Source organism: Pinus tabuliformis, chromosome J, assembly GCF_031772625.1.
Source record: "Pinus tabuliformis cultivar Carrire ecotype Pingquan chromosome J, CPIR1, whole genome shotgun sequence".
NCBI classification, from domain to species: Eukaryota; Viridiplantae; Streptophyta; class Pinopsida; order Pinales; family Pinaceae; genus Pinus; species Pinus tabuliformis.
In genome coordinates, this window is record NC_142295.1 from 170,731,374 (window position 1) to 170,875,552 (window position 144,179).

The 144,179-nt window shown below is 38.5% G+C and overlaps 1 protein-coding gene, 1 long non-coding RNA gene and 1 pseudogene across 5 annotated transcripts; 1 reads left to right on the top strand and 2 right to left on the bottom strand.

The window, feature by feature from the left end:
• Positions 1-12,164: 12,164 nt before the first annotated feature.
• LOC149226211 (accelerated cell death 11-like) lies at positions 12,165-115,719 on the top strand. Of its 4 annotated transcripts, XM_089377438.1 has the most exons (5): positions 12,165-12,336; positions 12,469-12,684; positions 14,765-14,934; positions 110,676-110,821; positions 114,269-114,426. In XM_089377438.1, the coding sequence occupies exons 2-5, from the start codon at positions 12,490-12,492 to the stop codon at positions 114,409-114,411; spliced, it is 654 nt and encodes a 217-aa protein (XP_089233564.1). In that variant the 5' UTR covers positions 12,165-12,336; positions 12,469-12,489; the 3' UTR covers positions 114,412-114,426. The 4 variants fall into 4 exon arrangements, with proteins under 4 accessions (XP_089233564.1, XP_089233565.1, XP_089233563.1 ...); XM_089377439.1 differs by lacking the exons at positions 12,165-12,336; positions 114,269-114,426 and adding an exon at positions 115,345-115,719 and having other exon boundaries at positions 12,343-12,684; XM_089377437.1 differs by lacking the exon at positions 12,165-12,336 and having other exon boundaries at positions 12,343-12,684.
• A 4,459-nt stretch (positions 115,720-120,178) lies between these two features.
• LOC149226212 (bZIP transcription factor TGA10 pseudogene) lies at positions 120,179-121,698 on the bottom strand (annotated as a pseudogene).
• Positions 121,699-136,497: 14,799 nt separating this feature from the next.
• LOC149226213 (uncharacterized) lies at positions 136,498-139,515 on the bottom strand. The gene is made up of 2 exons (XR_016247012.1): positions 139,146-139,515; positions 136,498-136,867 (listed from the first exon to the last, which is right to left on the bottom strand). It is a non-coding gene; the product is annotated as an uncharacterized LOC149226213 (long non-coding RNA).
• Between the last annotated feature and the right edge of the window lie 4,664 nt (positions 139,516-144,179).

Consider the following 144,179-nt stretch of genomic DNA (forward strand, 5'->3'; position numbering starts at 1 on the left):
TGGTCAATATAAATATAGTGGCCATACAATTAGCTTCCCTCAAGATATCACCAGTATTGCCAAATACTTACCCCGGCTGCTCTCTGACTTAGACATCCTCATTGTGAAAAGGCAAAATCCATCTGAAAAGGCCTACGAATTCTACGTTTGCAAATCACGTGTCCTTGCAGCTCTTGAATACAAAATAAAATATGACCCTTACTACCGTGATGTTCAATTGAATTCATCTGCAATTTCTACGCTGCCAGATCTCCCTACAGACATTTCTTCTCTTCTCCACAGTGTAACCACCTCCTCTTTTGAACCCCATCAAACCACTACTGATTCCACTTATAATCCTGATGTCATGCTACCTCCATTAGAAATCCAACCCTCTTCTTTCGTTCCAGTCCTCCCAAATTCATGTACTGAGCGTGACCACATTTGTAACTATTTGCACTCGACCCATTCAAGTTCAACAAGCTCTATCGATTGGCCTCCAATATCTTCAACTACTATAAATGAGTACAACACCATCGGCCTCCTTGCCATGGCATTCCCCACACTCTTCCCTACAGGCATCACAATGATCATGCAACCAAGACTTACAAAAGTTGAAATGCATGAATATGCTTTGCACTTGCTGCACTACCATGATAACCGCTTTGGCCAACACCCAAGATTCTGCTACTATCTTTATAACATTCTAATGCGCCATCGTAGCCAAGCAACAGCCAGTGTTTTCGTGAAGAAGTACATTGAAAACAACTTGCCAACAACGGTATCAGACCTACGCCAGTGTCTTCATGACTCTCCGGATTCAAGATTGCCAGAGCAAATAATGAGGTTTGGGTCAGCTCTACGAGGAACACGGTCTTTCTGGAACAAACGCTGATCTGAGCTGACTAACATGATCATGCAAATAGGAAGCCCAACATTCTTCTTCACTCTCAGTGCAGCTGATACTAAATGGCATGACTTGCACACAATCATGCCCACCAGTGTTCCTTCCACTTCAGTCAACCCCTTCCAATGGAAAATCCAAAACATAATTAAAAACCCACATCTAACAGCCCAATATATGCATTGTAGATTTACAATTTTCCTTGAAGAAATCCTTCAAAAAGGCCTCCATGCAACCGACTACTGGTGCAGGTATTATTTAATATACATATCCCTCTACATTAATTTTATACATTGCATATACATGTATTAACTAAATGTACCCTTCATGTTATATTCAGATACGAATGGCAACATAGAGGATCCGCACACATTCATGGCTTCCTCTGGCTACAAAATGCACCAGACATGGACACACTTGATTGGGACAATGCATTAGAAGTTGCTAATGCACAGAAATATTTCGACCACTACGTAACTGCTTGGAATCCACGTCAGGCAGAACACCGAACTATTCCGCTTCACCAGTCAACAATTCATAACCCGTGTCTCCTTGACACAGCAGCAATATTCGCGTCCAATCAATTTGAAGACTACACAGAGCTTGTCAACTGCGTTCAACGTCATACAAAGTGTCATGAATCTTCTTGTCTTCGTAAGAAAGACAATGTGCTTAGCTGCCGATATGGAGTACCGTGGGAATTGAAGTCCACTTCTTCACTTTTCATTGATGGTAAGGGTCATAAAACCTATGTCCCTGCTCGCAATGATGAAAGATTGAATATTCACAACGCCGATCTACTCTCTATTTGGAGAGCAAATGTTGATTGCCAACCAGTCCTTTCTCGCCATGCTGTATTGAAATATATTTCAAAGTATGCAACAAAAGCGGAGACAAGATCTGAGAGCTACCGTCAAATGCTATCACGACTATCACAAAGTGCCCTTCCAGAAGCACCTACTAGTGGTGTCATCCGAAAACTCCTTACAGAAACCATTGCAGATAGAGACATTGGTGCACAAGAAATATGCCATATGTTACAAAAGCTACCTCTCTCTCTTTGCAGCCGTACATTCCGTTCTTTGAATGTCAACAGGGCTGTTTTCAAACGTGTTTCGCAAGATACTGAAAATCCTGGTTCGACACCAAACTTTATCGTTGCATATATGAACAGGCCTGCCTCACTAGAACCACTGCCCCTCCTTGAAGCTGCTCGCTCGTGGTCATATTCTGCCCAGCGGAGAAGAAACCACTGGAAACACATATTCCCCCCAATGATTGTACATGTCTTGCCCCATTACAATGTCATTCCTTCCTCTACTAATCCTTCTTATGCCACCTTCTGTTGGAGTGAATTACTCTTGTATTTCCCCTTCCGAACACTCCCTGATGATATCGGTTCAACTGATGCAGAAATTATTGCACACTGGGAACAAAAAAAAGGTGCATATACACCATGGCATGTCCATCGCGAACCCGAAAACCCACAAAGCCCACCTACTGAAGATCAACCTACCCCACACACCCCCCCTGATTCCATGCAGATGAATGAATGGCAAATCCTCTCTCAACTACACCCAGGTTACAATATTGCAATTGATGACCTCGACATGATTGGCTACCGCGACTTTGATGTCAACCACAATTGGTCACAAAATACTGTCCCTCCCCCCTTGCAAGAAACTGCTATCAATTTCATTGAATTCAACCGCTCACCCATTCAAAACCAACATCATTCATTTTCCAACCTTCCCCATGATCATACATTATCCCCTAGCCAAAGCATAGCTTTCACCGCTGTTTTTTCACACTTCAAAACCCCTTCACCAAAATCCCCACGGAAGATCATCGTACAAGGAACAGCTGGCACAGGAAAATCCCATTTGATTAAATGCCTGCACCAAGCATTTGTGGAAAACTCGCCAGCCAACAAAAACCCTTTATTGTTACTTGCACCAACCGGCGTTGCAGCTTTCAACATAAATGCCCTCACAATTCACTCTGCCCTTCATATCCCTATCCAGACAATGCATCCTCTCGAAGGCCAACCGCTCCTACACCTGCAAGAGCAACTCCGTCATGTAGAATACATCCTCATTGATGAAATGAGCTTTATTGGTCCAAAAATGCTTTCTCGCATTGACGATCGTCTAAGAGAGGCATTCCCTCTTCATCGGAATACACCATTTGGTAATCGCTCAATTATCCTTGTCGGAGATTTAGGCCAACTACCACCTGTAAAAGACATTCCTTTATATGCTGGGACATCGCGTGGCACTGCACTTTGGCGCAGCTTCGACATATTCATAACACTTTCAACCGTTTTCCGTCAACAAGGAGCTAGCTCGTCCCAGGTTGCTTTCCGGCAAATACTTGCAAATCTTAGGAATGGAATATCTACACTTGAAGATTGACAACATCTAATGTCAAGAACAAGTTCATCTCTTACACATGAAGAGAAATGCGCATTCGACGAGTCCATGCACCTATTCGCAACAAACAACGCAGTTGTCTTGCATAATAAGAAAATGCTCAAACAATTGAACATCCCAGTAGCACTTTGCTCTGCGGAACAACAAAGGCAGAAAACTCCTACTACAACAGAAGATGAGCACCTACCTGCAAAGGTGCTCTTATGCAGTGAACAAAAAGTTATGCTCACCAGCAACTTATGGGTACATGCAGGCCTTGTCAATGGCGCGCTTGGGAAGGTCATCTCAATATTTTATTCAATTGACTCAAAGCCCCCAGCATTACCATCCTTTGTGGTTGTTGACTTTCGACAATACAGAGGAACACCGTGGGACATTTCACACCCAACATATGTACCCATTCCTCCCATCACAAGGGGTGCACGCCGTCAGATACCACTTCAAATGGCATGGGCTTTAACGATACACAAATCACAAGGAATGACATTAGACAAAGCAACAATGGACATCGACACTAGAGAACGCCAAGGGCTAACATTCACTGCAATTTCAAGAGTGCGGTCACTAGAAGACATACACATCAATCCAGCATTTCCATTCTCCCGCATTGCACAAATGCACAAGAATCCATATCTTAAGCGTAGACAGCAAGAGGAATCATTCCTTGCATCAAAATCTATCCAGGATAATACACTTTAGCCAATCATACAACCTGTCTTCCAGAATTACCCACATGGTAAACACCACTCACTACATAACGAAGTTTCACATAGATTTCTTGCTATTACATTTAATTTCATATGATTTTATACTCATTTGGAATCGTTTAATTTATTTCGAATATTCAAACAAAATCGTCAAACATATTCATTGTCACTTACAGTGTTTCCTTTTTGGATGGCAACAGGTATGAATACATGCTACCTACGAAGGTTGTACGAGTGTTGCGAAGAAATTCAGCAACAAGAACTTACATTACAAGATATGCAGACAAGGATCCTGCCACAACAATCAATGCCACTTTACCGTTTGCGCCCAGCCATTGAATTGTTAAAGAAAATAAGGAACATACTTAAGATAACAATTCACATCCATGAAAGGGATGCACACAGGCAGATGCGCCATCAATTGCAGGAACAGCTCGCACAATATGGCACCACAATAAACACTAACTGGTGTTGCCGATGCCATGGCCCATCATGCATATATGATTAGCGGCTCATTCTCAATTACATCTCTACATAATAGAATGCTTTCATTGTACATATGTTTAGAAGCCAACGAATACTTTCATTGTATATATGTTTAGTTATATCTGGCATGTTTAGTTATATCTTAATAGAACTGTTCTCTGTTGTATGAACAAAAAGTATTCAATTACGTGGTCCACTGCTCTTTGTTTTGGGTTTTATGAATCAACCAACAACATTTTTTATAAAGAAAAACGTTTCTCACTTTAGATAGGTCGATGTTTACAACAACCTATTGAAAAAGTAATAAGGGCATTTATCCAAATGCAGTAAGAATGAATGGAATATAAAATCATTCATTACAGCCACCATAATAAAGAAATAATCTAAACCTTGGTGTCCAAAATCACAATCCTAAAATAATCTGATAGCCAGCACAGCCATACTTCATAAGATAGTATGGCCAAGGTCTACTAAATTTAAGGCATCCACAACACGGTGCATTTTCTGTTCTCTGAATGGTTAAGCAGGTAGTTGAGATGAGTTGTTTTTCCATTGAAAGCAGTATACCCCACAACAGGGGTTCACGTACTTGATAGAACAGTTCTCTGTGGTATGAACAAAGAATAATCGAGTACATGGTCCACTGCTCTGTGTTTTTCGTTGGTTAAATGCTCTGTGTTTTGCAATAAGAGAGAGCAGGTTGGGCTCTAGAGCCCAAATGGCAAGATTCCTTCTACATTAAACAACAAAAACATGTCAGCATTTTAGCCTTTCATCACATTCACATACTTGACTTTTATATCATTTGGATGTTCAGCTTTGGAAGATGCTCCAGACACTCACAATGGGTTGCACACTGCTATTAATCTGTATTCTAAAACTCTCAATTGCTTAGAAATTTGCAGATATGGACAAAAATCCAATTCCAATATCAATTTACCATGTCCAATAATGTCAAGATTACAAATGATAAGAAGCCATATTTTGGTTTTTTTATCGAAGTTGAAAGATATTGTATGAAATCATGACACACATGGCTCTTTTTGTCTTCAGCTCGTCCACATAGTTAACCAGTTATCCCAATGAATTGCACATTTGTATTTTCCAGATTCATTTGTCCTTTGCAAATTTCTCTTATCCATCGCTATTTACAATTTTCTAAAAGAACCTCTTGGGAGTTCAAAGTAAGGGCTTCTGTATTTCCAAATATTGATGTTTTCAATTTCAAATTGTTAATGGTTTCCTTCTATATAAAATTATAATGACAGTGATCTCTGAAAGTCATGTTAAGGTTACCTTTATGATATTTATTAAGTTCAGTTTGATAGATCCTTGTTGTAGTTGTGGGAATTACCTGGGATTTCTCTTTGGGCTTTCCATCTAAATGAATGATTCAAATGAAGGTGCCTCTACCTTTGTGATTGTGATTTCTGATTCCTTTTAGTAGACACCAAAGATGGATGCCCACTATCGTTTGGCTGGAATCGAATGAAGTGGAAGTTAGAGGCATAGAAACTTTGTACAGAAACTAAATGATTTCTCACAGCTGTCATCTTCTGCATTCTCTGATTGTCGCTGCTTATACTCAACATTCAATGGTTATGGTCAGCTGTTTGATGTGGAGTAGTCTTTTCATGACGGTAGAGCTCCAAGAGTTCCAGTGTCGAAAATGGTTGGCGATATTTCTCTTTTGAAAGGATATACGCAGATTACATAATTGATCTTAGTTAATTCGAATCTTTATTATCTGGATTGGTAAGCCCAAATACAAGACCTAATTGCTTTTACGGTAATTTGAATCTACAATTTCTGGAGTAGTATTTGGCGGTTGTGAGGTTATCTCTGTTTGCAATTTCATGATTAAGCGTTACTGCTGTCTAGAGATACTTGTATGGTGTGATGTTAATAATTATTACAGATATAAACTAAATCCGTTTTGGTAAAAGCATCAGTGGTGGAAAAATTAGGGAGGATAAATCATGATCAGTGGCGTAGGGGATGTAGCTGACTGACAGTATCTTGTTTTCTGGTATGCGAGGCCAATCCTAGAAGTAACTCTTATAAGCTTTCTAGCCACAACTTTGTCAGAATTATAATCCCACTGTAAACAACAAAACTCGTGATCCTTATTCAATCACCACACTCTCCTAGCAGATCAAAAGCACTAATATTCATGCTTCTAAGTTCTAACACAAGATAAAATAAAACTGAGATCTCCTACAATATGAGCCAACTTCAAGGTTCATCTTTGTTGAAGTGGGTTTTGGACACTGGTGATTCTCTACAATATTAGGTCATCCATACAAAGGATACATAACAAAACATAACTACACAAGAGAATAGACAGTCTCCATACCTTTACCGTTGAGGCAACCACATGTGTTGCAATCCTTGATGTGCAGAGTCCTAATACCAACTTGCTATAGCCATGTTCAACAGCAACCTGCAGGAAATTTTGAAAATATATCAGAAGTGGCTAAGATTCGAGACGTAGTGAAAGGTCCTCAGCTTGTAGTACTTGTAAAGATGGGGAATGTATGGCATTTCTAGAATTACCTTCTGTAAAACTTGCATTCTAGCTAACCTAGCAGATCTTCCTTTCCAGTTGTGTCATGCACACTTCCTAACAAATCCAACAGCTTTTCTTTGGAATCTGCAGAATCAGACCAGATGCTTTCAATTGGGACAATATGCGTTTGCTCTCCTGGATTTGCTTTACCAGAAACAGTGACTCGTGATCCTTATTCAATCACCACACTCTCCTAGGAGATCAAAAGCACTAATATTCATGCTTCTAAGTTCTAACACAAGATAAAATAAAACTGACATCTCCTACAATATGAGCCAACTTCAAGGTTCATCTTTGTTGAAGTGGGTTTTGGAAGCGAATCCAAATGCCCTTAATGTATGTAGGATATTATTAAGAAAACCTTGGTACTATTTGCCTTGCAGACATGTAAAGGACAGACTCAGTATTGCATTTCTAAATTTGCACCTTCTGTTCTATTTAGGTTTGAAGCTATTTTGCGTAGACACTGCCTTCTTAAATGAAAGGTTACTTGTCAGAAAACACTTGAGGAGAAATTTTGTGTAGAAACTGCTGAACTTTCCATAAGATAGCAAAACAGAGAACACTTTGCAGAAAGCGAAATTCAAGGAGGAGCACTCTCACACATGTAGTGGCAATTTAACTAAGTACCTTGAAATTAAGAGTTATTTGAGGAAACATTTTGCATGTAATGCTCTGTATCGGTGAGGGTATGTTTTCACTTGTGCAATAAGTAATGTGTGGAGCTGATTAGGCACCGATATGTTCTCACCATGGCTTGGGAGGTCTGTACTAGCTGCTTAAATTTTTTTGAAATTTGTTCAGAGGCATATTTTTCTGTTTTTCCAGGACACAATTGGGGCTAGAATTTGGGCACCTAATAAATATGATGTATATGCTTTTGAAACCTAAAAGTCTCCAAATCAAAAGCCTACAAGCATGAGTAAGATATATATTCATAATCCTTTCTGATACATTTTTTATTTTCACTTTTTTATTTTCACAGCTTCAACTGAGTAAATTATTAACCAAGTTGACCTGTATGACATTTTCTTTTCAGTCCACTAATGCCTTTACTGCTCTGCAATTTATGCCATACGAAGCTTCTTGGCAGTGTTATCAGACTCTTCGCAGTCCAAGTGGAGTCGGGAGTTTGACTATGTTTTAAGAGGAAACAGAGTCTAATCAGCAGAATCTGAATCAATCCCGATACTCCACCAACTATCCATTACTAGGACCCTACATCCACTAGAAAAACATCAACTCAAGAAGATGAACAAACTTCCCTGCAACCTATCACTGATCTTCTTGACATTGAAATACATGTCAACATGTAAACTTCCCATATCTCCTCTAAATGCCTCGGCCTTCTCCTTTCCATACTCAGACCTTAAAGCATAGATAATAAGACATAACCACTGCTTGTTTTTGTTTCTGAAGTCCATTAGGTGTTCCCACGTTCAGTGTTGCTATGCAAATAGACTCTAGATTCACTAAAGAGTTTAGGTACAACAAGTGAGGTGACGAGATGGGATTTGTACTCAGTTCAAATCTAATTTCATTAAAGAATTTAGGGACTGTAAATAGGGTGATGGGACTTATATTAATTTACAAATTAAGGTTTTTCAATGGCCATGCTCTAGAGTAAACTTGTAACCCATGTATGGAATCTATACAGTGGATTGAATGCAGTGAACATAAACAAATAACCTGGTTCTGGACAGTCTGATCTGGCTCTACACAGTGTATAGAATGCATTGAACACAAACTATTAACCTGAAATAACCTGCTTTGATGTCTATGCTCATCATGATAGTGCAAGGATGCATAGATATATATGTTAAACATGGTAATGCAAGGATGCACATCTTCAATTAGTTGGTTGAACTGTGCTTTAACTGTAAACCTAGATGAATCTATTTCGGTATGAACTAAATCCATATTCAATCGACCCTCAAACTAATTCTGTATAAACTTTACTTGAGATTGTTGAACCTGCCATATGACATTCATGTGCATAGTAAACCATCAATAGAACTGGATAACAAGGTTTGATATTTTTTCAAGGATTTATACTCACTGCACACTACTTTTATTTACATATCATTGAATGACTGCCCATAAGGATTTGTCTATTAAACTGAGAGACCTTGATCCGTTAGGAATCCTGCAAGCGTATATACATAGAAGTGGGTGTCTTCAATTTTTTTTTGGTTATGGATGTTGGAATTGTGGTTTTCCCGTTGCATGTAAGGGATGTATTTTAATCACAGAAGCATGATAATGCAAGGATCCATATTTTAATAGGTTTAAATACATTGAATATTAGTTTGATATATATGTTAAACATGGTAATAAAAGGATGCACATCTTCAATTAGTTGGTTGAACTGTGCTTTAACTTTAAACCTAGATGAATCTATTTCGGTATGAACTAAATCCATATTCAATCGACTCTCAAACTAATTCTGTATAAACTTTACTTGAGATTGTTGAACCTGCCATATGACATTCATGTGCATAGTAAACCATCAAACGACACACCAGCGGGTAGCACAAGAGGATTAAGTACATTGAATGGAAATGGATAACTAGGTTTCATATTTATGTAATTATCTGCCCTTATCATTCATCAGCATCATGTCACCTCACTGTTTGTCATATGACATTCATATGAATAGTAAACCAACTGTTTGCCATATGACAGTTTGCAGACTACTTTTAATTTCATATCATTGAATGACTGCCCATAAGGATTTGTCTATTAAACTGAGAGACCTTCATCCGTTAGGAACCCTGCAAGCGTATATACATAGAAGTTATGCACATTACATAATGTACTTTTTCTTCTCCTTGTGAGGGATTTTTGTCTTGCTACCAATGTACCATTCTTCGTCTGTTTTTTCTTTGCTGTTCTTATAATTGCAAGTAATTTATATCTTACCAAGATTAAAATTGTACTCTATTATTCTCATGTACCAGTCGCGTCTGTTTATTGTTTTTTTATTAGTAGTGATAAAAATTGTCATTGCCCATTGCTAAATCATAGAACAGTCTTCTGCTCTTTCTTCTCTCTGCTGTTCCATTGTGCCAATGATGTGCACTTTTTTTTATCATTGTAAGGAATTTATATCTTACTATTTGGCTTCATGTATATCTTATATCTCACCTACTCTTTCTTATCATATTTACCCTACTTCCTTCCAAGGGTTTCGACTTCAAAGAATACAATCTAAGGTCCGAATTCATCCTTCTACACAAAGATATCCATTTGCACAAGACTACTTTTTGGTTCATCTATAGACAAGGCGACAAGGCAAAGTTTCCTTGCAAATTGTTGAGGTTGATATGAGGCTATCGTGGGTTTATATAACGCTAAATAAGTAATAAATATATTAATTCTAAAATCAATTACTTATTAAAAAAAATATCTTATATACAAGTTGGTTATACTAGCAATTGCATTCCTTATTTTAAGAAGATTTCCCAAAATACTTTGAAAAATAGAATACATGAATTTAAAATCAGTTTCAAAATTTTAATAATGTTAATGTTTTAGTTGTAGTGTCAACCAGTAATGTAAGTGATTTGTTTTAATATTTGCAAATCACAAATTTCTCCACTTTTCATTTACCATGTACAACGTTGTAATTTACTTTTTATTTAAAAAAAAAAGTGTGCCAATAATCTATTGAATCTATTGAGCTTTAAGTATGAACGCGTTCTACACTTACTATATTGATATGAATGGTTTGGTTTTGGTTTTGTTCTTTTAATATCAAATGTACTGGTACAGGATGGTCAACGTGGTTATTGCCTTCGTCACTACTGAGCTTTATATATGCTTGACTATCTATAGAATTTTCTTCCTTTTACTAATCCTATCGGCCTCTCTTTGTACCTTTTGGGACAATTGCTAGTTTTAAAAAATGTATTAATGGTATCTGAGAGATCTATTTTTATTTTTACATTATATTTTTAAGGGGTAGATGTCACTTAAGTGTTTGTGCCAACTTAACCACATATGATAGATTTTACACTATTAAATGAATGATATTCAAAATAATAAGATGTTGGTAATACGAATAAATATAAAATTTCCCATATTCACAAACCAAGATATAATAGAAATTTATGATAGGACCTCTATACCCAGGTTTAATAATAAGATTTTCATAAGACCATATCCAAAAACTATAAAAAGTCAAATGTAAACTATTAATAATTATTTCTATGTTGCAATACAAATAATATTAATTTACAAAATTTAATAATGCATTTAATTACAATTTAAAATTTTAAATCTTTGTATTTTTATCATTTTCTATTTTAATCTAGCTATATTTAAACTAAGTGACAAAGACTAGATACTATGAAGCCCTTGTTTATATATTAAATGTAGGAATTTATAGGGTAAGTCCCTTAGATTGAACACCAAAGGACACTGCTCACAAACAGATCACAAATCAGTACACCAATATTCTTGACGTGGTTAAAACCCTCAAAGAAGGAAATAGTCCACGCTAAAACCCTCAAAGAAGGAAATAGTCTAGTCCACGGCCTGAGCCAACGGCCAACACTTCAGTCAATATTAATAAAAAGAAAGAAAAATTACATAAGTTTATCTCATAAATGGTCACCGGACAAATGACCCTCCATGCTCTTTAAATAGACGTGTTAAGCCACAGATCAGGTATCCGTAATACCAAAAAGATAATGAACTATCAAATCATTTCATGTCTAGAACCTATCGTGACCGTCAAATTATAAGTTACAAAAAAATACATACTAAAAAAATACACTTTATCTAACTATACACTAGACCAAATTATACTTCATTGTTTCTTATTTATCAAAATATCTTAACATTAAAATATATGCATCTCAATACTGTAATATCTTTTTGTTTTGTTGTTGTTGTTTCAGCCTAAAATGATTATCATTATAATAATAACTCTCCATATATTAATATTTATTTTTCTTTTAAATAATAGTGTAAAGTACCTATCAACACCATAGTATCTTTTCTCCATAAAACGATTATCAGAGCAAATCCGAATACATTGTAGTGATTGATTTACAACCGTCAGATACAATACAAAAAGGTGAGCATGAAGTAAGAACATTAATGCTGGCGCTGATTATGTCTCATTGATGCTGATTCTCGGGCTGACTGGATGTCATAAAGATAAAGAAAAAGTTAAGATGCCATGATTCTCCCGAGTCCCGATACTCTAAACAACTCAATGGTGTTCTTAACGCTGCCACTAACAGGTTACAGGTAATTCTGCTACCAACTCGTCTCCTCTCTAAAGTTTATGTGAGTTTTCCAGCAATTGCACAAGCATTCCCTACATCACACTGCATCGTCTTTTTAAGATATAATATTGCATAAGAAGTTACATTTTGCCAGCGCAAGCCCAAGTAGAGAACCATGGCGGCAAACACCCAGACGAACATGCCCCTGAGGCAGATTGCAGTAGCATTTGAGGAATTGGCTTTGACTCTTAAGTCGGGCAACGGTGATATTCAACTGGTCCCTTTTTGTCGTGCTTGTTCCCGGGTCTCAGTGCTTTTTGGGTGTCTGGGTATCGCCTTCAAATTTGCAGAAAAAGACTTTGTTGACAAGGTATAACGCAGTACACTGCTTTTAATATATTGAGTATAACTGATTCACATTTTAATTAGTAAGAAAAATCTGAAAACATGCGTTGTTGGCCAATTTAAGTTTTTAGGTAATTTTGAATGATTGTAATTGTGTGTTTCATGACCCTGTTGGCTTTATGGGAATCGATCCCATGACCACCCACTCAACACCTGCTGGCTGTTAGACTAAACGATTCCGTTCCCATCCTTGTCTTGAGGCTATATTAGTACACTACTGCTGTTTTTCTTTGAATTAGGTTGGGGTCAACTCAACTATTTGTTCATCACTATCACTAGGATAGGATACTAAATAAGATACCACTGGCATAGTTTAATTCCCAAAAATGGTTCCCATCCTCCACCCCTCTCATCCTCTCCTCCTCTCCTGAGCCTCCACCTCTCTCATGAGCCGAGCCTCCACCCCTCCCATGAGATAGATTTGAAGCGAGACCTGGTAGGGACTAAACCCACCTCTCCTGAGCCTCCACCTCTCTCATGAGGCGAGCCTCCACCCCTCCCATGAGATAGATTTGAAGCCGAGACCTGGTAGGGACTAAACCCACAGAAAGAAACCAATTAAGGTATATCTAAACCTCATGAGTTTAGTACACTGCTACTTAATTTTATATGCATAATATACGCTGGAAAGAAAGTCGGTTCACCTTTCTTATCTCCCAAAACCCTCTAGCACCATTTCTCGCTGCGTCCTCATTTCCTGCTTTTCGTTTCCGTTCCTGTAACATAGCTTTCTACGACTCTGTCAATAAAATCTATCTAAAGAAAACTACATCTTGTAGTCAATGTGAGATTGAATTATGCCCGATTAGAAACAAAAGTACATTAAGTATACTTAGCAATAAGCATATAAAGAGTACACTCAGCAATAAGTATATAATGAAATCCTCAATTGAAAGTTGAAGGGGGAGGTCTGATCATTAAGTTGGTTAGAGACTCTTTTGTTCCAGTCCATGTGGGCTGTGGAAACATTTCGCTTAGATCTAAGGGATATCTGTCCAACCAAAATCACCAGGAATTACAATTGGCCTCACTTGCCTGCCTCGGTCAAATGACCTAGATTCATTCACTCTTTCGCATATCACAAGATAAGTTGATATCAAAACAAAATGAACGCATTGGCGCAATGGCATCCTGTCCAGTTGGATTGAACCCAGGTCTTTGTAAGAAAGTGCACTTGATTTAACACTTAATCATATCCTGCAGCTTGGAAGTAAATATTAACTGTGTCACCTACTATGGTTCATATATATTTAAAAATTTCGAGAAAAGCATAAACGTTCATTTGTTTGTTTTATGCTCTTTGGTTCATATATATTTAAAAATTTCGAGAAAAGCATAAACGTTCATTTGTTTGTTTTATGCTCTTTTCGATTTCACTGATTTTTTTAACTATAAGTGACAACTAGCGGGGGTAACACACAATATTAGCTTCTGTAAGTGAGGACTTACTGAGGAATAACAATTCACTACCTTCGCTGGTGTAAGGTGTCATGATTGGGGATGTGAAACAAGCAATGGTATCGGTAGAATGTAGCTTGTACAAAGGACTGATTTCTTTAATTGACTGACCCTTCGGCTAAATGTTGGAATGTTTTAAACCATAAAAAGTAAAGGGAAGCAAAAGTCGGGAAGCATCTTATGTATCTGTTTCTTGGTTGTCGTTTCCAGAAGATTGCACTCTGTTTAAAAATAGAATGCCTGCTTATAATAAGGTCTTTGGTCACATTATACACTTTTCTAGGACTTGAAGAGAGCTCAAAATTCGCTGGTATCTGGATGCCAAGTTATTAATTTCTGTTCACTGTATATCAAAATGACATCATTTCTGTTGTCACTTCTAAATTATAATAGGACAACTAACCGTCAGCTACCATATTTATCATGTTTTACTGCTATGCATAAAGGGGAACAAATTGGGTCGAAGTAGAACAAAAGAAAAATAGTTGTATGCATGTTTTTTGGAATCTGTGGAAGTAAAAACATACTGAGGAATAGTGCTGCAGATTAATAGATATCAATTTGAATATTTTGGAAAATTGATGCAGATCCACTCTTTGACAGAAGCATCGAGTTCTTCTGCAACTTTGCAAGCATTAGTGGAATTGGACATCAAATCTGGTTCCATGAGTGGTGGTAACTATTCCCAGAACTTGCTGTTAGTCAAGCGAGGGCTGGACATGGTCAAAGTGTTATTTGAAAAACTTCTTGTTACAGGGTATGCCTTCATATACAATTTTTAATTTTCCCATTTTCTCTTCATTCAAATTGGAGGGAGAACTATTCTACAGGTTGTGAAACCCGATTAAATACAATGTAACCAGGATCCTCAATATGTTGGAACTTGGTTCCTTTACAGTAGACAAGATTGTAATAGAGTTAATGCTTACAAGTGAATTTATGTATATTTATACACAGATGGAGATTATCTTCATTCGAAGGGTATGGTGAATTATGATGATCTTCTGCTACGCTTGATGGAAGGGAAACTTTGTCGTATTTACCTACTTTATTCTCCATTGTGGATCAGCTGGAACATTGACATGGAGTTATCGGCCTTCTTTTGAATTCATTACTCCTAGGCCACAATAGCGCTATTGAAACAAGAAAAGACCACATCTTTTGTCTGGTCTGGACTTCAAGTATGCAAAGAAGGATGAAACTATGAGAGAACAGGTTTTTTAATACATGCCATGTAGGGTGGACCTGGAGGTTGATGTAGCTTTGTAGTGACAATGTGACATTTTCCTCCCCTTCTGCATTGATGATTTGACTTTGAAGGGGGCTCAAGCATGCTGACACTTATGAATGACATGTAGGGTGGACCTAGAGGTTTGTGTATGTGAAAATTTCTAAACAGAAATTCTATTACTGCATCAACTGATTTATTTCACCTACTTATTATTCCTAAGAAGTTATTTATGAAATCCCTTAAGTAAATATAAAAATAAATTCTACTGCAAATATCACACCATTATACATAAACAAATATATGCACAAGAATCAATCACATCAACACAATTATTTTTGGACAATTTTCCCCGGAAAAACCCAATGCAGGAAAACCGGTGCAGCAGAGGAGGGTTTTATTATTCTTCAACAACAATCGCTTTTACAAAAAAATTTACATAGACACTGGGAGAAAACACCTGAGACTTTTCTTTGAGACTTTTCGACACCCTGGAGAGCTTCCTTTCTCTACTGCGTTAGCCTTGCGTCATTCTGCGTGGCTCTGCGCAGCTCTGGGCCCTCTCTGTGTCATCCCTGTGTCTCCTTCTGCGCTGTCTCTTAGAGTCCCTGCGTCACTTCTTCTGAGTTCCCTGACTGCTGCTCATCCCCCTTCTTCCTCCACCCTGCAACTCTCCCTCTGAAATCGATCTCCTTCTCTCCGAGAATCGATTTTCCTTGGGTAATTGGGTATCTGCTGGTGTATCTCAAAATGACCCTCAAGTCTTCTCTTATACTTTTCCTGTTGATGAATCAACGGTCGAGATTAAGTCCCTAATCAACCGCTAAGATTAAAACAGGCTTCATCCTTGTATCTTAGAAGCTTCTCATCCTTATCTTTATTAATAGCCATTAATATTTTTATTTTCCTAAGTTTAGACTTAGGAACCCATTAAAAATATTAATTATTTTAATAACTCCTCATTCAGATGGAATTTCTCAAAACGATTTTTGGGTCTTGGAGATCTCATGTGCCTTAGCCTCTCCACCAATTTTCATGGCTAGAGCACATCCGATGCTACCCCAAATCAACACTTCCTCTTAGCAAGGAATGTGCTCTAGTAATGCTCCACCATTGAACATCACACTGATCCTTCCGCACTGGTACTTGTGTTGATGCTGGGCTTGCTGCTCTACATCCACTGCATTGTTGCTTCTTGTACTGCTGCCCATGGCTCTGCCACTGCCACTCTACTACATTTGTACTGCAGCTCCCTCTCAACATGCTGCCCATAGCACTGCCACTGCTAACTACTACATTGCAACTTCTGATACTTATCCATTATTGAAATGGATTCTTTACCATCCCCATCTTCTCCCTGAAATAAACAAACTTTGTTCTTCCTAGAGCCTTGGTGAGGTTGTTTGCCACCTATTCTCCTTTAGGAGTGTAGCTCAACTGTACTGCCTCTCGTTGGACACAGTCTCTGACAAAGTGACACCTGATATCAATGTGCTTCGACCCATCATGAAATATTGGATTCTCAGAGAGCTTGATGTAGCTCTGATTATCACACATGATCCTGGTCGCTTCCATCCTTCTATTGAATAGGTTCACAAGCAATTTGCTAAGTCATATGGCTTCGCATGAAGCTGTGCTAGCGACCATATATTCTTCTTCTGTTCAGCTCAGAGCTACGGATTTTTGTTTCCTACTGCACTAGGAAGTCATCCCTGATCCAATGCTGAAACAGTACCTAGTGGTACTTTTCCGATCTACTGAACTTCCAGCCCAATCTGCGTCAGTGAACCCACTCAGCCTGATGTCATTGCCTCTGGTGTACAATAGTCCATGCTTGACTGTTCCTTGTATATACTTGAGAACATGTTTGGCTGCTGCCCAATGCGCCCTCTTAGGTTCCACCATGAACTGACTGAGGGTGTTGACAACATAACTAATGTTTGGCCTGGTATTGACCAGATACATCAGGGATCCTATGAGTTACTTGTACAAGGTGGGATCAACATCTTTGTCTTCCGATTCATCAATTTTCTTCCAGTTGGTGATCATTGGAGTAGCCATAGGCCTAGAGTCCTGCATTTTGAATCTCTTCAGGATTTCTGTAGCATATCTCCCTTGCCCAAGGAAGATTTCACCTTTTTGCTGCCAAACTTCCAACCCCAGGAAATAATGCATCTTTCCCAAATCCTTCATGTCGAATTCTGTGGCTAGATTCTTCTTGCAATCCTTGATGAGCCTGGATGATCCTATCAGGAAGAGATCATCCACATATAATACTAGGACTAGAGGCTCATTCTCTACAACCAGATAGTAGAGATTGGGATCTGCATCACTCTTGACGAACCCCATTTTCTGCAAGTAGCCATCAATTCGACCATACCATGCTCTAGGTGTCTGTTTAAGCCCATACAAGGCTTTCTTTAATCTGCATACATGAGATTTCTTCTCATGTGTCTCAAAGCCTTCTGGCTGTTCAATGTATACTTCCTCTTCTATTACCCCATTCAAGAATGCCGTCTTGACATCCATCTGATGAATCTCCCACCCCATCTGAGCTGCAAGAGATATCACGGTTCTAATAGATGTATACCTGGTTACTGGGGTGAAGGTCTCTTCGTAGTCTATTCTTTCCTTCTGAGCATACCCCTTAGCCACAAGCCTGGCTTTGTATTTCTCCACACTACCGTCTGCAGCATATTTGATCTTGTAGATCCATCTTGAACCTACCATTGATGTGTCCTGAGGCCTAGGCACCACTTCCCAGACATCATTCACCATTATAGAGTTGTATTCCTCTACCATCGCATCCACCCAGACTTGATGCTGAACGCCCTCCTGAAAACTGGAGGGTTCCCCAACCTGAGCTACTAAGGTTTGGTATCTGTTTAGCTGTCTTCGCTGCCTTTTACTGTTCTTGGGTGCACCAACGAATCTTCTACATCCTGCAGAATCTGTCGGAGTTCCCGACTCGTTCTTCCTCTGGTAGTAGGCGCATCTGTCAGTGCTTCCTCTTGTTGTGATTCCTCCTGTTTTGGAGGAGAATTGTTGGTACTGGCTTCCACTGGTTGAAGTGGTTTGACCAACGACTCATCTTTTGACTGCTCCTCGGAAGACATTTCTCGAGATTTCCTGAACGCTCTATCCTCTATGAACTTCACATCTCGCTAAACTACTACCTTCCTGCTCCCTGGAAGATAGACCCTATATGCCTTAGCATTCTCGCTATATCCCACAAGATATCCTTTCTCTGCAATTTGATCTAACTTCTTCCTCTTCTCCTCGGGTATACGGCAGTGCGCTAAACTCCCAAATATCCTGAAATGACTAACTTCAGGTGTCTTCCTGGTGAAGACCTTTTATGGGGTAATCTTGCCCAATGCCCTATGAGGAGTTCTATTCTGGACATAGACTGCCGTGCTGCATGCTTTTGCCCACAGGAATTTTGGCATATCCTGATCATACAACATAGCCCTAACTGCTTCCACAATAGTCCTGTTCTTCCATTCTGCTCCGGATTGTAGGGAGCTATCCACTCTCTTCTGATGCCCTCCCTGGCGCAAAAATCAGTGAAGTCCTTGTCAACATACTCTCCACCATTGTTTGAGCGCAACACTTTTATCTTCTTTCGTATCAGATTCTCCACTTGAGCCTTAAACTCTTTGAATCGACCGAAAACCTCATTTTTGGTTTTCAAAAAGTAGATCCAAGTCTTCTAGAATGGTCATTGATGAAGGTGACGAAGTATTCAGCACCACTAAGAGCTTTTGTAGACATCGGTCCTCAAATGTCTAAGTGTATCAATCCTAGTACACTCTTGGCCCTATTGTTACTTCTTGGAAACGTTGCTTTGGCATACTTGCCTAGAGCACACCCTCTACATACATCATCTTGTTCAGTACTAAGATCTGGAACTCTTGTTACAGTTTTTCTGAGAATTCTCAGAGCCCCATGGTGCAAATGTCCCATCCTTTTGTGCCATAGTTCATTCAAATCCTTGTCTCCATTACTGCCTATCAGTGCCATTGGTGATTCTAGCTGCAATTTGTACAACCTGTTACTTTTGATTCCGATCCAGACATTCTTTTTCCAACTCGGGTGTTTGACGTATGCTTTCTCCTTAATGAAGAAAACGTCATAGCCCTTGTTTTGAAGTTGAGATATGGAAAGTAAGTTCATCCCAGTCCTGGCACATGCAGCACATTGGTAGCTCAGAACCGCTCTCCTGTTTCTGTTTGAAAAACTATAGTACCTTTCCCTATTGGAGTACACTTTGCCTTATTCCCCATGGTGATCTGAAAATTCATTCTCTGTTCTTGATAATCTGAAAAACATTCTCGGATTCTTGTCATATGCCAGGAAGCTCCACTATCTATATACCAAACCTCTGAAGAGGCAAAGCTTGCTACGCAAGCCATTGCTTCTTCCAATCTAGAAGCCAACATAGAATAATCGTGATTTCTGTCTCTTGTGCATTCTTCTGAAAATCTGTACGAGTCTCCTTGAGTTGATGCCTTTGCATCATGCTCTTGACCCATAATTGATTTTCCCTTCCTATCGCCAAATCTTTGCTTTGATACCATGTGAAAATTTCTAAACATAAATTCTATTACTGCAGCAACTGATTTATTTCACCTACTTATTATTCCCAATAAGTTATTTATGAAATCCCTTCAGTAAATATTAAAATAAATTCTACTGCAGATATCACACCATTATACAGAAACAAATATATGCACAAGAATCAATCACATCAACATAGTTATTTTTGGACAATTGTCCCCGGAAAAACCCAATGCGGGAAAACCGGTGCAGCAGAGGAGGGTTTTATTAATCTTTAGCAACAATCGCTTTTACAGAAAAATTTACATAGACATTGGGAGAAAACACCTGAGACTTTTCGACACCCTAGAGAGCTTCCTTTCTCTACTGTGTCAGCCCTGCATCATTCTGCGTGGCTCTGCGCAGCTCTAGTCCCTCTCTGTGTCATCCCTGCATCTCTCTGATCTGCGTCTCCCTCTGCGCTGTCTCTCAGAGTCCCTACGTCACTTCTTCTAAGTTCTCTGACTGTTGCTCATCCCCCCTCTTCCTCCACCCTGCAACTCTCCTTCTGAAATCGATCTCCTTCTCTCCGAGAATCGATTTTCCTTGGGTAATTGGGTATCTGCTGGTGTATCTCCAAATGACCCTCAAGTCTTCTCTTATACTTTTCCTGTTGATGAATCAACGGTCGATATTAAGTCCCTAATCAACCGCTAAGATTAAAACAGGCTTGATCCTCGTATCGTAGAAGCTTCTCATCCTTATCTTTATTAATACCCATTAATATTTTTATTTTCCTAAGTTTAGACCTAGGAACCCATTAAAAATATCAATTATTTTAATAACTCCTCATTCGGATGGAATTTCTCAAAACGATTTTTGGTCTTGGAGATCTCATGTGCTTTAGCCTCTCCACCAATTTTCATGGCTAGATCACATCTGATGCTACCCCAAATCAATAGTGTAGCTTTATAGTGACATTATCTTGCCTTTTGCATTGATGATTTGACTCTAAAGGGGGCTCGAGCATGCCGATACTTGGATTGCATATATGAAAGGAATCTAGAGTAGATATATCTTGGGATCAAACTCACTATACCTAGGTTCCATCTAAAAATCTATCACGACATCTTCTCCTCTATATTTATGGTATTGCAACAATGTTATTTCCTCTGATGCACTGAAGTTTTAGATGCAATGGCATGATGTCTTCTTTTTGAGGCTTGAAGATGTCATGATTGGGAGGAAGAGCCTGCCTCCTTTTTAGATCTGCTTAATGAACAAACAAACCCTCTATTATTCCATAAAATGCTTTCCTAGATTCTTCTTTATAAACCTTCTTGGGATGTGGACACTGATTGAAATGAGAAATAATGCATTTAGGTTGCTTATTAAGGGATAACATTATTTTTTCTATAGTGCCCCAACCCTTCCTGGACTGAAGGAAGACTAGTTTAGAGTCTTCCTACACAGAGTATGTAGACCTGAAATTCATACTTGTATGGTGCAATATTTTTTTTTTGTTAAGCTTGGCAGGTCCATTCCATTTTCTATTAAACAAAGGCAAATTTACACCACATACCTTGGCTAGGTGGCCTCAACTTGCCTCGAAGGGAAACCAAGTCTGTTAGCCACCTACCCGCATTGTAAGCCATAAAAAAACAGTGAAGTCTTGATCTCTCCAGCCAAGCTAGATACATCTTTGTTTCATGTCCATATACTAAATATCGATTTGAACTTATATTTGCATAATAGAAATTAAAAGCTATCCATATATAACAAAAGTCTGCATGGTTAAGTGACTATCCCTTCTGCTCCTCCGACGCAGATTCGACGGGTGTCAGATTGTTGGTTGATGCCCCAGGCATCTCATTCAGTTCCAGTATGAACGGGATGTGGCGGTCAATTCTATCCAACTTGCTGGAAGAGAATTTTCTGCGAATCTTGCTTGTAACTCGACATACCTTGGAGTGTCACTGCCATTCCAACATAAATCTGTTCCATTGCTTTGCCCAATAAACTCTTCATCAACCAATAGAGGTATAGAGTTTGTTTGAACTATGTAATTCGTCCTCTGGTGTTGCCCGGGTCTGGGACTAAAGTCCTCCAGTTGTCCATGTCTTTCTCTGTCTCACTGCCTTGTTTTATTTCCTCCTCCCACTCTTCTAACAATTTATGTATTCCTTCATCCGTCCCCTCACGGTAAGCCTCTGCCGCTTCAGTGATAAGGTGTTCTACCGACTTCTTGCCCCTGTGGGGCTTCGATGTGCTTGGCTCCTTATCCTTTCTGGGTGCCGGGCCTCTTCATTCTCGTCCTCGTCCTCATCCTCTCGCAGGTCAAGCCATGTCCAGATTTCTTGAGCCCTGGTGACAACAACAATTTGTTAATCCAAAACAAATTACTGCAGTTTGGTACCTTTCCTGTTTTGTTTTGCCAACAAAATGAGCCACTCCATGCTTCTCCTCTCCCCTTGCTCTCTCAACCTCAGAGCTGGGGTGGTCCATAGACCGAACCCTGCAATGGGGTTGGTTCCAGCTTTCCGTTGACGCTTCCCTTTGCCATACCCAACAACTTCCGTTGACATTCAGGTAAGCCTTCCCTTGCCTAAACCAATCGCGCATTCCCCTCCTCCTCCTTACTGTATGCCAGGAAGAAATTGGGACCCCTGCCCCCTCTGCCCAGGAAATAATAGCATTGCCTCTCACTTGCTCCCATTTAGCTTTCCAATCAGGGTCTCTGGCTTTGCCATAGCCCCGAGAGGAATTCCGGTTAACCCAACTCTTGCTTTGTCTGCAACTATAAGGTTTGTCTCCCATGCACCTTATCGACTGCTCCCCCCTTCCCCCATCTTCCATCTCATTGCCCTCACCCATTTGCCTGCTACTGTCATCCTCACACCAAACACGGTTTAAGGGGCCTGGCATTTCCAAACCAGGCAGCATGAGGTTATCCCCCCATCGGCCATAGGCAATACCCAACTGGCAAAGAATATAGACGCAGAACCAGGCAATTGCCACCAATTGCCTTCCCCATTGCCACCAGCAGTTCTCTACCCCCCAGGACATCTTCCTATTTTACCCCTCTTACACCAGCGAAACTGTTAATTTATGGTATGTTCTATGCTTAGTGCAGTTTACTTCGATTTCTTCTTATTAGCCACTGTTTAGCAATCACATAAACATAAAGTAAAATGCTGATAAAACATTAATAGATTGACAAAAAACAAGCCAAGACAAGAGACACCAGATGTCGCAGCTAGCTAGGGACAAACCCCAATGTGGGGAAACCCTTTGATCAATTCTTCTTTAGTCTTCAATAGTTCAGCAAAGAGAGTACAGTGATGTGTGGTTTGACGGCAAGTCACTTGGGCGAAGCCCGACAGACCGAAGTTCAAATCTCATCGAGTACAATGACCTGCTGTGGTGGAAGCTAAAGGGGCGGATTCCCCAATGCCGTCTAGGCGGCACGTTGAGTCTGCTCTTGCTGAAATCATAGGAACTTAGTATACCCGACTTGCAGGTGGTTGGCTATGCTCTTGGTGTTATAGAGGCAGCTACGAGGATTGATCCTGGGTCTCCCTTAGATTAGTACTGGCAGTTACCAATTCACCATGTGGTAAAAAAAATAAAAATAGTTCAGCAAAGAGAATAGTGGCAGCTACGAATATTGATCCTGGATCTCCCATAAATTAGGACTGGCAGTTACCGATTCACCATGTGGTTAAAAAAATAAAATAGTTCAGCAAAGAGAAATAGTACAAATACATAAATTTGTAATTTTATGACGGCAACAACAAACCCTAACCAGCAAAGTCAAATCTGGTCAAACAAGATGAAATTGACCTTCAATATGATTGGTCAGTTTCCCGGTCATATAGTCCTCCAACTGCAAGAAGAAGTAGCCCATAAACAACCCCAAAAATATAGTCAAACTGCAGTCAACTGAAGTCAACCTGCTGCCCTAAACTAGGGCAGTCAACGCTGGTCAAACCAGAGGTCAGATTGCCTCGGTTTGCGTGCCAAAAATTGTGGCCTGCCTAGGAGAAGCTGCCACACTAAGTTGCACTCTTGAAAAGTCAACGCTGTCCAAAACGTCTTGCTGCAGCTTCTGCGTCCTCCTTCCTTGCCCTTCTGTGTCCTCCTTCTTCCCACGTGTGAACTTCTCATCCTTGTGTGTAAACCCAATCAGCTAAGGAGAGAAGAATGTGTGAGAGATGAGATGAGTGAATAATGACTCAACCTCGCTTGTATTTATATGACATGCTGGGCATGTGTGCCACACATTTAGTTGTTGGCCGACCTTGACAATTTGTCAAGTAAATACAAATAAATTCATATCTCCATAAATACTTGTTGGAATCAGATGATCGTTAGATCAATCTTACACCTCTCGACGGGAGGAATTAAGGAAAAATATCAACTGCAATAAATAAGATGACCCACATGGAGTTTGGCCCTAGTTGCCAATTTTAACACTCCCTCTCAACTAGGGAGAACTCCATTTGCTAATACACCTGACCTTCGGTACTATCTCTGCCATCCAATGCACTGCCCTACATTGCTCGGCTCTGCTCTGCTAAACTATGAAGAATAAGAAATGATCGAAGATGTATCATATCATCCTCCACTGACCCGAAGTCAGTCCCAGAGAGTGTCATACCACTCTCACTGATCCCAGATCAGTTTCATTGATCCCAGATCAATGGAGGTCATCCTAGCATAGGGAGTACGGTAGATACAACGATGCGTCCATCGATAGTACTACTATGGTCCCTAACCCCATTTCCCTACTCATTGATCAAATGAGAGGTACTTCCCATGAGTCCTAGACTGCATGGGTAGGATGCCTCGACAGGAGAACTAATCATCCTGTCCCTAAGTCGCCATGGGGTATCATAGGGGAAGGTTGAACCTTTCACCCTGTACATAGTGCACCACTAGGGGAGGGTGAGTCGCCCTGTGGTCGCATGTCGCTCTAAGAAGTACCCCAAGCCCCCCAAAGCTCCCAGAGCTCAATGTATGTATCATACACGACCCTCATAAGAGGGTCTCTCAACGACACCAAGTCGTTCTCGGAAAGTCAAGAATTTGACCTTTCCCAGGGGCTTCGTCAAAATGTCGGTGACCTGCTCATCTGTATTGATATGTTGGAGCCTTATTGCTCCCCTCTGCACCATATCTCGGATATAGTGGTACCTGATATCGATATGCTTGGAGCGATCATGAAATACGGGATTCTCTGATAAACGAATCCCGCTCTGGTTGTCACACAGGATCATGGTAGTATCCAATGTAAATCCAAACAGCTCACTGAAGAGCTTTCGCAACCAGACCGCCTCACAAGAGGCCATACTCGCAGCAATGTACTCTGCCTCAGCGGTGCTCAAAGCCACCGACTTCTGCTTCCTGCTCATCCAGGATATCGAGGCAGATCCCAAAGAGAAACAACACCCGAAAGTGCTCTTTCGGTCCACCACATTGCCTGCCCAATCAACATCGGTATATCCATGTAGTCTCACATCTCCAGCAGTGTATCTCAACCCATGAGTGATTGTGCCACGAAGGTATCTCAATAGATTCTTGGCACCAATCCAATGTGTGTGGTGAGGCTCAACCATATGTTGACTGCAAAACATATATCCGGACGGGAGTTCACCAAGAACATCAATGCTCTGATGAGTTGACGATACTCGGTAGCATTTTGTAGAACAGGTCCAACAGCACTACCGCTTAACTTCTTGAAGTCAAGCTCCATCGGGGTAGTCACGGGCTTGCAGTCCACCATACCGAATCTCTCCAATATCTTCACCACATATTTTCCTTGAGATAGGAAAATCTCCCCTGGCTTCTACCAGACTTCTAGTCCTAGGAAATAGTGCATCAGTCCCAGGTCCTTCATCTCAAACTCAGAAGCCAACTCCCTCTTACATTTGTGAATGAGAGGGTCTGCACCTGTCAAAAAGAGGTCGTCAACGTACAACACTAGTATGAGAGGTTTGTCATCTTCAACCTTAAAGTAAAGGTTAGGGTTGGCTTCACTCCTAGTGAATCCCAGCTTCATCAAGTAGCTATCGATCCTCTCATACCACACTCGGGGTGCTTGCTTCAGCCCATAGAGGGCTTTCTTCAACCTGCACATGTGAGATTCCCGATCATGAATCTCAAATCCTTTGGGTTGTTCCACATAAACTTCCTCTTTGATCGAACCATGCAAGAACGCGGTCTTGACATCCATCTGATGTAGGTTCCATCCTTGCGAAGCAGTAAGGGCTATGATTGAGCGGGTGGTGGTATATCGGGCAACAGGTGTAAATATCTCGTCATAGTCTATACCTTCCTTCTGAGAGAAGCCACGAGAGACAAAACGAGCCTTATACTTTTCAACACTTCCATCAACTCCATGCTTCATCTTGTAAAGCCATTTCGAAGTGACAACTGCTTTGTCCTAGGGTCTAGGGACCACATCCCAGATATCGTTCTTCATGATGGACTCATATTCCTCAGTCGTAGGATCCTTCCATACTTGATGCTTGATAGCTTCTGCGAATGATGAAGGCTCATTTTGAATGATCATGCTCATGATCAACGTTGCAGGAATCGCCCCCCCCCCCCGGATCCTAGGCCGGAATCGCGTCCCGTACGGAAGCGTTCCGGAACCTCCAGGCGAAGCGCGATTCCGGTTTTTTGAAACGATTCCTGGAATATGGGTTGCGTTGCCCCGGATCCGCGCTTCGGAGGGCGCTTCGGGCCTCCGGAAGCGCCACGCTTCGGGCCCGGAAGCGCACGCTTCACGAGCTCCGGATCCGCGCTTCTGGAAATTTCCGCGCGGGCAGCAATGTAACTTGAATTTTTTTTAATTTTTTTTAAAAGTTAACTTGAGTTTGCATTGAGGGGGTGGGTTAGGGTGAGGTTAGGGTGAGTTTAGGGTGAGTTTAGAAAAGAATAAAGCCCCCATTCTCTTCTCATTTTCTCACTTTGAGTTTATGAGAGTTGGAGAAGAGAAGAGAGGAGAGGAGAAGAGAAGAGAGGAAAGGAGAGGAGAAGAGAGGAGAGCTTGGAGGAGTGAAGAAGGAGGAGCTAGGAGAAGGAGGAGGAGCTTGGAGCAAGAGCTTGGAGGACTTCATCTACAAGAGCTAAAGAGGTAAGTTCAAACCCCAAACTCCCTTGTTTTTTTGAAAAAAAAATTGTATTTTTCTCCTCCCTCTCCTACTCTTTCCCATTGTTTCTACTTGCTCCTTTATTTACAGGTTGTCCACCACCTATATCCATATTCCAAGATGGTGTTCTTTTGGCTTCTATGTATCAGTCCACTCTTGGTTTTAATGATGGCAAGGGTGAGGAATAGAGGGGAAGAGGAAGGGATGAACTTGGTCCTAATAGTAGTGACCCAATGTATGATGAGGAGGAAGGGTTTGAAGAGGAAGGGGATGAACTTGAAGGGGACACTGAAGCACAAGATGGGAAAGGTACATCAACACCCTTGTGGAACTATGTGACCAAACTTGATGGGGAAAGGGTGGTGGATCTTACAAATTTGTGTGCCCTCATGGTTGTCATGGAGGAAAACCATATACGGGTTCATATACCCGTCTGAGGAGGCATCTTTGTGGGGTGCTGGACAGTGATGAAAAAAAGGGTTCTGTGGGGGTACAAATTTGCCCAAACATTTCAACTGAAGAAAGAAGAAAATACATCCAAATAGAGATGGCTGCACAACGAAAAAACAAGAAACAAAAAACTCATTCTGAATCAAGTGCAACCTCTAAATTTGGTAGTTGCCCATCTCCTCATGGTACTTCTGCAACCTCTGGAGGTAGAAAAACAATAGGGGATTTCCTTAATGTTGCTGGGAGGGATGATGTGGATGGAAAGATAGTCTGTTTTCTTTGTGCTTGCAGTGTACCATTCAATGTGCTTCGCTCTCCCTATTGGCATGACATGGTAAAGGCCATCAATGAAGCCCCAAAAGGATACAAGGCCCCCAACTATGAGAAAGCTAGAACAGTGTTATTAGAAAGAGAAAAAGCTAAGGTTCAAAGAGCTTTGACACGTTTTACACATGAGTGGGTGGATTCTGGGGTATCCATTGTATCAGATGGGTGGACAAATATTAGAAACCAACATTTGATAAATGTTCTTGGTGTTTCTTCTAGTGGTGCAGTATTTATTGCATGTCATGACTCCTCCTCCATCAGTGCAACTGCACAAAACATTGCAGATCTCCTATTGAAATCAATCAAAGATGTTGGTCCGAATAATGTGGTTCAAGTGATCACAGATAATGCAGCAAATTGTAAGGCAGCAGGAAAAATTATTGAGCGTACTCATCCACACATCTTTTGGTCTGGGTGCCTGGTTCACACATTGAACCTTTTGATGCATGATATTGTGAAACACAAAGATTGTGGGTGGATTGCTGAGGTTTACAGGAAAGGGAAGCAGCTCATTAAATTCATCACAGGGCATACAAGGGTAAACTACTTCTATGGCACTTACTCCAAGTTGCAATTGCTTAAAATTGCAAAGACAAGATTTGCTAGTTATTACCTCACCTTTAGGCGGCTAGTGAGGGTGAGACAAGCTTTAACTAATCTGGTGTGTGCTGAAACATGGGATGAAATTAATACTGACACAGATGGTGCTAATGTAGTCAAGGACACTGTTCTTGACAGTTACTTTTGGTCACAGGTTAAATATGTTTTGCAATTCACCAAACCAATTTATTACATGATCAAGTTTGCAGATTCAGATCGACCAGTAATTGGGGAGGTGTATGAGCAAATGGATAGCATGTTGGGGCAGATTAAAGACATTGTTGAGCCTAGAGATACCACCTTGTACAATTATATTCGTGTAGAGGTGCAAAACCGATGGGAAATGCTAAATATTCCATTGCATGCATTAGCATATGTTTTGACACCTAAATACTATCATCCATCATGGCTTTCAACACCAGCACCTGGGGGGGGGGAAGCAGGAAAAAACCACACCAAGATAGAGAGGTTCACGAAAAATATATGGCTACATTGAGTAGATTAATCCCTGATAATGAGGAGGCTGCATTGGTACGGAGACAGGTGAGCAACTATACGCTCAACACTGGTCCATTTGGGAGCATGCATGCAATTCAAGATCGAGAGCATTTTTCTGCTCTTGAGTGGTGGAACATGCATGGAGGGGCTACTCCACTTCTACAGAGTTTGGCATTGCGGGTGCTATCACAGGTGGTAAACACTTCTTCTACAGAGAGGTGTTGGAGCTCTTATTCTTTCATCCACAGTGTTAAAAGGAACAGGTTGAATTTAGACCGGGCAGAGAGCTTGGTTTATGTTCATTACAACTTGCGATTGTTGTCCCATTACTGTGAAGATGCAAAGTCTAATAAAGACTTGTTGACTTGGGACAAGAATCCAGAGGAGCCCAATTTGGAGGATGGAGTGTTGCGACTAGAGCAATTAGAGGATGCTCTTATCCAGGTATGTCCATTGTGGTATGAATTTTCCAATTTTCCCTTATAAAGCATTTCTCTAATTCATGTTTTTAATTTTTTTGTTAACTAGTGTTTTTTTTTTTTTGCATGAATTTTTTGAGCGATTCTAGGATGATGATGACCGTGTTGATATGCCACCACCCCCACCCCCATCTGGTCCCTTGGTTCCTAGGTTCCATGGTTCAACACCAACAGCAGGGGTTCTTTTTCATCAGTTCCAGTGCCACGACTTACACAGGGACCATCTTCTTCATTGCCACCACGTGGAGGCCCGCCATCACGTTCTATTCGTGGTGGAAGGAGGAGAGATTAGTAGATATATTCACAATCTACTTCTTTTTGTCATAGATTACTCATTAGACTTGTAGACTTGTGAATTTGAATTTTGAACCTTTTTGGCTTGGCGGTGACCAAGTGACATATTTTGTAAACATTATTATTTGAATTTTGGACATGACAAATGTTGACAGTTGCTCACTTGCTAGATAAATCATAATATGCTCTATGTTTTATGATTTATAATATGCTTAAATGTTTTATGTTTTATAATATGCTTAAAAATTTGATGTATGTTTGTAATAGCTAGAATATAGATGATTGTTGTACTAGTAAGTAACTACAATGGAATCATGGATGCCATATCTATCTTGATTTATGCAAAAATATGCATGTTTTCATGTCTTCTACAATTAATTTGGTATTTGGGATGTTTGTTTTGAGTATAAATGCAAAAAAAATAAAAAAATATATATATATAGCAGACGCTTCCGCGGACGCTTCGCTTCCTAGATTTTTGGAAAATGACGCTTCCGCGCTCCGCGCTTCCGCTTCGCTCCCGCTTCGTGCAACATTGCTCATGATGGTCAAGTATCCCTGATACCTGGCCGACTTCTTACTTTCACGAAAAGTCCCTCTGGGTGCAATGTGTCCTTCGGCATCATCAAGTGTCCCCCTGAGCCATGAAGGCCTCTTCCTAGAAGAGGAAGGTTCTTGCGGAGGGGGATCAATAGGATCCATAGGTTCTTCTACATCGGGCATCGTCTCATCTTCCTTTTCCTCTGGTTTCCTGGTGACAACTTCTCCAGATTTCCTTAGTATAGGAAGATTGTCAACTTTGCTAAGAGCCATATCTTCGTCAAAGGTGACATCATGGCTAATCTCGACATCCCTTTGACCAACCACATAGATTCTATAGCCCTTAGTATTTTCGCTATAGCCCACGAAGATTCCTTTCTTTCCAGATGCACCCAATTTATTCCTTTTCTCTTTTGGCACATGAAAATATATAGGACTTCCAAAAATTCTAAAATGAGATACGTCAGGTTTCTTACTAGTGAACATTTCTTTGGGAGTCTTGGAACCCAATGCTTGATGAGGGCATTGGTTTTGCACATATACGGCGGTATTCGCAGCTTCGGCCCATAGAAACTTCGGAAGTCTTTGATCATGGAGCATAGCACAGACAACTTCCACAATCGTATGATTCTTCCTTTCCACCACACCATTTTGCTCAGGAGTATATGGTGTTGTAGTCTCCCTCTTAATGCCAGCCTCTTTGCAAAAGTCATGGAACTCATTGGATTCATACTCAATCCCATTATCAGTCCTTAAGATCTTGATCTTCTTTTTGGTTTGATTCTTGATCAAGGCTTTGAAGTGACAAAACGAGGAGAACACTTCATCCTTATTTTTCAAGAAGTATATCCAAGTCTTGTGAGAATAATCATCTGTAAAAGTGAAGTAATATAAATATCCTCCCAAGGAATTCATAGGCATCATACCATATACGTCGGAGTGAACCAACTGTAGGAATATACAGGGTAAGTTCCTCAGACAGAACACCAAAAGGACACCGCTCACAACCAGATCACAGATCAATACACCAGTATTTTGACGTGGTTAAAACCCTCAAAGAGGGAAACAGTCCACGGCCTGAGCCAACGCAGCCACTTCAGGCAATTTATTAATAAAAGAATGAAAATTTACATATGTTTCTCTCATGCACGGATTACCCTACAAATGACCCTCCATGCGCTTTAAATAGAATTCATGGACCAATCGGGTGTCAAGCCACGGATCAAGTGTCGGTAATACCGAGGAGAGAATGAACCGTCGGATCACTACATATCGTGACCGTCGGATTGTAAGTTACAAAATGTACAACGGTAAAGAAACACACTTTACCTAACTCTATACCTAACTCTACACTAGACCAAGTTGTACTTAACTATTTCCTATGTGTCGGAATATCCTAACATCCCCCCTTAAGAACAACTTGGGATAGGATTGAAGGATTTACAAATATGACACAATAGGAGAAGGAAGGAGGCACTAGAGCCTATCCCCCTTAGTGACAACTTCCTGAACTCCAACCATAAATCGAAGTTTAGTGAACTTTGCCTCTGTGAGAGCCTTTGTGAAGATGTCTGCAACTTGATCATCTGTTGAACAATATTGCACTTCAAGAACATGGTCGTGAATGAGCTTTCTGATGAAGTGCATGTGCAGTTCAATGTGTTTGCTGCGCTGATGTTGGACTGGATCTTTGCATAGCTGAATGGCACTTTGATTATCACACCAAAGTGTAGTTGGATGCTGCTGCTGAAAGCCAAACTCTGACAGGATCTGACGAAGCCACAAGGCTTCCTTACTAGCTTCTACGGCACCACGATACTCTGCTTCTGCTGATGAAAGAGAAATGGCAGCTTGTTTCTTGCAAGCCCATGTAATAGGTCCTAAACCAAGAGTGAACACATAACCGGCAGTAGACTTCCGATCATCAGGGTCACCAACCCAATCGGAATCAGTGAAACCAACCAATAGAGGAGATGCTTCGGCACTGTAATGAATCCCAAACTGAACTGTACCTCGAACATAACGAAGTATTCTTTTAGCTGCTTTCCAATGACTTTCACGGGGGTTTTGCATGAACCGAGCAACAAGGCCAACAACAAAGGAAAGGTCAGGACGAGTATGGGTTAGATACAAAAGTTTTCCTACAAGTTGACGATATAAGGTAGCATCAACTTCAGGAGAAGTACAAGTGACTGAAAGTTTGACTCCAGACTGAAAGGGAGAAGGGGCTGGCTTACAGTCTTCCATGTGAAAATGGCGTAGAATATCACAGGCATACTTGGACTGGGAAAGAGAAATACCCTCCTTGGATTGCAAGACTTGAAGACCGAGAAAATAGTGTAAGTGTCCTAAGTCTGTCATTTCAAATTTCCTTTTAAGGCTAGACTTCACATGGTTTATAAGGTTGGGATCACTACCAGTAAGGATAAGATCATCAACATAAAGAACAAGGTTGATAAGAGAGTTGCCCACTTTCTTGGTGTAGACAGTATTGTCAGAATGACACCTAGAAAAGCCAGATTCTAAAAGAAAGCTATCCATTTTGGCATACCAAGCCCGAGGAGCTTGCTTGAGATCATAAAGGGATTTCTTAAGTCGACATACAAGGCTGGAGTCTGTTTGTATGAAACCAATGGGTTGTTCCATATAGATTTCTTCATGCAAGTCCCCATGCAAGAAGGTAGATTTAACATCCATCTGATGGACTTCCCATTTGAAAGAGGCAGCAAGGGAAAGAACAAGGCGGATAGAGTTCATTTTGGCAACAGGGGAGAAGGTTTCGGTGTAGTCAATGCCTTCAACCTGTGAAAAACCTTTAGCAACAAGACGAGCTTTATGTTTATCAACTTTCCCATCTGGTCCATACTTGGTTCTGTAAACCCATTTGCATCTGACAAGTTTTCGTCCCTTTGGTAGAGGAACAAGATCCCATGTATCATTTGCCAATAATGAATGATATTCTTCATTCATAGCTGCTTCCCAATCTGGATGGCCTGAAGCCTCTGCAAAGGTGTCAGGATCATAATTTACTGGAGCTTGAGCCAGTAAAGAAGAGGCTCTCTCGAACTGAGAACGTGTACGTCGCTGATCTGTAGGATCACCGGCAAGATCACCTGCTGCATCTCGAGTAGCACGAACCCATTTTGGAAGCTCAGGAGCTGAAGGAGGATCCTGAGATGGTGGGGGAGGATTGTCATCCTCACTTTCATCATCTGAAGAAGAAATGTTTTCAAAAGTAGAAGAGATAGGGAGAGGTGGCACAACCGCCGGACTAGGCTCGCAGGCCGATATATTTTCATCAAATTTTACATCTCTTCTAATGATAACATTTTTGGACTTAAATGGAATAAGTCTATAGCCTTTGACATCTTCAGAATATCCAACAAAAGTACATTTTTCACTCTTAGGTTCTAAAGCTTTATGCTTTTCATCTGGAATATGGGCCCACGCTTCACTTCCAAAAACACGAAAGTGACTTACATCTGGTTTGATTGAGCTCCATGCTTCTTCTGGAGTGATATTCTTTAAAGCCTTAGTAGGAGTGCGATTTATTATGTAATTTGCACAGTTAATTGCTTTTGCCCAAAAACTAAGACCAAGTCCTTTAGATTGTAGCATACAATTAGCCATTTCCTTTAAGGTGCGATTCTTCCTTTCAGCTACACCATTTTGTTGTGGAGTATATGGAACAGTATGTTGCATTTGAATTCCATTCTCAGTGCAATAGTTGATGAATGTGTTTTTAACATATTCTCCGCCATTATCAGATCTTAACTTAAGAATTTGATGTCCAGATTGTTTTTCAACAAAGGCCTTGAAGGCCAAAAAAGTGTTAAATACTTCACTCTTGAGTTTTAAGAAGTATACCCAAGTGCGTCTGGAGAAATCATCAATGAAAGTTAAGAAATACTTGTAGCCAGAGAATGAAGCAATAGGAAGTGGACCACATAAATCACTATGCACAAGCTGTAAAGGGGCTGAGGCGTGCCAAGAGGCACGTTTTTCAAAACTGTCCCGATGATGTTTTCCGAGTACACATCCGGAACAAACACCATCTCTCCAAGATACCAGAGGAAGTCCTGTCACCATATTTTCTTTACATAGATGCTGAAGGGAGCGATAGTTTAAGTGACCAAATCGCTCATGCCAAAGTTTGCTCACTTCATCGTTGTGAGCAACAAATACTGAGGGAAGATTTGATGACCCAAAGTTGTGAAACTTATACAACCTTGTGGAATCATCAGCAATGCTAGTAGCCAAAATCTGTTTAGGATCTCTTAAGTCCTTGATTACAACATCATGAGGTGAAAATTCAACGATTTTACCTTCACCTGAATGAGTTATCTGATATACAGATAGAAGGTTGCAGGATAAGGTTGGAACACATAATACATCATTAAACTGACCATTGTCTAGATGAACAGTTCCAGTCCCTACAACATTAAGAGATCTATCATCACAAACATATATGTTTTTGGTGTTACAATCATTTAAAGAAGAAAACATGGCTTTATTTTTGGCCATGTGATAAGAAGCTCCAGAATCAATGAGCCACTCATGAGAATGAGAAGAAGAAGATACATTTAATGCATAGCCAGACCGAGATGCTTGACAACCACATGCAGAAAGTGCCATTCCTGAAGATGAAGTTGGAGTTGAAGATTGCCCCAAATGGATGTTATGCTTCTTCATTGCTGCTTCCAAGGCTTCCATCTTCTTAAAGCATTTTGATTCTAAGTGTCCATCTCGATTACAAAAATTGCAATGTCTATCAGTCTTCTTCCCTTTGTTTTTATTTGTCTTATCATTTTGTTGAAATGATTTTTCATTTTGGGGCTGAAATTGCTTAGGACCCTTGTTTGGTTTAGGACCATTCTTTTTAGGATATGACTTCTTAGGATTCTTTGAATTTGATTGCTGTTGGGCGGCTAATGCTTTCTTGGAAGAGTTTCCAAGATTAAGAAGACCAAGGTGTAAGAGTTTTTCTTGTTCTCTTATTAAAGAATCACAAAAAGAGTCAAAGGAAGGGGACTTGTAGTCTGTTCCTTGAGAAATGAAGGCTTCTCTTGTAGAATGGAAGGTGGAAACAAACACAGAGTAGGCTGGTCCCAACTTTGTAATAATGGAATAGATAAGGTTACTATCTTCTTTCTTAACTTGAACACCTTCCAAAAGATATCTAAGGGTCTTGAACTTGGACAAGAAATCTTCAATGCAAGAAAAATTATTAGGGTCCAATGTAAGCAACTCATTTTCAAGTTGATGGGCTCTAATTTCATTTTTAATCCCAAAAACTTTATTGATTTGTTTCATTTCTTCATCAGGAGAATCAATTTTTGCAATATGGAATCTAAGATCTGGAGAAATAGACATCCCTATCAGTCCACATGCTTGATCTTGCCTATTTTCCCATTTAGCAGCCTTATCTTCATCCTTCGGTTTCTTTTCTTGCCTAGAGGCTATTCTGAAGAGACCTTTACTTCTAAGTAAATCCTCAATGTAAGCCAACCATTGGAAGTAGTTGGTGCTGTCAAGGGTAACTTGGTATTGACTTTCCATTTCAATGGAAACTGAAGCTAAAGATGCTGAAAATAAGTGTTCCAATGGATAGATCTCGAAAAATTAGGTCGGTTTAAAAAAAAACGGCTTCCGGATGAAGAAGTTATGGCTTTTTGAAAAAAAGTTGTTGAGGTTGCCGACGAAGTGCGAGAATGTGCGGAAATGAAAAAGTCCGCCCCCACAAAATGGAGACTTGAACCCAAGACCTCTACTCTCTTAAAATAGCTTTGAACCAATTGATCTATACAAAAAATTTGAGAGAGAGAGGGGGGGGGGGGTGCTTTGGGTTGCGTGCTTGCCTTGAGAAAGCTCTTTTTCCCTACAAAACACAAAACACAAAACCCAACACGGACATGCAAAGAAAACGAACCTTATGGCTCGAAGTTAGCTTTAGCCGAAAAACTAAATATTTTCAAAAATGAACCTTGCGGCTCAAAGTTAGCTTTGGCCGGAAACTAAATATTTTTCTCAATGTTTCTGATTTTCCGAGATCACCCTAAGGCGCAGGGAAAAGAGCATACGCATGAGAAAAAATCCTTCCTTTCTGTTTCTGATTTGCCCAGATCGCACAGAGTCGTAGGGCAAAGAGCATACGCAGAAATGAAAGGTATAGATCCGGTAATAAAAAGGCTAAATAAACCGAAACCGAAATAAACAGAGAGAAAATAACAGTAAACTGCAAATAAACACTGTATACCTCCAGATCTTAAAAATGACGCAGCTAGGGCTACCGGAAACCTTTTCGCGTGAAAAGAAAGGGGTTCCTCACTGGAACAGATGCTCCGAACACAACAGAGCAGTCCTCTCGGCCCGAAAGCAGTCAGAAACAGCAGATCTAGGAAACGGCAGTCGGATGCAGTTCTACCGGCTTCAGATTTGGATCACCAACGGACGCGGCCCTCAAATAGCTCTGATACCATGTAGGAATATACAGGGTAAGTTCCTCAGACAGAACACCAAAAGGACACCGCTCACAACCAGATCACAGATCAATACACCAGTATTTTGACGTGGTTAAAACCCTCAAAGAGGGAAACAGTCCACGGCCTGAGCCAACGCGGCCACTTCAGGCAATTTATTAATAAAAGAATGAAAATTTACATATGTTTCTCTCATGCACGGATTACCTTACAAATGACCCTCCATGCACTTTAAATAGAATTCATGGACCAATCGAGTGTCAAGCCACGGATCAAGTGTCGGTAATACCGAGGAGAGAATGAACCGTCGGATCACTACATATCGTGACTGTCGGATTGTAAGTTACAAAATGTACAACGGTAAAGAAACACACTTTATCTAACTCTATACCTAACTCTACACTAGACCAAGTTGTACTTAACTATTTCCTATGTGTCGGAATATCCTAACATCCCCCCTTAAGAACAACTTGGGATAGGATTGAAGGATTTACAAATATGACACAATAGGAGAAGGAAGGAGGCACTAGAGGGGAATGGTCTTGCTATGGCTTGAGGGGAATGGTCCCCTTTTGAGCTTTTCTTCGGCACATCCAGGACATACACCTTTTTGCTCTAATTTGAACTCGAACATCCCGGTTACCATTTGTCTCACATTGGGTAGAGCTTTGTAATGAAGGTGGGCAAACCTTCGGTGCCATAGTTCGGACTGAAGAGATGTGTCACAAGTCATGACACCCAACAGACTTCCTCCGACATGATATAAAGAGTCAACATGAAACCCATGAGTGAAAACATCTTTGAAATTCTTTTTTCATACACGTACCTTGCCATCGATGAAGGCCACCTTGTAGCCTTTGTCTTCCATTGCCGAAAGGGACACCAGGTACATATAGGACTTCTTGCAAGTGAATTGTATTACCCTGATTCAATTGAAGAGAGACATCCCCTACGCCTTTCACAAGATATTTGGAGTTGTTCCCAAGAACAATTTCCAGGTTGGTCTCCTTCTCTATCAGATTAGAGAGAGCTTCTTTGTAACCAGTGAAGTGCCTTGAGGCACCACTATCAATAAGCCAATTTCCCAGCGAGTCCGGGGGAGCAGTAGTAGAGAGGGCCACTGGTAGATAATATTCATCTTGCTTATTGTTAACAATGTTAGATTCATACCTGGAGTTTCTTGCCTTCTTGGAGGGTTGACCATTTCCTTGATTTCCGTCATTCCTCTTTCCTTTGCCATTGAACCTGACCTTCCTTTGATTGTGGTTGGAATTGCCTTGGGAGTGATTTTGATCATCGTCATGAGGTGTGTCCTTTCTATCAGGGCACTCCCTCGCATAGTGGCCAATTTTGTTGCAAATGTAACATCTACCTTTCCTTCCACCTTTCGGTCCGACCTTTCCCTTAGATTTTGCCCCAGAATTATTTCTCCTTTTAGCATGAGAGGAGAATGTAGCGAGATTGCCTCTAAGTGCAGGCATTTCCTGCTCTTCCATCCTTGTTTCTTCTTGAATGCATCTCGCCATCAATTCCTCAAATCCTGGGATTACATTATTGTTGAGAAGAGTGGTTCGGAATATATACCATTCAGATGGGAGCCCTTCGAGAGTTGTGATGGTTAGTTCCCTGTCAGGAACGACTTCCCCAATCGATAGGAGACCATTCTTGATCTCGGCGATGCTTAAGAAGTAGGCTTACATACTCTCATCTTTGCCCTTTTTAATTCCCTTCAGCTTATTTCTAAGGAACAAAACTTGATTTGCATCACTAACTTTAAATAGGCTTACCAGTCTATCGTAGATTTCCTTGGAGGTCGTCAGTTCGGAAATGTAGGCCACCAGGGGCTTGTCGATAGAGTCTCGGATGATCTTCTTTTCTTTGACTTCTCCCCTGGTCCACTTGTTCCTGGTAGCAACAGATGCATTTGATGGAGGCTCAACGATTTTGCCTCTCACATGGTCCAACACTTCCTGCTCTTCCAATGTTAGATCGAGAGACATCTTCCATCCGTGATAGTCAGACTTCTCACGGAGCTTGTCTTCAGTGGGGAAGTGTGATGAGGACCCCATGAAGCTTTTAAGATTGCTTCAACAGCCTTCGGTGATTTCTCTTTCTCTTGCTCTTGCTTGGGCTTTGTCTTCACCTCAGCTCCGATACCATGTTAATTTATGGTATGTTCTATGCTTAGTGCAGTTTACTTCGATTTCTTCTTATTAGCCACTATTTAGCAATCACATAAACATAAAGTAAAATGTTGATAGAACATTAATAGATCAATAGAAAACAAGCCAAGACAAGAGACATCAGATGTGGCGGCTAGCCAAGGACAAACCCCAATGTGGGGAAACCCTTTGATCAATTCTTCTTTAGTCTTCAATAGTTCAGCAAAGAGAAATAGTACAAATACATAAATCTGTAATTTTATGACAGCAGCAGCAAACCCTAACCAGCAAAGTCAAATCTGGTCAAACAAGATGAAATTGACCTTCAATATGATTGGTCAATTTCCCGGTCATCTAGTCTTCCAACAGCAAGAAGAAGCAGCCCATAAGCAGCCCCAAAAACACAGTCAAACTGCAGTCAACCTGCTGCCCCAAACTAGGGCAGTCAATGCTGGTCAAACCAGAGGTCAGATTGCCTCGGTTTGCGTGCCAAAAATTGCGGCCTGCCTAGGAGAGGTTGCCACACCAAAACTGCACACCTGAAAAGTCAACGCTGTCCAAAACGTCTTGCTGCAGCTTCTGTGTCCTCCTGCGTCCTCTTTCCCACGTGTGAGCTTCTCTTCCTTGTGTGTAAACCCAATCAACGAAGGAGAGAAGAATGTGTGAGAGATGAGATGAGTGAATAATGACTCAGCCTCACTTGTATTTATATGATATGCTGGGCATGTGTGCCACACTTTTATTTGTTGGCTGACCTTGACAATTTGTCAAGTAAATACAAATAAATTCATCTCCTTAAATACTTGTCAGAATCGGATGATCGTTAGATCAATCCTACACCTCTCGACGAGAGGAATTAAGGAAAAATATCAGCTGCCATAAATAAGATGACCCACATGGAGTTTGGCCCTAGTGTGGCCCATTGCCACCAGTTGTTCTCTACCCCCTAGGACATCTTCCTATTTTCCCCCCTCTTACACCAATGAAACCCCAACCATAACATCATTATAGTGGTGGAATAAGGCCGAAAAACATACCTGGGTTCAATTGCAGGTCTTCTCCTAGCTTGGAGTCGCAAGGTCCGTCTCCTTCCCAGTCCTCTGCAACACCACCTTCCGCCACTGGCATACACTCTAACAATGCTCACATACCTACTGTGCCTTCCTTTATTTCTCACCTCACCTCCTGTCCCGCCACCTTTCCCACCACCCTCGCATGCACTCATGCCAAGGGTTGCCACACCCATTGCCGTGAGCATGTGGGGGGCGGCAGTACTAATTTCAGAGGTACCAATCATTAATATGACCAGGCTGTCCCAACTGTCGGCCCGCATCCCGATCGGGGATTGTATGGTGCAATATTATTTGGATTCTTTCGTATATTATTCCTGACAGTGCATATAATAAACCCATAAAAATCCTCTGGAACTAGCATAGCTGATACTTCTCCTCTTTTTACGTATTGTAAGTTAGACTCGCTGATCCAGTGATTTGCCTTTCTATTTGTTGGACTCATGTGTGATAGGTGTTCTATGTAGGACGTGTCCCATGTGAATCCGACTCATAGAATGATGAGTCCCAACAACTCAGATTTGCAGGATGATAAAAAACGCACCCAACACTGACGTATTGTAAGTTAGACTCGCTGATCCAGTGATTTGCCTTTCTATTTGTTGGACTCGTGTGATAGGTGTTCTGTGTAGGACGTGTCCCATGTGAATCCGACTCATAGAATGATGAGTCCCAACAACTCAGATTTGCAGGATGATAAAAAACGCACCCAACACTGAAATAAAGGGACATTTGGCCCCATTTAACTCACAAGTTTTTGCAGAAATCCTAGCGGAGAAGGATATCAAAGAACAGCGAATGAGATAGAATATAAAGGCTGCCATTATTTTGCTGTGTTTGTCATTTCACTAATAGCATATTCTTTTACAATCATCTTATCGAATTTATGGCTCAGTTGTTAAGTGCCACTGCCCAAGCTGAAAGGAAAGGGAAGAATGCTGATTGTAGTGCTCCTTCTCGTCCTCTGCATTCGATGGTGATACTACTGCTGTTACTGGGATGAGATTCATCTACTTCCATATTTTGTGTTTTTCAATTGGCATTCCTATCTATGATCTTATCTATGTAATACATTTTGATGACATTGAAGGAAAAAACTACACTTTATGGTTATTTCTGAATCTCTGATGTACATTGTATTCTTGACACTTGTGTTTGATCATTGATGAATATCTATTGGGAATTTTCTAACTATTCGAAAAGTGTGCATCTTGATGTCTATATAATTATATAGACATGAATTCAAAGTCTGTCTCTGAATTCTTCAAGCTTCCCTTTTGCTAAGGACTTGGTCAGAATATTAGCTACTTGCTGCTCTATGGGAATATATTAGAGCTTTACTAACCTTTTTGAATCTCATCTCCTATGAAGTGATATATGATCTCTATGTGCTTTGATCTGCCATGAAACACCAAATTCTTAGAGAGTTTGATACAACTCCAATTATCACAGTAAATGACTGTGGGGTTCAACTCCTAATAAAATGATCCTGCAAGTAACTTGCATAGCTAGATGGCCTCCAACTAGCAGTATTGGCTGCCATGTACTACACATCTGGTAAGTTAAGTAACTCCTAATAAAATGATCCTGCAAGTAATTTGCATAGCTAGATGGCCTCACAACTAGCAGTATTGGCTGCCATGTATTATGCATCTGGTAAATTAAGTGCTATGTAAGTCTGCTTCCTGATGAACCATGATATCATCACCGATCCCAACCTGAAGCAACACCTTGAGGTTCTCTTCCTATCTGTTGCACTGCTTTTCCAATCTAAGTCTAAATACCACTGCAATTTCACTTCACCATCCCCAAGATATCTTAGACCATATTCCAATGTGCCCTTCAAATATTTGAGCACCTGTTTTTCTGCTACCTAATGCTCCTGCTTCGGCTCCACCACGAACTGATTCAAGGTGTTCACTACAAAACGTAGATTTGATCTGAAGTTGACCAAATACATCAAGGAACCTATCAGTTGCATTTACAATGTGGGATCCATCGGTTTTGAATCTGAAGCTGTCACATTCTTCTGATTAGCAATCAAGAATGTGGCCATACGTTTGCAGCCCTCCATCCAAAACTACTTCAAGATATCAACTGCATGCTTACCTTTCCCAAGGATAATCTTGCCTGGACTTTGCCAAACCTCCAAACCTAAGAAGTAATGCATCATGCCAGTGTCCTTCATCTCAAACTCATTTGTGATGTCTACTTTGCACCTTACAATGAGCTTCTCTGCACCTGTAAGAAACAAGTCATATACATACAACACCAAAATGAGCAAATCAATCCCAACAAATATATAATATAAGTTATGATATGCTTTGCTTTTGGTGAAGCCCTTACTCTAGAGATATCCATCTATCTTGGAATTCCATGCTATTGTTTCCTGCCGGAGTCCATACAAGGCCTTCTTAAGCATGTGAACATGAGACTTTTTGCATTTACCTCAAATCCATGAGGTTGCTCTATGTACACTTGTTCCTCAATGATCCCATTAAGGAAAGTTGTATTTACATTCATTCAATGTATCCTCCATCCCATAAATGAAACTAAGGACATAATTACTCTAATGGAAGTGTACCTAGCAACTAGAATAAATGTCTCCTCATGGTGCACTTCCTCTTTCTAAGAGAACCTTCTTGCCATATGTTGTGTGCTTGATCTTGTAGAGCCACTTGGAGCTCACAACTGACTTCCATATAGTCCACTCCCTCCTTTGAAAAGAACCCTCTCACCATTTGTTGTGTGCTCCATTTTTTAGAGCCACTTGATTGACTTCCTTTTTGGTTTCACACTATGTACCAAACATAATTTTTCATGATGGAGGTGTACTTCTCCACCATAACATCTCACCATATCCACTAGTTTGTTGCCTCCTGGAAGTTGGAAGTCTTAAAATCTATGATGTTGCTCATTAATGTTGTGTAGTTTAGAAATTTATTTGAATCTCAACTCTCTCTAGATGTGCTCCCAAGAGCCTCAACATAACATCCTCCATATTTGAGTGAACCACCCAAGTCTCATGATAGAAGTGAAAGGGGATATTGTCTCCTCCTCTTCACTTTAAGGCTATTGTACTACTTTTGAAGTCATGGGTGAGCCTGTGAAAATTCTTAATCCTCAAGGAACCCCTACTGCAACAAATCTGAATCTACTTCACCTACTTGATTTTAATTACATTCATAAAGTTATTCTTCTGAATACTGAAGCAAATTACTTCTGCAGCCTAAACTACTTAAATTTGATTTACATGAAACAAGGAAACTGAGCAAAGAACAAGATACATAGGACACACTTATTTTTGGACACAATAGTTCCCGGAAAAACCCAATGTTGGAAAACTGGTGCAGTAGCTCTGAGGGTTTATTATTATGTAGGAGAAAATTCTGAATAGAAATCTAGGATGCTCAACTAGCAATCCTTTACAAAGAAAATACTGGACAAAAGACTGGTGAAATAATCTCACCCTGTCACTGGAGAATCAATGACTGATCCTCAGCTCTGGGAGGCTCTGCGTCAAACTGCGTCACCCTGGGCAGCTTCTGTGTCACCTCTCCTTGGTATTACGCCGCGTCTCTGCTCTGGATCTTCTGCTGGCTGAGAATTCGACTTTCTTGCCTCCAGTCTCACACCCTGGCTTCCAACAACTAAACTTCGAATTCCCTCTGCAGAAACTCGACTTTCCCTCACTACATGCGCTGCCTCTGCATCAGCACTGCGTAAGCTAGCATCAACCCTCTTCTGGACGTCTTTTGTCCTTTCTCTGCCTTGTATTCTCCGGAAAGTCCTTCTCCTGGAATTTCACTGCCCCTCTGCTGCAAGATCTCCCCAATCGATTTTCCTTCCAAGAACTTCTCACCTCAGAAAATCGATTTCCTCAATCTCTCTGTGTATTTCTAAATGAACCCCAAGCCTCCTTATACTTTTCCCGTTGAGGCTTCAATGTCCGAGATTAAGTCTCTAATCAACAACTAAGAATAAAACTTGACTTGATCTGCCTTCTAGATCATTCTCACCCATATTTTGATTAATACCCATTAATATTTTAATTTCCCTAAGTTTAGATTTAGAAACCCCATTAAAAATATTAATTATTTTAATAAAATACAATCCGGGTGGAATTTCACCAAATGGTTTTTGGGTTCTTTAGAACTCATGTGTCTTAGCCTCTCCACCAATTTTCAAGGCTAGAGCACTTCCGATGCTATCAAAAACTAACAGATCCTAGCTCAACCTTTGAGGCTTCCAACTCCTCATCATTTGTCACTATAATACATTCATGGGACTTCTTGGATGCAAATTCTTCCTCAAACTTTACATCCCTACTCACTATTGTCTTCCTTTGCACTAGAATATAGACCTTGTAAGCCTTGGAAGTCTCATTGTAACCTACAAATAAACCTTTCCTATTGGAGGGTCCAACTTCCTCCTGCTCTCTACTATTACATGCATATAAATTGGACAAGAAAAGATGTGGAAATGAGTTGCCTTAGTATTTTTGCTATAGCCCACGAAGGTTCCTTTATTTCTAGATGCACCCAATTTATTCCTTTTCTCTTTTGGCACATGAAAATATATAGGACTTCCAAAAATTCTAAAATGAGATACGTCAGGTTTCTTACCAGTGAACATTTCTTCGGGAGTCTTGGAACCCAATGCTTGATGAGGGCATCGGTTTTGCACATATATAGCGGTATTCGCAGCTTCGACCCATAGAAACTTCGAAGTCTTTGATCATGGAGCATAGCACGAACAACTTCCACAATCGTACGATTCTTCCTTTCCGCCACACCATTCTGCTCAGGAGTATATGGTGTTGTAGTCTCCCTCTTAATGCTAGCCTCTTTGCAAAAGTCATGGAACTCATTGGATTCATACTCAGTCCCATTATCAGTCCTTAAGATCTTGATCTTCTTTTCGGTTTGATTCTCGATCAAGGCTTTGAAGTGACAAAACCAGGAGAACACTTCATCCTTCTTTTTCAAGAAGTATATCCAAGTCTTGCGAGAATAATCATCTGTAAAAGTGAAGTAATATAAATATCCTCCCAAGGAATTCACAGGCATCATCCCAGATATGTCAGAGTGAACCAACTGCAATATATCAGAGGTCTTGCTATGGCTTGAGGGGAATGGTCCCCTTTTGAGCTTTCCTTTGGCACATCCAGGACATACACCTTCTTGCTCTAATTTGAACTCGGGCATCCCGATTACCCTTTGTCTCACATCGGGTAGAGCTTTATAATGAAGGTGGGCAAACCTCCAAGCTCCGCATCACGTTCTAATGGCCTCTGCGTCAAAGTACGTCACCCTGGGTAGCTTCTGCGTCACCTCTCCTTGGTATTACGCCGCCTCTCTGCTCTGGATCTTCTGCTGGCTGAGAATTCGACTTTCTTGCCTCCAGTCTCACACCCTGGCTTCCGACAACTAAACTTCGAATTCCCTCTGCAGAAACTCGACTTCCCCTCACTGACTGCGTTGCCTCTGCATCAGCACTGCGTAAGCCAGTATCAGCCCTCCTCTGGACCTCTTTTGTCCTTTCTCCACCTTGTATTCTCTGGAAAGTCCTTCTCCCGGAATCTCACTACCCCTCTGCTGCAAGATCTCCTCAATCGATTTTCCTCCCAAGAACTTCTGACCTCAGAAAACCGATTTCCTGAATCTCTCTGTGTATTTCTAAATGAACCCCAAGCCTCCTTCTTATACTTTTCTTATTGAGACTTCAACAGCGGAGATTAAGTCTTTAATCAACGGCTAAGATTAAAAGTTGACTTGATTCGCCTTCTAAATCATTCTCACCCATATTTTGATTAATACCCATTAATATTTTAATTTCCCTAAGTTTAGACTTAGGAACCCCATTAAAAATATTAATTATTTTAATAAAATACAATCCGGGTGGAATTTCACGAAACGGTTTCTGGGTTCTTTAGAACTCATGTGCCTTAGCCTCTCCACCAATTTTCAAGGCTAGAGTACTTTCGATGCTACCAAAAACTAACACTCCCTCTTAGCGAGGAAAGTGCTCTAGCAACAATGTCCACCTGGATGCTGCTTTGTCTTTGAAGCACCTCCTTTCTGCGCTGTTGCTGCCACCAACATTGTGCTGTTGCTGCTACTATACTGCTACCCATGACACTACCACTGCCACTGCTGCATCTGTACTACAACTCCCTCTCAAATGCTAAATCTGCTATGTTGCTAGCACTGCCACTGCTAACAATGCATTCTTACTGCGACTCGGTTGCTGAGAGAAGCAACTGAAAAACATCCAAAATGAACTGACCTTAAATGTGTTCAGCATAATACCATGAATGTTGGAATCTGACTGCTCTAGTCTCTGATCCTCTGAATCTTCTGCGCTGCTGCTAACTTCTGCACTATGCCAATTGCACTGTTGCCAACCTTGCTCTACATTGATCAGTGTCTAGTCTCCGGCTACTGCATCTGTCCTCCAAACAATCCAATGCATCATTTGACATTAAGTCCATCTCGCTACTGCTAAATCTTGGGTTCTCATAGCAAGGAATTGATCCAAGAGGTGGAGTCCTCAAGGATCCTGCCCACATGTAGTCCTCTTGACTACAGCTCAATATCGCCCCATCTCCCTCCTGGAGATGCGTGGATACTCATGGCAAACTCATCTTCGTCAATCTTTGCTAGAGCAGCCTTAGGATCATGTTTCTCATCCTTATCCTTTTTCTTCAAAGGACACTGGGATGCATAGTGGTCCATTTCGCCACAACTGAAACATTTTACCTTCGAAATGTCCTCCTTTCGCCTCTGCTTCTGATGTCCCTTTGATGCTAGAGCTGCGTTCTCCTCCTTCTTGGTCTTCGTGCTACTCACACTGCTGCCATTGAGGTTGACCTTTACAAGGTCCCTCCTTAATTCTTCTTGTTGAAGAGCTGCCCACATCTCCTCCCATGAAGGTAGTCTTTCCTTGCCCAATATGCTTTGGGCGAAGACTTGCCATTCATCCGAGACTCCATTCAGGGCCGTCCTTACCATCGCAGTAGACTGAGGAGTGGACCCCATTGTAGCAAGCCGGTCTCTGGTGTCCTGAAGGCGTTGAAGATAGGAGTTAACTGCTTCTCCCTTCTACATCAATGTCTTCTGCAACTTCTGTTCTAGTTACATCTTCCGCTATTTGGAAGAGCCTTCATACAGAGAAGACAAGGCTTCCCACATCTCTCGGTCTGTGTCCTTGCCCTGCAAGTGTGAGACCACATGATCTCGAAATCCATCAAGAATGAGCCTCTTTGCCTTCCCCTGCTCGACCTTATACTTCTTCCTTTGATCATTGTCAATAGGAACAGCCACAACGCTCTTGACGTAGGCTTCGAGATCATACTCCTCCAGAACAACTAAGATTCTGGTCTTCCATATGACATATTTGGAAGCACCTTCCAACCTGTCCTGATCTTTGAGCCCATGCGATGCCATCTCACCCAACTGTCGAACTGACTCCTCTAGTCATTGCTTAGCACTGCTCATCAAGTGAGAAATTCGAACTTTCTAGCAAAAAGTTCTCTGAGGAGAAAATTCCCCTTCTATGTGTCTTCACTCATTTCCAATGGATTTATGCCCCGGCAGAAACTGTGCCCTTCAAGCACTGCGTTGAGGCTCTGTGTCACTTCCTCTGCCTCTGCAAGCTCACAATTCAGAAATCATACCTCTCTGTCAACTCTCGCAGAGAGAGATTTCCTTAGAATCTTTGCTTCTCGGCAAGGACTGTGCAATCCCTTCAAGGGGATTCAAATTGCTGCCAAGTGCAACTATTGGCCTCTCTGCTCAACGCTGGATCTGCTCTTCTTGTTTCAAAATCAATGCTCTGATACCATGTGAAAATTCCTAATCCTCAAGGAACTCCTACTGCAGCAAATATGAATCTACTTCACCTACTTGATTTTAATTACATTCATCAAGTTATTCTTGTGAATACTGAAGCAAATTACTTCTGCAACCTACTCTACCTAAATTTGATTTGCATGAAACAAGGAAACTGAGCAAAGAACAAGATACACAGGACACACTTATTTTTGGACACTATAGTCCCCGGAAAAACCCTTGTCACTGGAGAATCAGTGATTGATCCTCAACTCTGGGAGGCTCTGCGTCAAACTGCATCACCCCTCCTGGGTATTACACTGGCTCTCTGCTTTGGATCTTTTGTTGGTCGAGAATTCAACTTGCTTGCCTCTAGTCTCACACCCTGGCTTCCGGCAATTGCAGAAACTTGACTTCCCCTCACTGACTGCGCTGCCTTTGTGTTAGCACTTCATAGGCTAGCGCCAGCCCTCCTCTGGACGTCTTCTGTCCTTTCTCTGCCTTGTATTCTCTGGAAAGTCCTTCTCCCGGAACCTCACTGCCCCTCTTCTGCAATATCTCCCCAATCGATTTTCCTCCTGAGAACTTCTCACCTCAAAAAATCGATTTCCTCAATCTCTTTGTGTATTTCTAAATGAACCCCAAACCTCCTTCTTATACTTTTCCCGTTGAGACTTCAACGGCCGAGATTAAGTCTCTAATCAATGGCTAAGATTAAACCTTGACTTGATCCGCCTTCTAAATCATTCTCACCCATATTTTGATTAACACCCATTAATATTTTAATTTCCCTAAGTTTAGACTTAGGAACCCCATTAAAAATATTAATTATTTTAATAAAGTACAATCCGGGTGGAATTTCACCAAACGGTTTCTGGGTTCTTTAGAACTCATGTGTCTTAGCCTCTCCACCAATTTTCAAGGCTAGAGCACTTCCGATGATACCAAAAATTAACAGATCCTAGCTCAACCTTTGAGGCTTCCAACTCCTCATCATTTGTCACTATAATACATTCATGGGACTTCTTGGATGCAAATTCTTCCTCAAACTTTACATCCCTGCTCACTATTGTCTTCCTTTGCACTAGAATATAGACCTTGTAAGCCTTGGAAGTCTCATTGTAACCTACAAATAAACCTTTCCTATTGGAGGGTCCAACTTCCTCCTCTTCTCTACTGTTACATGCATATAAATTGGACAAGAAAAGATGTGGAAATGAGTTGCCTTTTGCGTCGCACTAGTGAATGCCTCCTTGGGTGTCTTGTCCTCCATGGTCTTGTGAGGACACCAATTTTGGTTGTAGATCATTTTGCCCAAAGAAACATTGGCAAGTCTTAGTTATGAATCACAACTTAGCAATCCTTATGATGGATCGATTCTTTCGCTTTGCAACATCATTGTATTGTAGGTTGTAATGAAAATTCAAGTCCCTCTTGATTCTTTCCTCCTTGCGAAAACCCTCAAACTCCTTAGAAGTTTATTGACGCCATTGCTTGATCTTAGGGCTTTGATCTTCTTTCTTGTATGATTTCAACTAAAGCTTTGAACTCCTGAAACCTACTAATGACCTCATCCTTGGTTTTTGGGAAGTAGATCTAACTTTTGCAAGAGAAGTCATCAATGATGATTTGAAATGGATCCAAACCAACAAATAGTTGTAAGACTCAATACTTGCAAGCCAATTCAACGATTAAAGAATGTTAACAAATATGAAAATCAATGCAAATGTAAAGTGAACAAGATGAAATGAAAAAATAAAAAGTGAATTAAATGAAAAAAAATAGGATAGGAGAAAAGGTCGAGGAATGGGAAATGAAGGGTGATGGTTGTTGGCCTTCGCCTTACCCCCAGCTCTCTCCATTTTCCCCCATTCCTTTCACTCTCAGATGGCTTTCTGTTGGCTAATAGAGGAAGATGCATAAGTAGCCAGGAGCTGCATTATACCAAAGATTTTTGAAATGAGGACTGAGCAACCATTGAATGTTGGTTTTCCCATTTGGGTTTGTAGGTAAAATTTTTTAGTTCATTTCGGTTGATTGTTGTGAGAATCTCTCATATGTGTTTAATGCCATTCTTCTTCATGTTAAATTGATACCTTGTTAATTTACGGTGTGAGAATTCATTCTCTATGTGCAAGTGAAGTACATTAATGATTTTGTGATGCCCACTGTTGGATATACTTTATTATCTGAAATCGATGGTTGTAAGAGAAAGGATTCATTGCTTCTTTTTAGCTAGGTTGCTAATTCACATTCCTTGTATCCAACGTAAACTTCGCTCACTAGTTTGTGGGCATTTTGTATGGGTTGTATATGGAGCAATTATGTCATTGGAAATGATTTTTGATGGCCTAGTGGTGAGTAGACTTTCCCAAAAGTTTAATCGACTCAACTCCAATTGGAAATTGAGGCAAAGAATCAATTGGAATTTTTACATTGTCTTTCTTATTTTAATAATGGTTGTGAACATTCATATAGACGAAATTGTGGGGGTAGGTATTGAGTACATTAATTCCCTAGATGAATAATTTTGATTGTGTAATTTAAATCACAAAGAGGTGAAGAGTGTAGATTAAGATGGTTAATGAACGATGCCTAATAACATTTAGGGTGTATTGTTTGTACCATTGAGGAATTGGTTCAAATTCCAAGCTATATTCTTTGAAAATGAAATGTGATAGTAACAAATGGTCTTTGTAAATTCCATATCTAGTCTTCCATGATATTTAGCATTCCTCCTATTTTATGCTTTGTACGTTCTCTTCCAAGAACTTGTGAGTCTTTGAGTGACAATAGAAAGGGACAATCTTACCTTAAAGAAGACTTCTTTACACAAAAAATCTTATGCAATGGCAAATGTGCTTCACACATCGATTTATCAAATTGTTAGTGTTTTTCAAGATGAGATTCTTGTATGTGGTTCTATTATTGGTGGTATTTTATGTTGATGTTTTTGTAGGACCAGGTAGAGATTCTCCCACTGGGTCATGCAAATTTGACTAGTGGGGGAATGATACATTCACCCAAAGAAGCCATGCTGATTTGGCCAGGGGTGAATGGTCCAGGGGCAGACATCTCCCATGGGGTCATGCTAAATTGACTAGAGGAGATTGATACATTTACCCATGGGGCCATGTTGATTTAGCTAGGGGTAAATGGCCCATGGTACTCACATTCCTAGCTCCAAGGTGGAATGATCTATTCTGTAGAGCGGGTTTGATTTGTTTATCTAATGGGTTTTTACCCATTAGTGGGGTTAACAATTCTAGTCTAATGTTGAGTTGTCATGTAGGCTCCATAAGGGGGGTAAAGAGCCACCTCTATCAGTGTCCACTCACTTTAGAGCTCTATATAAATAGACAAACATATGAGAGAAAAATCAATCAACATAGCAAGCTCATTGATCTTTTCTAGTGGAGGAGAAATTCAGTGAAGGAGAAATCTGTTTTGGAGATCATCTTTTCTTCATTTATATTTCTCTCTCTTGGTCGCATGTGTGAAGAAGCTTTGACCAAGTTTTGGATGAGTTTGACCAACTGAGTTGACTACAACCTTGACTGAGTTTGACTGAGAGTTGATCACATTTGTTTGATTGAGATTTGATTAGGGTTGAGAGTTGAAAACATGTGCGAATTGACCGCAATGTTGACTGCAATTGCATGTGCGGATTGTTGATTGCAGATTGTTGGTTTGACCAAAGTTGACTTGTTGACCAGGTTTGAGTCCCATTGTTTTAAAAAACGGCCGTTTCGATACCGAAACGGCCGAGTTGATCCGAGCCGATACCCTCAACCATGACTCGGCCTTTGAAACGGTACGTTTGGCCGAGTCAGCCATGACTCGGCCGAGTCATGGCTGACTCGGCCAACTCGGCCGTTTCTGTTATGACTCGGCCGAGTCACAAAAAGCCGGCCCAGAACACGTTAAACAGCAATTTAATATTTTTTTAATGGATTTTTAAGGTGATTTCTGATTGGTTTGGACTCGAAGGTGTTATGTGAATTTGCTAAATGTCATTTGGGGTCCATTCCCCCTCCCAAACGCTATTTAACACAATCAAACGCTCTCTACTATTGATATGCTATTCAAATTTCATGGTAATGTTAAATTCTTAAAGTAAAAGTGACATTCTCCTTAATCTTCATTTTCATCCTTTTACTTAAATTTTTAACATTACCATGAAATGACTCAGGATGTTTGAGAGTGGTTTCGGCCTCATTGGATTTCATATGGAGAAAGTAGAATTTTAGATTTCATTCAAAATCCAGCAGACTTATCAGTTTTTCAGGATTTCAGGATTGGAGGATTGCAATGTTTCCATTGAATTTTGTCATGTATTAGGGTATGGAACTCTTATTTAATCAAGAACACCAATCCCTCTATGTACCTTGATGTTAGTGACATTGGTTGTCGAACTCCTCTGGGATTCGCTCCCAAACCAGGAGCTTCTGAAAATGTCGCTTCCGCTCCCATTTTCGCTCCTGCTCCCAAGTAACACAAAGAAGAGAAACCGTTTGGATCAAAAACGGTTAAATGATCTAGTTTATGTCCAATACAACCTCCGGCTCAGACGAAACCATTTGCTGAACAAAAGACCTGATTCAGATCCCATTGTGTTGGAAGACATTGATCCAACATGAGATTGGGTAGTGGAGAGTCGTCCAGCAGAGTTTGATCTTGATGAGGATCTTGATTTGGATTTAGATATCGAGACATCAATTGAACTTGAACATGTTGTTCAGTTGAATGCAGATCCCAATCCACCATCCTCAATCTCACAGCCAGCAAGGACTCCAGTTGTAGGTGTGTTTGGAAACATGAATGAAAATCTCTAAAATTATGTTTAAAATCTTTAAAATTATGTTTTTTTATAAAAAAAATAAATATTTAATGTATTTTTTACAATGACCGAGTCATTGAAATCGAGCCGGCCGAGTCATTACCGTTTCGGAGTCGGAGTCGGAGTCGGAGTCTTAAAACATTGGGTTTGACTGGTATTTGACTTGGATTATTGGCATAGATTTCTAGAGAAAATTATGATTTGTAAACTAAGTTGCACGAAACGGGGAAACGGGTACGAGTTTCCGAAACGGGAAGCGATACGAAACGCGACCTCCCCAAATTTTGGAAACGGGGAAACGCGAATATGTATATATATATATTAAAAATTTCTAAATATATATATATATATATATATATATATGTGCAATCATAAAGCATAAATGATACATTATAATTTATTACACTTAAACATTAAGATTTAATGTACATCACATTTACTCATGAATGATCACATAATGAAAATAAAAATATCGGAATATCCAAAAGCAACCTTTATTATATATCCAAATCTCAAAATCAGCGTTTATTTATGTTAATATATGAGGCTGCAAGTACAATAAAGACTATAACGCTGCAAGAGAGAGATCCAAATCAGGATTTTCTGCATCCACATCCCATTCTTTAGAAGGACCATTGTTGTATTGGGAGTCTCCTCCTACATAATCGAACGACCTTAGTGCTCTTGATTAAATACACGTTTCATACCCTAGTACCCTACATGATCTTGATTATTGGGAGTTTCCCATGCATAGAGGGCTTGGTTCTCTAGATTAAATACAAGTTCCATACCCTAGTACATAATAAAATCCAATGGAAACATTGCAATCCCTCCGATCTTGAAATCCTGAAAAACAAATAAGTCTGCTGGATTTTGAGTGAGATTTAAAATTCTACTTTCTCCATATGAAATCCAATAAGGGCGAAACCACTCTCAAACATCCCGAGTCATTTCATGGTAATGTTAAAAATTTAAGTAAAAGGATGAAAATGAAAAATAAAGGAGAATATCACGTTTACTTTAAGAATTTAACATTACCATGCACTGCATATCCCTCAAACTTCCTGATGAACTGCATATCAACACTAGGGCAAAAATTCACTTTTATAACTTTAGACACGCATCTAGAAGCAACAAGAAGTCACTAACATACCCTAAAAGTAAATTAAAAAACAAATTAAAAAAAACACAAGTTAATGAAGAAACGTGGGTCGTACGGCCCTGAAACGCGTTTCCGGCCGTACTAGCCACGTTTCCATTTCGGGAAACGTGGGAGTACGGCCAGAAACACGTTTCAGGGCCGTACGACCCACGTTTCCGCGTTTTGTACTCGTTTCCGTAAGGAAACGGACCTCTATACCACGTTTCCTGCAACATAGTTTGTAAACCTTGCTGAAAAACAATTTCTCCTTAAGAAAAGTTTGTTGGGTTTTCTTCGAAGGTTGGGTTTCCTAGGGTAAAATTATTGTTTCTATTGTGCATGGATGTCTTTCTATGATCTTTATTGTTTTTGCTGCATTTACTGTTGAGATTTTCTGAGTATAATTATTCAATGATATCAATAAAATATTGTTTGAAAATCATTAGGAAGTAATTATCTAGCAAGAAATTGTATTCTATTGCACTTGCCTTAGAATTTCAACATGGAATCTGAGCTTTGTTGGAATATCATCCGTTAAAGTCAGCCTAAGAGACAGTGTTTAGCAGCTTGATTGGATTTTAGATCTCTTGTCAAAATGGTGCCAAGTCTCAGAGAAGAAGATAGGTTGGATGGTGCCACCGATTTCAGATCTTTGAAGATCAGGATACTCCTTGTCTTGGAAGAAAATGAGCTTCAAGATTGTTGTCACCGAAATTGTACATGCAAGATGTGACAATGCTCAGGGTGGGCGCTATCATTCTGATCCCGACCCTCTCCGTTTTAGTTGTCTCCCTACAACAAGCTATGGGGGGTAGTCCCTATGAAATGTGAATATGGGAGACTTGTTGACAACCAACAAGTCTGGCCCCCGGGAGATACAACTGAATGGCCTAGCAACTTGGTTGAATTAGCAAGTTAAATGATTAAATTAGATTATCGTGGAAGACTAGTGCCTTAAATGGAGTCAATTACTTGCTTAAAACAAATTATTTACCAAGTCACTGGATGAACAATTGTTGCTTAAGGATGCTTCACTATCCTAAATGAGATGCAAATCCTACAATCTAGGTGAGATGCAGAGTCTTGGTTTATTTTACGTTATATGTTTATTCTAAATGTGTCCTTCCTTTTAATTGTTTTGAAGCTAGTCTCTAGAGTAGGTTGTGAGAGAGAAGCCAAGGGGAAGCAAGTTAAGGCTTGATTAACAATACCTCCCCTTAGGTTCTAACCACACGATGCCTTTGGTGTTGCAGAGACTGTGGCTCTGACGACTGCAAGGTCACTGTGTTAACCACTAAAGAGGTGCTAAACTCCCCAAGATGGATGAAAAAGGTGGGCCAATGTCTTTATTGACCAAGATTATGCTTGGAAGTAAATTAATTAACGCAAGAGGCTAATCCTAAGATGCAAGTGCAAAATGTGAGTGCTCTTAAGGTGAAATTATTAAAAAAAAATTAAGTACTTGATTATAATGATTTTCAATTACGAACAATAAGGTACTTAAACGATAAATGAATGACAATCTCAACCACAAAGGGAAGTGCTCAAACTTAACAGTGCCAGAAAAATGTTGCTAGTAATACCAATAACAATTGCTCAAGTGACAAGATCAATGCTTCTTAAAACAATTAACAATTTTCAAGATTATATCTGTTGTACCTTTGAAGACAACCTCTGGTTGAGGAGAGGTTAGTGCCCAAGACATTTATTTAAAATTGTGATTAAATAAGTTGGTTGTCCCATTGTTTTAAAACCCTAGAAATTATAATTATAAAGACATTCTCTCTAAATTTTATATGAGAAAGAACAATTATTCAAAGTGGCCTTCTGATGATGAATACAATTTTAATGAAAGAGCAGTGCGAAAGGATAGTGGAAAGTCTTCAACACAGGCTGCTTAATGCAGAATCTTTGTTTTCAACTTTAGAGGAAACATGAAATTAGCATGGAATGACATATAGAAAATATGAGCACATAATTAAGGTACTTTTAACTTTAACTCATAGGAATCTGAGTTTGTAGAACTATGAAATTAAAGGCCATCAACTTGATTGCTCTTTTCGATGAATAAAAACATAAAATGAAAATAACAGGAAACACATTTTGTACTCAACAACTGTTTGGAATCACTTCGAACTATTTATTCAAATCCACATGAAGATTGAGAATACAAGTAGTTTCTGCTTCTGAGGTCCAAAACTTGGAACCCTCACTTCTCTTTCTGAATTCATTTTATACAAAATTTCAAAAGGACAGTTAAGGAACTGTTCACTGCCAAAACTGCTAACTTCCTAAACTACTTTGGAATTAATAGTTCTTTTGAACATTACATTTTGAAAAGAGAAAGCCTAAATACATTATTTCAAAAATATCTAAAAAGAAAACCGCTGCATGACAGGTGGCACTGCTTCATTTAGTAATCTGAGACTCTGGTGCAGATAAAGGTCCAGCTTATGCTCTTGCTGCTGTTGGTGACATCCATTCCCTGCATTTTTTCTAGATGGTTGTATCTAAACTGGGACTCTTGACAAACTTAGTGTGTGCCATTCTGATGTTGGTGATTCTGTTGTATGTTGGTTTGTCCACAAAAAGAGTTCTCATTAACCATAAAAGCTGGAAATTCCTGTGCAAGTAATTGACAATTGTTGCTCCCTTCAACATTGTTGTTCTCTCATGAGTTGAGCCGATTTTGCTTTTAGCCTCCACTAACAAAGTTTCGTAAGTCTCCTAGGGTAATAGATTTCCCCGCTGGTCCCAACATGAAGGCAACCCTGCTCTTGTTCTTTTATCAAAATCAGTATTGAATTTCATTACAGCTTGTTTTACCTTTGTTAATTTTGCCTCTGCTGTCTTCCTATATAGGTTCTTTACAATCATTTTATTAATCTCTAAAACATACTCACTCATGTCTTCAACTCCTAATCCCCTTAACTGCTATGAAGATCTTGAGTTAAGGAAATTAATCATTTTCTTTGCAAACTGAGCACACTGCTATAATTTTTGCTTATTAGCAGTGATGAAGTTTTCTAGGTCTCTGATAATGATCTTCTCCTCTTCTACTATAGACAATGATTCCCAGATGTTCCTCACAGTATGGATGATATCATTCCATAAAATTTCTCTGGCCTGAATAAGGGACATATTTCCCTTCACCTTCTCCTTTAGCTCTTTAATTTCTTGAGAAGCAACTTGAAAATCATTTCTGTACTTTTCAGCATTCTCCTTGGACATCGCCACGTCTTTTTCAGTGGCTTTTTAAACTTAAAGGCACTTTCATTATCCCTTTGAATTTTCTTCATGTCATTCTCAGAAATCTGCAGCTCAGTCATGACTCTAGTTAACTTATCAGTTGGGTCTTCAGAATCTGCTTGTACTACAATAGTACAAACACGAGAATCAATTTTCTGTTGCAAAACAGAATTCATTTCCTTCAACTTGGTGATTTCATCATTCCTCTGTACAAGTTCATCAATCAATGCTTCTTTTTCTTTTTCCACCTGTGCTACTTCTGAAGCCATTGGATGTTCTATGGAGGGCATCTTCAATTTCTTCCTCAACACCTGGATTTCTGTCTCAGCTCCCTGCAACAACTTTTGAACAACACTTCTATCCTCTGGATTGACCCCAATTTTAACAATCAATTTCTTTAACTCTTCATTTTGAGTGGTTAAAGCTCTTGAATTTGCTTTTTCTAATTTTAATTGATTAACTACTTTTTCTAACAAAGTTTTAGCTCTGCTAGCAACCAAGGAAATCTTTTTCAAATCATTGTAAATCAGTTCACCTATCTGCATATGTAGGTTGATTTTATCAGGCAGTGGGATCTCTCTAGCCTCTACTGTCAAGTTAACAGTCTTGAAACCTGAGATTCTCCATTACTTTCTCCCTTTTTTCATTTAACTCCACCAACTGATTCATCCTCATTGTGAGTGCATTTGATTCTTGATGAGCATATTGGATAAATGCGACAACAAATTTTGCTAACTGACTGGGAAATAAAGTAGTTGCTCCATATACTAACTCAAAAGGTGATTTTCCAGTCGACCTTCTAGTAGTAACTGTGTTTGCCCACAAAGAAAACTTCAGCTTTGAATCCCAGTTTTTCTGATTCTCTGCAATAGTTTTCTTGAGTATCTTCACCAGAGCTTTATTTGAAGATTCTGCCAACCCATTCCCTTGGGGGTGATAGGTGGTAGAATGAGAGAGTATCACATTATATTTCTAGCAGAAGTCAATCAAGTTTGTAGATCAGAAAACCTGATCATTATCTGTGTTAGAATATTTCTATTTAGTATTTAATGCTCATTCTTTTAGCTGTTGCTATTTTTATTCTTTTAGCAGTTTCTTAGATGAAACTGATTGTTTCCATATTCTACATAGAAACCTGATGTTTCTATTATTGTAAATATCTCTGTATTATCATTGAGCTGTTTGCTCATTCTGAATTAATTCATTCGATATTCTTTTATGGTATCGGAGCAGGAAAAAGAGATTTCTTGAACAGTTATTTCCTCTGCATCCTAATCTCTTGAGCTCTTTCTTTCATTCATTTCTAAGGTCGAGCCCTCTGTAAGCCAGGTAGCCTTCACTGAGTCTTAGCCTCGGCTTTGCTCACTGTGATAAAAGCTTACAGTCGTCTATCTCGATACAGAAATGGATTTTTCTTCCTGCGTCTCTATTGTGCTCTCATAGGACGGCAATTTCTCCTTTCTTCTTCATATTTCAAACCAGAAATCCTCGAGCAGTCTTCGGGCTGTCATAACCTGCGATCCTGTCATAACCTACGACCCTGTCAACGTCGAATTTATGCTCAAGACACGCTTCTGCAAACTTCCGGAGGGACCACGCTGTGACGCGGATTCATTCTGCTCGATTATTATTACAGTTGCTGTGCGAATTAAGGGAGCTGCCGTGTAACACGACGCTACCGTATTTGGTCAATCGCATTTCTCTCCGACAGTGGAACCACAAATCGACGGCAGCGTGGGTGTATCAAAACTCGACGAAAGACTCAAAACAAAAACGCGTCACGGGGCACTCGTACAGGTCCAAAGACACAAGGTTAAACTGTGACAACGGAACAAGATCCTCCAATACATGTATTCTATTATTCGACAGATCGAGATCCTCCAGAAATTTAAGCCCCGCTTGCACCACGTGACGGCATTTTCCAGTGACGGCATTTTCCAGATTATAGTGACGGCATTGAAAATATCAAGCATTTTCCAGTGACGGCATTTTCACGTGACGGCATTTTCCAGATTATAGCCAAGCATCTGATACATTATGGTCGATACACAGTAAAACTTGTTCAGGCTTCCGCAAGGGTCTTTCTGAGCTCCGTTTGGGTTGTGTTTGCTTAGCGATTTGATTAAAGTTTATTTTGATTTTCTTTGAAGCGGTGGGACCAGAACAGCAAATATAATCGTGGACAGCTCACGATTTCAGTCTACGTATTTTTTTCTCTCCTCTTCAAATCAGCCTTAATTTTATGAAGATGCATGCGACCTCTTGTCATGGTTTTGGTCTGGTGTTTTGATCTGGTGCACTGATACAGATCTGAGTTATTTTTTTGTGCAAGCCTATTTCTTTCAAAGCAGAATTTGTTAAGGTTCGGTACAGTCATCTTGATATTTTCTTGGAATTTTAAGCAGGCAGCTACATTTTTTTGTGTGTCAGACTTCTGTATTGTCTTTGGGAAAATGGCCACGCTCACCAATCTGATGTTAGAAGGAAATCAACGCTTTAATGGCAACAACTATAACATTTGGAAACAAAGAATGCTGACCATTTTTGAATACAGGCGTCTTGATCAGCTCATTTTGGGCAAAAAGCCTCGTCCCGGTACAGCTGGTACCGATCAAGATAAATTTGATGATCGAAATCGAGAGGCTGTTATGCTTCTCAAGCTCTCTGTCGCTGATGATCAGTTACCACAGATTCCTTCTGGCAAGACAGCTGCCGAAATCTGGCAACAGTTGAAAGAACTGCACGAGACATCTGACAAAAGCAGAGCATTTTTTCTCAAAAATCAGTTGTTCTCCAACAGGATGGATGAACATATGTCTTTACAGGAACATCTCAACAAAATTAAAGACATTCGAGATCAGCTCGAAGCCATTGGTCGGACCATGGAGGAAGAAGATATGGTAGTCATTACTCTGAAAAGTCTACTGAAATCTTATGAACACTTCATAGAAACACTCAACATTACGACCACAAATGTTGATCTGAAGTTTCCAGACTTATGTACCAAACTTCTGCAGCAGGATCGGTGGAAACAGCAGTTTGGTAGTGGTGCTTCATCAGTGTCCTCGGAAAATGCATTTACTGCAAAATACCAGTCCTCTCAGTCCTTTCAGCAGAAAGGCTATTCTCAGCCTTTTGATCCTGCTAGGAAGAAAAGTGTGCAGTGTAATTACTGTCACAGGTTCGGTCACATGAAGAAAGATTGCCGATAGAGGATTGCTTCTGAACAGAAGAAACAGGGAGGGCCACATCAGAGAGCAAATGTTGCAGAACATTCCGAGCAGACAGATTCTGCCTTTTACGCCTTTATGGCTAAAAGGTCTTCAGAACATGTTCCTTCCTCTGCATGGTACATTGATTCTGGTGCATCACGCCACTTTTCTCACAGGCGTGATTGGTTTATTGACTTCTCACCTTTCAGTGATTCCGTGGTATTTGGTGGAGGTGAAAAGTACACTGTAGCTGGCAGGGGTACAGTTCAAATTCAGTCTGGTGGACGCACACTCATATTTCTGAATGTATACTATGTTCCTGGTATGGAAATTAATCTGCTATCTGTCAGCCAGATTATGAGGAATTCTCCTCAGCTTGATGTTGTGTTCAGTGCACACAAGTGCTCCATCATTGACAGGGAGACCAGTCTAACAGTTGCTGTTGGCCTAGAGGACCATGGTCTATACAGGCTACTTGACACCGGTGACTCTCTAGAAGTGGCTCTAGCAGCACGTGTCTCTCCCATCAGCACTCTATGGCATCAGCGATATGGGCATCTAAATATGCAGTATCTCTCTCAGCTCTCTCGGGAGGGACTTGTGTCAGGATTACCTGATATTCAGACTCAGCAGTTGGGGGTATGCAGCGCTTGTCAAGCGGGAAAGCAACATCGGTCTTCATTCAAAGATGGAGAATCTTGGCGCGCATCTAAGGTACTTCAGTTACTTCATGCTGATATTTGTGGTCCTATGAATACAGCTTCTATCACTGCTTGCAAATATTTTTTACTTATTGTAGATGACTTCAGTAGAAAGATGTGGGTGTATTTTTTAAAAAATAAATCTGATGCTCTTAGTACCTTTCAGAAGTTTAAAACCTTAGTTGAAAAAGAATCTGGTTGTAATATCATGACCCTTAGGACCGACAATGGGGGGGAATTTTGTTCCTCAGCTTTTGCCAACTTCTGTGATATTCATGGCATCAAACGTCAATTAACCACACCTTACACTCCTCAGCAGAACAGTGTTGTCGAGCGTCGCAACCGCACGGTTGTTGAAATGGCTCGTTCCATGTTACAACACAGGAGTGTTCCAAACAAATTCTGGGCTGAAGCGGTATTTACTGCTGTTTACCTTCTTAACCGATCACCTACTCAGGCTGTTAAAGGGAAGACTCCTGAAGAAGTTTGGTCTGGTCGTAAGCCTAAGATCAGTCACCTCAAAGTATTTGGCTCAGTTGCATATGTTTGGATTCCACCTGCTAAGCGCTCTAAGTTGGATTCCAAAAGCCAGAAACTCATGATGACAGGTTACAGTGATCATCACAAGGCCTATAGGCTGATAGATATAGCCACTGGTCGTCTTAGCTTCAGTCGAGATGTAGTATTTGATGAAGACAGAGGATTCTTTCAGTCTTTTTCTTCTGAGCAGTGTTCTGAGGATCAGCCTCACAGTGTTCTTCTTCCGGTCGGTCCACCTGATGGGAGGGATGATGTAGCATCAGTATTTGATAATACTCTATCTGAGCTTCCTCCAGAAAATAACCCTCCCCTTGCTGCCCCTATTGCTCTTGAGTCTTCTCCACCTCCTCCTGATATTGGTTCCTCTACTCCTGATATTGGTTCTTCTACTCTTCGGCCTAAATGGTGGGCTAAAACCATTGGTGATCTCCGGGATGATGAGCTCCTTGAAGGTAGAACTTCTAGACATAAGAACAGACAACAGTCTACAGTCAATTTTGCTCTTATGGCTAACCTACATAGTATTTTTGAGCCTCAAACCTATTCAGAGGCTAAGGGTACATCTGAGTGGGAACAGGCTATGGAAGCCGAATTCCAGAGTCTTCAGAAGAATCACACCTGGACACTTTTTGATCTTCCTGCCGAAAAAAAGCCCATAGGCTGCAAATGGGTGTATAAAGTGAAATACAAAGCTGATGGAACCATAGACAAGTATAAAGCTCGTCTTGTGGCTCGAGGGTTCTCACAGAAGGAAGGCATCGACTATGAGGAGACTTTTGCTCCTACAGCCAAGATGAGTACCATAAGGCTTGTCCTTGCCCTAGCAGCTCAGTTCAATTGGAAAGTTCATCAGATGGATGTAAAGAGTGCTTTCCTAAATGGTGATCTCCAAGAAGAAGTCTACATGACGCAGCCTCCAGGCTTCAAGGTTGCTGGTCAAGAACAGAAAGTGTGTCGGTTAGCTAAAGCAATCTATGGATTGAAACAAGCTCCTCGGGCTTGGTACATGAAAATTGATCAGTACCTGACAGATCAGGGTTTTCAGCGGAGCCCATCTGATGCAAACCTGTATATCAAGCATACTGGTGATGATATCTTGTTTGTGGTTGTCTATGTGGATGACCTTATCATTACTGGCAGCTCTGCACATTTGATCCATGGGATCAAACAAGATCTATGCAGAACTTTTGAGATGACAGACTTGGGACTTCTTCATTACTGTCTGGGGGTTGAAGTTTGGCAGACTGAAAATCAGATCTTTCTCTCTCAGTCCAAGTATGCCAAAAATCTTGTGGAAAGGTTCAGAATGCAGGATTGCAAACCGGCCACGACTCCTATGGAACCAGGGCTCAAACTTTCAGCACAGTCACCCTCTCCCCTTGTGGATGAAACTTTATTCAGGCAATTAGTGGGCAGTCTGATCTATCTTACTGCTACCAGACCTGACATCAGTTTTGCAGTAAGCTACATTTCCCACTTCATGTCAGCTCCTAAAGCTGATCATTGGATAGCAGCAAAGCGGGTGCTACGATATGTGCGTGGTACTTTTGATTATGGCCTCTTATATACTCGCAGTTCCAATCCTATTCTCAGTGGCTACACTGACTCTGACTGGGCAGGTTCGGTTGATGATCGTAAATCTACAGCTGGGTATGTGTTTAGTCTAGGATCTGGTGCTGTTACTTGGACTAGTAAGAAGCAACAGGCAGTGGCTCTCTCCTCAACAGAAGCAGAGTATCGGGGAGCAGTTAAGGCATCCTGTGAGGCAGTTTGGCTTCGACGTATGCTTGCAGATATGCATGTTTTCCAGACAGGGCCTACTTCTTTGTTTTGTGATAATCAGGGAGTGCTCAAACTTGCCAAGAATCCAGTCTTTCATGAACGAACAAAGCATGTGGAAACTCATTGCCACTACATTCGCCAGCTGGTTGAAGCCGGCTCAGTTCAGTTGCAATATGTTCCCACAACAGAGCAGCCCGCCGACATTTTCACCAAGCCTCTTGGTCCTGATAAATTTGTAAAATTCCGAGGGTCTATTGGTGTTGTAAATAGATTGAGCATTAAGGGAGGGTATTAGAATATTTCTATTTAGTATTTAATGCTCATTCTTTTAGCTGTTGCTATTTTTATTCTTTTAGCAGTTTCTTAGATGAAACTGATTGTTTCCATATTCTACATAGAAACCTGATGTTTCTATTATTGTAAATATCTCTGTATTATCATTGAGCTGTTTGCTCATTCTGAATTAATTCATTCGATATTCTTTTAATCTGCTACTAACTTTTTGGAACAACCAAACTTGTTGAAAATATTTTCTTCTAAAAATTTAATTACCACTAAATCATTAGCTCTCCTTGTTGGAACAACTTCTACCCATTTAGTAAAATAATCTGTCCCTGTCAAAATCCATCTATGCTGTCCACTAGAGGGTGGATTTATCTCCCCTATAAAATCCAAACCCCATTGTCTAAAGGGTTCCTCCACAAACACAGGAATTAATGGTAATGGTGCTAATTTCTTCTTTTCAGCAAACATTTGGCACTTTTGACAACTTCTCACAAGTCTATAAACATCAGAAAACAAAGAGGGCCAAAAGAAACCAACCTTCAAGATCTTATGTGCTGTAACCTTCCAACTGTAGTGACCACCACAGAGGCATCCATGATATTCATTTACAACTTCTATAGTTTCTCCTTCTATTAGACAGAGCAATAAAATACCATCTGGATCTCTCCAATACAACTTTCCATCTGCTATTACATACTTTTGAGCTTTGACTCTGAGAGCTTTATATTTTGTTCTATTTAAAGGAGGACAACTAAGGAAACATAGATAATGGACAATGTCTTTATATCACTGAGAACAAAGATACTTGTATTGAATTATGTTATCAGGCTCTTTATTCTTACCTTGTTCTTCTTCTATCTTGGATTCAAAAACTTCAGCCAACAAATTAATTCCCATAGCTTGATGATTAGCTTCTGTTAAGATTTTTGCTAATCCTTGTCCTTTCACCAGCTTAGTTGGCTTGATGTCCATATCATATTCCTGAATTTTTGCAATCCATTTTCCTCTTTTTCCATCGCTATCACTCTGAGTCAACACATCTTTGACAACAACATTAGGAACATAAGTAGTAATCTGAGATTGAATAATATAAACTCTAAAAGCTTTTAGTGCTTTTACTAAAGCATAGGCTTATTTCTCCAGAATATTATATTTCAGCTCTGCATCCCTTAACACCCTGCTGAAGAATGCTACAGGTTGTTCCCTATTTTTTTGATCTCTTTGCAAAAGTACTACTGCAAGAGTAAAAGGAGAGACAAATGAAAATATTTGAAAAGGCTTTTGATAATCAAGACTCACCATCACAGGGGCTTCTTGAAAGGCTTCCTTGATCTTGATAAAATATTCCCTAGCAGTTGTGGTCCACTTGACTTCTGTATCATTTTTCAACATATCAGTGATTTCCTTAACAATTTCTGCGTAATTTGGGACAAACCTTCTTAAAAACATTATCTTTCCCAAAAAACTTTGAATCTCCTTTTTGCTCCTTGGTAGAGGTATGTTTTTTCTGGATCTATTCTAACGCCTTCTGTAGATACAATATGGCCAAGTAATTTTCCTTCTTTCAAAACAAAATGAGATTTCTTGGGGTTCAAGGATAAGTCATACCTCCTGCATTTTTCAAAAGTCTGCTGCAAATGCTTCAAATGCTCTTCCTCTGATTTGGAAAAAATTGTAATGTCATTCAAATAAATTACCACAAATTTCTCTTTTTTACCTACAAAGGCTATATCCATAGCACCAACGTTCATTAATTGAAAAGGCATCTTAGCATACATGAAAGTGCCCCATGCAGTGGTAAACACTGTCTTTTTCTGATCTTCTGGCTGCACTGAGATTTGATTATAACCTGAAAAACCATCAATCATTGATAATCTAGAAGATCTTGTTACTTTTTGCAAGATGTGATCCATTTTTGGGAGAGGATAGTTATCCTTTAGTGATGCTTTGTTTAAATTCCGGAAGTCAATACATAATCGAATATCCCCATTCTTCTTCCTCACAGGTACTAAATTAGCCACCCGCTCAAAATATCTCAGAGGAACAATTATTTTAGCTTGCAATAGTTTCTTAACTTCCTTCTCAATTGATGGAAACAATAAATGATTAATTTGCCTCAATTTTTGTTTATATGGCTTAATCCTTGGTTTCAAAGGAATTTTATGCTAAATGATGTTTGTATCATAAGTCTTCAGATCAGCGTAAGACCATGCAAATATATGAACATATTTCTTGAAAGGATCGACATACCTCTTTTTGAATTCTTTTGAAACATCTTTTTCCAATCTCACCACCTTTGGTTGTTGCTCTGTTCCAAGATTGTAGTCTTCAAGATCATCTTCTAAATCTGTTTTCTTTGTATTGACAACAACATCATTAGCATTAAACAATCTCTCCAAGGGTACCAAACCTTTAGGTATCACATTATTCTTCAATTGCATTATATTTTGATCTCCTATAGAATCCTTTAAAGGCAATTTTCTGCTTGATTCATCTTCTTGAACTCCTTCAGTTTCATCCTCTTGGTCGATCTCCAAGTTCGAAAATTCACCTACCATTTCTAGAAATCTTTTAATATGTTCTTCATCTTCGAACACCTGCCAATACTTTACATTATCTAGAATAGAAGGCATGTTCTTGATTTCCACTTCATACTTGAGTCTAGGATTCAGTGGAGGTTTAAATGTACTAGCTGCAACTGCCAATGAATCAACTAGTCTATTACCTTCCCTAGGTACAAACTGTATATTGAAAGCATAAAAGAAGTTATCCACCAAATCCCACACTTCATTCCTATATGTCTTAAGCCTTGGATGTTTGGCTTGACATTGATTCTTGATTTGTTTAACTACCAATTCTGAATCTCCAAAAACAGAAATACACTGTATTCTTAAATTTTTTGCAGCTTGTAAACCAAGAATCAAAGCTTCATATTTAATAATATTATTTGTAGAGTCAAATTATAATTTATAAGAGAAGGGAATCATATGACCTTTTGGAGAAAGCAAAAGAACTCCAACTCCATTCCCTTCCTTCGAATAGGCACCATCGAACTAGACTCCACTGACCACTGGCTCTTTGCTTTTAATTGCTGAAGGGAGTTGTATTTTTGTATCTTCAGCAATTTCCTGTGATTCTTGTAACATAAAACAGGAAAAGTCATCCCGTTCTTGACTATAAACAGGAAAATTACTTTAACCCTCCTTTGTGATAGTCTTTACAAACCTGGTCTCTCGATACAACCTCCTTTCTTCTCCACCAAAAACTAGAGTAATAGCATAAGTGAAATCCAGTTTGAGTACAGCTCCCAGTTTGGCTCCCCAGGATCTTGAGAGAAACATTCCAAAACGCGCTGGTATATCTGCAACAACCACGTCCATTACAATACTCCTAGCAAGAATTTGAGCCAATGACACCACCAAATCCTTAATCAATCCCACACATTTGACCTTTTTTGAATCAAATTAATACAAATCTTTATAAGGCTTTGTAATTTGCAAGTTTAATTGCTTCATAACTGAAAGTGGCATTAGATTATGAGATGCTCCCGAATCTAACATACAATTATGAAGTATGAAAGTATGCATGAGCAGAGAAATATAAAAAGGTGGTGTAGAAGTATCTTGTTCCTCCACATGAGGACCAAACATCACCATTGGTCTTTCCTCTTGCAAATTAACTGCATCTGCTAAATGATTATCTTGTGAAAGATTTACAAAGTCAAAGACTTGCTTTCTATAAATAGGAGTCTTCACTAGCTCAGTTAAAGGAATTGGAACTTTAAGTTTTTCTAGTTCTTTTAATAAATTAAAAGAATGACCTTCTTTCACTGTTTTCAATTGTTCCTCTTCATTTAAGTTCTGACTTGACACCTTCTGTGAACTAACAACAGGTTGTTGAATAGATTTGTGCAACACCCTTGAATTCTGCTTATTGTTAGAACCTTATCCTTGCTAAGCTGTACCCGTTGGGACTATATTGATCTGTTGCTTTCCTTTATCAACTTGTCTTGGAGATTGTTGCTGAACTGTTTAATCTGTTTGCTCCTCTACACTCTTTTGGAGTCTTCATCTCCTAGATCTAAGATCATATTTTTATGTTTGATCTGTTTGCTCCTCTACACTCTTTTGGAGTCTTCATCTCCTAGATCTAAGATCATATTTTTTATGCAACTCTGCTTGCATAAAATCTGTAAACTTCTTACAGTATTCTTCAATTTCTTCATCATCCAGAGAGACTTGATGACCCAAATTTGAATCTTCCCTTATGACTCCTTCTCCCTCTTCATCTTACAATGTAGAAATCTGATTTTCTTGTTATTTAAGAGTTTATTCCACTGTTTTCTCGGTTCATCTTCGATGTACAGAGGTGGTTGTATTTGATCTTGGTCCTTTTTATCCCTTTGCATAATTTGCAGTGGCTGCCTCCTAAATTGAGGATTAAAATTTCTGTTTTGACCCTATTGAATCTGTCTTGGTGGATTTTTGCCTTCTAATTCCATCTTCACCAATTTGTTGGACAGATTCCTAATGACTTTTGTCATTTCATCAAGCTTTTGTTCATGAGAATCTTTAGGCTGACTAACAACCTTCACTTCTTCTTTTCTTTTACCCTTATCTTCAACTTGTTCCTTTGGTTTAATTTTCCTGCAGTAGATAGATTTGCTTCAATTTCCAGTGCATCAGTCTAGATTTGGTCTAAGTTGGAGACCTCCTCTCTGTCAAGGTAAAACCAAAGTCAGATTCAAATGCCCCTGCAAACACCACTTTTGCTCCTGCAGGTGGTGGTTTTATTTCTGCTGGCAAACTATTATACAACTTATTAAATCTCTTAATGAATTCATTTACATCTTCTTTTGGTTTTCTTTTAATTGCATTGAATTCAGTTAAGAAATAACTGTGATCCTTCTTTTCACCCCATCTTTGTGTGAAAACATTCTCTAATTCCTCCCAAGTATTTATAGAATTAGCAGGAAGTGTTTTGAACCACTTCCTTGCTTCCCCATCCAGTGACTGGACAAATAATCTCATCACTACATCCAGATATTCAACATTTAAATTCTCAGCAAATGCACAAAAAGAAGCAATATGTTTTTTTGTTGTTACTTCATCTTCCCCTGTAAACCTGGGTAATAATTTTAGATAATCTTGGGGCATAACATTCATTGGTTGAGGAAGATTTAAAGGTGCATATCTGTTCAAAAGAAAAGCTGGGATAGCCATATTTGAATTTGAGAGGGGAACAGAAGAACTTCCTGCCTGAAATACAAATGATTGAGGTGGGATAACAGAAATAGGAATTGGTTGACTGACAGTAGAAACAATTTGATGTGAAACTGAAAAATCAATTGTTTTAATCTCTTTGATTTCTAGAAAAGAAAAGGACACCGACTCAAATGATTCTCCTTCCAATGTGGGTTTTGAAAAAATGTTTGAGGGGAAGACAAGCTTTCTTGAGAAAAGTCAAGATTTTTCACAACTTCTTCTAAATGAAAAGTCCTAAGAAATTGTGGAACAAAACTGGTACCAGGAGTAGACAAGGTAGGGTTTGGAGTTACTGGGGATTTTGGCTTCCAAACTCTACGAGAAATTAATTTCTTTGCATCAAAAAAGATAGGAGCTTTCTGCTGCGAGGTATCAAACCTTGTGTGGGGATTTTTTGGAGCTAGGACTGTTTTCTTGGTGAGAGACTCAGCCTAAGCACTTTCTTTGCTCACCAGACAAAGAAATGACTAGAAAAAAAACCCAGGGAAAAATAACTCAGTGTCTTCGTTCCCTGGCAACGGTGACGAAAAATGTTGTACCTTGGAAGACAACATCTCGTTGAGGAGAGGTCAGTGCCCAAGACATTTATTTAAAACTGTGATTAAATAAGTTGGTTGTTCCATAGTTTTAAAACCCCATAAATTATAAAGACAGTGTCTCTAAATCTTCTATGAGAAAAAACAATTATTCAAAGTGGCCTTCTGATGATGAATACAATTTTAATGAAAGAACAGTGCGAAAGGATAGTGGAAAGTCTTCAACACAAGTTGCTTAATGCAGAATCTTTGTTTTCAACTTTAGAGGAAACATGAAATTAGTATGGAAGGACAGATAGAAAAGAGGAGCGCATAACTAAGGTACTTTTAACTTTAACTCACAGGAATCTGAGTTTGCAGAACTGTGAAATTAAAGGCTAGCAGCGTCATTACTCTTTTCTATGAAGAAAAACATAAAATGAAAATAACAGGGAACACATTTTGTACTCAACAACTGTCTGGAATCACTTCGAACTTTTTATTCAAATCCACTTGAAGATTGAGAATACAAGTAGTTTCTGCTTTTGAGCTCCAAAAATTGGAAACCTCACTTCTCTTTCTGAATTCATTTTATACAAAATTTCAAAAGGACAGTTAAGGAATTGTCAATCGCCAAAACTGCTAACTTACTAAACTACTTTGGAATTAATAGTTCTTTCGAACATTACATTTTGAAAAGAGAAAACATGAATACATCATTTCAAAAATATCTAAAAAGAAAACTGCTGCATGATAGGTGGCAATGCTTCATTTAGTAATTTGAGACTCTGGTGCAGATGAAGGTCCAACTTCTGCACTTGCTGCTGTTGGTGATATCCATTCCTTGCATTTTTTCCAGATGGCTATATCTGAACTAGGACTCTTGACAAACTTAGTGTGTGCCATTCTGAAGTTGGTGATTCCGCTGGATGTTGGTTTGTCCACAAAAATAGTTCTCATTAACCATAAAAGTTGGAAATCTCTGTGCAAGTAATTGAAAATTGTTGTTCCTTTCAACACTATTGTTCTTTCATGAGTTGAACCGATTTTGCTTTTAGCCTCCACTAGCAAAGTTTCATAAGTCTCCTAGGGTAATAGATTTCCCTGCTGGTCCCAACATGAAGGCAAACCTGCTCTTGTTCTTTTATCAAAATCAGTATTGAATTTCATTACAACTTGTTTTACCTCTGTTAATTTTGCCTCTGTTGTCTTCCTGTACAAGTTCTTCACAATCATATTATTAATCTCTAAAACATACTCAATCCCGTCTTCAACTCCTAATTCCCTTAACTGCTGTGAAGATCTTAAGTTAAGGAAATCAATCATTTTCTTTGCAAACTAAGCTTGCTGCTGTAATTTTTGCTTATTAGCAGTGATGAAGTTTTCCAGGTCTCTGATAATGATCTTCTCCTCTTCTACTATAGACAATGATTCCTAGATGTTCCTCACAGTATGGATGATATCATTCCATAAAATTTCTCTGGCCTAAATAAGGGACATATTTCCCTTCACCTTCTCCTTTAGCTCTTTAATTTCTTGAGAAGCAACTTGAAAATCATTTTTGTACTTTTCAGCATTCTCCTTGGACATTTCCAAGTCTCTTTCAGTGGCTTTTATAATCTTCAAGGCACTTTCATAATCCCTTTGAATTTTCTTCATCTCATTCTCAGAAATCTGTAGCTCAGTCATGACTCTAGTTAACTTATCAGTTGGGTCTTCAAAATCTGCTTGTACTACAATAGTACAAACATGAGAATCAATTTTCTGTTGCAAAACATAATTCATTTCCTTCAGCTTGGTGATTTCATCATTCCTCTGTACAAGTTCATCAATCAATGCTTCTTTTTATTCCCCCCCCCTGTGCTACTTCTGAAGCTATTGGATGTTCTATGGAGGGCATCTTCAATTTCTTCCTCAGCCCCTGGATTTTTGTCTCAACTCCCTGCAACAACTTTTGAACAACACTTCTATCCTCTGGACTGATCCCAAATTTAACTATCAATTTCTTTAACTCTTCATTTTGAGTGGTTAAAGCTCTTGAATTTGCTTTTTCTAATTTTAATTGATTAACTACTTTTTCTAATAAAGTTTCAACTCTGCTAGCAGCCAAGGAAGTCTTTTTCAAATCACTGTAAATTAGTTCACCAGTCTGCCTATGTAGGTTGATTTTATCAGGTAGTGGGATCTCTCTAGCATCTACTGTCAAGTTGACAGTCTTGAAACCTGATGAAGAAGACACAATCAAAGCAGAAGGGTGAGAGAAAGCTAGTTTGAGTTGATTTCTCTCCAAATCCATAGCAGAAAGCAGTCTAGTTTGGTAATCTGAGATAAATTGAGCCTCCAATTGGGACTCCATGCTTTCTTTAACCTTCCTATTCTTTTCTTCAATCTGAGAATACAATTGTTTTATCATTGAAATAGAGCTCTGACCAGTCTCTTCTGGAACAGGAGAAGATGGTGTACAAATAACTTCTCCTAACTGTAATTGAAAACTTGAAGCAAATGATGAACTGCCCCCCTCATATAGTTTAACTCTTTTAGTACTTCTGTCTGTTTCCTCCTCCAAGTCAATGGCATCTTCACTGCCTCTCTTTAAATTCTTCTCACTTTGATGAGGAGTTTCAATCTCCACCCCTCCTGACAAACTGGTTTGTCCTCCATTTGCTAGCTTCTCGACATCTAGTTGAGCTTCATGTACATAGGGAGCATAAGCATTTTCCACTCTCTTGTTTGAAATGATATGGTGAGGGTCATATGCCCATTTCTCACCCAACTGCAAATTCATACCTTCAAGAACTTTTTGCACTTCTCCTATAGCTTGTCGGTTATTAACAACAAAAGGTCCCACTGTCCTTGGTAATTTAAATAGGTGCCCCTTCTTTGCTGGAACAAAATGTACTTGATCCACATTCAAACTCTGCCTGATGAATTCCAATGAAAACAGTCTCATAGGCACAAATGTAGGCAGCCTGTAGGGGGAAACTTCTGCTCCATATAATCTAATTTATGCATAATCTTCAAATAGAAACCAATCACCTACTTTAACATCTTTGCTGAGCTGAAGAAAAGACTGAGCCTTTGGTAATATGCAAGGTGGAGGAGAGTTGTTTATGATTGAATAAGCAACTGATAAAAATGAAGTAACAAAGGGCGTCATGTTGAAAATAGTGTAACTAGGTTCGGTCTTGTTAATGACAAATCTTGTAATGATGTAATTTTGTATCAAGATTTTTTTTATATTTTTGCTTGAGACATGGGTTTCATGCTCAAGAAGTTTCTTGGTCTAGTTGTGGCTCCCATTGAGAGCCTTAGGTTGAGTTATGTAAAATGAAGACAATCATGTATTGTTACACTTGTAAATGTAATTGTTGTAAGTCAAAAAGTCCTTCAAGATCATTAATGAAATACTCCAAAATGTACCCACCGAATTGATGCAAAGAAGCCACTCGAAATAATTTATTTGGACAGTCTAGAAGCCTCCTATCATGTCGACCTAGTCAAGGGATCATGTCGGCCTAAGAGATGAGAACACAAGCTTATATAAAGGCAGCGTTGATACCTCCTCCAACAAACATCTATCTCATTCTCTCAAGGAAGGATAAATGAAGAGAAAGGGTTGAAGAGAAGAAGCCGCAGTCCAAGAGGAAGTTTGTTCCCTCATCCGAAATCACCTAAGAAGTCTGTTCACACATGCGACAATCAGATCCGAGCTAGGGCATCATCTTGTATGGGCATATTGTTGGGTTAAAGGCTCGATCTTGTAGTAGTTGGAAGGAGCAAGCTATCTAGAAGAAGTTTGCAAGGAGAACGAGGTCATAGAAGGGCTAGAATAGCCCTAACCCTCCTTGCATGTGTGGACTGTATACTGAAGTTGACAGATCTATCCTCGCTGTTCTAGGACAGTCACTCTCTCGGCATCAAGAAGGCTTGTTCCAAGCTCAAGGCAAAGGGTCATGATATGTGAGATCAATCTCCAAGGAAAGCGAAGATATAGGAAGGCTAGGTGAGCCTATCCTTGATCACATTTGTAGACTGTCATAGTGTTGTTGCAGACCTACTGTGCTATCCGAAGTTGCAAAAAGAAAGACTTGTTTGGGTACATTTTGGAGGTATTGTCATTTGATTTCTGAAGGTGTTCTTGAGTCAAAGTTTGGGTCTTGGAATTCATCAATAAAGATTCTATAAGAAAGAGTTCGAAGGGTTTTTCCTCTCACGATTTGGAGAGGTTTTTGCCCTGGCTTGGTGCCAATATCTTGTGTACTCGTGCATTGTTGATCTTCTTGTTTTGATAGCTGGTTGATGATAATAACACATGTTAATAATAAGAAGCAGAATATAAGAAAATAATATCACAAGTAGTTATCATAGTTAAGAGAAATCGAATTCTTAAATTGCCCTAGATTTCTCAACACATCAAGCCCTCATTATTTGTAGTACTTCTTACTACATCAGTTCAAAATATCACTAATTGTTTGTTCTTGTGGGGGTCCATGATATTCAATCCCAAGTGCACGAACCTTTCGACATGAGTATACAAGAAGAGGTAAGTAATTAAAGAAGGAAATCTGAAACATTCAATGAGGGAAAGATTTGCCAATTGAGAATTAACCATCTTCTCTGAGAAAGCAGGTATGTCAAACACTGTTTCAGGGTTCATCATCAGATTGAACATCCCTATGATAACTTTGTTAATAATATTTGTAACTTCCAACCACAACCTTAATGAATCAATAATATCTCTCATAAAGTTAAAAGGATAGCGCGTGCAACAGCCTAGCTCGAACCTGTGTTGACCTAGTCACCGCTGCCCCTACAGATCCCTCTCTCTGCAGCCCCCTGCTGCTGAGGCCAACCAGACCATGCAACCCTTTGAGGAGGGAGATCCTCACTCTCCCATGCAGCCAGGGAATGAAGAAAACGCAGAAGCCTTCGCTTCTCTGATCGCAGAGAATGGAGCAACAAGGAACATGTCAACAGTCAAGAAATTTGTAAAGAAACTTGAAAGTATCCCAGAGATTTCTCTCCCTCCAGCACTTCCAAGAAGAGAAGCCATCTCTCTGGCAGAACGCAGACTTGTTGGACAGTTTACAGGGCTATGGCCTTCACCTAAATCAGTGCAAAAATGGGTGGAAAGAAACTGGGATGCAACCACACAGGGGAAGATAGCAATACGATTATGTGGAAGGGGATACTACACTTTTCTCTTTGAAACAAAGGAGGACAGAGATCTGATATTTAGAAACAGACCTTACTTTATGGACTCCAGAGGTTTATACCTGAATAGATGGACGCCAAACTTTGATCCGGAGATGGATGTCCCAAATGCAGTGCCTGTGTGGGTCAGGCTCCCGCATCTCCCTCTTTATTGCTGGGGAGATGAATCTGTAAAGGCTATAGGAAACACAATGGGTAAATATATCGATAGATGTGAGCCAAAAGACAACATGCATGCGTGCGCAAGAATATGTGTGGAAGTAGATCTCGGAAAAGGCCTCTCAGAGGCAATAAAGATCAAGGTCGACCAGTGGACACACATTCAGCAGCTGGACTACGAGCAAATACCATTTAAATGCAAGGTATGTCACGAGTATGGTCATTTTGGAAATAGGTGTCCTAAAAAAATAGAGCATGAAAATGTAGAAGAGCAAGAACCTACATGGGAACAAGTGAAAAGGAAAAAACCCACCAATAAGCAGACTGCATCAAATATTCATCAGTCCCAAGAAGCAAATGAAACAACCTCTCAGCCTCCAGCAAAGGTTACCCCTCCTGATCACACAACTCTGAATCCTTTTGAGCCATTAGAAGACCCCTTTGATCCACCCTCTCCCAGATCCCCACCTTCAAACCCTATCTCTTTAGCTCTCATATCCTCCCCCATCCCTATATCCTCTCCACCTCCTCCTTCAGTGGACCACATTTTAACTAGAAACAAAGCCAAAGGAATCCCCCAAGCCTGGGATCAGCAAAAAAAAGTGGGAAGGAAATCCAATAAAGAAATTAGAGATGAGGCAGCAGCTAAAGAAATGGCTCTAGGAATGCAACAGCCAATGGATTCATTCCTTGGGAAACAAACAAGAAGTCATGAAAAAACTCAGCAAAGAGGAAATGAAGGACCACACCAACACAATAATAAATAATGATAGTGGTCTCTTGGAATTGTCGCGGCCTTGGCACCTCCTTTAAAGTCAATGTAGCTTGAGACATTTTAGCCAAGGAACAACCAGACATATATATGATCCAAGAGACCAAACTAAACAAGCAAGAAAATCAAAAAATGACTCAAAAACTAAAAAATTATGAAGGAGTAGCGTTAGAAGCCACAGGAGCATCAGGAGGAATCAACACCATTTGGGATAAAAGGAAATGAGAATTAATGACCCAAAAAATCAGCAGACACTGGATTCGAACAGAGTTGAGAAATCTCAATACAAAAGAATAGTATAGCATTATAAATGTGTACTCCCCAAATCACTATAGAGAGAAAGAACAATGTTGGAAATCAGTTAAAGAAGAAATAGCAGAGAGAGAAAGTGGGAACTTAATCCTGGGAGGAGACTTAAATCTGATAAGGAATACAGAAGAAAAATTTGGAGGAATCTTCCACAACGATCCGTCAAGAGAAGCTCTTGAAGGAATAGTAGAAGAACACAAATTAATAGACATTCCTCCAAGCAATGGAAAATACACTTGGAACAACAAAAGAAGAGGAAAAACAACATAAAAGAAAGGTTGGACAGAATTCTTATTCATGAAAGCATAGCAGCTGCTTATACTCTTGTGAAAAGTAAAATTGTTCACAACTTAGCTTTAGATCACAAGTTGGTGGTGCTAACTTTGGGAACGCTGGAAAATCAAGGACCCCTTCCTTTCAGATATAACTCAATTTGGGACAACAAGGAAGATTTTGGCAAACAAATAAAGGACAACTGGAAAAAAAGTGTCACAGGATCTCCCCAGTATGTTTGGGAAACTAAGCTAAAGAACCTAAGGATGCACTTAAAAAATTGGGCAAGAGAAAATGATCTCCGGGATAAAGCTAAGAAAATCGAATTACAATAAAAAAATGGATAACCTTTGCAAAGAAAAAGAGAACAAGGAAGAAAGTAAGCAAGATCATATACAAGAAAATGAAATATATTTGGAAATAGATAAGCAAAATAGGTAAGAAGAAGAGGAAAGCAGACTGACATCAAGATGCCTTTGGCTGTGTGGAATCTCCACCCTGATAAGGCCCCAGGTCCAAATGGGTTTACAATGGCCTTTTACGAACAACATTGGGAAATTATCATAAAAGATCTAATGAGAATGCTCAAAAATGCTTTCCAAAAAAAAAGATTGGAGGAAACACAAATTCCTCCTTCCTAACCCTCATTCCCAAAGAACCCAATCCTACAAATTTTAACAGATATAGGCCAATCTCCCTTTGCAACTCGTCTTATAAGATACTCACCAAAATTCTAGCAAACAGAATGAAAAAATTACTTCTGGAAATAATTTCAGAAAACCAAGGAGGATTTGTCCCCAAGAGGCAAATCACAAACAATGTGATAATTGTTCAGGAGGCTATTCACAACAGTATCCAAAGAAAGGAGAAAGGAATGATTGTTAAGTTAGATATGGCTAATGCTTTTGATAGAGTTAACCATAACTTTCTTGCAGCGGCTCTCAAAAAGTTTGGCTTTTCAATAAATTTCATAGAGATTATCCAGGCATGTATATCTAATCCATGGATTAGTCCATTAATCAATGGTCAGCCTAGTAAATTTTTCCAAAGCACGCGAGGGATGAGGCAAGGCTGTCCGCTTTCTCCATTCTTGTACATCATCATGGCTGAATCGCTGAGTGCTATGTTGGAAAATCAGAGAAAAGAGAAAAAATAACAGGGATCCAAATTTCGAGAGGAGTCAAAGATATAAACCACTCTCTATTTGCAGATGATACCCTTCTCATAGGTGGGGCATCCTGCATTATAGCGAGACGATTAAAAAAAGTCTTGTATGAATTTCTCCTAGCAGCAGGAGAAATTTTAAACAACTCCAAATGCAAAATTTATTGCTGGAATACCCCAACAAAAACAATGCAACGTATCTCACAAATTCTGGAAATACCTCTACAAATAAATTGGAGCCACTTCACTTATCTTGGACTGCCCTTAGCAAAGGAAGTGGTAAAATCAGAAGTCTGGAACAAGCAAGTGGAGAGAATGAGGGAAAAAATTCAAAACTGGGGAGTGATGTGGCTCAACCTGGCTGGAAGAGTGGCACTTCTTAAAGCACTTCTCTCGGCCTTGCCTATATATTAGTATGCAATCATTATGGCTCCGGCAAGTGCCCACAAGTAAATGGAACTGATAATTAGAAGCTTCCTCTGGCAAGGAGGAAAACAAGATAATAAAAAATTTAGCTTTGTTAGATGGGAGCAAGTTACTCTTCCCTATGAAAAAGGAGGTATAACAATACGCCTGCCAGGACTAATGAACATTGCTCTAGGGACAAACATTGCCTGGAGAATGATAAATGGGAACAGTCACTGGTGGGAAAAAGTTCTAACAATGAAATACTTAAATTGTCATAGAACAAAGCTACTCACTGATACTATTCCAGACAGGCCATGCACCCAAATCTGGAAATTGGTTAAAAGGATAATTCCTCTTATTAGAGATCAAATATCCAAAAATCCAGGGAATGGCAAAACAATCTCTATCTGGGAGGATAGAATAATGGGGAAAAACCCCTTAAATCAACAACAAAATTTAAGAGGACTTCAGAGATGGATGGAAGAGCAAAGTTTTAACACTCTTTATTCTATTTCGGAATGGGATCAGAATAACTGGGTAAGATGGAAAAAGTTGGCTACACCACCAAGACTAAAAAATAAGTGGGAAATTTTAAAAGTCCATCTGGCAGGGGCTGCGCCCATCAACAAAGAAGAGCAGGATGACTTTGTTTGGGACCCAAATGGAGGGGATTACACAGTGAAATCAGGGTACAACCTCCTCCAAAAACTTCACAACCAAAATGATTGGAGCCTTTGGAAGGCAGCTTGGAAATCAGAGAGTCTGCCCAAAATTAAAATCTTCACTTGGACCCTTCTCAAAGGTAAAATTCTTACCTTTGAAAATCTAAAAAAAAAGGAATACAAGGGCCCTCAAAATGTGTCATGTGTCAAAAGGAGGAAGAAACAATCCAACACCTCTTCATAAACTGTATGGTGGCGAGAGAGTGCTGGAAACAGGCAACTAGTCCTTTGGAAATAAATATAAATCCAACAATTCAGTTGACAACTCTTTATGAAAACTGGGATAAAAGCTACCCATATACAAAGAAAAAAAGGCAACAATAAATAGGATATGGAAATGTCTCCCTTCTATCCTGTGTTGGCAAATTTGGTTATCCCGAAACAAATGCATTTTCAAAGAACAAAAGCCAAATCTAGGCAAGATCCTAGCAAAAACTTGGAGCCAAGTTGCAGAGATAATAAGTACAAATGGAATCTCAAAAATGGACCAAAACAATTTACAACAAGAAGAGAAAGACTGGTACAGCAAAGCAATGTTAGAAAACAAAGCAAGAGCAGAAGCTACAACAAAAAATAAAGAATTTCACACAAACAAGAAATGGAAATTAAGATTGGAGGATAAAGAATTTGCAAAATGGATAAAAGAACAGAAGCGACACATTCTTTTTTTTTATGGAGCTGCAAAAAATAACCTAGGTAAAGCAGGGGCAGGCGGAGTAATACTAGATCCAAATGGAAAAAAAATAATAACCTATGAATGGAGCCTTGGAGAAATGACAAACAACAGGGCTGAAGCATACAACGTCCTCCTAGGCACAAGGCTTTTAAACAAAAATGCAATCAAGGACCCCATAATAATAGGGGATTCAACTATCATAATAGCCGCTTTGGATGCCAAAAGGGACTTCAAAAGCATAGCCATCAACAAAATCTATCAAAGGATCAGAACAAGTTTAGACAGTCTGGGAAAAATAACCATAAAGCATGTCCTGAGAAACCAAAATAAGGACGCTGATAGCCATGCCAACAAAGCAATTGATAGACCAACTGGGATTGTCAAAGAGAATAATGAAGTTTATGAAGAAAGTATACCATGACCCAGTATGAGGATCGAGAAAGAAGATTTAGATCCAAAAATTATCACAAGAAAGATTTCAGGGGGAAAAAAATAAAAAAGAAGAATCAAAACATCAGTTCAAGAAGGAGATTGCATGAGGAAAACAAAGATTATATGTCAGCAGAGGTTCTCAACTGTAAACTGCCTTGCTCAGAGTGCATGACTCTCACAATTCCAAAAAAGCTACACTATATTTCAATTGTCCTCCTCTCCTAGGCGAAGACGGCATTAGTCATGTCATTCACGAATGCCTGGACAGTAATGGTATTGCAAGCAACAGTCAGGTCTCCACGTACACCTGCACAGGCCCCCAGGTGACCCGAGATAGTATGGCAATCAACAGCAGCAGGTCTCTCCTCAACAGAGACCATTAATTTTGGAACAGAATTCACAAAACACTAAAGAATTGCCGCAAAGTAAGGCTAAGGAGACAGATGAAGAAAAACCGCACAGGAACCATTGGATCCCGGTGATCAACGGTCGAGGTTTGACTTCAGTTGCAGTGGAAGAGGAACTCGGTGAAGCCGTCGCTGCCATCAATGGTGGCAGATCTACAGTCTTCGGGCGCTAACTTGCTCGAGACTTAGTCAAAGAGAAATGGCGGGTTTTAAAGCAGGATGGTATTTTGGGTTGAGTTTAAGTGGTAAGCGGTTTCAAGAGGGAACCACCCGATTCCACTCACCGTTGGACACGTAGCAAGAGGGGGAGTGAGAATACCGCTTTATTGGGCGGGTATTCTCCGCGCGACTTTCCCACCCGAAATCCCCGATAGCCGTTGGATCTACGTGAGTGGATCGACGGTGGTGAAGTGACGTGCTAGTTGATGGATCGACGACCGGTGGTGTCTGTCAGATCTGACGGAGGAAAATCTACAGTGGAGATTGAGTCTAATAAAAGTTTGCTTTGAAAATCGCGCCATGGCTTTGGAAAGCGGAAAATGTTCCCACTTTTCGAGGATAGAGGTTTGGTTAAGTCCGCTTTATCCATAGTTAAGTGCGGGTTTGGTTAACACGCGAGGCATAAGGAGTTCATGTAAAATTATGGAAAGTTTTCCCATAGCTCAGAACCACGACACCAACATTCTAGTTTATGAAGTTTTAGAAACAGGGCTGTAAAAGTAGTTGTGGGGACTGCGCTCCCATTTTGCGCACTACTTTTGTTCCAGCCCTCATCTGATTGTACAAGGAACTAGCTTCCTTTCCCTTTTTTTTTTTTTGCAATATATAAAAAGTAACCGACTGTGTTAAAAAAAAAATAAATATTTGTAACTTCCCTTCCTAATATCTTGGCCAGATTTGAAGAATAGGTCTAACCTCCTCGGCAAAAGTATCCAAAGGAAAATGAGTAAGATCCATGGGCAAATGCTTCCCAACAGGGATTAAAAAGAAAGTCAATTGAGCATAATTAGATGCAGATAAGTCTTGAAAGGTAGAAAACAAAGTTTCCTTTGAGAAAGGAGTGTAAGAACTTGAGGAAGGAAAACATAATGCTTGCTGAATCAAAAGGGAAGACACTTGAAAAATATTTTCACCTAATTTGTTCATGACAAAACATTTTTGAGGATAGAGGGCAGAGACCAGCCAATATATGAATTCTGGGAACACATGGGTTTGAGGAATCATGGCAGCTAAAACACCTGACCTTACAATAACAACATATACAAGAAACTCAGCTTGGTTAAGAAGAACATGCTGGTAAATTTCTATGTAATTAATTGAGCAAACTGGGTCAAATATATTTGCTTTAGTGTCCATTAATGGAATATGGGAAGAATAACCTACTAAAATGGCTTTCTTTGACATTTTGATAATCTTGGATGTTCAGAGATTTTGCGCAAATACCTCAGTAGTGGCGGGTAATGCTGACTGGAGCTGCAACTTGTACAATTGGATCCACAAAAACAAGAGCAGAGGACAATGGTAAATGATATGAGTAAAGAAACGAGATTTTATAGAGGAAACATAACAACGGGTGGGAAAAAACGGAATTAAATACGAACGTGGGAAATTTGAATGATGACATGGGCAAGACCACTCAAACAATATCAAATTCCGAGATGATTGAATACAATGCTAGGGCAAGACTTCAAGGCTAGGAAAACCCCAAGACTAGGGCTACAAGACAAAGATAGAGGCCAAAGAAGGGCAAAGAGAGGACAAATGAAGCCAAAAAAGGGATGAATGAGCAAATATGAGCCCACAAGGGCTGATGTCAAGCCCATTAGAGGTTGACACGGGGCTAGGAAAGGTCCTAGAAGGGCCAACGACTAGGGTTTAAGCCCCTTTGGGGCTGCAGAAAGGGATAGGAAGGGGGCTGAGAGCCTTAGGAGGCTCCCCAAGCCCATGGCTAAGGGAAACTAAGGGGGCCATGGTCTTTTCAGGCCTGCGGCTAGCCAAAACAAGGGGGCTAAGGCCCTGGAAGGGCCTATAAAGGTTACATATAGCCCTAGAAGGGCTAGCGGCTCAAGTGAAAGGGATGTCGAGGGCCTAAAAAGCCCTTTGGGGCTCACAGCTAGGGTAAAAGAGGTTGGACGACTATGCCTTAGGGCTTGAAAATTTTTCGAAACCCTGCAAACAAAAAATTCTCCACAAATTCACTATAGAAAAGCTGGACGCTAAGCCTGGAGGATGATTGGAAGCTAGATCTTGCCTTCCTAAGCACAGATATGCCCAAAACCCCAACAAAATCCTCTTGATCAAATTGAAGTCCACCCGCACAAATGGATCAAAGAATCCAAACCCCAAATATATATACAAAATATAAAACCCAAAAAAATCTAAAAGCCCGAGTGCTGCAAAACAAATGGATTAGAATAATTTAAAAATTATTTACAAATATACAATATTTACAATTTTTTTTTTTTGGAGAAATAATTTGGATAAATAACAATGGATGAATAAATTTTGAAAAATAAATATTGGTTGAAACCCTCCTGCAAAATCAAATACCATAAAGAAATCTAAGAGCCCAAACATAGTCAACTCTTCCCCATAGTCTGTGAACTTGGAGCCCAAGGGCTAGCATACCTGTAAATCTCTATAATATTCTCAAGAAAATTGTTAGATCATATGGTGAATCAGATCACCTAAGATAGCATGTACCAATAGAATGTTCTTATCACTGACAAATGAAATAACAATTATTTAGCAATATTCAACACAATATAGGATCACACATAGCTAACACATACCATAGATTAGCGGAAGAAAAACACCATGAACTGAACCCCAAAGTCTTTCTATTATGATACAAAATGTTCCCAATAGAACAATAGCTCAATACCAACGTTCAAGAATTACATCCTCCAAAGATGGGAAAATAGAGGCTAAATGGCTTCTTCATATAGAGAAAGCCCTCCAAGTGGAAAATAACAGCTAGTTGGTTTGATCCTCATCAAAATAATCTTCACCGTTGAAAATAGTTTGATCATCTTTTAATCTCCATTGTCGAATTTCTAATTTGGAAGAAAAAATCGATTTTTTCTTAAAATACACTTTTAATTAATCCAAAAATTAATATTTTGGATTAATTTCCTCAAAAATTTGACTGTGACTTAACCACTAAGGTCTAAGGGTTCAAACCATTTTTCCCTTGGTGGGGGACCTCCAAAAATCGACTTTTTTTTTACCCACGAATTTTTTGTTATTTTCCACTTGGAGAGATTAATTTCTTTATAATTATTTTTTTGACTCAAAATTAATTAATTTTTTGGCTTAGGATTTTAATTTAAACTAGCTAGAAAAATTAATTAATTGACGCTAGAGGGAATTAATTATTTTTTCACCCTCCAATATTTTAGCCATGGTGTCTAATTATGAGTAACCATGCACTAAAATATTTTTTGCATCAAAATATTACAGTATAGACACTTGAAAGGAGAAATACACATTTAGACTCGAACCCTCACTAATTTACCCAATTCTACGACACAATATGATCTAATATAGACCAAGTGTGTTTGTAATAAAATAATTTAGCCAAATGTGCTAAAATTATTCCCAAACACACGTTTACAATAGACTCAATATAACACTAGGATTCATCTAAGACCTTCTTAATGAATTCCACCCTAGCTTTGGGTTTAAGCTGGAAGAAAAACTCTGCCGATTATCCATGTTTAGAAACACACTTAATTCTGTGAGGTAAAAAAACTTTCTAATATGAAATCCTTGGCCAAAATCAGAGGTTTACCTAGGCATTGTTACATATTTAAATGGTCATACTAGCATCATTTACAATACAACTTGCAAAAATTGGGTTTACAATGATACAATAGTGTTGGCTGATGACTTTGAAGTATTGAAAAAATGTCTTTACGTCTTTGTACTCTGCTTCCTTGGACTGTTGACAAAGTGTGGTCAATAGGGATCATGTAAAGGAAGTTATTCTAGAGCTAGAATGAAACCAAGGCTAAGAGAATCTTGATAGATTCCATAAAGGACCACTTGATTCCACATGTTGTTGAGTTGAAGACTGCTAAGGAAGTGTATGCTACTTTGGTGGGATTGTTTGAGAGTAACAACACTAGTAGGAAACTAATCTTGAGGCATTAACTCCGTAGTGTCATGATGACTAGATCTGATTTTGTTCTCTTATCTTATGATAGTCTCTCAGTTGAGAGATGAACTTAAAGCCATTGGAGATACTATTGATGATGCAGAGCTTGTTACAGTGACTCTCAATGGATTTCCTTCCTCATGGGATCCATTTATTTAGGGAATTTGTGCATGAGATACGCTGCCCAAGTTTGATAAACTATGAACTAATTGTGTCCAAGAGGAGGCCAGATTGTGTCCAAGAATAGCTTGTAGAGACCTCAAGATGAAGAAACACAAGCCCTTGCAACTCGTGCAAGGAAAAGGAAGAAGAAATTTTGGAAATTTTGAAAAGAAAAATACGGGTAGAAGACCAGCTCTAGTTTAGAATCAGAAGAAGGACATGTCAAAGATCAAGTGCTTCAATTGTCATAAACTTTAGGTCAATATGCCTCCCAATGTCCTGAGAAGAAAAAGAAGGGAAAGCAGCAGCATCAACAACTAATATTGATGATGATGATGAGCATCCACCATAGAAGAAGTCAAAAGAATATTTCTTTGTCTCTGCTCTTTCAGGCACTATTACTAATAGTAATGATATTTGGTTTGTGGATAGTGGTCCTTCTAGGCACATGACAGGTTTTCGAGACTCTCTCACCTATTTGACAGAGAGGGATTCAACATTGCAAGTGGAACTTGGAGATAATGCTAAGTATGCAATGAAAGGAGTTGGGACAACATTGTTTCAGCTGGAGTTTAGAGATTCTCTTCAGATGAGAGATGTTTTGTTTGTACCGAGATTGAAGAAGAACCTGCTCTCTATCTCAGTGTTGGACAATAAAGGCTACGAAGTTGCATTTGTAGATGGTTAGGTTCTTGTATGGCCTTAGGGATCGAGCATAGGCTTAGCAAAAGTGATTGGTATTCGAGAGGGAGGACTATATACAATGATAGGACAATAAAATTGGGTTGCGGGCAGAAAGGAAGAATAGGTCCATTGTGGAAACGATGAAGGTGATGATTCATGATTAGGGTCTACCCATGTTCTTATGAACAAAGGCATCTAGCACAACTGTTGATGTTCAGAACAAGAGTTCTCACTGGATAGTGGAGGATAAGACTCTTGAGGAGGCATTCATAGGAGTGAAGCCAGAGGTTAGTCATTTGAGGATCTTTGGTTGTCTGCTATACATTCACATGCCCAAGGAGAAGAGGAAGAAGTTAGAACCTTCTTGGAAAAAAGGGTACTTTTGTGGGATACAATGAGACTTCAAAGGCCTACAGGATCTACATTCCAGGACAACGTCAGATTGAGGTTAGTCGGGATGTTACTTTTGATGAGGAGGTAGCCTTCAGGAGGTCTAGAGAGTCCCACATGGAGATTGATAGTGAGGAGCAAGAGGCTCTAAAGGATGTAGGTACAAATCCCTCTATTCTAGTTGATCACCCTTCAGACTATCAAGAGGAGTCAGTAGAGCTAGCAGAAGCAGTAGATCTACATAGAGATGTTGCTATGACCAGGAAGAGGCTAGCATGGCTTCGTGACACCTTGTAGGATGCAAAATGACATGCAACTCCTAGAGGTACTCAATTTATATGGTATTGATGAGCCACATCATTGATTCCAAGCCTTCCACTTCTGAGGAGGCAACAAGCTAGCAATTTTGGAAGGATGCCATGATGAAGGAGTATTAATCCATCATGAATAATGATGTGTGGGAGATAGTGCTGAGACCTGAGGGCATGTTAGTAGTGACTTCCAAGTGGATCTATAAGATCAAACATGCAACAGATGGCAACATCAAGAAGTACAAAGCGAGGTTCATGGTGAGAGGGTTCTCCTAGAAAGAGGGAGTGGACTATGATGAGACATTTTCTCCAGTCACCAGGTACACTTCTGTCAAGACTATTTCTTCTCTTGCTTCTGTTATGGGTACTCTTATGCAAAATTAAATTCCGCATCCAACTAGTGCTCCCACTTGAAATTTGAGTAAAATCATTGGGAGATAAGTTAAAAAGTATGTTTTTCTTTTTTCCCTTCCAAAACTTGATGAGGTAATCTAATCTTATTCGATTATTTCCACTATTATTTTATAATATTCCTTAGCAGACCCATTTTAGACCTCAAATTTCTCTAATGACCCTCTCGCCCAGTTTGACAATGGATCATCAACCAATGGGAAAACTCGCCACCATCTATCTATGTCAATCAACAAATCTATTAGGGTCTATTAATATCGGGGGTTTGCACTAGTGATTGTTTGATGTCTGATCCCTGATTGTCAATTTCCAGAACTACTATTCATGTTAGTTGTTAGATGTTTCAGGATCCATCAATATTGGGGTTTCTCGTGGCGTTTATTCAATGTATACCTCGACGCTCGATGCCCGATACTCCACCTTAGGACTTAAGCACCTTCCAATTAGCTCTTGGTTATGGCCCCCTTGTCAAACCATATGACTGGGGGCTAAGGCTAAGGACCCTTGAATCCCAAATTTCCAAAACTTCCACTATTAATCCTCGAAAATTCAAAGGCTCATCCTCAAATTTCTGCAACTTTCACTAGGTTCCCAAGCCAGATTTAGAAGATTGTAATTGACTCTAATAGGGTAGAAAACACGCCCAAATACTTTTGAAGAATCGTAAATCTTCTCTAGCCTAAGAGAGCATCCTCAAACACTATCTTCAACATGACATCTCCACAACAGAAGGACATGACATGGTGAATGACGGTCCTTCTCAGCTTCGCCCAACTAAGATAAGATTACTCGTATAGACAGAGAGGCCAACATTCATGGTTACGTCTAGAGAAATAAGGCTTCCCCTCATCGAGAAACTTTGAAGCCTCCTCAGTCAAACAAGGATACAAAACAACTATTTCATTCCACAGCTAGCCTAGTAAGGTTGTGCACACTAACATAAAAAAAGAAGAAGCCTTAGGCTCAATTCAACCTTTAGATTTTCTCCACAACACATCATATATATATATATATATATCAGAATCATTACAAGAAATATACTTTAGGGAATACTTCTACATATAGTGTTTATTCATGACAGAAATAACAATTAATAACCAAGCACAATTGTACATTGATTTAGCTTATCACCACATCATACTCAATGATCCAACATAACAACTTTCATGAAGCAGTGGAAAAAAATATTATTTCATTAGCAAAGAATAGTATACTTATCTGATTTACAAAAGTTGTTGAAAACTAAAGAAGAGAGAGCCACTCTCCACCCAACTGTAGGCACAACTACACTATAGTCTTTCTTGTCGCTGGTCACCCTGAGCCAAAATATGATGGCTCAAGAGAAAGCTTCTCTTAGGGTTCAACTTAAGTCACTTAGGATAGAGTACATGAAGGTCACCTGTAATATCCCCAACTGCTTAGGAGACACAAGACATGGTTCTGCTAGTAATAAGTTCCCATAGGCTAAGACAAGGAAAAATTTAATAAATGAACATGATTCACCTAGGAAAAACATTATAAATGCCCAAGGGGTGAAAATGGGGACATATTCTAGGCTAATGAAAAGGCACTTTCATTTTATAAAGTGAAAATTTCCTAAAGTGACGTTATGAAATTAAAAAGGTAAAATGGTGTTAAAAGTGACTACTAAATTATAAAAGGAGAAAAGCGAGGAGTCTCTCCTCATTCTATCACTTGCATTTTGAGAAAAAAGTTTTTGGGTAAAAGAGCTTAGGGTTTGAAAAACCTTAACCACCATTGCTAGTTTCGGTGTTGAGACTATACACCCTAGTTGGTTCAGAGAGTGGAATCACTTAGATTTCATCACCGTGCTACAAAGGAGAAAAAAGTTTGCAGAAGATAATGGAGGAAAGAGGTATTGTTGGTTGATTTTATCTTCTTATATAGTGTTTTCTATCTTATTTTGACAGGCTGAGAAATACCCATGAAGGCATCAAGTTTCCAGGCCACTTTGGGGTTGATTTGTTGAGTAAAAGTGTTCCAAGAGGTTGTGTTATATCCCTAACTAGCTGAACCTCATGGGTCGAGTTCTTTAAACGAGGAATGACGAGTTTCTTGGTGCAAAGTTGCAAACAGAGCACGAGTTTCTCCATTTTATTGTTGGACGAGTTCTCACTGGTTGGTCGAGATTCCTAGAGAAAAAGGGGATTGAGTCTCGTCTCTATTGCTGGTTGAACTTCTATATTCTGGGCCATATTTACAGTGGTATTTTGGAGTGTTCGGGAGCCACGAGTTGTTGGTCTAAGGCTGTGTTCATCACTGTCATATCAAAGAAAAGTCTGTTGAGTGTATGGTGTCAAGACACTGCTGAAGAGGAGTTATATTAATCTTTGTCTAAGGGTTGAAATTGCTCTTCATTTGCAAGTCATGTTATCTTGCTGAAGGGCTCGATTTCCACACTAAATCGGGCAGGGTCCTCTCCTTGTTGGTTGAGTGGAATCGAAACCACATTCATATTGTGGACTAGAATCAATAATGTTGCTGAAGGTGTATATCAGTTGGAAGTAAGCATGGATCTGTCCATTTGTTGAAGGTGTCTTGTAATAAGTTCGTGGCTATAACAGAGGTTAAAGGGCAGAGAAACGGAGGAGTCATTTTCATATGCTCGACATTGCTGAAACAAACTCCGAGTTTGAGCATTGTATTGAAGCCACATCCTTGTATCTCGTACTCGGTTCCTTTCTTGTGTTATTTGCAATGTGTCTTCCATTATCAAGCAAATCTATGGTCTATGTACTTTCCAGTTTTTTGTTTTTTGTTTTTGTTTTTTTGTTTTTTGGGTTAATGTTTTGTTTCTTTCTTGCCTGCCCATGGAAAAATCATAATTTTCATTGATAAATCAGAAAATTACATACTGTAGATGCAAATAGCATATGAAGAATAGTGGGCATAAGCCACTTACAGTGCAAAACTCCAAAAGTACCTGTAAAAAGCTTGAAAAACAGGCTTCAAATCATTACAATAAACGGGTTTGAAAAACCCCAGCAATCCTGAAAAGAATAGGAGCCCAAAGCCCCAAAGAGGCAAAACAATATCCGATCTGACAAAAACTTGTGACAGTCACATACGCCCGCCAAGGTAAAACTACCAAAGCCAGTATATAATCAGGGCACACGCTGCCCAGAAACCGAAATGCCCTGGAACAGGCTTGTAGAAGGAAATAGGGCATAAACCCCAAACCCGCTACAACCCCAAATCAATAGTGCAGCACCAGGAAAGCGCCCATGGCGGTGACGACAAATGTCACACCATTTGGACCACGAACAGCAAAACCCCGACGCCGAACTACAAAAGCATACACAAAATACTCCTGCAAAAAAACTAGCGACGACTGCGAATGGAAGCCCTGAAATCTTGGTGAAGAAAGAAAGGCACGAACCAGGGGAAGAGGCAGCCAGGGTAGCCGCCCCTCCCCTGCTCCCTCAAAACTCTCCCCCCGAAGCAGGCAGATACTAGAACTCATGCAGAGTACTCTGCCACTGAGCATCGACAATAGCGTTCGGAAGCCTCCGGAGACCCGGCCAAGAAGCAGCGGCATGAAACATGGAAAGAGGCGGTTAGGGTAGTCTCCACGCCCTCGTTCCCTCAATACTACAACTCCTGTTAGCTTCATACCAGTATTCTGCCACCGAGCATCGTCTGCAGTTGCGGAAGCCACCGGATCCCCGACCAAGAAGTAGAGGCACAAACCAGGTGTAGAGGCGGCTAGGGTTCAGCCTCCTCGCCCCTGCTCCCTCAACTCCGCTCCCAACGTGTGCCATACTTTCCAGTTTGTTATAAAGGCAATCTATAACAATGTTTTGTGTTATTCCTGAAGTGTGACATGATATATTAGTTGTTGGTTAAAGTCTGGTCTCATATTGGTGTGCTATATATTTACACTCAAGACAAAATGAGCAAAAACAATACCTACAACAATATGCCTTTCACATATTTGACAAAACCATTCACTGAGGATATCCATTAAAACTCAAAGAACTCAGTGGTATTTTGGGAAATTTCCTGTTGAAGAATGTAACTAGTGTCGGTCTTCATAATTGTATTTGAGTCATGATGTAATATATTTATCAAAAGAAATATTTTTATGAAATAAAAATTATTTTTGAAGCATGGGTTTCATGCTCTTACATTTATTTTCTAGGTCAAAGCCTCCATTGAAGGCTTCTAGGTTTTGTCAAGAGTCAAAAGAGTCATTGTCATAATTATTAGACCCTTCTTGGGCTTTTGTATCATTTGAAAAGAATTATTTGATCCAAAAATGTCACGTGTCACCTCCACACCAAGTTGGCCCTGTCCCGATGAAGTCGGCCTGGATTAGGGCTATTCGACCTAGCAGAAGCAGTATAAATAGAAGTGCAATTCAACCTATTTGGCATCATCTCACTCACAAGTTCAATCTGCAACTCAAAGACTAGAAGAGAAGAGCAAAGTGCAGGGAGAAAGAAGAAAGTAGCTAGGAAAGACAAAATCGAAGTTCTTGGGCATCTCTCTCTCACACGTGCGAATTCTTCTAGGGTTTCTGGATGAGTCGCTAGGGCCAAAATTCTGAAGTAATTGCAGGTCCGAAATTCTGTTGCTGGGAGGCTGAAATTCTGGATTGAAGTTGTATTTGGGAAGATGACACTTGGAGGATTACTTCGAGGATTTGGCAGAGATCATCTACTTGAAGGAAGGGTTGACTTGGTGATTGGAAGAGGTTTTTGTCAAGGTCAAAAAGGTCTTGGGTTGTCTCATTTTGATTTGAATCTACTAGTGGAAGATTTGGAATGGGTTTTCCCCTAGATATGGGTTTTTCCCTGGCTGAGTGCCTATATCTTGTGTTCCTTGTTCTCGTGATCTTCATACATTTTAATTTGGTAATTGCTTGATGAAAAAGAACATAATAAAGAAGTAAAAGAAGCCAACATAAATCACAAGTAATTATCAAGTAAAGAGGAATCAAACCCTAATTCCTACATGCATTGATTTCTCAACATGATATAAGAGCTAAGGGGAAAGAAGGACTATTTGAAGATCAATTTGTTGACTATCATTTGAAGATAGGAAAAACAATCTTGGAAGAAAACATCACTCTCTCAATGGAAAGTTATTTGAATATGGGACACAATCTCATGGAAATTGCAGGAAGCATTGTTGGAAGGATCATCTACAATCTATCTAGGAGTGTCAAGGGTGGAGGATTCTTGGTTGCACTTACAGGTACACTTGATGATGACAATGCATGGATTAGTGATAGTGGAGCCTCAAGGCACATGACAAGAGAAAGTGGACAACTTCATACTCTACAAAAGGATCATCATCACATGCAGTGGAGCTTGGAGACAACTGTAGTGACCCATCATTAATATAGAGAGCACGAGAATATTAGCATGCATACGATGCATGCATATGATAGCTACATATGCATGTATCGCATGCACTGCACTAGTAACTATATTCTAAATTACCTAAAATATTAAATATCCTGACACTCCTTCAAATAGAAAAGTCGCATTCACCCATCAGCACATATTACTTAATGCCTCATGATTAATGAGCGATTACCAATGATTTTAAGTTTAAAAGTATAAAGTAAAAGGGTTATAAAGACAATAGATGTAAAGAATTATGTAAATTCTTAAAAATCAGGTTATATAATTATCTATCTCAGAATTTTAATAAAGTATGTCAATAAATTATTAAAGGGATAAATTAAATCAAAGTAAAGTTCCTATGTATGAACTTAGGACATTTTAATTAAATAAATAAAATTTTAATCAAAGTAAAATCACACATGTCAATATATCCTTAAAAGAAAGATACGACTCAGCATGTTGAGGAGGTGTCGCTGAGAAAGGAAGCGGTGGGCTCGTAGGTGGAGAGAGAGCAACCACCGCTAATGACCAGTACATAAGGAGATGGCGAGGAGGAGTTTCAGGGGGGCTGGGTGTTCTTTGCCTTTGGATGGTGGAGATTGTATTTGCTGTAAGTGGAAAAACTGATCCGGGTGCTGTTGAAGGAGGAAGGAGAGGAAATTTATCCATACTGCTTATAATTCGGAACTATTGAGCCTTACTTGTTTTGAAGTCTCTGGGCACGGGGGAACGGTATGCATCGGTTGAGAAGCATACTGGATTGAGTATCTAGGTATACTCGGTTTGGCTGGGTGGTTTTTGGTCATTCGGTAACGAGAGCGCTGGAGAAGTTCTGCAGCATCCTCATCGCAACAGCCGTAGCAGACCAGGTAAGTACTTCATCAAATCAATTAATACCATTTCAAACAGTTTCAGTAATCTTTACAGATTCACCATCTTTACAGTTTCACAGTTCAGTAATGGCTCTTTAATTTAGTACGGTCCCTACAACAACAACATCTATGCAGTCAAGGGCCTTGGATCTACATCATTGAAACTAGAAAGTGAAGCAAAGTGACACCTCAACAACATCCTCTATGTCCTAGGTTTGAAAAAGAATTTACTTTTCATTTCTTGTTTAGAAGATAAAGGAGATAGAGTTGTTTTTGTAGATGGTAAAGTTTTGGTTTGGGGAAAGGATTCTAGTTTTGAAAAGGCAAGGGTTATTGGGATTTGTGAAGGAATATTATATAGAGTTATAACTCCATCTCCTCAAGCCCTTGTTCATATGGAAATTAGTCCCATCAAACTTTGGCATAGAAGATATGGACACATTCACTACAAGATAATACCCTCTCTAAGTCAAATGGTGAAGGGCATCCCCAACATCAAGGAGGACCATGAAGGAGTATGCAAGGGATGTGCCTTGGGAAAGAATACTAAGAAACCCTTTACAAGTAGTGATACAAGGTCTAAGGAGATATTAGACCTCATTCATTCTGATGTATGTGGGCCCATGTCTAATAAATCTCTTGGAGGCCACCAATATTATGTGACCTTCATTGATGATCACTCTAGAAAGACATGGCTCTATCTTCTCAAGACAAAGGATGAAGTATTTGAGAAGTTCAAGGAGTTTAGATCCAAAGTTGAGACCCTGAATGAAAGAAAGATAAAAACTCTGAGATCCGACAATGGAGATGAATATACTTCAAAAGAACTTGTGGCATATTGCAAAGTAGGCATTAAGAGGGAGCTCATTGTTCCCTACAACCCCGAACATAATGGAGTAGCAAAAAGGAAGAATAGAACCATTGAAGAATGCATAAGGACTATGATATTTGATCAAGACCTACCAAAATTTCTATGGGGAGAAGCAGCCATGACAACAATGTACATACAAAATAGAAGTCCTCATAGAATCCTTGATAATATGACACTAGAAGAAGCATTCTTAGGGAAGAATCCATGTGTAGATCATCTCTGAATCTTTGGATGTCCTGCATACATTCATGTTCCAAAAGACAAGCGAAAGAAGTTAGACTCTACAAGTATAAAAGGTATCTTCGTTGGTTATAGCCTTTCATAAAAGGCTTATAGAATCTACATCAAAGAAGAAAGAAGAATTGAAGTTAGCATAGATGTTATATTCGATGAAAATCATGCCTACAAAAGTTCGAAGGATATACGTATTGAGTCCGATGAAGAAGATGTACCACTATTTGAAGAAGAAGAAGAACATGACAGGTCACCTACAAACTTAGAGGAAGAAGGACCAAGTGAACCTATCGAACCTACAATCATTCCCGAAACAAAGAAGAGGCCAAATTGATTAAAAGCTACACTTGAGGATGTCGAAAGACATGGAGCAGCAAAAGGAATTTTCAAAGAAAGCAAAAGACCGAAAATATACTCAAGGTATGCAACATACATGATGAAGTTCGAAGCATAACCAACTACCTTTGAAGAATCCACTCATCAAGAAGAATGGAAGAAAGCAATGCAGGAAGAATACCAATCTATCATGAAGAATGGGGTTTGGGAAATCGTTCCTAGACCTAGTGACAAATATGTTGTCACTTCCAAATGGATTTACAAGATCAAACATGTCATTGATGGAAGCATAGACAAATACAAAGCAAGATTTGTTGCAAGGGGTTTCTCTCAAAAGGAAGGAATAGATTATGAAGAAACCTTTGCTCCCACTGCCAGGTATACTACTATTAGATCTTTGGTTTTGCTAGTTGCAACTATGGGATGGAATATACATCAAATGGATGTTAAAACAACCTTTATAAATGGAACCATTGATGAAGAAGTATATATTGAACAACCAGAAAGCTTTGAGATAAATAGCAGGGAAACTCATGTTTGCAGACTAAAGAAAGCTCTATGTGGCTTGAAGCTAGGTCTTGGTATGCAAGAATGGATGCCTATCTTCTGAGGATTGGCTTTGTCAAAAGTTCTGTTGATGCAAACCTCTACATCAAGATAGTGAAGAATGAACTAGTTATTATACTTTTATATGTGGATGATTTATTTATTATAGACATTGAGCGCAAAATTCTCAAATGTAAGAAGTTGCTGGCAACTAAATTTTAAATGAAAGATTTGGGACTTATGCACTACTATTTGGGAAGTTTGGTAGAAACCCGGTCAGATATATCTTGGTCAAGGAAAGTATATGATCAAGATGTTACACAAGTTCGGTATGATGGATTCCAAGCCTATGACTTCTCCCATGATCACAAATTTAAAGAAGTTGAGAAGCTTCAACTCTAGTCTCACTAATCCTATAAGTTAGCGTAAGTTGGTGGGCTCTTTGATGTACTTGGTAAACACGAGCCCTGATATATGTTTTGCTATGAACCTTCTTAGCTAAGTCACAGGACACGTCCTCCAAGGTCCCGTGTCCCGTATTTTACGTGTTGGACACGAAAACGGCCCTAAAACATGTCGAAAACGTTTTTCATCGTTTCCTGTAAAATGTGAAACGTATTCGCCGGTTTTCGTCGTGTCCTGCATCTAGAAAACACGTATTCTGTTGATAGAAAACATTGCCTGCATAAGCTGTAATTTTGTTTGAAAGAAACAAATAATTTTTGAGTGGGGCAGCTTAATGATCAAGTCTAGGCCCTAGTATTGATACGCTATTCATGGTAATGTTAAATTCTTAAAGTAAAAGTGACATTCTCCTTAATTTTCATTTTCATCCTTTTACTTAAATTTTTAACATTACCATGAAATGACTCAGGATGTTTGAGAGTGGTTCCGGCCTCATTGGATTTCATATGGAGAAAGTAGAATTTTAGATTTCATTCAAAATGCAGCAGACTTATCAGTTTTTCAGGATTTCAGGATTGGGAGATTGTAATGTTTTCAGGTGACACCACCTGCCTGGGCTACACCTGCCACCAGTAGAGGACGTGGTCTACCTCCTATAGCTCCTACTTCTAGTTCTTCAGCTTCTAGAGCATAGCAAACTCCACTGCCAACTCCACCAGCACCAGCATCTACATCTAGAGGGAAAGGGAAAGCTGTGGCATTTTCTCGCAAGAGGGGCAGAGGAAATCAATAGGATTAGACTTTAGTTATTTTCTTATGTGCTTGTAAGTTGTACATGAACAATGAACATTGAATATTCAAGAATCAAGACCAAGCATATCACATTCTAATTTCTAAATAGTAAATTTTGATTCTATTTATTTTTTTAAAGTGAACTATGAACTTTGAGAAGTAATTATATTTTAATTTGATTAGATAAGCTGCAACCTGCAATTTAATATGGATAAAAAACTATATTTCGGTATATATATATATATTTTATTAAATATATATAAAACGTGTCCCCCGTGTCCTGTTTCCAGGTCGCTGCGTTTCGTATTGAATACTCGTATTTACGTGTCCTCCGTGTCTCGTGTCCTCGTGTCATGTGACTTAGCTTCTTAGTCAATTTCAATTAGAACCTCATCATGACCATTGTATAACTGCCAAGCACATTTTGAGATACCTATGAGGAACAATTCATCATTGTTTGAAGTATGATGGAAAGGAAGTTAAACTAACAGGTTTTACTGACTCTGATTGGGGTGGCAATGAGACAGATGGAAGAAGTACTACCAGTGGTTGTTTTAGTTTGGTATCTGTAATGATTTCATGGATGAGTAGAAAACAAGATCTTCTTGCTTTAAGTAGCGCTAAAGCCGAATATCTTGCTGCATGTGAAGTAGGAAAAGAAGCAGTTTGTTTAAGAAAACTCTTGTCATACTTGTTTGGAGGGCCACTAGATCCTACAGTGATAATTTGTGATAATCAAAGCAACATCAAGATCTTTGATGATCCTGTGTTTCATGCCAAGACGAAGCATATCAATAACAAGTACCACTACATTAGACGTTTGGTGCAGCATGGGGTCATGAAGCTACAATATTTTTCGACAGATGAACAGGTAGTTGACTTACTGACAAAGTCTCTTCCAAATAAGAAGTTCGAATATTTCATAAGCATGCTTGGATTGGTTGATATTATAGATTTAGTATATAGGGAGAGATGAAGCATCTTGGGGCGACAAGATGCTTGGGAGGGCATTTGTCCAACCTGTGATGTTGTCTAGATCCCGAAGTAGGGAGGGTGGTGTTGGTCTTGGAGCTCCTACCTTGGATACGCACCTAGATCCCTAGGTTGGTGTTAAAGCTGAAGCCTGATGGTACCTAGAATGGCTAAAAGCTTGGAATGCACCTTAGTCCCACCCAGTTAGATACCTTAGTCAAGTATCTAATTTGTAGCACTGCGTGTGCTATGACTCTTCATAGATCATATCATTTTGAGATCTTCCATGTACCTATGTATATATGTAATTATGAATACCTCCCTAGTTAAGAGAGAGTGTTGAAGAATGTAACTAGTGTCGGTCTTCATAATTGTATTTGAGTCATGATGTAATATATTTATGATAAAAAAAATTTATTATGAAAGAAAAATTATTTTTGAAGCATGGGTTTCATGCTCTTATATTTATTTTCTAGGTCAAAACCTCCATTAAAGGCTTCTAGGTTTTGTCAAGAGTCAAAAGAGTCATTGTCATAATTATTAGACCCTTCTTGGGCTTTTGTATCATGTAAAAAGAATTATTTTTGAGTAAAAAATGTCACTTGTCACCTCCACACCAAGTCGGCCCTGTCCTGATGAAGTCGACCTGGATTAGGGCTATTCGACCCAACAGAAGCAGTATAAATAGAAGTGCAATTCAACCTATTTGGCATCATCTCACTCACAAGTTTGATCTGCAACTCAAGGACTAGAAAAGAAGAGCGAAGAGCAAGGAGAAAGAAGAAAGTAGTTGGGAAAGACAAAATCGAAGTTCTTGGGCATCTCTCTCTCTTGCATGTGTGAAGTCTTCTAGGGTTTCTGGACGAGTAGCTGCGGCCAAAATGCTGAAGTAATTGCAGGTCCGAAATTTTGTAGCTGGGAGGTTGAAATTCTGGACTGAAGTTGTATTTGGGGAGATGACACTTGGAGGATTTGGCAGAGATCATCTACTTGAAGAAAGGGTTGACTTGGTGATTGGAGGTCTTTGTCAAGGTCAAAAAGGTCTTGGGTTGTCTCATTTTGATTTGAATCTACTAGTGGAAGAGTTGGACTGGGTTTTCCCCCAGATAGGGGTTTTTCCTTTGCTGAGTGCCTATATCATGTGTTCTTTGTTCTCGTGATCTCCATACATTTTATTTTGGTAATTGCTTGATGAAAGATAACAAAATAAAGAAGTAATTGACCTAAGAATTGCTCCAGGCACGATTTATTTAGTTAAAAAAAACCAAAATAAAGAAGTAAAAGAAGCTAACGTAAATCACAAGTAATTATCAAGAAAAGAGGAATCAAACCCTAATTCCTACATACATTGATTTCTGAACATTTCTGAAGTGGGATTTTACACCACCCTCCTTCATATATAGGAAATCAATGCTCAACCTTTCAACTGCTGAGTTTGGTCCTGTTAACATTTATATTATGGCCACTATGGGTTTGCATAGTACAACATTAGACCTTCACTGCACTTACAATACCTCAACCCTTCCCTTTTCTCAATGCTTTACATGCTAATTTCAAGGCAACAGTCTAGACAATCTTCTGGCCCCTTGCTCAGCCTAAAGGCTTCCACATTGACTTCCTTATTGGATTCAATTGAAAATAAAATTCCCACATAGGTTGTTGTGACTCAGAGGGTTCTCTCTCTAGTTCATTCTATTTCGCTCCCATGGTTTTTCTGGTTCACTTGCACATAACCATGGGTCTTTTCGTTCTCTCCCACTCATTACTTTCCTCTATTTTGTTTTCTTTGTTGTCTCCCTTTCCATTTGTGCACTACCCAACATGAGAACTTCGGTTCCTCCTTGGGTTGTTCAGACAACTAGAAGTCTCCAATACTCCTAGAACAATTAACGAACAGATAAATAGATACCTTGCTTTAGCACCATTACTACCCACGATAGGCAGGACTTCTACCAACTTCACATGTCAAGCTCTACAACCATGCTTCCATTAGGCTTTCACCCTCCATGGTCCATTGTTAAAGGTGCCTCCTCATAGTGTGCCTACAATTCTATAACCACAAAGGCCCCTCCACCCACCTTGCCTACAACTCTATAGCCATCTTTGTTTCCACGAGTTTTCTAGGCTACCTTCAACCAACAATTTGTTTGACTTCCAATTTGTTTGATTTGCTTTCTACGCAAATTGATCCAAGCTTCTACACTTTGTGGATATAATATATTGAAATCAACACACGCATACCAAGAAGAATGGTCTTCTAGTCAGCACAAGTTGGCTTTATAAGCACCCATTCTAGAGACCTTCATTAATGTTGTATTTTCCGATTTAAGGCTACATGAAGATATCTCCTTTTTTTTTCTTCCTACAAAATCAAGTCTGATATATCACAACGAATCCACACTTTCTTTGCACTTCTAGGTATTTGATAAGAAAATCCTCCCCTTTATGAATACATCCATCTTTTTCTAGTTATAGAGTTCAATGCAATCACTCTTTTCATCGCTCCCAACATTAGACCACTCTCATTAATGAGTTTAGGCCAACTAACTCTAATACCATATCAAAACAATTATAGAGCTAAGTCAACATAATAAGAAGCCCGCACATAATAAAGAACAAAAACAATTACCTTGGAAACCCAAAACTGGGAGAATCACACTAATGGATATCCTTGGTCATTTTGGCCAAGTATGGCTACTTGAGGTGTTTTACAATGGAGACAATAAGCCACTTAAAGAGACTTGCTTCACATGAATACCATGGGCTAAAACCCTGTGCCATTATAAACCACCTAAAATAAACCCACCCTTGATTTGGTCAATATTAACTTAACAACTTGTCCATCAAAATCACCAAGGTGTTGCTCTTGACCCCAACTACATATTCATGTCTCCTAGGGAATGCACCTCAGTGGATGGCTTGAGAAGCTACCATCTTCGTTGTTGAACCGCAACATCATCAACAAATAAAAATTAACTTAGCAAAATTATATAAAAAATTGGCTATTATCATAGTAAGTTCCATACAATGTTTTAAAACTCAAACTCAACCTCGCAATTGGTCGAGGGCCAACTCGCAATTGACTTGGACGTGGCTCAAAATTGGACTAGTTTGAAATTTATGTCTCGATTCACTAAAATACATAAAATATTAAAATTTTATGAAAAATACATTTAAAGGATTCCAAACCATTAGAGACATACAACTCATGTATATATCATGTAAGGGCGAGTATATCAAAATTGCACTAATTCAATATATATCTGAGACAAAATACATAATCAATGAAGCTCTAAACTGTCTCTAGAGTCCAAAACAACATGCTACAAGATATTAGCCTATTACATATCATTTATCAACATGGACAATCATCAAACTAATCACCACTATTGGCAATGGGATCTTTGGCATAAGCTCTTGGCTTGGAGTTCTTAGACTTGTCATACTCAGGAACATTTGCAACTGTAGTAGTGGTACTAGAAGAAGCACAACTAGTGCTTGCCAAGAGAGATGTGTGAGGAAAATAGAGGGGGGTGGGGATCTCTATCTAATGTGGTTTTACGATTTAGGGTGATAGAATCTAGGTTTTATGTCTAAATTTCTTAAAAATTTTACTTTTTACCTTTCACTGTGCATTACGGCCTATAGGATGCTATTACCTATCTGATTAATAGGGTCACTAAGGCATTGGAAATCCTGTTGGAGGGGCACACACAACACAGGGACCCAATGTCACTTCGGACTGAGCCTCTGCTATTTAGACTCAATAACCTTCTAATTATCAAGGGAGGATTCCCAAACATGGTATTCAAAATTGGTCAAACCGGTCGATTCATCAGCCCGAGCCATCCAACCAATAGAAAAATTGGGTTATCTTCGACCTAGGGTTTCTGGGTCTAACTAGCCATAAACTATAGCCAATTTATTAGCAGGCTAGCCCTGGACCCTATGGAAGGCAATTTTTTTTTTTTGTTTTTTTTTTGTTTTTGTTTCGTAATTTATATTTTTGAAGTGGTTTTGAGGGAAACTTGGGGTTGTTTTCCTCCAAAAACAACCCCTCAAAGCCTTTAAAGAATGTCTCCCCTCTCATTTGCCTCACACATCTCATTTGGAGTTTTTGTGAGCTTCATTGGGAGCTTGGAGAGTGTTGAGTTTTTGCTGGAGTAGTCATCTTGGAGCTACTTTGGAGCTATTAGTGGAGTTGGCATCTTCAAGAGGAGGCTAAGGGAGCTAGGTTGCATTTCCAGTTAAATATTTTCACTTGAAAAAATCCATATTTCATTGTTGTTCATGTATTTAATTTTTTTTTTGTGTGTTCTTTCAAATTCAACTGTTAGTTTTCAAGTCTTAAATTTCAACCTATTTGTAGGCTAAATATGCCCCATTTTTCCCCAAATTTATCTTAGGTTTTCCATTTTACTTAGCTGCAATTTTTTCAATTTGCAGATTTCTTTCATTTGCAAATTTCAAATATTTCATTAGCCAGTAGCCACCATGCCTCCAAAAGCCAAGGACACTACATGGGCTCATTGTGATATGATTGATGGAAAAATGATCTGCAAATATTGCCAAAAATCTATTGGAATGGGGGGGGGGTATTCTCAGGTTGAAACAACACTTGGTGGGTATAAGAAGACAAGTAAAGCCATGTAACACACCAAATGAAGTGATAGGCGATATTAGGGCAGAATGCCTTGCCAAGTTTGAGAAGTTTGAGGAGAATAAGGCTAGGGATAAGGTTATCCAAGAAGAAATTGCAAGGAAGAAGGAAATTTTACAAGCCATGAGAGATGGTAGGTATGAAGATTTTGAGATTCAAGACTCCTCTTTTGTCCCTTCCACCAATGACCCCTTTCACTATGTTCCTCCTGTTCTTGGGGTCTTATAATCAAGGCCAACAATCTAGAGGAAAAAAGAGGATGAACATCCAAAGTTATTTCTCAATTTTCGCCGCCACTACCTCTGCTAATTCCACTTCCTCCCAACCAAGTTTAACTCAACATCATCCCACTTTGGATGACCATTGGAAAAAACAATGCAAAGGATCTGCTTTTCAATACATTGCTAGATGGTGGTATGATGCATATATCCCATTTAATGTTGCCCACTCACCTTATTATCAAGCTATGTGGGACTCTGTTATAGCTGCAGGAAAGGGCTTCAAAGTTGCATGACTTGAGGGGAACTCTTTTGCAAACAATTTTTTTTTGCACCGATGAGTATTTGATTGAGTATTGGGAGTCATGGGCCAAAACAGGTTGCTTCGTCATGTTAGATGGATGGACTGATGGAAAGAACCGCACTGTCACTAATTTCCTTGTTTCTTGCCCCTCAAGGAACCATGTTTTTGAGATCAGTTGATGTGTTTGATAGGGTGAAGGATGCAAACCTTATATTTGAGATTTTGGAAGAGATTATTTAGGCAGTGGGGGAGGGAAATGTTGTGCAGGTCATCACAAATAATGCCTCAAACTATGTTCTTGCTGGAAAGATGCCAGGGTCCAAATATAAGACCATATTTTGGACTCCATGAGCTTCACATTGCATAGACCTAATGCTTGAAAACATAGGAAATTGGGGTGGGTAAAAAGCACTATAGAGCATGCCAATTGCATCACAAAATAAATCAACAACCACTCATGGGTATTGAGCCTAATGAGGAAAAACATTGGGGGCAAAGAGCTTGTTAGGCATGCAATTACGAGATTTGCAACTCACTTCCTTACATTGTATTGTCTCAATTCTCGACAAAAAAACTTGCAGAAAATGTTTTCTTCAGATGAATGGACTTCATCTTGGTGGGCTCGTAGACAAGATGGAAAAGACACCAAAAATAAAGTTTTTGACAATTCTTTTTGGAAAAAGTATGCAGAGGTTGTGAAAATCAGTGAGCCCCTTGTTAAGGTGTTGCGAATAGTGGATGGGGAAAATTGGCCATGGGCTACATCTATGAGGCTATGGATAAGGCAAAGGAGCAGATACGGGCAACCTACAAGGATAAATTAGCTAAATATGGGCCTATTTAGGAGAGATCATTGATAACAGATGGAACAATCAACTCCATCGTCCTATACATGCAGCTGGGTATTTCCTGAACCCAAAGTATCATTATAAAGCTCGGTTAGGAGATGTGCACACTAGGGAGGTCAGAGATGGGTTGTACGATTGCTTGGAGCGCATGGTCCCTAACCATTTTGACTAGTTGGAAATACATAAACAACTTACTTTTTTCAGTATAACAACAACTACCTTTGGCAAAAACTTGGCAAAGATGGCAAGAGATGTGGATCAACAAGGTAAGCAATTCCAATTTGTTTTTCTTTTAAAGTTCAATTTTTTACAATTCAAACTGTAAATAATTGTAAATAAGTAATGAAATGAACTAACTAATGTCGTTTTCTTTGCAGCACATTAGTGGGAGTCATTTGGCGGCCAATGTCCTTAAAAGTTTGCAGTTAGAGTCCTCAGCCAAACTTGCAGTGCTTCTCATTGTGAGCGCAATAGGTCTTCTTTTGAGTGTATACACACGAAGAAGATAAACCGTTTGGAACAAAAATGGTTGAATGATCTTGTTTGTGTGCAATACAACCTTCAACTAAGGCATAACAAATTGATGAACAAAAGACCTTATCTAGATACCATTGTGTTGGATGATATTGATCCAACATCAGAATTGGTGGAGGAGACTCAACCAATTGAGTTTGATGTTGATTTTGATATTGACATGGAGTTGGGGAGGTTGATCCCAATGCAGATATGGTAGTGCCATTGGAACCGGAACCAGTCGCTGAATCAAGCAAAGGCAAACAACCAATGGAAGGCATTAGTCGTGCAGCGCGACCAACTCGTGCTTCCATTAGGTATAGTTTTATTGCTACTAGTGGTATTACTGAGGTCGCAAATGAGGCTGTGGCATCCTTAAAATCTAATCCAGATGATGTTTATGTAGCTCCTGTTGATGATCCGATGTCTAGTAGTGGTGATGAGTTTGATCATGATGAGGAGTGATCTTGTTGATCACTGATATGTAGAGTTGTAGTCTTGTAGTAGGCCAATGGCCCCATAGCTTGTAGCATTGTTTTTGGAGTTTGTAGGCCATTTAGAGCCTCATTGATTATGTATTTTGTCGCTGATATGTATTGCACTTGGTGCCATTTTGATATATTCACCTTTACATGGTATATAGATGAGCAAACTTTGCATATTTTGTCTTTATTGGTTTGGAATCATGGTTTTAAATCTTAAAAATATTTTATTTTTCATTGAAAATTAATTATTTTATGTATTTTGTAAAGCCCTGTTCATTGAGATCTTACCAGCCCCAGTTTGACCAGTTTTGATTTGAAACCCGGTTTGATAGGTGGACCGATCCGGTCACCGGTTCCAGTTTAGAATACTATGGTCCCAAATAAAACCAATGCCTTGTATCATGTCAAAATTGAAGTGGAGTTAATTCTCGGAATTGTTTAGCTGTTTATGGTATAGTTGTGTAGCAAAAACCTAAACGGTGAATTAAGAAATACCAAATGACCTAAAGTATAGCGTGTGACTAATCGGCTTTGGTGTACATAAATTACTGATACCAAATATGCAACTAAATCTCTTTTTAGACTGTTGGTTTAGGACTTACAGGTCGAAACAACATGCTGTCCTATAAAATCAGATTGTGAAAGTCTACATAAAACACATGGACAACAACCTACTAGGCCCAAAATGACCATCCAAAGAATGTCTAAACACTCCTAGATCATAGATATAGGGGCGGGGAAGTTAAAGGATGTTAAATGAACCCTTAGAACTCACTTACCAACTTGTATTAGCAAAAAAAGTTAATTTCCAGCAAGCTGGAAATTGCTTTTTCTGAGTAATGGGAATATATACCCTTAGGCAAAGTGCCTATATGACTTTACAGATTTAAGATATGATTTAATTATGGCTGGAAATGTAAAAATTTGATACTTAAAATGTAAAATTAGCAAGTATTTAACATAAAGTCATGGAATATGACTTCAAATATGTACTTGTGTGTTTGGAAACTTGAAATCTCTAGTTTTGGTTGCAGATTTACGTAGGTATAGCTAACAAACAAGCTCAGATCTGCAAAACATTTACTAGATTCAAGTATAAAATATACCCATATAAAACATGTACATGTCCTTGGACTAGATCTAACAAATAAATTCAATTTCTCCAAGGTTTTAACTTGCTAGTAAAACAAAATTAATTGAAAATCAGCAAGTAAAAGAAATCCTAATCTAATGTTGAAAAGTAAAAAGTTTTGAATTTTCAAAGAATAGGGTGGTTGTTGGATTAATACCTCGTGCCCAACTTACCTCACCTTTGCTAGAGTGTGGAACTTGCACCTTCTTAATTTACTCTTGCCAATAAATCAAGGTACTAGGTTTGCTCTCTACGAGAAGTCGCCACCACTATTGACTTAATAACTCCAAAAATTTTCAAACCCAACTACGGGTGACCCCTTTGGTGTGGCATCTCCTGTTTTCAGATTGAGTGTGTGATGAATACAAACCCTTGCATGATTTGAAGCTCCCCTTCGGAATGGTCCAGTCGCTTGGAGTGATCTACTGGAAAAACAAAAGAGCCAAGTGGGGTTTCCTCCTAGTTCTCTCTCTCCACGTGATTAAGTAGCCCGTCGGTGGCTCAACCTATTAACTGCTATGTAGTTTTACTTATTATTGAATTTATTAGATTATACCCATGATACCAATAGATCAAGAAAAAAATTACAAATAAGAACCACCCCACACAATGAACATAAGGAAATATGGACAAGTGTTTGCAAATAATGAGCTCTTTTATTAAAATGATGGCACTAATCTCATATGACAAAAAATGACATGACAGGAGGAGAGGCTAGCCTTTTATAGAACTATTCTTAATGGATAGGTAATGACTAACTAAAGGTTAGTTGGACACCTCTTCAGACTAATATTTTACTAGTCATTCACAAGTTGGAGACTTAGTAATTTTCTCATAAAATATTATATTACAATTTTTATTTGTCCACTAAGGGGTTGACTTGGTCAAATTTCCCAATTTAGTAGACAAATCCCTTTTCTAATGGCTTGATATAATAAACCATGAAGAATAGTACAAGATAGTAGCCCAACATTCCATTAATTTCCCTTGGAAGAATTTGACTTGGTCCTTTAAAGAGTATGACTTGACTTGGAGGCACTTGACGTGGTCATTTGGAGGAACATTTTATCTTCTAAAAACTACTTTCTTCGCCTATTGCCCATCTATTTGGTCCATGAGGTCTCCAATATCTAGTTAGACCTTCTAATGTCTAGTTGAGTTGTCCAACGACTAGTTTGAATTGACTTTCTCCCTTTACTAACTTGACTTCGCATCCTAGAATTTGGTCCTTCAACACCCTTGGGTTTTGACTATTTGACAATTCTAGCACCTGGATTTGGCTAAACTAACCATGCTTTGAACTGGGTCTCTCTCGGGATCTCCAAATCCTATGTAGCATTGCCACATCATCACCTGGTCTGCGATGTCATTTGCCACTTGTGCAAGTCCCATAATGCCTTGAGGAATCTTAAGAATCTGGCACATGGGTAGTCTTCATCTCGTTCTACTAATCATTTTTTATGTAATGCATATATGACTCTGCCCAACAATGCCCTTGTTTTGCCACCTAGAAAATTGTTTTGATCTATTGACCAAGTTGTAACTAGCTTCTGCCACCTCTTATTGGAACACTGGAATGTGGTGTGGACTCCTCTCATCAAGCTGAATAATTTGAGACCAAGTTGACTTTTTGACCATTGGTACCACTTTGCATTGGGAACCATGTATTGCCTTGGGAACCATGTATTGCCTTGGGAAATGTGAAAGTTGTCAAAAATGGCATTGCTATGCATTGGAGTTGTTTGAGGAATACTACACGAAAGCTAAGGCCAACCGTAGACTTTATAAGCCATAACCATGTGGTAAAGACCATACTTTTAAAAACTGGTACCGGGTTTTGAATCGGGCCACCTATCTAACTGGGTTTCGAACCGGATTCAGTGAACCGGATTTGAAAAAAAATACATAAAATAATTAATTTTTAATGAAAATTTAATTTTAAGATTTCGAACCATCATTCCAAACCATTAGAGACAAAATATGCAAAGTTTTCTCATCTATATACCATGTAAGGATACATCAAAATGACACCGAGTGCAATACATATCAACAAAAAAATACATAATCAGTGAGGCTTTAAATGGCCTTTACAATCCAAAAACAATGCTACAAGCTATTGGACCATTGGCCTGCTAGAAATCACTGATCAACATGATCACTCATCAAATTCATCATTGATTCACTACTACTAGAAATGGGATCATCAACAAAAGATACATAAACATCATTTGGCCCAAAGTCTTCAAACTGGGATTCCTCAACCTTATAATATGGTAGAATTTGAAAAAGCTTCACATGCCTAACCAATGATTTTGGTTTGAGTGAAGGGTTCATCTCCTCAACCTTATAATATAGTAGTAAAAGCTTAACATACCTAACCAATTATTTTGGTTCGAGTGAAGGGTACATTTTTGTTAAGGCCAAGGCAGAGGAGTTCAACAATAATTACCACTGGCATCAAGGTACATGTGAAAATTTGGCGACCCAAATTCCCTACTGCAGCAACTGATTATATTTCTCCTACTGAATCAAGTTATTTACAGTGTTATATGGTGAACATTGAAATAAATACAACTGTAGCCTTCACAACTTAAATAATATGTAGAAACAAGAACTGAGCAAGAAGAAATAACGCACACCGTTGTTTTTGGACAAATGTCCCCGTAAAAACCCAATGTGGGAAAACCGATGCAGCAGTTGAGGGTTTGTATTATTATGCAGTAATTTATGAGTATGATTCTTCGGATGCCCAAACTGGCAATCTTATACAAGGATCTCACTGGACAAAAATATAGTGAGATGATCTCACCCTGTCACTGGGAAATTCGGCACTGATTTGCGCTGGAGATGAGCCTTTGCGCTGTCTCTATGCAGTACTGCATCACTGCTGTTGGGACTGTGTTGCACCTCCTCTCGATCCTTTGCTCGCTGGAAACTTCGGCCCTCTGGCCTCCGGGTCTCACACCCCAGCTCCGGCACTAGATCCCGACTGTTCCCCAACAGAAATACAATTTCTCTCTGAAGCTCTGCACTGCCACAATGTAGTTCTATGCTGCCTTTGCGTGGCCCAGTGCTGCCTCTCCGGACTACTCTCTGCCCTCTCTGCCTTGCACTCTCCAGATCAAGAAAACTTCCTTCGGAAAATTATCCTTGCCCCTCACTGCAAGAAATCTCCTCGATCACCTTCTCCAGCAACTGTTGCGCTGCTCTCTTGAGAAAATCGATCTCTGATCTCTCACCCGATGTATTTTCCAAATGCCCATCAAGCCTCTTCTTATAATCCTCTTGTTGATTAATCAACGGCCCAAATTATATTCTAATCAATGGCTCAGATCATTTTGACTTGATCCTCGTCTTCTTCTAAAAGTTTCACCTCCAGTTTAATTAATACCCTTCAATTATTTTAATTTCCTAAGTTTAGACTTAGGCATCCATTAAAAATAATTAATTATTTTAATAAAACTGTCTCCGGGTGGAATTTCCCAAAATGATTTTTGGGTATTTTGGAATACATGTGTCCTAGCCTCCGTGCAAATTTTGAGGCTTAGAGCACATCCGATGCTACTAGAAATCAACTGTACATAAAAGACTTCATGCTCTTGATTAAATGCCATTCCCATACCCTCATACATGATAGAATTCGATGAAAATGTTGCAAGCCCACCAATCCTAAAATCCTAAAAACTATTAAGTCCACTGAATTTTGAGTGGGATACGAAATTCTACTTTCTCCATATGAAGTCTAATAAAGTTGGAACCACTCTCAAACATCTTGAAACAAGTAATGCCAAATGGTAATGCTAAAAAATTAAGTAACTGTTTACTGTAAGAATTTAATATTACCATTGATTGCCAACATTGCTAGGGTTGAGTTAGGTTTTTTGTTTAAGAGGGCGAAGGTTAGTTTTATAGCCAAGGGAGGTTGTTTTGGGAGGGAAACAACCCCTAGTTTCCTCCAAAACCCCCTAAACAACTTTCATTGTGGGTCCCAGACTCCCCCACACATGTGAGATTTGACTAGCTTAGTTTAGAGCGGAACCAGCTGGCTCAGGTTGGTTGGTACCAGTGAGGCACCAAACCAACCAGTTTGGTACCTAATCAACACCAACTGGTCTGAATCAGCTGGTTCCGCTCCAATCCAAGTTGGTCAAATCGGTTTGGAACTTAACCAGTGCCAACTGATTCCCAAACCAGAATTTTCTATCGCATCATTGGATGAGAAGGTTGTTGACCGACTGGTTTGACGAGTTACTAGTTCAAACCAGCTGGTTTTTAAAACTATGGTAAAGACATAAGTGCACCTTGATGCAGGCTAGACTGCCCCATACACTGGTGATCACCCCTACAAAATGAGGCTCCCATAAAACCATGAGTCCTCAAGTAAGATCACCTAAGATTTTATAATATTATATAGGATGAGAGACACTTGAAGTGAATTACAAGGGACTAGCCATGGTCCAACTAGGAATAAGGACAACAAGATTCAAACTCAAGAACAAAACATAGGCCTAGGATGTCTAATACAAAACCTCACGTGGTTTTTCCAATGCTTTGACTTGTGACCTTTGGCTTACAATGGTGGTGATAAATGCTGCAAATTTTTTATGTTACCCTTCTGACATGCGGGTTAACAAGTACCAACCTGGTATTGACTTGGCTGAGTAGGACCAGTTTGGGACCAAACCAGCCATTTCATACAATGAAATGGCTGGCATTGTAGGCCAATTCAAGCCTTTTGATGGTTGAGTTGGTTAACTTGATTGAATCTGAGTCCAAGTTAGCTGATTTTTAAAACACTACTTCCACATGCAGGGTCCAGTAGGCAAGCCTAAAAGTGGACTGATATGTCATGGAAAAAGCTGCTTAAAATTCCAGGGGAGAACTTGCCAACAAAGAAGGGGAAAAGACAGAAGCAAATAAGAAGTATGATATAATTTATTACTATTAAATAAGATACACAGTTGTATAAATACGTGCATTTTCTTTGTTTCATATATCTTGAAAATTGCAATACCTCTAGGTACAATTCTTGTCATAGCTGGACTTATCATTTACAAAACTAAGAAAGTGTTTGTACTGGTCTTATATTTGTGGTTTGAATGGATATTTAGATCTTGTTGTAGTCTTTTCTGGAACTTTATAATATGTTGCATGAGGAAATCAGGCATGTCCTAGGGTTGGGCTTGAACATAGGGCTGATCATAGGAGATTGTTGCTTATGATCATGCTTGCAAATGAGCCACATCCACTCCCAAGTCCTTTAGTTCTGAACTGTTGTTGGGGGTCTATTTTTATTGATATCAGCATGACTATCCTTACTGATCCATCTCATCACTTTGATGGGCCATCCTTTTTGATTCATCTCATCACTTTGATGGCCCACTTGAGGAGACACTAATTTCTCTTCCTAGATAAATGGGCTTTAAGGAGGTGATCACATAATTGGACTCTTGTCACCAAGGCTATATAACCGGTTAATTCAAATAATAGTCTTGTAGAAAGGTAAATATGTATAAAAGGAAAATAACAGAAAGCATACAATAAAAGTAAAATGTGAAATTAATCTCTTTAAAATACCAAGCGAAGGAAAAAAAGAAGAGGTTAACTAGAAAAGCCTAATTAAAATTCCTTTTTTCTGTGCAATCAAATTTGAGTTTCCTCCTTGTAGTCAATGCATTGACTTGGTACTAATATAAGGTCAACAGGACATAGAAACGTAACAGTTTTTTTTTTTAAATTTAAGATTACTCGTTGAGTGTGATCGAAATGCTTGAAACCAGGTGGTGCTGAGAGTGTTTTACAAAGATAGTTAACAATTACTGATGCTTGGTCTATTAATGTTTTGTCCCCTCGTTTTAGGATTTGCTTACATGTTAGCCAGTGAACTGTCTGAAGGATGTGAATTGTGTTTAAAAGTCTCTCCAAGAGTGTCCTGACTCCCAAGTGCATTTTATCAACATTACTCTCTTCAACCATTATTATGCATATTTCCTCTTTATTCTTCAGTTCTCTCTATATATAATAAGCCTAGTTTTGTTGTATTTTGGTCTTTGCACTATGATATCACCCATTTCTGTTATTTTTGTTGACTTTGACAGGGGGAACTCTTTGAGAGATCCGGCTTCAGTGGCATATGCACGAGTTTTAGCTCCACACCATGGTTGGGCTATTAGAAAGGCTGTTGCTGCTGGAATGTATACACTACCAACAAAAGCACAGCTTTTAAAGAAGCTAAACGAAGATGGTGAGTTTCTGTTTAACTGAACATCATCTTGTATCGAACAATTTGAACTTGACTGTGTGCCTGTTTGGAGTTCTGGAAAACAAGATAAGTCACCTAAAGAATGGAGGATGCATGTATAGAATGGGTGTGTGCAATTTATTTATCAGGAATTTTAAAAGCTATTTTCCATGTTGTATTATCAGGGATTTCTTCAAAAAAGCTTTTGGTGCTTAAACCTTTTCCTCCACTTAATTACATGCTATGAGCACCCATTTTCAAAAAATTGTTACCGTCATGTTTCTGAACCTTCTGTGCATTGGTATGCGCAAAGAATATCTAAATTTTGGGGCCTGGTATCCTTGCTTCAGCATGCTTTGTTTGGCATTCTTTTATTCTAAGATTGATAAAAGCAGCAGATCATATGAATGTGTCAATGATTTCCAGGGTCCATCTTTATTTTTACAATCAAGATAGTATGGTACAAAGTAGACTTTTACATGTTCATGTAAGCATCCATCTACACTGGAAAGTTTAAAATTGTATTAGAAGCCGATGCTAAACCTTACTGTTCCCTGGATTTTAAATGCATCAGGCCCAGCTTATCCTCCTTAGTCATTGATACATTGCTTATGCTATTATCTCATGGTGAGTTTGTAGTATATGTAACAGCTATCCAATTTTGACCCATAGCTCCTCACCAATACATGACCACCAACGGGTTCTCTCCATCTCCTTAAAGGCCTGTTGTTTCAACTCTATGACATTTTGTATATGATATATTATTTATTTTAATTGCAACGCCTCTACTCTACTGCCTACTATTGCTAGGTAAACATTTGATATTTTTCTTAGTTTGGTGAGTTTTTGTTGCTCTGCAAAATATATTAAGGTCATTCTTTTACTAACTGACTTCTTACTCTTTGTATGAAACAAGGAAACACTGTTGCGTGATATCTGCTTTGAAACCAATGCTACATTTTGCACTCTTTCATTTGTTAATGAAAGTTTCAAATTTAGACAGTAACTTAAAGGTTTAACCATTTTGCATCCTTGTATTTCAAAGAATGTCAAGTTAGAGAGATCTCTTTCAATTTCTTTATTTTAATTTCCTAGAAGACTTTGCTTATCTCGGTTTCTTCAATTGGCTTGACCCCCATTCATTTCTTGATTCGGAGGAATCTGCTAGAGTGCACATGCAAAACTATGTAAACGCATCAGCCCCTGTTATACAATATGTGAACAACCTATTCCTTTCAAGAAATTTAGGTATAGAGTGGTGAGTTCTTCCTCCGCTGGACTTGGAGGAAGTCATTGCAGAAATGTTTATGCAGTGGTGATTATGTACTCGCTGTATCACAATTGCTATAGTCTTATACCGATAATCACTGCAAATCTCTTGATCCAGCTTTTGTAATTAGTGTACTGAGATTACTTAATGTTATTTTAATTCTCATTGTTTAGTAATCAGAAAAATAAACATGGTATTTTGTTAATAAGCTAAATTATGTCGAAAGTTTCATATGAGCTTAGTATTCTGATATTTAGGCGCATAAAGAATTTAGCTGGTATATAATTATTGGTAATTTTCTTTAATTCGATGATTGTTACTTCCAAATATATTACATGACGAATAAGCTAGTCATCTGACTGGGGATAAATATGTTGAATATTGTTTATTATTAATAAAATAAGGCTATATATTATTAATATTTTTTGCATTCTTTTACATGGTTGTCATGTTTCTTCAAGATGGATATGTTTTTGGGTGATTTTCTATCCAACTTTGCATGCATCTTTTAATACCGTGTCTTAGAAATCAATTGCATTGGTTATTATCAAAATAAGGCTGATTGATTATTGATTTTCCTTTTCATTCTTTTACATTCTTGACATTTTTTCTTCGAGATGGATATGTTTTTGGTTGTTTTTCTATCTTGTGAAAATACCTACATTGAAGGAACCCTTACTACGACAAATCTGAATCTACTTCACCTACTTGATTTTTTTAAATTCATCAAGTTATTCTTCTAAATACTGAAGCAAATTACTTCTGCAGCCTACACTAATTAAATATTTGATCTCATGAAACAGAAAAATGAGCAAAGAACAAGATACATAGGACACACTTATTTTTGGACACAATAGTTCCTGGAAAAACCCAATGCGGGAAAACCGGTGCAGTAGTTCTGAGGGTTTATTATTATGCAGGAGAAATATCTGAATACAAATCTAGGATGCTCATCTAGCAATCCTTTACATAGAAAAATACTTGCGAAAAATCTGAGTGAGTTTTACCTCACTTTATTCAGTGAAATTCCGGCTGATCCGGAAACAAGGCTGGCTAACCTCAACTACTTCTACACTGGCCTTGCATCAGCCTTTCAGGCTCTACGTCAGCCCTACGTAAGCTTTTCTGCCCTCTACGTAAACTATCTCGGTTGTTCTGGCAGTTTTTGGCAATTCCAGCTTCTGCATGACAGAGAACTTTCTCCTCTGCATTGGCCCTTCTGGCTCTGCGTCAAGGCTGCATGGGCCCACACTGACCCATCGTCAGCTCTCTCGATTCCCTCTGCCCCTCTGCTGCTGAATGATTACTTAGTTCGAATTTCTCAGCTTCCTAGCGCTAGAAATCGAACTCTAGATCAATTCGTTCTCTCCGTGTGTATTTCCAAATGAACCCCAAGCCTCCATCTTATATTTTCTCTGTTGAGTCTTCAATGGCCGAGATTAAGTCTCTAATCAATGGCTAAGATTAAAACATGACTTGATCCGCCTTCTAGATCATTTTCACCCATATTTTGATTAATACTCATTAATATTTTAATTTCCCTAAGTTTAGACTTAACAACTCCATTAAAAATATTAATTATTCTAATAAAATACAATCTAGGTGGAATTTCACCAAACGGTTTTTGGGGGTTCTTTAGAACTCATGTGCCTTAGCCTCTCCATCAAATTTCAAGGCTGGAGCACTTCCAATGCTACCAAAAACTAACATATCCAACTTCGCATACATTCTTTAATATCGTGTCTCTGAAATCAATTGCTTAGGCAGTGTTGGTATAGGAATGATCAGAGTATTTTAAAAAAATGCATTAAAAACACGATATTACAAAACTTGAGAGCCTTAACAAAATATGATTGTTAATTGTTTAGTAAGCATTTGTTGCTTTGTAAAATGTGTTGAAGTCATTATCTTATTAATCAATTTATTAATCTTCGTATCAATACCTGGAAATTTTGTTGCATGATATCTCCTTTGAAACCAATGCTACATTTTGCACTCATTCCTTTGTTAGTGAAAGATTTAAAATTGGACAGTGACTTAGAAGTGTTAACTATTTTGTTTCCTTGTACTTCAAAGTTAATCAAGTTAGAGAGATTCTTTCAAATTGTTTATTTCAATTTCCTAGCAGACAGCATATCTCAGTTTCCGCTATTAGCTTGACTCCATATTTGTTGATTCAGAGGCATCTGCTAGAGTGCACATGCCAAACTATGTAAATGCATCGGCCCATGTTATACAATATGTTAACGATCTATTCCTTTCAAGGAATTTAGGTATAGAGTGGCAAGTTCTTCCTCTGCTGGACTTGGAAGAAAGTCTTTAGAGTGTTGATTATGTAGTAGTTGTGACAAATCGCTAAAATATTTTACCAATAATCGCTGAAGCGCCTTGAAACAACATTTGGAATTGTATTTGGGAACAAGTGTATTGAGGTTACTTGATGTCATCTCGACTTCTCATTGTTTAGTAATCACTAATCAACAAAGTAAATATGGTATTTTGCTTATAAGCTAAATTATGTCGAAGGTCTCATATATCGTCAGGATTTTGATATTTGGGCAGATAAAGAATTTAGCTGGTATACGATTATTTTTAGTTTGCTTAAATTCAACATTTGTTGCTTCAAAATATTTTACGTGACACGAACATGCTGGTTTACTGTACAAGGGAAATGTGTCGAATACTCTTCTTATTACTAAAATAAGATTGATTGATTATAAATATTCCTCTTCACCCATTTACATGCTTAGCATGTTTCTTCAACATGGATATGTTTTAAGTTGGTTTTCTATCCAACGTTGTATACATCCTTTGATGCCGTGTCTTATAATTCAATTGCATAGGTGGGGTTGGTACAGGAATAATCATAATATTTTAAAAATTTTACATTAAAAACGCGATATTATGGAGCTTGAGAGCCTTAACAAAAAGTGACTATTTGGTGAGTTTTGTTGTACTGCAAAATGTATTAAGGCCGAGGCCATTATTCTATTAACCAACTTCTTACTCTGCATAACAAACCTGGAAATTTTGTTGCATGATATCTTCTTTGCAACCAATGCTACATTTTGCACAACTTTAATGAAAAGTTCAAATTTTGGACAGTAACTCGAAGGTTTAACCATCTTGTATCCTTCTATTTCAAATTTAGTTAAGTTAGAGAGATCTCTTGCAAGTTGTTTATTCCAATTACCTAACAGATTTTGCTTATCTTGGATTTACAATTGGCTTGACCCTAGTTTTTTTCTTGATTCAGAGGCATCTGCTAGAGTGGACATGCAAAGATATATAAATGCGTCAGCCTCTATTATACAATATGTTAACAACCTATTCCTTTCAAGGAATTTAGGTATATAGTGGTGAGTTCTTCCTCGTCTGGACTTGGAGGAAATTTTATACGTTGGTGATTACGTATCCACTTTAACATGACTGCGAAAGTCTTATACCAGTAACCATTGCAAGCCCTTGATCTTGCTTTTGGATTTGTACTGGGAAACTAGTGTATATTGAGATTACTTATGCCATCTTAACTTAACTTCTCATTGTTTAGTAATGAGCAAAGTAAACATGGTATTCTTTTTATAACCTAAATTATGTTGAATGTCTCATATATCTTTAGAATTCTAAATTATGTTGAATGTCTCATATATCTTTAGAATCTAATATTTATTTAGATAAAGAATATAGCTGCAACACTATTTTTGTTAGCTTGAATTCAATATTTGCTGCTTCAAAATATTTTACATGACAAATAAACTGGTTGATTATACAAGGAAATATGTGATGATGTTGTTTCACTCATAAAATAATGCTGATTGGTTGTTAATATTTGTTTTCATTTTCTTACGTGCTTAGCATGTTTCTTCAAGATGAATATGTCTGGGTGATTCTAAACTTTGCATACGTTTGTTGATACATTGGCATATAAATCAATTGTGTGTGGGGTTGGTATAAAGAATAATTATAATATTAAAATAAATGTATTAAAACCATGATATTACATGATTTGAGATATTTTGTATTCACTAATTTTTGCCCTGCATTGTGAAGAAGAGTTTCTTAAAGTTATTAAAACTCTCTTTAAAAATCTACTAGTTGTGAGTGAAATTGAAAATATCATAAAAATATGTATTTGTTAATCAAATCTAGTGCCAACAGATGAACCAAATGTGAAAAATGTCTAATTATTATGTAGATGTATTTATTTATTTTAATGTATTTTTAATTTTCAATAAGAGTTGTCGATGTAAACTGAAATTTGCAAACTACATCCAAATATTAATGTTGCGGCTAAATGAAAATCCCACCATGGCAGATCTCAATGTTCTTAAAAAATTATCCTTGAATGCAAAATTGACATGACATTTACAATAAAACACCCTTGGTAAGCATAAAATTGCAAGATGCAACACACCATAATATTTTGTTAACTAAGGTTTGGGAAATTTATAGGAAAATACATATTCACAACATTTATCCAAAGGGGTTCTCTAAAAATTGCAGCGATTTTTGGACTAAAACCGTGTATCTATAATTGTAGGACCATACTAAAAATCCAATTTTCTATTTAAAATTGAAAACAATTATTTTTGGGGTGGAATTTGACATAAGAGATGAAGTAGCTCTTATCACAAAGAAATTATCAAATCTTAGTTGTTTTATTGATAAAATACTCACATAGGCACGTACCTTGCAGTGAGGATTATGGAATCATAATTAAAGGTTCTCATCTTCATCAATGTAGTTTTGGGATTGCATCTAATTAAAGGGAGATAGTATGTGTATGCTTGCTTGACAATGGTTTCCAATCCCTAAATAATAACTAAGTTAATATGATTTTTACTATAAATGATTAAATCCACTTGTTAAGAAAAACCATCTATAAATTCCATTTAACCTTGACATCTTGTATTTAACTCGGGAAAGACAACAACACTCAAAAAACTAAATTCTACCAAATGCACTTAAAGCATGGTTTTATTTACTCACAAAAACCCAAACAACAAAAAATCAGTTGGATTCTTGCTAATTAATTAGTGATTCCCCAATGATTGGTATCTACTAATCGATTGTGTGACTAATGGTAGTACTCTTTGGGCTTAGTACCAACATATCTACAACCATTGATGTATGTGTGAGAAAGATCCTCTAGATAATCTCTACCCTAGCATGCCCATAGTATATAAGATATGTAACAAAATATGCCATGGCCATTGAATGTATAAGTGTGTTTGGTAGTGAAATTAATAGATTATTAGAATCTCAACCCATGATTGTTGACATCAACATTTTTGGAGACAGTGATCCACTAAAATTTAGACTCGTTTTCTAACACTAAATTAGTTATTGTTGTACTAGACATTATCTATTCAAAAAGTTATGATAAGATGAACTGCCTTTAGACCAAATGATTTTGTAAAAGTAACAAAAACCTCGATTATAAGCATGTTAGAAGGATTGCACTAAAGTAGGAAATAATATTGCGCTTTAGATAGTGGGCACAATAATTCTAGAAGAAAATGGATTTGAGAGTTTTAAATCCAAAGTTTGTAATTATAAATGAGGGTTAAAGGTCTCCTTTGAGATTATAAGGAGTCCATTTGTATTTTGAGCCCTAATTAATAGAGAAGTTCAGGAAGGTTAGTCTTTATGGGTGATTTCACAATTGGAGAGGTACACGAGGTCCCTGGATTTGCTAGTGATCCAATACATGCATCCATTAGATATGTTGGACACCTAATCCTCTATGGGTTGGTGTGGAATGTGAACAACCATCGGAGTCCAAGAGACGTTGGAAGATGAATCCAACAGTCATGTACAATGTATTATAAATGAATATCTTGTGAATAGTAAATGCAATCTAATGCTTATCTTTCATATAGCTGTTTGCATTCCATGTGAGTTTAACATGGTATCAGAGCTGCAGGAGAATTCTGGCCCTGCTCTAATTTGAGCCACTTGTTTTGTGGACTCTCTAAATGTCAATTCTGCCTTCCTGCATGTCAGAACTGCCATTACTATTCTTGCTGCACGCTGTCACCACTGCCCCTTGAAGGAACTGTTACAACCTTTCTGCGTACTGGTGTCACTGGTATATCCTTGGCTATAACATTCAATTTTGTCAGCCACGCCAGGCTAGTGTTGTAGTGTAAGGCACAAGCAACTCGCATGATTAAGGGTTGTGCGAGATCGAACGTTACTTCTTTTGTTGCGACTGGACTGCTCTGGCATGTTCAGCTGCTCGTTCTGCATATCAACTTGATATTTGAAGATGTGAGGGCATAGGATACATTTGTATTGATCCAGTCTGAATGGGCATAGAAAAAGCCAACGCGCGACTAGTATAATAGATTTATGCTTGATTTGATACAAAGAAAATCAAAACTCGAGGGATCTATTATCACGTTTACTGTTCAATATAATGCCTGGTTCCCATATTTAGAGATACATCAACCTTTCATGGGATTGTAGTCAATTCGCATTTACAAGTAGCAGCGATCCTAGCACCCAAAAAAATAATTCTCCTACTTGATAAGATCTGTGGGTGCTGCAATGAGTTGATAATTTCATAATTATATATGTAAACAAATTAATAAAAAACAGGATTCTGGGAAAAGTGAAATTCCCAATGTCTAATGTTGATGTTAGATATCATTTTTTTGGGATTCAACTGCGTTAAGTAAGTCATTCAAACGTATGACCATTTCCATGAGAGGTAGTCGTAACTGACTAATTTCTCATGATTTTTGAATAGTTCACTTAGCACTCATTGCATCGGGTGATGCTCACAGGGGTGAAAAAGTGGGATTGAAACTAGTGAAATGTGGAGAACGAATCACATAGCATCAATCATCACTTCCGGGGCTTGCACCCGGTAACCAGGACTTCCCAGGAGGTCACCCATCCCAGAACTCCTCTGGCTCAAGCGCGCTTAACTGTGGAGTTTTTCCACAATCAAGCCCACTTAGCTTGCTACCCCATTTGCAAAACCTTAGCAAGTATTGTGCCTCATGAACCATTCAAGTAGAGATCCCTTGACTCTTTTTGAATTTAAGTATGGGGGATTTACGCAGTGCATTATATTAGATATCATTTTTTTGGGATTCAACTGCGTTAAGTAAGTCATTCAAACGTATGACCATTTCCATGAGAGGTAGTCGTAACTGACTAATTTCTCATGATTTTTGAATAGTTCACTTAGCACTCATTGCATCGGGTGATGCTCACAGGGGTGAAGAAGTGGGATTGAAACTAGTGAAATGTGGAGAACGAATCACATAGCATCAATCATCACTTCCGGGGCTTGCACCCGGTAACCAGGACTTCCCAGGAGGTCACCCATCCCAGAACTCCTCTGGCTCAAGCGCGCTTAACTGTGGAGTTTTTCCACAATCAAGCCCACTTAGCTTGCTACCCCATTTGCAAAACCTTAGCAAGTATTGTGCCTCATGAACCATTCAAGTAGAGATCCCTTGACTCTTTTTGAATTTAAGTATGGGGGATTTACGCAGTGCATTATATTAGATATCATTTTTTTGGGATTCAACTGCGTTAAGTAAGTCATTCAAACGTATGACCATTTCCATGAGAGGTAGTCGTAACTGACTAATTTCTCATGATTTTTGAATAGTTCACTTAGCACTCATTGCATCGGGTGATGCTCACAGGGGTGAAGAAGTGGGATTGAAACTAGTGAAATGTGGAGAACGAATCACATAGCATCAATCATCACTTCCGGGGCTTGCACCCGGTAACCAGGACTTCCCAGGAGGTCACCCATCCCAGAACTCCTCTGGCTCAAGCGCGCTTAACTGTGGAGTTTTTCCACAATCAAGCCCACTTAGCTTGCTACCCCATTTGCAAAACCTTAGCAAGTATTGTGCCTCATGAACCATTCAAGTAGAGATCCCTTGACTCTTTTTGAATTTAAGTATGGGGGATTTACGCAGTGCATTATATTAGATATCATTTTTTTGGGATTCAACTGCGTTAAGTAAGTCATTCGAAGATCATAAAGTGGAGAAATAATTCGCAGATGAAGTTGTCATCGTCATTGCGGCGAAAGAGCTTCCATTGAGTAGGTGTTGCTCTCATGGGTGAGCACACCACAAGGAGCTCAATGCTCGAAGTTGATTAAAGTATTCCCCAGTGGCGAGAAAACATCTCGTAGCTTGGCGAATGGTGAGTATTCGGTGAAGTTGGTGCAATGTCTGTTGTCTCAAATTGTCTGCCTAGCGCACAAAGCCCTCTAGGTTGGCGAGTTTTCCCATGGTGATGGCCATTTGTTCCATGTAATTCCCGGCGTTTGAAGGTGAGGTCAGAGATCCAGATATTATGGTTTCTGACAGAGATTGTTGGAGAGTCTCCATTCCTTGTAGAAGAGCCTCTTCAACTTGCTATGAAGACTGTTGTAAGTTACAAATGCCCACAAACTACGGCTCTGTCAAGGGCTCCAGCTGAGGAACCAGGATCTTGAGAAGTTCTGAGGGACAGAATCCTCCCATCCACATGAAACACCGCTCTGCAGGCGTTTTCCACATCCCTGAAACCAGGTGGAACACATTTGTCTTGGCTGCAATGCTCTTCAACTGGAATATTTCGTCATAGTGGTGCAGGCAGTTGTCTAGCAACAGGCATAGATCGTTGTCTGGTATGTGGGCCTGCAATGTTGCTCTCAGCTCACACATTCGACCATGATGTTCCTCTAGCCACCTTGAATATTCCATGTCAAAAATAGCAGCACCTGGACTCAAACCTGGGTGACCTTGATCAACAACGAATCTTAGATGCAACCTCTTGTTCAGAGCTGGATGTTGGGGCTCTGTGATATCAAACTGGTGTTTTTTCCCTCATATCCAGGTTAGCTTGTCTCATGCTTCACATCATTGTTAATGTTATTTCTTGAACTGCAGGATGTTGGATATCCATGATTATGGTTGGAGTAAAATGGGTTATGCTTGTCATCCCTTTATATAATGGAAAATGGTGTGATATTGTAACTTAAGGACTCAAAGCATCGATGACCCACAAGAGAGATAATGGCATCAAAACCCTCAGTTTCCTTGTTTTGATGGGTTGATTTTGTATATATGAATTCTCTACTTCTGAGTTGCTGCCATAGAAAAGTTAATCCTAATCGTTGCTCCAAAGCCTACCATCAAGGCTTCATATTGTGTGTAGAAGAAGATAGTGCATAATTGTTAGAGAAGACTTTGGTATATAGTGATACAATTGAAGCTCACAATCTTTATTTGCCACCTGTTAAGAAAAATGGCTAAGCTTGAAAGAATATTAGAGCTATTGAAAACTCTAATCAAGCCCACTGTCGATAGCATAGTCAAAATTAGCAAAGCCTCTCTTTCCGACATTCAAACCTATCTACAAAATGCACATGAAAGATGGTGTTTCTGCAACTCTAATCACAATTGCAACAGGAAGAATTACAGTGGTGGAGTCATCATTCTGAACCTGTTTCTGTTCAAAACATTGAAACAAACTCCAATAAACAACAATACAATCATGTGACAGTTGATTTAGATCCAGTGCAAAATGAAACAACAATTGTACATCCAGATGCAGAAATCCAGCCTGCACTTCCCAAGTCAGTCATCAGACCTTAGGAAGATCTTGTCCATAACAAGCACAAAACAGGTCTTGGATATGATAAGGAATTGTCCTTTCATATTCTATACTATTCCAAACCCATTCAATTTCAAAGTGTTGGATTCCTTCATGACAATTCACCTTCACCTGTTCCAGATTCTGCTCCTCCACATTCACAGCCAAAAGTTGTTAAATGCCAACATTGTGACCGGGTTGGCCATATGAAAGATCATTTTTTTGATCTTCATCCATGTGAGAATTGTCATAAAACCACTCATTCTTTAAACAGATGCTTCAAAAACAAGCCTCTTGCAATAGCAAAGATTCATCTTGGATGGATTGCTTCTTGGCAATGGGCTTCAACAACCAAGAAGATATTTCAGTCATATGTCAGAACTTGTTCTAGAGTATTGAAAAATTTTGCAGTTGGGTTTTTTCCATCATCTCACCTTGTATCTGACAGGAGGGGAAGTGATGGTTATCTACAAGCTTCAAAGCCACATCAAGCGAGCCTGAGCCACAACCTGCCATACCAGATTCAAAGTTGTAGCCAGAGACAAAGATGCCCCTAAGCATGCCTTCGTTTGGTGGTCATCCTTAAACCATTACAGGTTGAGATCTCCCTTTTCAGGTTGAGGTTCTCCTTTTTATGTGGGGTGAGACCTCCATTTCAAGGTTGAATGTTTCCCTCTTCAAAACATGAGGCGCACTTCCTCTAGCAGAAGACCTAAGCTTCATGCCAGATTTGGAAGAGTTCCGGGAACTGCACTAAGCGTTCTAGTGTTGGTGGTCATCCTTAAACCAACCCCCTTATACCAACATTTCAGAGAGCACATTCAGCTTAGTGCTGCCATGCATTTTTGCAAATTTTGTATTACAAATCTCTTCTTGGAATCATACATACCCCTTCAGATTAAGGGGGGGAATGTTGGACACCTAATCCTCTATGGGTTGGTGTGGAATGTGAACAGCCACCGGAGTCCAAAAGATGTTGGAAGATGAATCCAACCGTCATGTACAATGTATTATAAATGAACATCTTGTGAATAGTAAATGCAATCTAATGCTTATCTTTCATATAACTATTTGCATTCCATGTGAGTTTAGCAAGATAGACTTTAGCCGACTACAAAAATATACTATAACCTTTAGTGGAGTGCATTAGATCTTTATTCATTGTCGAAATGAGGATTTGGCACCTCTATCCTTGGATTATAGTTGATTTGCATTTGGTTGCAGTGTTGGTTTATTTCTTTGGTGCATTGGCCCACATGATGGTTCTTATGAACCTGTTAAACCCTTATGGCTGATTGTAGAGTTATCATGTGGAATTCGAACCATGGATAGCATTGTTTGCCACTTTAGTCTCTACATTGAACTTCTAATCAATGTCCAATAACTCCTACTCACATTGTCAATGAGGTGGCAAAATATCTAAAACCTCCCTTTCGGAGGCAACCATGAATCATTTTAACCAATCCAACCCCAATTCTAGCTCCTCTAAATGAACAAACCTATTAAATGTTCACTACAAATGGGATCAAATGTAGCTACTACTACAACACAATTAAATGGGATGCAAATTTTTGGGTTATCTTAACTCCCTAGGAGGCTTGAGGTTGAAGGAGCTACTTCAACTACAACATAATTAAATGGGATATTAATGTTTGGGCTATCTTAACTCCCTAGGAGGCTTGAAGTTGGAGGAGTTCTCATAGAACTAGGTGCTAAGCCCCCTATCAAAAAATTAGATTATTGATAGCCATGCTCTTAGAAAAATGACCACAACATTTTGGATTTGTTGATATCATTGATCAGATATTGATCCAGGACCTAAATGATAGCTCAGATTTCAAAATGTTCGAAAGTGTGTCGAATCTGAATGACCAGATAGATCTCATATTTCTGATTTTGGTGCCGCAAACGGTTTGAAAACCAATACCGTATGAAGGAGTTATCGCAATTTGAAAAAGTCCAGTAAATTACAATTTTGAACATTTGACCAAGATTAATTTGGTTTAACTGCTAAACCTTTCCTTAAACGTTTTTATTTAAGTTCCGTATTAAGCACGTGGGAAGTATTCGGAAAGTGGGAAATGGTTTCTCACGCGCCCTAAAGGTTGGAAGTGGTATTCCTAAATTTCACGCGATTAACTTTAGCGTGCGACACGTAGCACGAGAAAACCATTTTTCTCGCGCGCTCTCAATTTGATATCAGTCGTGCAGAAATTCACGCGATATTGCGTGATAGTCGTCCAATTGGATAGGTCACATCGACGGTGGAGATCGTCCGGGCTAGTTGGCGAGCGGACGACGTGATAGCCGTTGGATCACGCAGGATAGATCGACAATGGAGATTCCGCTATTTGGTATACGTGGGACCATAACCCACAGGTCCACGCGCGAATTGTGTAAAGATGCAGCTTTGTTATATCAAAATGGTATCGCGATTGTAATGCCTACCCAACGGTTGAAGGTCAATATGACTGCAGCATTATCCCTAACCATTGGGGATATATTGCCCTCATGTGTGCGCCCAACAGTTACGGTAATGACTCACCTCCGACGGTCAGCCTAGTGGAGCAGATAAACTTAGGCGGAATGCTAAGTTTAACTGGAATTAGGTGCAGTTCACCAAATTTGGTGGAGTATCCTTAGGGTGATATTGATTAAAAGCACTCCAAGGGTAGTGTTCTACCCGAGACAGAGCCAACCAGAGGCAGAGAGGGAGTGAAACAAGAGGCTAGCTAGGCTAATTGGAGCCTTTTGAAGCCAATGGAATAGTCCAGAGAAGCTGAGGAAGTCATATTCATAGAGATTTTCATCTATGGAGAATTTTGAAGGCCACTAGGAGTTGGAGGCAGTGGTAGGAGCTACCAGTGCTCGTTCTTAGTGAACCAATGGTCATTCCTGACTGTAATGAGCCTTCCGAATCCATTGCAGGGATTTGCAGAAGCATTTGGAGACTTCTAAAGGCCGAGATGCTATAGGGAAGTTTCAGGCAACCTAGTGCCAACCGTGGAGGAAGGCCTAATTTGGGGATGCAGTGCTCATTTTGAGCAAATGATCAATCTATTTTGGTGTCTGATATGTGCTGGAGACAGTGATTGAGGTTTCAAAGATAGTTAAAGAATTCTGAAGGAGTTAGTTCCATCAAGAAGCTCAGGGTAGCTCAGAGCATTGATTGAAGGAATCAAGTCTAAGGGAGCTTAGATCTGTTTGCAGAGTGATGACAGCCATGACAGGGTTATAGATGGTATTCTAAGCCCATTGGTTCAGTGCAGTGACCTTTGGAGTTAAGTGTGGAACTTGTAAAAGAAACTTTTCCATAATCCCAAAGAGCCAAGTCAAAATGACAAAAGCTCAAGGAGATGTAGCCCACGATATTCGGGGGAACTCCCAGATTAAATTTGTTGTTATGTGTTGATGTGTATTTGCTACATTATATGGATGTTATATGTGTTTAAATTAGCAGAAACAAATGAACTTAAAGCACTTAAACAGTTAAAAAAAACATACACTTGTTTCAAGTATTAATTCTGCAAATGTCATATATAAGCTAGATCATTTATTTGTTAAAACTAAGTGGGAGGTTCTTGTAAGCATAACAAGTTACCAAACCCCCATTTCAGATCAGGTGGTATCAGATCAAGTTGCCTGATTCACAGAGCAATATGTTGCTTGGTTGACAAAGCAATAGGTTGCTTGTTTGACTTGAAAGGTGTTTAAACAATATAAAGAATTTGATTGTTTCACTGTTTGTAAACTGACTGTTGTTTGAGTTTGCAAAGGTGAACGGAAAGCTACTGATAGCTCAGTCCAGGAAAGGACAAGAAGGAAGAAGGGCTGAAGGCATTCTCCTTACCCAAAGGACCTCAAGGCAACCCTTGAAGCACAAGAGGGTTTGTTTGCAAAAGGTTGCTTGAATAAGAGTTTGACTCTACAGCCATTAGTTCTTTGAATGCTTTGTGAATTTTATTGAAGTTCTTTTGTTCATTTCTATAATGACAAATTCTATAAGTGAGTTTTCAAAATCCTCCTCCTTCACAAGATTCTTTGATGAAGACATGAAGCGAGACTTGTTCATCATGATGGATATGGTGAAACAAATGTAAGAAGATGAAAGGAAGAGCATAAAACTTCGAGAGCAGTTGAATTCCATGAAGGAAGAGAAGCAGTTGCTTTTTGACAAATTGCAGGAAATGGAGAGCCAACTTCATATTGCAAATATGAACCTAGAAAGGATGCATGAGTTGGAGACACAACTCCTTGTTGCCAAAGAAGCCTTAGTCAAGCATCAGTTTGAAGAAGAGGTAAACAATCCTAGTTTGTCTTCAATTTCCTCTAAGAATGTTTATGTTGGTTCTTTTGAAAAACATACAAGAGGTATAGGGTCCAAGTTGATGTCAAAAATGGGCTATGAAGGAAAAGGATTGGGCAAACATGCACAAGGCATTGTTGAGCCAATAATGGTTGAGGAAAGGCCTAAGTATTTGGGTCTTGGCTATGGACAATCTTATGGAGAAAGTTCCAAAGCATCCATGAAGGCAATTGAAACAGTTCCTAGAAGGAGTTTCATTTTAGGTTCTCTACCTCAAGTTTGCAAAGATTGTATTCATGGGGAATGCAATTGTTTGAAACATACTTTGCAAGAAGAAGGTGTTCATAAGCATGCACTCAAACAAGAGAGTTGTGAAAGCTCTAAAATCATTGAAGAGATTGCTGGTGTTCCGAAAGGAGCCAATTCTTCATTCAATTCACCTCCTCATGAAGGCAACAAAGGTGAAAGAGGAAGGTATAAATCTGATTTCAATCACATTTCTTTTGATTATGTTAAGCATGGTAAATTTCCACATAAGCATTGGAAAAAAATTGCATGTTCCTTTTGTGGTTTGGTTAACCATAGTGTTTCTAGATGTTGGAAGAAAATGGCCACATATAGGAAACTTTTGAAGAAAAGGAGGCAAGAAGCCAAAGGTCCATTGGAAAAGGAAAATTATGCTGTAAAGAGGATGAACATGTGTTGCAATTATTGCCATAAGCAAGGACATATTGCTGAAAAGTGTTGGATTTTGAATCCAACAATGCTTCCACGAAATTTGAAGAAGGTGGAAAAAGAGAATGACAAGAATGGAAAGGAAGTTTCCATAATTGATGTGTTTCAGGATGATTCACATGTTGATGTCGATGTGCAGTTAAAGGAAGCGCCTTTGATGTGGATTGGTAAGAAATGGTTAGAGTTCTTATCCAATTAAAGTTGCATGTCTTTTGATTTGATACATTTCTTTGCCAATGGAATGCAAGTTGCAGGGTTTTACCAAAAAGGTGAATGAAAAATTGAGTATGAGACTCGCTTTATTGCAGCAAAATTATATTCATTTCAGTTTTGTAAGTAAATTTTCATATGATTTAGGATCTTGTACTTATGATTGTGCTTGAGAGAAAGTTGAAGAATGGAATACATGCATGAGAATGGTATGTATGAACAAAGGAATGTTCATGATTTCATTGTATTTGAACATGTATGTGTAATTGACTTGATGGTCGATTGCTTTGTTTAAACATGCATGCAATGTCATATCGACTTGGAAAAGTTGATTTTGTCCCCAAGAATGAAAAAGGGAGATAATGATGAAGTTTTTCACAAGAGGTGGAATTCTTTCTACTTTGAAAAAGAATCGTCAAGTTCTTTTTGTACATGCATGACTTGGAAAGTAAGTTGTTTGAAAAAGGTATGTTTTTGTTGGCTTGTGATTTAGTCAAACATTTGTACACAAGATGTAAGAGACATGATAATGATTCACATGATGTGAATTTATATTGTCAAGTTGTTTTTTTGCATTATGTTGTTTTTGACAAGATGTCAGAAGAAGATTTGCAGTAGCAAAAGTCGCCATAGAAGTGGCTTGGTAAGAAGTGGTTTGACTTCTTGACCCAGTAAAACATGCTTTCATTGGTACATATGCAAATTTCAGTTAAATATGCATATATTTGTGATGTAATCTCACATTTGCTTGAGCCACCTTGGATCGATAATCAAGGAAGCAATGTTCAACTACCTTCTGTAAACTTCTCAATAGAAATTCTGAATGAGTTCAAGGAAGACACTTCTTAACAAGAGGACAAGCGCATCCAGGAAGGGAAGTGTCGACTACCTTCGAGCTTTGGTTCAAAGGTATTAGCCATGCAGGAAAGTGTATGGAGGCTGAAAAGAAGAGGGTGTTGTACTCTCATCTACTGTATAGATCAGTATATTAGTCTTTTGGGGTCCAAAAGATTCTTAATGGGGAGGAGTGATCAAATATTGATCCAGGACCTAAATGATAGCTTAGATTTCAAAATGTTCGAAAGAGTTTTGAATTTGAATGGTTGGATAGATCTTGTCTTTCTGATTCTGGTGCCGCAAACGGTTTGAAAAACCGATACCGCATGAAGGAGTTATCGCAATTTGAAAAAGTCCAGTGAACTGCAATTTTGGACATTTGACCAAGATTAATTTGGTTTAAGCGCTAAAACTTTCCTTAAACATTTTTCTTTAAGTTCCCTATTAAGCACATGGGCAGTATTCAGAAAGTGGGAAACGGTTTCTTGCACGCCCAAAGGCTGGAAGCGGTATTCCTAAATTTCACGTGATTAACCTTAGCATGCGACACGTAGCATGAGAAAACCACTTTTCTCGCGCGCTCTCGATCTGATATCGATAGTGTAGAAATTCACGCGAGATTGCGTGATAGTTGTCCGATTGGATAGGTCACATCGACGGTGGAGATTGCCCGGGCTAGTTGGCGAGTGGACAACGCGATAGCCGTTGGATCACGCGAGATAGATCAACGGTGGAGGTTGTCCGGGCTAGTTGGCGAGCAAACGATGCGATAGCCATTGGATCACGTGGGATAGATCGACGGTGGAGATTTCGCTATTTGGTATACGTGGGCCCATAACCCACAGGTCCACGCGCGAATTATGTAAGGATGCAACTTTGTTGTATCATAGTGGTATCGCGATTGTAACGCCTTCCCAACAGTTGAAGGTTAATACGACTGCAGCATTATCCCTAACCGTTGGGAATATACCGCCCTCATGTGTGCACCCAACAATTACGGTAACGACTCACGTCTGATGGTCAACCTGGTGGAGCAGATAAACTTAGGCGGAATGATGAGTTTAACTGGAATTAGGTGCAATTCACCAAATTTGGTGGAGTATCCATAGGGGGATATTGACTAAAAGCACTTCAGGAGCAATTTTCTACCCAAGACAGAGCCAACCAGAGGCAAAGAGGGAGTGAAACAAGAGGCTAGCTAGGCTAATTGGAGCCTTCTAAAGCCAATGGAATAGTCCAGAGAAGCTGAGGAAGTCATCTTCATAGAGATTTTCATCTATGGAGAATTCTGAAGGCCACCAGGAGTTGGAGGCAGTGATAGGAGCTACCACTACTCGTTCTCATTGAACCAACAATCATTCATGACTGTAATGAGCCTTCTGAATCCATTGCAGGGATTTTCAGAATCATTTGGAGACTTCTAAAGGCCGAGATGCTATAGGGAAGTTTCAGGCAGGCCGGTGCCAACCGTGGAGGAAGGCCTAATTTGGGGATGCAGTGTTCATCTTGAGCAAATGATCAGTCTATTTTGGTGTCTGATATGTGCTAGAGACAGTGAATGAGGTTTCAGAGACAATTAAAGAATTCTGAAGGAGTTAGTGCCATGAAGAAGCTCAGGGTAGCTCAGAGCACTGATTGAAGGAATCAAGTCTAAGGGCGCTTAGATCTGTTTGCAGAGTGATGAAAACCATGACAGGGTTATAGATGGTATTCTAAGCCCATCAGTTCAATTCAGTAACCTTTGCAATTAAGTGTGGAACTTGTAAAAGAAACTTTGCCATAATCCCAAAGAGCCAAGTCAACATGACAAAAGCTCAAGGAGACGTAGCCCACAATATTCGGGTGAACTCCTAGATTAAATTTGTTGTTATGTGTTGATGTTTATTTGCTACATTATATGGATGTTATATGTGTTTAAATTAGCATAAACAAATGAGCTTAAAGCACTTAAATGGTTAAAAGAAAACATACACATGTTTCAAGTATTTAATTCCGCAAATGTCATATATAAGCTAGATCATTTATTTGTTAAAACTGAGTGGGAGGTTCTTGTAAGCATAACAAGTTATCAAACCCCCATTTCAGATCAATCATGAAAGATTATGAGAAACTTGCTACAAAAGCAATCATTATGAAGATGATGTAGTCAAGTTAAATCACATCCCTTAGATTCCTTTCCCAATTGCAAATAACGTGCATTTGATGCTTGTAAATAGAAGTCTTCAAAAATTGTATAAGTCATCACAATTTGTCAAAGGAGGTTATTGCATGCATAAGAAAGTTGTAAAGAAAATAATAAAGATACGAAGTTGATCCAACAAATTCCAATGCTTCTCCTTTGCGAAGCAAAATGGAAAATTTTGGAAAGAGAAAATTTGTTTCAAGAAAAAAAGAAAAGTTACGTTTAAAATGTCACAAGCTAAATATAAAAAGCCAAATAAATATTACTGGAAGAAAAGGCCTTTCAATCAAAGGTGGCTTTTGGTTTAAAGGGCCAAATTGGGGAAAAAAATTGTTCTTTGTGGCAAGACTTATCATTTCACTGAGCATTTCTCCTAGAGGAATCCAAGGTAAGAGCTCTATATGTTGATGAAGTGTTTGATGAACATTAGGATTATGTATAGTTTGAAGCATAAATTGATTTAGATGATGAAATATATGAACTTGAGGCTTCTGAAAAAGTAGAAGATGAAGTCCCTAAAATGAATATAAAGAAATCTAATCAATTTGGTAATGATTTCTTGGGAGACTTTGATGAAAGTCTTATGGCGATAAATAAAACATGGAAACATGTAACGTTAGGTAAAAAAATGAAGTTGTGATCATAATCAACCCAAGGAGAGATAGAAGAAACCTAAGTGGTATCAAAACTAAAAATATTCTACAGAAACATGGTCATCAAGAAACATAACAATGATAAAACTCTCTACCTCTATTGGTGTTTAGTTGAAGGGACAATTCACATTCAAATCAAACATAACACCTCTTGTGCTTGATCCTAGGAGTATATACAATATGATTCATCACACTTTTATACTGAATGATTATCTACATAAAAGGGAAAAACTCGTAATCACATATGGTCTAGCTCTCCAAAAGTCTAGTTGTCATTATTTTACTTATTACCAATTTTATTAGCTTCATGTACATGCATTATTTCCTTTATAGTATCCAGTGCAATCTATTTGCAAGTAATTCTAGGAAAACAATTCTCTACTCATTCCCATTGTATATTGTACATAATTTGAAAATTTACATGGAATTATCACATTGTAGTGGGTATGTTAGTCAAGTTCCAATAATTCCAAGCATCCTAAAATTTTGTGTAGAAATGAAGATTGAAGAATCTAAGCTAGAACCAATATATGATCAAGTTGCAACCATGGAATAACAACTTCAACAAGAACTCCAAGATGGTGTCCATGAAATACAATAGGAAAAATAAGACACTTCTCTCACAAATTATCTTAAAGAAAACTAGGGTCATTATGGGCAGCGATATTTAAAGAAAGCTACAAGGAAATATAAGTTTAAAGAAAACATTGTTTTCAAAAATAAAAAGACATAGAAATAGAATAAATAAGTGTTGTAGTAGAAATCCACAAGCATTCTAGAAGTTAGCAAAACCTTTATATGAGATCGACACACTTCCAAGAAGTATTGCCCATGGAAAGCCTTGTCTAGTGAATTTGAAACATGGAAAGGACATGTAAACAACCTTAGATGAACTACTAAAGTGGAATCTAATCAAGATATCCGCTTATACTTTTCTTGTCCAATGTTCATGGTAGAAAAACATTGTGAACTAAAAGAGAAAAGAAGATAATGGTAATTAATTATGGCCATTAAATGCAATCACAATCAAATTAAGGTACCCTATACCACACAACAATATTGTTCCCCAACAATTAATAGAGTGATATATATATATATATATATATCTATATATATATATATATATATATATATATATATATATCAAAAATGGATTTCACTAGACAAGAACATCTTCTTAGACACCCATAAACTATTTTTAATACACCAAGAGGCCAATTCAACTGGCTTGTCATTCCATTTAAGCTTTATAATGCATTGGGATATTTTCAAAAAAGGATGGAATGTATTTTCAATCCATTTTATTAATTTACTCTTTGTATAAATTGATGATATTCTTATTTATTCAACTTCCCTTGAAGAACACAAGATCCATGTATACAATTTTTTAAATTCGTCGAAAATGGAATTGTGTTGTTGAAAATGGGATATTCATAAAGGTAGCAAAGTTTGTAGGTCTTCATATCAAATAAGGTAAAGTTCAAACCACATATTAGGGAGAAAATTGCTAAATTAGTCAACAAGATGGAGTTAACCAAACAAATCCAATCTTTCCTAGGTCGTGTCAATTATAATCATCTATTCTTGAAAAAATATTGTAGTTGAAACATGAAAACAAATAGTTCCTAAGAAAAGGGAAATGGAACTAGATATTAATTTAGATAAGCACAATGCAAGCAATTAGAGAAACATCTCATAAGATTCCTTTGTTAAGAATCCAAATAAGCCAAGGAACTTAAATAGATGCTTAGTCAACTAATGTACAAATTTCTAGCACTAGGTGATTTTTGTCCGTATGATCTCACTTAAACAAATAAATCATTGAATTTAATTAATGTAAAAATTGTATTTCAGAGCATAGCATCAATTGTGAAATAGCTAGAAAAGTAAATAATGGAAGCATACAATATTTTCACACATACATAAGAAATTTCTCCTTTAAGATCAACTTTTCAAAATCCTTATTCAAAGCTTACAAAAAAACCTCCACAAGTTTCCAAAATGACAATTGCACTACCACAAAAAATCACCTTAAATTGAGTTGTATCGCTTGCTGAGAAAGTACAAATTACATTAAAAAAGGGAGGACAACAACTATATGACCTGCACAACTCATTGTACGACTATTGTATGTATTCCATACGATTGCATGAACCAATTCTACATATTTGTATGACTATATGGATCTATTATACCATTGCCTCTTCAACTTGCTGAGAAGTTTCAAGTTTGTCCTCTTCATTTTGTGCATTGTTTTCTCTCCTCTGGTTGCTTAGTTGTTCAATTGTGTTTGAAATCTCTATCTCAACCTATCTTTATACTTTTTGTTGAAACCTTAATATCTCAATGAGATTAATCCTAGTCTAAGTCATTGAAGAATCAAATGCATTTTATTAAATTCAACTGAAAACATAATATATTACAAAATAGAATTAATATAATTTTCCCTAGGTGGTCACCATCGAAATGTCTCGAAGCACTTCTTGTACATTCACATTGAACATATGTGAGAGTTTTTTGCTCAAGCTACATTTCTCAATACCCCCTTTTGGTGAGGAAGGAATTTTGCACCAATCCAAGTTTGTCTTTGAATGCTTCAAACTCCCCTTTTTCCAAGTCTTGGTTAGAATATCAACTACCCCTTTATTTGTGGGAATATACCGAAGCATCGCCACTCTCTTCTTAATCATGTCTTGTATGAAGTGATATATGAATTCTATGTGCTTGGATATATCATGAAATAGTGGATTCTTAGAGAGTTTAATACAACTTTGAATATCACGGTAAATAATTTTGGTGTCCAATGTCTAATCAAACAACTCTACAAGTAACTTGAAAAGACAAATGGCATCAAAATTAGTAGTATTGTTTTCCATGTGACATGCACTTACTAACCTAAGTGTTGTGAAAGTCTGCTTTTGGTTGAACCGAGATATCATTGTTGATCCCAAGCTAAAGTTGCATCATGAGGTTGTCTTATTATTTGATACGCTACCTATCCAATATGAATCTAAATACCCTTGCAAATTCACTTCACGCATCTCCAAGGTATCTCGAAACATACTCCATTATGCCCCTTAAATATTTGAGCACATGTTTTGTTACTATCCAATGCTCCTTCTTTGGCTTCATCATGAAGTGACTCACGATGTTCATTACGAAACATATATTTAGTCTAGTGTTGACCAAATACATCAAGGAACATATCAACTGATTATGCAATAACATATCAGTTTCCTGTGCAATGTGGGATCCACAAAATTTGAATCTACAATTTCCACCTTCTTTAGATTAATGATCATGGGTGTGGTCACAAGTTTACAGTCCTCCGTTTGAAAATTCTTCGGGATTTCAACTACATGCTTGACATACCCAAGGAAAGCCTCCCTCAATTTCAACCAAACCTCCAAACCCAAGAAGTAAATCATCATGTTGATTTCCTTCATCTCAAACTCAATTTCCATGTCTATATTGAAACATGTAATGAGCTTTGTTGAATATGTAAGAAATAATTCATCAACATATAACACAAAAATGAGGAAATAAGTCACAAAAAATATATAATACAAGTTAGAATTTGCTTCCCCTTTGGTGAAGGTCGTACTCTGTAGATATCCATATATCCTCGAAAACCATGCTCTTGATGCCTGCTTATGTCCATATAATGATTCTTAAGCTTGCAAACATGGGCATCCTACACATTTACCTTAATGCCCTAATGTTTCTCTTTGTACACTTCTTCTTCAATGATCCCAATAAGGGAAGTTGTCTTCACTTCTATTCGATGTATCCTCCATCCCTTAAATGAAACTAAGGACATTATTACTCTAATGGAAATGTGCATAGTGACAAGAGAAAATGTCTCCTTGCGTACCATCATCCTCTATAATTTCTCAACATGACATGTATCACTTTGTACTCTAAGTATCATCATGAAGTCTTACTCTGATCCTATTATAATCAGTACCATCATCCTCTATAATTTCTCAACATGACATGTAAAACAGCGGATCTCTTATCTTTCTGTCGATAACTGATTATCCATCAGTACTATTATCATGTTTCCATATTTCAGTGCGGATGTTCCATCCGGACTTTGAAGAAACAAAGCTTCAAACTGCCGCAAAAAAGCAGCGCCGCCTGGACTTGAACTGGAGACTGTATTCCGTATTTCAGTGCGGATATTGCATCCGGACGTTGAAGAAACAGAACTTCAGACTGCCGCAAAAGAAAATGGCACCGCCCGGACTTGAACCGGAGACCTTCCTCTTTTTAGGATAACCCTCCCACCACAAACCTCACTTTGAACTTCTCAATACTTCCATTTATTGTTTGATTGATCTTGTAGAGCCACCTAGAACTCACTACTCACTTCCTAATTGATCTTGGGACTATGTCCCAAACATCATTCTTCATGATGGAGGTGTACTCATCCACCATGGCATCCCACCATACTTTTTGGTCTATTGGCCCTTGAAAATGGGAAGCCTATGAATCTAGGATGTTTCTCATCAATGAAATGTAGTTTGGGAACTTATTTGGAGGTCTTCCCTCTCTAAATTTGCTCCAAGGATCCCCAACATACTCCACAATATCCCTCAATGTATAAGTGAACCATTGAGGTCTCTTGACAGAAGTGCAAGGAGATATTTCCTCCTCTTCTTTACTTAAAAATTGTTTTATTGCTTTGGAAATCATTGGTGACCCTCGCTTAACCTGCAAAGTCTCCTTCTCCTCATCCTTTGTTATTGGAATAGGCTCATCATACTTTTTGGATGTAAAATATTCCTCAAACTTTACATCCCTACATACTACTATCTTCCTCTGCTCTAAAATATATACCTTATAGGCATTTGAAATTTCATTGTAACCTATAAATAAACACTTCCTACTAAAGGGCTTCAACTTTGTCATTTTTTATACCAATACATGAATATAAAATGGACAACCAAATATGCAAAACTAACTCACCTCGAGTTTCATACTAGTGAATGTTGTAAGTCTAATTTATTGAAGGTAAAATACAACATGTATTTTAATATCAATCCAGTTTGGTAAACTTAGAAACACGCCAAAGTATATGGATCTTATATCTAACTAGTTTAGAAAACAATTGCTTAGATACTCAAAAATGAATAAATGCATGCTACAATCTGAAAATGGAAAGCTACAAGCATAAATTGTTGAAATGTAAAACTATACAGACTTTTATAAAACACTTTTATTATGAGAGTGTCTCATCAAACTCATCAAAGTAGGCTTTATCAAAATTCTTTTCTATTAAAGCAAGAAAACTATTTTAGGGAAGCATATAAATCTGTTCTATGAAAGCATATGAAAAAGTGAACAATGATCTTATTCAATTTTAGATAAAAAGGAAGAGGCTCTTGTCTAAGAGGTCTTGCTTGTCCTTCTTTATTGCTTCTATTTAGTCAACAAAACCATTTTCACTTGTCTAATTTACCAGAGCATAGAAATAAAACATATAAATCTAATCTATGAAAGCAGCAGAAAAAGTGAATACTATTTCAATTCAATCCTAGTTAACAAAGAAGAAGCTCTAACTTATAGACCTGGTTTGTCCTTCTTTATTGAAACTAATCATTCAACATAAACCATTTTCACTATCTAAATGGCCATGGCATGCAAGTGAGTTTATACAAGAAATATTCACAATTGATTAAAACAAAAATACAATATTAACTCAGAAAATGAAGATGCTAACATATATTTACATCTATGCACATAAATCAACAATAGTGTACTTACCTCAGCATGGGGGGCCTCCACCTTTGCCTAGTATACTTCAAGACAATCAAATACAAAAATTATTCATTCACATTACACAAAAAAGTATGCACAAGAAAATAAGAAAGCAAGTCTCAATCTCAAACTGTATTCAGAAAATAATAGTCACCATCATATATGTTCATAGTTGTTGGTAGCCTTGCTTAAATAGGTTAAAAAGTATAACATAATTGCTATATTTACTGTAACCACCTAAAAAGAGTCCTATTACATCTCTTGGGTTGAATTCATCCTTTCAGTTGCATAAAATATGGACAAATCCCAAAAAATCCTAAATCTGCCCCTAAATCAGGGGATTTCCTCGATGACTGGTCAAGTTTGACCAACGTTGACTGAGCTTGTTTTAACTTATTTGGAGTGGGCCAATAGGTATTACACCATATTTGATTTCTGTAGTTTCAAAATATATCCTTCATTTTCTCCAGGGGTCCTGAAAACATAACTTTAAATGAGCCATTACAAACTTTTTTGATTCTGCCTGAATTTAACTTTAATGCTCAATTTTTACTCAAACACTTAAAAATCAAAAGACATAGTATGCATTAGAAGATATAAAACATGATGAAAATGATAGAAAATGGATGATAAATATGGAAAAGTGATGCAATAGGTGTGGCAAAAAGAGTCAAAGTCGAGAGTCAACACTCCCCCTTGCTGATCTGGAAGCATGTCCTCATGCTTGCCTGGTCCTCTTGGACCTCTTTCTCTTGCCTACTTATGTAGATGCTTCAACCTGTGCTGCCTGTAAGATTATGTCAATTCCCTCTTGCTCCTTCCCCCCCTTTGTAAATTCCATTTTTCACCTTCTGTTTTTCATACTTATACTGCCAATGCTTCTTTTCCTTTAACCATTTGTATGCTTGTTTGGAAATGAGAATATTCTGAGTTTCAAGTTTCTTGGTTTTCTTTCTGAGTTGCTTGATCTCTTTTGTGATTTTGTTGTTTTGTTGTTTATACATCTCATTTTCCTTTTTTAAGTGCCTTTCCATTATTTTGGTGACCTGCAATTTTGTCCTCAATTCTTCCAATTATTTGGCATCATCCTCCTTATTAATCTTTTATGTCTCTCCATAAGTCTCCTCAGAGATATTTTTTATTTTCTTACTCAACTTTTCATATGTTGAATAAGAGGATGAGTCCTCTTTTTCATTATCTTCATACCACTTATCTTCCTCAATTTCTTTAAGTTTTTCTTGTGCTTGCTTCTCCAATTCTTCAATAAGATCATGATGCTTTTTCTGGGCTTCATTGATGGGCAATTCTTCAGGATTTTCCTTTTCAATGGTGTTTTGATTCTCAACATAAGGTTCTTCTGATATTTTGACTTCTTCTTCCACCCTCTTCCTAAACTTTCTAGGAAAATATACAAAGAGTTTTTCTTTTTCAAGGCTTTCCTCCTCAATTTTCTTCTTTGACCTTGTCATAGGATAAGAAGAAGAGTACATAATTTCCCTTGAGAATTTTGACTGTTTATTGGCTTCCAATGCTAAATGTGACTGTTCTTCTTCTTGATTTGCCATAAAATTATTCTTCTCAATCTTCTCCACATTTTTGTTGTGTTCTTCAACTGATATTCAATGAGCATTTTGATCAATCCATGATGGTAGTAACTGGTTTCCTTCTTTTCACTTTTCCCATTTACACCTTCAATCATTTTTAATAAATTTGTTGTAAAGAAGTAGGGAAGGTTTATCTTGTTATCCCCTCTGATATGTTGAAGGAGTTTTATGTGATACATATGCACCACACTATATATTCCGTCACAGGTAATATATTTCTGAACAATCAGTGTCATATCTCTCCATGGTTCCTGGAACCATTCCCTTGTAACTCCATTTTTCCAATTGGAAGTTCCTTTCCTGCATTTTTTGCGAGAAATAATTCCGGCCTTTTTTTTTAAATGTTGCCTTTGTGATATCTTTCCCCTATTTGTGGCAATGTTGTAGCATGAGCTATGTAATCCTATGTTATAGGGATAGTCAAATCTCCTATGACTATCATCCCATCATGAAAATTTGTGACAAAAGCCTCAGTCACTTTGCTATTGTACCTATTAAACTTGCCTAAAAACTCAAGTAAATTGGCCTTGTGAAGCTCTTCTATACTTTCCTTTGTCCACTTTTCAGGATGAAACCCTATTGGTTCAATTCTATGTTCCAACTTTTGACTTTGAAGACTTTGTTTCTCTCTTTCTTGCCTTGAATTTCTAATTTTTAGGTCAAAGGCTCTGTTTCTGGGCTAAAAAATATGAGAAATCAATATTTTTGAATGTTGAAAATGAATTCTTTATGTTGTTGTTGTCACAAATACTATCATCATGCCACTATTTTCAACCCTTGATGCCACTGTTATCATATAATGAAACCACTGTGATCAATACTCTATTTTTATGGTCTTGCATGTGCTGCCAGCCAATTAATTCCCAAATCCACGAGGTATTTTTATATAACCCTCTGTTGACACGTTGAAAGTACAAGATTTACCATGACTTCAAACTCAAACTCGATTTTATGTGAGGATTTTTTGTACTAAAATCTTGGGATTTCTTACCTTGAGACAGAGGTAAGTCTAAGTCTTCGAGGCCTTCACTGGATGTTATGCCCTAAATTTCGTATTCTACAGCCAATTCCCTCAACGGATTTCAGATCCTTCTGGATGTTTTTACAACATATAAAAAATCGATTTTAGCCAGGGTTTTCGTTTCTTACCTTCTGTCTCCTGTAGCTTCGTTCTTCAATTCCTGAAAGCTCTCCTTCGAAGCTTCAAGATATTGACTGTAGGGTTTGATTTCCTAAAGAGTGTATAGTTCAAATGCTCGAGTGTGCTCTCAATTCGTTTTTGTTTTCGAAACTCCCCTCTCCCAAAGTCTGTTTCGTAACAGATTTTAGTATAATGAGTTTACACTAAACATAATAATGCTACATTACTCATACTCTACAACCTTGCCGCTTACTTTGTTTACCATGTTGTTGCTTGTTGTACTCCCAGGATTTCTGAAGATGACAATTTTATACTCAAACTCATTTCATGACTTGAACTCATAGTTTTGTAGCTTATGTACTCCTGAGGATACTTACAACAAGCAACAACATGGTAAACAACGTAAGCGATAAGGTAAACAAATACTTACCATAATTGAATTTTCTTTCGGTCGACGATTATTTGATTTTTATGCCATATGCTACAACTTGTCAACTACAATTTGATTTGAGCATGTTTTAACTATGATGGGTCTTAATTGATCTATTGTTGCGATGGTTACCTTAGTGTGCAATCCTACTAAGGTTCCGCTGTTTCTGTAATGATTTGGCATCATTTCCAAACTTGTATGAAAGCAATCAAATCCCTTCTTTTTTCATTAGGGGAATTTTGAGGTCTAAAATGGGTCTCCTAAGAAAATTGTACAACCAAAATAAACTTTATAAGAACCAATAGGATTGAAGATGATGATGTCAACCATGGGGGATGATTCACCATTTTTGGAGTAAAAAAGTAAAAATATTAAAAAATAACAAAATAATAAACTACTTTTTCAACCTTTGTTTTCAACTTATCTCCCTAAGGTTTTACTCAAATTTCGAGCGGGAGTACCAGTTGGATGCAAAAATTTAATTCCTCATCCAAAGAGTACCCATGTTGCATATTTTCGATGGATCCTGCTACACAAAAAGTGAGAAATACATGAAAAAACGTGAATGCAATTACGTTTTTCATGTAGCAGGGTCCATCGAAAGTATGCAACATGGGTACTCATTGGATGAGAAATCAAATTATGCATCCAACGAGTGTTTCCACTCGAAATTTGAGTAAATCCATAGGGAGATAAGTTGAAAATATGAGTTGAACAAATAGTTTTTTTTTTCCCTCTAAAATTTGTTGATGTCATCTAATATTATTTTATTATTTCCACTATTATTTTATAATTTCCTTAGGAGGCCCATTTTAGACCTCAAAAATCCCCTAATGTATATGAATACCAATCAATCAATTTTGACTTCTTGCAATAACATTCCAGGTCTTTATGACAAGAACGAGGTTGTCCTCATCTTATGACTTTTCCTTTGACTCTTTCATGAGAAAAAGAGGATGATCTTTTGATTCGCTAACTCAATACTGTCTCCTGATCATTTTTATGCAACAAATTTTGTATGAAGACTTTGTACATCAATATGCAATCATGAAATTAATTCATGACTTTTGCTTTCGACTCTCTTCTACAGACTTTTGTATCAATCTTTTAGATCTCATTTTCCATATGTTTTTTCTAAAAGATTGTTTTGAAATGACCATTTTTAAGGTCATTTCAAAATAAAGTATATCCTTCACTTTTATGTAATGTTTGCCTTTAAAAAAAAAACAGAGGTTTCTCCCTTCCTTTTTCCAGAATTCATGACTTATCGCTGACCTTGAAGTATTGTCTTTGTAAAGTATTTTATTTCTTCAAATGTTGTTCTCATACTAACTCTAGTTTCCTTTATTTGTTTTGCAGAGAAAAGTCTTTCATCCACAACAGTCGCCCTACTTTTCTCTTGTATGAAGATCTTCTTTCATTTTTAACCAGAGTTACTAATCTCAAACTGTTATGCTCAAAGTGATGCTCTCTCTTTTGTCTTTGAAGGGAAAAAATAGGTGAAGGAAAATGGTAAAATAGAAAGAATGTCTGGATAAAAAGTTTTATGCAGGAATGGAAGGATATAAAAATCAAATTTACTCTTCATGCACCAAGGTTAACTAGTATTTGAATTAGAAGTGTTATTTCAAAATCAAAAGCATTAAAATAAAATTTAACTTACATAACTTTTCATCAATTTCCTTGGTTGTAGAAGTGGCTCCTTTGTAGCTCTTTGAGATGAAGTGGTCTTTCCAGCAACTCTTTAGTTATCATTTGAAATGAAGTCTTATTTATTTATACAGGTCCCTTCTGATTGAATTTAAACTTCAGGTCCCTCTGTAAATGTAGTTGCTTCAGGTCCCTTCTATAAATAATTCAGGTGCTTTTGTAGTTTCTTTGAATGTTGAAGTTGAAGTAGAAATATCTTCATATTGAGTGTCTTCATGCTTGAATTTGAAATTGAGTGTTGAAAAGAATAAGAAGGCTTGAGATGAAAAGGATAACAAAGCATTTTAGTAATGAAACTAATGTTTTTGTTTTCCTCTCCCCCTTGCTTATTCTAAGACTTGTCCTCAAGTCTTTAAATTGGATGATTCAAAACTTTTGAGAGTCTAAGATGATATAGTTTATGTCAGAATAAAGTTGAAAATCAGAAATAATGAAATGAACTAGAACCATTTTATTTTTAGAATTCTTACTAGCCAAGTAACTTGGTTTTTCAATATGAATTGAGGGTTGTATTGTGCCAGAAATATGGATTTTCACTGCCAAACCCCTTTATTATTTTTGACCTTTTTTCTCTTTTTTTATTTTTAATCTGAACATAGGGTAGGCACATCACTGTGATTTTCCACTACTTTCAAATCTTCTTTCGTTGACAACTTTTTGAGAAAATCTTCTTTATTTATAGGCTTATTGTAAATTTTCAACCTATGTCCATTGACTAGAAATGATGTGGCTGCTTCATCTATAGTTTTGAGTTTGACTGATGCATTGTCATAGACTTCTTCAATTTAATAAGGCCCGTACCAATGAGTAGTGAATTTTGCCTTGAAGTCTTTTTATTTGGAATCAAATAATAATGCCCAATCTCTTGCATGAAATTCTTTCTTTCTAATGAACTTGTCATGCCATTTTTCCCTTTGTTGTTGAATCCATGATGTATATTCCACAACTTCTTTTATGATTTCATCTCATTCATTTAGCTACAATATCCTTTGTTGTTGTGCCTCTGATAGATCTAATCCTAGTTCAGTTGCAATTTTATATGTATGAATTTGAAATTCAATAGGTAGGAGAACTTCTTTTCCATACACAAGTTGATAAGGGTTGAATCCAGTAGTGTTTTTCCATGTTATTTTGTAGGCCCATAATGCTTCATTTAACTTTTCTGACCAGTCTTTCCTATGCATTTTTACTGTCTTTGTCATGATACTTTCAAGAACTTTGTTTGTTGATTCAACTTTTCCATTTGCTTGTGGGTGATATGGAGTTGACTTTATGTGCTTGATTTTGTACTTTTCTGTAAGATCTTTGACAAGCTTTGAAGTGAATTGTTCTCCTTGATCTATTACAATTTGTCTTGGTACTCCAAATCTAACAAATATTTCTTCAAAGAGGAAAGTTACTACTGCATTTTATGTTGCCTTGCCTTTTCCTCCACCCATTTTGTGACATAGTCAATACACACCAAGATGTACTTCTTTCCATTAGATGGTGGATTGATAGGACCAACAAAATCAAGAGCCCATTTTTCAAATGGCTCTATAAGAACTTGTGGCTTCAATGGAATTTCATCAGAAGGTACAGGTATGCCTATCCTTTGACAACTATCACATTTCTTGACATACCTTTTTGAATCTTTGAATATGGATGGCCAATAATAGCCTAGATTCAGTACTTTGTATGTTGTCATTTTATCTGCAAAATGTCCACCACAAGGTTCATCATGACAAGCTTTTAAAATTTATAATATTTCATCTTGCTTTACACATCACCTTATAATAAGGTGAGAACCAATATAGAAAAGATCTCCATTAATCCATGTATATCTAACACTTTCTCTAATCGCTTTTATTTTCTCTTTTGATGTAAAATGTGAAGGTAATTTTCCTATTGATAAGTAATTAGCTATATCAACATACCATGGAGTTATAACTAACATTGCAAATAAATGTTTATCGGGAAAGTTATCTAAAACAGGAACAATCTCACTAGATGTATGTAGTCGAGATAGAAAATATGCCACTTGATTTTACTTTCCAGGCCTATCTAGGACAATAATGTTGAATTCCCACATCAATAACAAACACCTTGTTATTTTGCCATCAGTAATGGGTTTATTCATCAAATATCTGATCGTAGAATGATCTGTATGGATGGAGACTTCATAACCTGTGATGTAATGTTGAAATTTATTCACAACATGAATTATTGCCAACATTTCTTTCTCAGTAACTGTGTAGTTTAATTCTACAGGGGTTAGATTTTTTCTAATAAAATAAATAACATAAGTCATATGATTCTCTTTTTGACCTAAAGATGCCCCTATTGCAGTATCTGATGCATCAGTAGAGATGTGAAATGGAAAAGCCCAATTGGGTCCTCTTAAAATAGGTGTTGTGAATAGTTTTTGTTTGAACTTCTCAAATGCAACTTAACAATTATCATTTCAATGAAATGGTACATCTTTTGCAAGTAATTTGAATACGAGCAAGGCCATTTTGATAATTTTTTCAATAAATATTCGATAATAGCCTGCATATCCAAGAAAACTCCTTACATCTTTTTTATTTGTTGGTGCTGATAAATTTACAATAATTTGGATTTTTGTTGGATCTACTTTTATTCCAGAAGAAGAAATATGATGACCCAACACTATCCCTTTTGTTAACATCATGAAACATTTTTCATTACTAAGAGATAAATTTGTTTCAATGCATCTCTTTAAAACCTTTTCCAAATTTTTCAAGCAATCATCAAAAGTATTTCCATACACAGTGAAATCATCCATATAAACTTCTACACATTCATGTATCAAATCAACAAAAATGGCCAGAACTGCTCTTTGAAAAGTAGTTAGTGCATTACATAATCCGAAGGGTAATACATTATAAGAATATGTACCCCA

Coding starts and splice junctions, on each gene's coding strand:
- LOC149226211 (XM_089377438.1), top strand. CDS start 12,490: ATGGCGGCAAACACCCAGACGAACATGCCCCTGAGGCAGATTGCAGTA. Junction 12,685..14,764: donor AAAAAGACTTTGTTGACAAG/GTATAACGCAGT, acceptor AAATTGATGCAG/ATCCACTCTTTGACAGAAGC. Junction 14,935..110,675: donor GAAAAACTTCTTGTTACAGG/GTATGCCTTCAT, acceptor TGACTTTGACAG/GGGGAACTCTTTGAGAGATC.